Source organism: Paralichthys olivaceus, chromosome 4 (genome assembly GCF_024713975.1).
Source record: "Paralichthys olivaceus isolate ysfri-2021 chromosome 4, ASM2471397v2, whole genome shotgun sequence".
Classification (NCBI taxonomy): Eukaryota; Metazoa; Chordata; class Actinopteri; order Pleuronectiformes; family Paralichthyidae; genus Paralichthys; species Paralichthys olivaceus.
In genome coordinates, this window is record NC_091096.1 from 7,013,850 (window position 1) to 7,136,526 (window position 122,677).

The 122,677-nt window shown below is 40.9% G+C and overlaps 13 protein-coding genes across 22 annotated transcripts in view; 7 read left to right on the top strand and 6 right to left on the bottom strand.

The window, feature by feature from the left end:
* cdc45 (CDC45 cell division cycle 45 homolog (S. cerevisiae)) overlaps positions 1-2,324 on the bottom strand; it is a 6,126-nt gene extending 3,802 nt beyond the window's left edge. Inside the window, exons 1-5 of the mRNA XM_020099115.2 lie at positions 2,122-2,324; positions 1,220-1,279; positions 646-738; positions 394-531; positions 26-172 (exon numbers count right to left, since the gene is read on the bottom strand). Of these exons, the coding sequence (XP_019954674.1) occupies positions 26-172; positions 394-531; positions 646-738; positions 1,220-1,279; positions 2,122-2,172 (489 nt within the window). The 5' untranslated portion in view covers positions 2,173-2,324. The remainder of the gene's footprint in view (positions 1-25; positions 173-393; positions 532-645; positions 739-1,219; positions 1,280-2,121) is intronic.
* Positions 2,325-3,107: 783 nt separating this feature from the next.
* plpp5 (phospholipid phosphatase 5) lies at positions 3,108-11,823 on the bottom strand. Of its 2 annotated transcripts, none has more exons than XM_020099299.2 (8): positions 11,646-11,823; positions 9,179-9,319; positions 8,972-9,080; positions 8,309-8,399; positions 8,125-8,188; positions 7,911-8,035; positions 7,479-7,649; positions 3,108-6,938 (listed from the first exon to the last, which is right to left on the bottom strand). In XM_020099299.2, the coding sequence occupies exons 2-8, from the start codon at positions 9,247-9,249 to the stop codon at positions 6,769-6,771; spliced, it is 801 nt and encodes a 266-aa protein (XP_019954858.1). In that variant the 5' UTR covers positions 9,250-9,319; positions 11,646-11,823; the 3' UTR covers positions 3,108-6,768. The 2 variants fall into 2 exon arrangements, with proteins under 2 accessions (XP_019954858.1, XP_019954859.1); XM_020099300.2 differs by having other exon boundaries at positions 11,651-11,809.
* Positions 11,824-16,716: 4,893 nt separating this feature from the next.
* nsd3 (nuclear receptor binding SET domain protein 3) lies at positions 16,717-33,499 on the bottom strand. Of its 6 annotated transcripts, none has more exons than XM_069523037.1 (25): positions 32,901-33,499; positions 30,008-30,864; positions 29,367-29,615; positions 29,105-29,267; positions 28,812-28,966; positions 27,792-28,421; positions 27,553-27,715; positions 27,362-27,462; positions 27,055-27,100; positions 26,823-26,953; positions 26,444-26,569; positions 26,213-26,339; positions 25,919-26,119; positions 24,674-24,853; positions 23,721-23,744; positions 20,847-21,003; positions 19,769-19,971; positions 19,543-19,655; positions 19,286-19,432; positions 19,071-19,193; positions 18,585-18,701; positions 18,347-18,488; positions 18,115-18,221; positions 17,808-18,012; positions 16,717-17,573 (listed from the first exon to the last, which is right to left on the bottom strand). In XM_069523037.1, the coding sequence occupies exons 2-25, from the start codon at positions 30,818-30,820 to the stop codon at positions 17,296-17,298; spliced, it is 4,701 nt and encodes a 1,566-aa protein (XP_069379138.1). In that variant the 5' UTR covers positions 30,821-30,864; positions 32,901-33,499; the 3' UTR covers positions 16,717-17,295. The 6 variants fall into 6 exon arrangements, with proteins under 6 accessions (XP_069379138.1, XP_019954930.1, XP_019954931.1 ...); XM_020099371.2 differs by having other exon boundaries at positions 23,721-23,867; XM_020099372.2 differs by having other exon boundaries at positions 29,093-29,267.
* A 1,990-nt stretch (positions 33,500-35,489) lies between these two features.
* Positions 35,490-47,171, top strand: letm2 (leucine zipper-EF-hand containing transmembrane protein 2). Its single transcript, XM_069523039.1, has 11 exons — positions 35,490-35,770; positions 36,605-36,673; positions 37,747-38,272; positions 39,861-40,004; positions 41,110-41,253; positions 41,484-41,687; positions 42,034-42,153; positions 42,495-42,614; positions 43,156-43,254; positions 43,891-43,959; positions 44,844-47,171. Exons 2-11 carry the CDS (start codon positions 36,627-36,629, stop codon positions 44,898-44,900), a joined length of 1,530 nt encoding a protein of 509 aa, XP_069379140.1. The 5' UTR covers positions 35,490-35,770; positions 36,605-36,626; the 3' UTR covers positions 44,901-47,171.
* Positions 47,172-52,397: 5,226 nt separating this feature from the next.
* On the top strand, positions 52,398-53,428 carry LOC138407385 (uncharacterized). Its single transcript, XM_069523048.1, has 2 exons — positions 52,398-52,701; positions 52,817-53,428. The coding sequence occupies exons 1-2, from the start codon at positions 52,423-52,425 to the stop codon at positions 53,054-53,056; spliced, it is 519 nt and encodes a 172-aa protein (XP_069379149.1). The 5' UTR covers positions 52,398-52,422; the 3' UTR covers positions 53,057-53,428.
* A 3,357-nt stretch (positions 53,429-56,785) lies between these two features.
* Positions 56,786-57,224, top strand: LOC138407390 (myb/SANT-like DNA-binding domain-containing protein 4). Its single transcript, XM_069523054.1, has 2 exons — positions 56,786-57,153; positions 57,212-57,224. Exons 1-2 carry the CDS (start codon positions 56,786-56,788, stop codon positions 57,222-57,224), a joined length of 381 nt encoding a protein of 126 aa, XP_069379155.1.
* On the top strand, positions 57,225-58,031 carry LOC138407384 (uncharacterized). The gene is made up of 2 exons (XM_069523047.1): positions 57,225-57,523; positions 57,639-58,031. The coding sequence occupies exons 1-2, from the start codon at positions 57,245-57,247 to the stop codon at positions 57,876-57,878; spliced, it is 519 nt and encodes a 172-aa protein (XP_069379148.1). The 5' UTR covers positions 57,225-57,244; the 3' UTR covers positions 57,879-58,031.
* A 566-nt stretch (positions 58,032-58,597) lies between these two features.
* Positions 58,598-62,702, top strand: LOC138407391 (girdin-like). The gene is made up of 3 exons (XM_069523055.1): positions 58,598-61,009; positions 61,298-62,350; positions 62,466-62,702. Exons 1-3 carry the CDS (start codon positions 60,980-60,982, stop codon positions 62,700-62,702), a joined length of 1,320 nt encoding a protein of 439 aa, XP_069379156.1. The 5' UTR covers positions 58,598-60,979.
* A 3,804-nt stretch (positions 62,703-66,506) lies between these two features.
* On the top strand, positions 66,507-70,508 carry LOC109636966 (uncharacterized). Its single transcript, XM_069523040.1, has 2 exons — positions 66,507-66,755; positions 68,171-70,508. Exon 2 carries the CDS (start codon positions 68,178-68,180, stop codon positions 69,375-69,377), a length of 1,200 nt encoding a protein of 399 aa, XP_069379141.1. The 5' UTR covers positions 66,507-66,755; positions 68,171-68,177; the 3' UTR covers positions 69,378-70,508.
* A 1,229-nt stretch (positions 70,509-71,737) lies between these two features.
* On the bottom strand, positions 71,738-74,609 carry sprn2 (shadow of prion protein 2). Its single transcript, XM_069523046.1, has 2 exons — positions 74,395-74,609; positions 71,738-72,930 (listed from the first exon to the last, which is right to left on the bottom strand). Exon 2 carries the CDS (start codon positions 72,919-72,921, stop codon positions 72,388-72,390), a length of 534 nt encoding a protein of 177 aa, XP_069379147.1. The 5' UTR covers positions 72,922-72,930; positions 74,395-74,609; the 3' UTR covers positions 71,738-72,387.
* A 285-nt stretch (positions 74,610-74,894) lies between these two features.
* rassf2b (Ras association domain family member 2b) lies at positions 74,895-87,159 on the bottom strand. Of its 2 annotated transcripts, none has more exons than XM_020099365.2 (11): positions 86,880-87,159; positions 83,099-83,140; positions 81,321-81,392; positions 80,422-80,497; positions 80,181-80,332; positions 79,457-79,572; positions 78,332-78,474; positions 77,791-77,944; positions 77,576-77,697; positions 77,322-77,419; positions 74,895-77,128 (listed from the first exon to the last, which is right to left on the bottom strand). In XM_020099365.2, exons 3-11 carry the CDS (start codon positions 81,371-81,373, stop codon positions 77,059-77,061), a joined length of 984 nt encoding a protein of 327 aa, XP_019954924.1. In that variant the 5' UTR covers positions 81,374-81,392; positions 83,099-83,140; positions 86,880-87,159; the 3' UTR covers positions 74,895-77,058. The 2 variants fall into 2 exon arrangements, with proteins under 2 accessions (XP_019954924.1, XP_069379142.1); XM_069523041.1 differs by lacking the exon at positions 86,880-87,159 and adding an exon at positions 84,459-84,477.
* A 936-nt stretch (positions 87,160-88,095) lies between these two features.
* On the bottom strand, positions 88,096-120,704 carry slc23a2 (solute carrier family 23 member 2). Of its 3 annotated transcripts, none has more exons than XM_020099293.2 (16): positions 120,474-120,614; positions 108,271-108,319; positions 105,990-106,183; positions 104,072-104,170; positions 102,481-102,597; positions 101,564-101,721; positions 98,363-98,451; positions 98,105-98,172; positions 96,811-96,992; positions 95,532-95,652; positions 94,623-94,779; positions 94,146-94,293; positions 93,940-94,045; positions 93,390-93,657; positions 92,728-92,823; positions 88,096-92,464 (listed from the first exon to the last, which is right to left on the bottom strand). In XM_020099293.2, the coding sequence occupies exons 2-16, from the start codon at positions 108,317-108,319 to the stop codon at positions 92,187-92,189; spliced, it is 2,130 nt and encodes a 709-aa protein (XP_019954852.1). In that variant the 5' UTR covers positions 120,474-120,614; the 3' UTR covers positions 88,096-92,186. The 3 variants fall into 3 exon arrangements, with proteins under 3 accessions (XP_019954852.1, XP_069379139.1, XP_019954853.1); XM_069523038.1 differs by lacking the exon at positions 120,474-120,614 and adding an exon at positions 109,113-110,414; XM_020099294.2 differs by lacking the exon at positions 108,271-108,319 and having other exon boundaries at positions 120,474-120,704.
* On the top strand, positions 117,907-118,521 carry LOC109636976 (cytoskeleton-associated protein 5-A-like). Its single transcript, XM_020099043.2, has one exon. It carries the CDS (start codon positions 118,048-118,050, stop codon positions 118,372-118,374), a length of 327 nt encoding a protein of 108 aa, XP_019954602.2. The 5' UTR covers positions 117,907-118,047; the 3' UTR covers positions 118,375-118,521.
* Positions 120,705-122,677: the final 1,973 nt, after the last annotated feature.

The following is a 122,677-nucleotide window of genomic DNA, read 5'->3' on the forward strand; positions in this document are numbered from 1 at the left end:
ACTGATGATTGTGTTCAACACGCACTTCATCGTATCTCCTCCGTTTGCCAGACGGCTCCGAGCCTTCATCACTCTCATTTCCAGAGTCGCCTCCTTCTTCTTCATCATCTCTGAAAATATCATCATACGAGGGCACACCAAGGTCATCGTCCTGTTTGATTAGTAGCTTTATCTGTGGAGGAGATGACAGGAGTTTATCCGAGGGTAAATTCCAGCAGAGTAAGAGCAGCAGCAGTTTCCTGATGTGGTCTAATATTTCTGTGTTGCAGGAGAAAGAACTTAACAAAGACGCAAACTGATCAAATGGATGCAGCAGATTCAATATTTTTACATGTAGTATGGTTTTTTCCTTCATTATCAATCATTTGAGCAAAACAGATCATTATCAGTCACCTGCGAGTCATTGTAGACATTGACCACATCTACAGGCCTGTGAGTGTCACAGATGAAGAAGATGGAGTCGTCGTCCGGCTGCAGCATCTCAAGGAGATCAACATTTGCTCCACAGTTGATGAGAACAAAGTATTGGAACTAGAACACGACACAGTTAAAAAATAAGACATTTAGCTCAGTGAGGCAGTGTGGAAGTGTATTAACACTTCTGTCATATATTCATGTGAACGCTGAGAGGTGATCTGAACACACCTGCTCTTTGTGTTCAAGGAAGGCAGTGCCGAGGTCCTGCCAGCCTGTAACAGGCACAAGTGTGTACTGGACCTGGTCACAGTGGAACAGCGCCTGGTAAAGAGACGGACAGATCATTTCTTAATTTACTAATTAATTATTATCCCCTCACTGACAAATTTGGACACAAGAACATTGGATCTTAAGCCACTGAGTGACAGAAAAAGAAGCATCTAATAAACAATACAGACAAATCAATGTCATTATAAACATTTTATCATCATCCATTAATTTGATCTTTGAGATCATTTACAAAAGCTGATTTAGCATGTTTTATATCGTCCCAGTAGAATGTGCTGATCATAGGTGTAAAGCATCATTTAATCACAATGCTCTCATGTTAACATGCTTCAACAGATGTTAAAAACTCCTGAGCTCCATTTAAATACACACGCTTTAGTGACTGTGCTATCCTTTGAGCTCTAGAACAAGATGTTGCTGGTGATAAAAGTAAGTCCTCACAAAAACAGCTCTTTATGTCTTAACTCAGACAACAGAAGCTCATTTTGGTTGACAGCTCAGCGTGTTATCTCACCTGTAGTATCTTACAGGCACAGAGCGCGTCGATGTCTGATGCCACCAGGAGTGCGACTCTCTGAAAGCAAAGTAACAGGTCGTTTTTAGTGATCTTATCAAATACATACTGTTAGACTGACACCACAACACCTTCTGAAACTTGAAAATGTGCAAACCTTTTTAAGAAATGGTGACTTTACAGTTTTTAAATATATCTATATCACATCTAACTAGGTCTAGCTGGAAAAACAAAGAACTTGCCACTAGAAACACTATAATATGCATATAATATATTGTGTTAGATCAGGACCCATCATTATCCCAGACAAACACTGATTTCAAACCACAGACCAGGTCCAGATCAAAATCCACTCATAGTAGACTCGTTAAACCTGGACTCGTCTTTAAGACTACACCACACAGCTTCAAAATAGAAAATACATTTGAAACAGCAGCACACTTCACAAAACACCCGCTCCAGACCACATCAGACCAGGTCCCGATCAAAATCCACTAAAATCCGACTGGTCAAACCTGGACTGGATGATCCAGGACAAACTTATGACTTTTTAAACACACAGATTTCTGAACATGCTTTTTTAAAAACATCGAGAGACCAGGTCCAGACACCACTTATTGCATTCACAAGTAAATGTACACTGATGATTGTTCGGGTGCAGGTGTAACAACAAGTCCTGGTGTATGCCTCTGGTCCTTGTGCTTTTTTCTTTATTTGAAGCTTGAATATAAATGTAATAACTTCAGAAAATGGTCCTGGCAGATTCGTAAAGCTTAAAAAACGATGTCGGACTCTCACGCAACAGCGAGAGGAGCAGGACACTGAAGAGCAGTCGCTCGGGGTTTGAGTTTAAACTCACTTCAGGTTTATCAAACACAACTTTACACTCGGAACAAACTCACCTGGTTGGCAACGACTTCATAAAAGTCCTTCCTGGTGTCCGTGACGAACATGTTGGCAGCTTTTGAAACGCAGACAAAGTGTCATGAGAAGATCCGCGGCTGCTTCCGGGTTGTTGTCAGGAGCGCAGCTGCAGAAATGTGGCGCCAAATCCGCGGCGTCACATCCGACCAATCAGTGTGGAGGAAAGGGCCCCACGTCATATGTTTGACGCGACGTCATCACGCCGAGTTTCAACAAAGTGGCGCTACGGAAAGAGAAAGCAGCCACAACGCGTCACCACGCGAGTTTACCTTCTACTGATTGTTGTGAGATTATTAAACGTGATCATGTAGATAATTAGAAACAGAAGATTTAAAATGAAACAGAAAGTTAAAGGTTTTAATCTGATCAATGACAGAGAAATGAATGAGCTTTAATGTTTCTATGATTAACTGCAGTTTTATGCGTGTGTGGAAATGTTTTTTTTCACAACATGGAAAAGTGGATATATAGTTTCAAATAAATCAAATGTGGTACATGTTATAATTAGATTGTGATACTTTCTTGAGTCAACATTTCTGAATACCACAGCTCTTAGGTAAAGAAAGTGAACTGTAAGATTATAAGAATGGTTTATCAATAATAAAAGTATGTTATTTGTTAATCAATGAAAAATTCAACAATCGTAGTCAATTTGGACTGTAAATTGAAAAGGATTCAGTATATAAACTACGTCCCTGGAAAATGTGAAGAGGGATAAAGTTGATTACAACAGTTCTTAGTTAACATTCCATCAAGACCTCCTGTTAAACCCAGATCGTGTTTGGATCTCATGTTTGACGTTGACTCTTCTTGAAATGTAAAGTGATGATAGGATTTCAGTCTTGTTACTAAAACAATAACAAGTACATCATAAAAGTAAAGATCGCAGCTTTGAAATAGAAAATACATTTGGAAAAGAAGCGCAATTGTTATGCTGCAAACCAAACTCAGACCTTAATAAACATTTTTGTTAATGTATCATTTATTGATCACTTTTTAATGTATCCTCTAAAATTATTATTCTATAAACGGGTGCCCGCCATTAATGTAAAAGAACCAGAGGACATTTTGTGGTGCAGGGTAATTTAGAAACATCATTTTGTGCCATTAAAAGATCCATTTAAAGCGTCACATGTACAATCAGGATCAAAATGGTCCTAGAAGCCAAGGCAAATTATGATGGGCGTGACAGCAATGATGCAAACTGGCAGGTTTTCAAATAATCCCTCATCATGACAGTAGATCTGGAGACCACAAACTGACAGTGTATATGTACTGATAATCACATAAATTAATGGACTTGTAGAGATTTAAAAGGAAATGACAAGGAAATGTTTATATGTGTCTGTGAAACATGCAGGAAAATGCAATTTCCTTTGTTTTTTTTTTTTATCTGAAAGGTCCTCCAGAACTTTGTGTGCCCACAACAAATATGGTTCCTACTTACATTTTCACATTTAAGGTACAGAAACGGATATTGAAATTTCAAGTAAACTCCCACATGCCCCCAAAATAAAATACAAATAGACCTGTACATCATCTCATGAATAGCTGTAAGAAAGACCCAGCAAAGTAAGATATCATTTCTCTCTGTTAAAAGCGAGGTTTTTCATTCTCCTCCGTCAGTTGTAAATTGTTCACTTCTCACACAGGTATCTTTACAATAACAGTTGAATTTCTGGAAATAAATTATGTGTTTTTTTCTGAGGTAAAGGGAGGCAGCAAGCCACATTAAAACATCATGTGTTATCTTCACAAGTGAATCCTAAACACTGGTAAACAATAAAACGTAAAGATTTAAAGCAAACTTTAAATAACAGAGATCAGACACTAATACATGCAGTTTACAGCTCATTCATGGACAGAGAGTCATAAAGCCATGTAGTAAACAAAGGCACAAATTCATGATTTGTTTTCTGCCGAGTTTGGTCTGAAACCACTGGGATCCAAGCCTGATTCACAGCAATAGTGAAAAATGCTTTGACCCTGCAACACTTTGGCTGTTATCACACACAAACAAAAAACAAAGAGGTTTGGTCGTCTCTCATGATTCAATCTGCATAAAACCAACATAGTAAAAATGTGCGTCGTCTCTACGTAAATCAACAATTTCCCATAATTAAGTAAAAATCGAAATATAAATTACTCTAATGACTGGAATGAAAGTTGATGAAAACGGCCAGAGGAAAATAAAAAAAAATCTCCATGTGCTAGCGAAGCTATTGATGGGATAGAAAACCTGGCCGGCAAGAGAACTGGGAAGCTAGCACCATCACCTGGAGAGGTTAGAGTCCGACCCCACTCAGGTTCATAGCAAGGATCAGGTTCCCCTGTGGTAACAACAAACCCAACCCCTGTGCACCTTCATCTCTCTTCCTCACATTAGATCTGCTGGCAGAGGAGCCAGAGGAGTGTGCAGTGACAAACAGAAGACCTACAGTCACCCTGAGATCCACTGATGCAGGAACACATTTGTGTTACAGGTGTTTTAGGGTCATGTGAACGTCGATATCAGCAGATGTGATGTGCAGTTAGAACAAGGAAATGATAATGTGTCATACAATAGTTAAAATACCAAGAGTTGAGTGGATCTGCTACACTGGGAGGTTTTACTCAAGCCTTATCCAGATGTGAATCTAAACATCTGTGAGTGGAAACATTCAAATGTATCAAAGGAAGACAGAGAGATTTACGGCACGGAGAACGAGGCAGTAGAAAGTAACTGCAGAGACCAAAGGTGCAGGGAAGTTATTTTTTGCCTTTAAATACAACGGATGTAGTTACTGTCAGATAAGGGTGGGTGACGAGACAATATATCTTGTGATACATTTTAAAAAAAAAAAAAGGTTTCCACAGAGATTTGAGCATACGCTACATTTTCTTATTGTCAACAAAGCTCATAAAATACAGAATCTGTCATCGTAGTTGATTCTTCTGTGGCATTATTCTTCAAAATACTTGACATGATTTGGCTCATTCTAAAATTATTTAGCTTATTTAAAAATGTTATTCTTTAATTTCATGATTGTTTCTAACTGCAGCCTTTACAGTGTCAGTAGGAGTGAAAGTATTTTGAGACAGATACACATTGTTGGTTTGGGTCTAATCAAGGGAATTTGTTGACAATAAGAAAAACATAGAATACTGTAATCTTTATTCCTTCATAGTTCCGCTTGTGTGAGTCAATTATTGACATTGCCATAAATCACTATATTGCAGTGTTTAACTCAACAAAAACATTCCTGTCATAATCTTTCAGAAAATAAAATATCACTGCAATATATCAAGATATACAGTCACATATACCATGACTCATTTTTATCCATGTCACCCACCCCTCTCAGATACGAACATCCAACATCAACATTTGTGCTTCCCCTGTTCAAATTAGGTCCAGTAATTTTGCAGCTTCTCGTCACATCTCACTCTCTTTTGTCGTGTCGTCATGTGACATCAAATGTGAAGGTTTGGTCACGTCATGACGGTTGGTTGCTATCCATCTCTACAGGTATGAGAGGTGGACTTGTGACTGGGTAGCTACAGGTTAGATTCCTGAACGGGCAGGATGAATGAGTGTGTGCCTATCTCTGCCTCATTACTATCACAGAGGTGCCCTCGAGCAAGGCTTTTGATTTTCAAGCCTGGTTCTCGATGAGGGCTGAGAAACTTTTTTGTTTTGGTCTCATATGACCTCCTTCACTTTTCTCCTGCCATACGCTGACTCGTGGTCAATGTCAATCAATGCTGTGGCTGCTCTGGTGTCTAGAGAGAAATTATATCCTCTGCTCAAGAGTCTCGACTCTTGCACTCAGTGTCTTGCAGAGCCGTTTCACATTTAGGTCACGTAATGACACCTGAGCCAGCTTCGACACCAGGAGCCGCTGTTGAAAACATGATATTTGAACTTGCATTACACTCATCATATATAGATGCAAGGTAAAGAATGAACATCCATGCAGAGAAATCAAACTACCAGATATATATATATATATACAGGCGTTTCCCTTTAACCTCAACCCTGCTTGATTAGAAAGTTGCAAGTTTACAAAAAAATCTCAAAATAGTGACCCTACATGAGAGACTGTGTCACAGCAGCTGAGCCAGAGTCTGATGGGCAGTGGACGATTAGTGCAGTGGTTGTGTCGTTGACTTGCTCAACTGTTGGGAGTATTTAAGGTCATCCATAGGCACAATACACAGGGTGTGTGTGTGTGGGGCTGAGCCATATGGAAAACAATGTCATGACAACCAGAAGACCTCCTGTACCAAAACATCCAGAAGGTATTGACATCATTATAGGGTTTGGAAACACACACTCCAGGCTGCCTGTGTAGTTCACGTCCATCACACGCGACTGTTAAAAATTAGTCGCTATTTTCCGCAACTCATGTGTCTCAGAAACAACTAGAGAGAAATTAGTTTGTAAATTCAGTTTGGAAAACGTACCAACCATATGTCACCTCACAAAAAGAAAATTGCCACCATATATTTACAATGATCGACAACTAACAATAAATACTGATTTACTGCCTGGCCTCCAGGGTGTAAAAACCAGAGTTGAATGATTTACCATGTACCCCAGTATAGATTACACCTGCAAAGAGAATTCTCCAGGTACAGCTGCTCTACAGGGGCAGGATATAGTTGGAGTTGGCCAGCTTGCGCTCCTGTGCAGCGGGAACCATCTCTCTGTGACGCAGTGGTCTGTGGCAGTCTGGGTCCTGAAGTGGAGGGTAGTGCTGTCTGTAACACAGCCAGGCGAAGACGAGACCAAGCAGAGAACCCACTAACACATCTGCATGAAGGAGAGAGAAGAGAAGAGCCACGATTATGAGGAGTTTGATTCCACAGTGTCATCGTTCAGAAGTGCCCGTTGTTTAATCTGAACTGGTTGTGAACGTGTGACAGACACATCCTTAACTGATTGGTTGGGGTGAGTTAGTGGGTTTGGAATTGCACAGCAAATTCAATGTTGGAGAAGTTATAGAAGTTACAGAAAGTAGCAGCGTGGAATAGCCCATTACAACTGTAAATCATCAGGCATAAACCCCTAAAGTCTTGACTGGGTTTATGATCTACAGTGACGTGCATTCAGCTACCAGGAGGCCATCAAAACGTTTTGGCTTCACTTTTGGGAGCCTGTCAAGTCGTCCCTCTCTATATAAACAGTCTGGGTGAAATACAGACCGAAGCTAAAACAAATTGAAATCCAGTCTGATTAACAGACTACTACTAATCAGTTGTGTTGCATCCCTTTCACTGAAAACCCTCTAAACCAGCTACTACTGTTGGTCACAAATATAATGCATATGTAAACATGCACTGTGACTCTGACCTTGCCAGTGGTGTTTGTAGTCGCAGGTTCTGGAAAGGGCGATCACAGTCGCAATGAGCAAAGGCATGAGGAAGGCACACAGCCGCCACGCTCTGCCTTGGCCCACTGCGTTGAAGCAGCGCAGCTTTCCTGCGATGTACAATGCTGTGAAACCCAAACCTGCGAAGGCAACTGAGAGCAGAGAGAAAAGAGCACAAGGGTGGATGAAGAGAACAAAAAGAAGAAGAGATGGGACAGGGATTAGAGATGGAGAGACTTGCTTTCTCATACAGCAAAATAAAAGCCTAGAGGCCAAAATACATTCATATACACACATTTGTAACATATGATTATCTCCCTGCCCTGCTTTTACATTCACTTGCTTTCCTTGCTGCCTGCAGATGATAATGCACCAGCTATAGAGACATAATTGCACATTGGAGCCTCTCTTACAGGAGGAATGCCCGCTGGGAAAGCTCTTCCTGCCCTCTATGACGGTATCTGGGTCACCGGTGCAGTGCAGCTCCAGGTTCATCTGACCATCTGGGAAACAGCGGTAGAAGAAATCTGGTCGCGGCCTGAAGGAAATAGACAGAGGGAGCACAAAGGCTTTAATCCACTCAAACATGGGTAAAATGTTTGCCCTGCTACGTTGAGTGATGTTTACCTGCCAACAACAAGTTTGATGACGTTGGTGAAAACTCCATTCAGCACCAGAGTCAGAGTCACAGCTGGATGACAGGGAGAGACAGAACTGAATCATTAAAAACAAAGACACGGCAACTCAAAAAAACATTTGACATATTTTAATAGGAAAACTAGAAACTCATTAGCAGCTGTCGGTTTCGTACCCAGCGAGGCTTCTTTCAGATCTCCTCGCTCCGACTTCCTCATGAAGGTGAAAACCACGATGACAATCAGTGGGGTGAAAACTGCCACACTCTAATTCAGACGAAAAATAGAAACCGTTAATCTTTGTAACAAAAAAAAAATTTAAAAAAACAAAAGGTTCCTCCATTGATGCAGCATTGCAATCCTATAAAATGATCAACCTCTTCCTGGACAGTAAACGGCAGAGCCAGAGGTACTGTCTTTTCACTTCAGTACATTCCTCTGTCATATTTAAAAAAAAAATGAATGCATCTTGACGACCAACAGAAACTTCAGTCACTACACTCACATGTGTATACAATCACTGAGTATGAATTGTGATGGGGTAGTGTTGTCATGAATCAAACAAAGACGTGACAGCAATAGCGTCAACATTTATTTCCACTTTAATCTCAGCTAAACTTTTGGTAAATTACACATATGTGAATGACTGAGTTAAATCAACTAATTTCAACCTTCATCTCCCTGCCTCATTTTAAAACTATAATGAAACCAAGAGCTGTGAGAAATGAATCATGAAACCTGATGATGTGCTTTGGATAATGTTAGAGACTACATAAAACTAAACTGTAGGATTTACATAGTGCAAGTTTCACTCACAAACAAGTAAATATATTACTTACAAACATGAGTGAGGTGGGAACGTGGTCATTCTCCACACGATGGAATTTATACAACCACATCTCCTCAGGCTGGATCTCACGGAAGAAAGGAGGAAGCTGCTCCGTCACACTAACAGCAACATGATATTTTAAATTTAGAAAACAGATTATTAAACAATGTTACAGATAAATGCATAGATGAAGTGTTTCCAATAAGGACATACTTACAGGAACACCACTAACAACGCTATTCGGATAGAAATTTCCGAAAGGAAACCACGAAGCAGCTTCTGCTTCATTTTGTTTCTCTGGGTGGATTTCAGTCAACAGCAAACATCCTCATTCCACCCTCTGTTCAGGTGACGGGGGCTAAAGTAGAACATGGAGATGAGATGATAATTCCGTGGAGGAGAAATGCAAGTGAAAACAGTAAATATAACTATATTCAGTACATAATTACAAAGTACAGCTGACCAATATCGATTTTTGAGGGGGCCAAAAAAATGTTCCCATACTGATGAAAATGTCATTGATTCCTAAAATGTAATTTTCAAACGCTTGTAATTGAGGCTTAATATTTTGCAGTTTGACCAAAAACATAAACTAAATAATCAACTGAATAAAAAAACATAAAACAAATACATAACACTTCTATATCTTATCTGAATTGTTTATTCTGTAAAATAAAAGCTTTCATATCTGCAAACAGTGACACTGATACCAACATGTCTGTGAAAGGCTCATATCAGCCAATGACATCAGCCGACTGATAAATCAGTGGAGCTCTATTACTTAACAAATGGAACAAAGGCCAAACTGAGAGGCCAGGCTTTTATGTTTCAATCTGAATGTACTCAGTCTGATGCTGAACTCTAAAATAATAGAATTTCCCTGATCAACCTAGACTCATACTCATAGTCATACACTTATAACCCAATAAGGACAAAATGAAAACAGGTTTTTAAAGATTGTTGTAAAATTATTAAAATAATTCACGTCATAAGTAATGAGACATGTCACTATGACACTTAAAACATTTTCCCATTTCCCCCAATCATCTTTGAGATGTTTCTCCAACTTTACTGGACTCCATTAATGGCAAACTGCCTGTCTACATGAGGTCTCACAGCTATGACGTTAAATGAGCAGCCTGCAGGGCTCAGACACAGGACTGAGCCCACGTTTTAATGAGATGAATCCATTTAGTCTACAGAAATATTTGCATTCTTATCCTCAACTGTCTGTTTACTTTTCATATAGTCTACTTTCAGACATCCAACAGAATCATGCAGCCGCGGGCTCATTGTGTTACAGCCTTCATCGCTTCACTTTCCCCCTCTTCAGATCTCATAGAGCAGCTGTCTGCAGGGCTCCTCTGTAGGGTTGTAAACATTACAGACCCTGATCCAGATCCTTTAGCCTGATAGACCTGTTTTCGAGTACGTCAGCACAGACTAAACTCAGGTGACTTCTTCCTGATACTCATGTTGGGATGGGAGTTGCCTGGATATTACTATATATATAATATATATATAACAGGCATTTTCATTATTATTATACTCTACAAGTTAAACCCCTAAATTATGAATCAATTCTAAATGTAATGTCCAACTAATAAACAATGAAAATGAAAACCCTATTCTGGAATAATGGCAACAGGCCCCAGCTCTAAATAATACACGCTATTTAGAGAAACAGATGCACAAATAAAAAATAACCAAAACTAAAACAATCTAAATACAAAAACATTTAAAGGTTCAGTGTGAAAGATTTAGTAGAAATGGATCTATTGACATTTATTGAATATAAAATAATCCTAGTGATGTTTTCACTCGTGTGTTTCATCTACATTGTACTAATTGTTGTTTTCTTTACCCTTTATACTTAAATACTTTATATTTACATCTGGAGCGGGTCCTCTCCACGGAAGCCGCCGTGCTTTTTACAGTAGTTCAAACTGGACACACTAAATATCTTTTGAGTTTTTATGACAACTGAAGGCTAACACAGGTTCTTCTTCATGTTTGGAAGGAGAGCGTGAGGTGAGGGGGTGTTCAGCTGCAACGTGCAACTTCACCACTAGATGTCACTAAATTCTACACACTGAACCTTTAAACCTCTCCCAGCACAGGAGCACAGCATGAGGTGATGAAGGTGATGAAGGGCCTCATCTTTACTGCTCTGTCGTAAATAGATAATAGATAGATAAGGACCTGGAGGTTTGAAGGGCCCCGGGGATCCAGCTGTGGCAGCCCCTCCTCGGCTGTGCACTGACCTTTGTCCCTTAGTTTTCAAATCGCTCTTGAAATAATGAAACCCAACAAATGAAGGAGCTGCTGCCCCCCCCCCCCACACACACAGTAACCCTGCACCACTGTAACTCTGAGTGAAGTCAGTGTTGAGGAGCTTTGATATTTCCGGTTTATAAAACCTGAGATAAAGGCCAACCTGCTGCACCTGTGTCCTGCAGCTCATACAGATATCTACAGGCTGATGCTGCACATGGCGACAGGAAATGTGTTTTAATCGACACAGAGAGCAAACAGTGCAGCGTGTCACCTTCCTTCACACGCAGCGGAGATAACCGAGCTGACAGACAAGGTGTTAGCAGGCTGAGCTAAGCTAGCTAGCAACATCTGTCAAAGAAGACATCTGGAGCATTTCCGCCCTGACAGCCAGCAGGAAGCTCACCGACCTTACAGATGTCGATGTGTCCTGTGTCTTTGTCTTCACGTTAACACGAACCAGGCCCGGACATCCTCTGGTTCAGCCGCCGGGAGGAAGTCGCACATCAGCCGCCTTCAGGGAGACGAAGATGCCACGGAGGAGACGAGCTCTGCGTGATGCTAACTGTTAGCATCACAGCTACTTCTGGTTCAGGACCTTCAAAATAAAGGCACGGATCTCAGTTCATGGTTTACTTGCTCACTTGTTCTGGAGATTTTGACAATTTCCCAGTTTAATTACCAGTAGAAGACACTAAACAAGTAAAACAAATGGAACTCGATACAATGTTTTCTTTTTACTATGACTATAGGCTGTGAACAAATGAAATTCATCACATCAATATAAAATAATTATTATATTCTTAGAGACGAACAGAACCTTGAACACGTTTATATATGTTATTCTTCACATTTAAGAGTATTTATATTAACATCCTCTTAGAAACTATCAGTTATATTAGTACTTCTGTTGTTTTCATTGTATTCTGTAACCATAGACTGTGTTGAGTTTTTTACTGTTTATGGTTGTGGAACATTTTCTTGCTTTATTTCATATAGTGTGGGATGATAACATCTATTTCTAGCCTCCTTTGGTCTGATTAAAACATATTTATTTGTTTATGCTTCTTCTATTTCAATTGATGAGGATATTTTGAGTTTGAGAAAATATTTTGAAACTCTGCAACGCTTTACAAAACCGGAAATAGTCTCCCAGATGGTTTTATCTGCCTTGACGAGTGGATGCGAGAAGCCACGTCACATTACAGAGCGCCACCTAGAGGTGAAAAATGATTAAAAATCAATTCTTAAAAAAAATCAGCTTCATCCTAACTTTGTTTTCCGGATCCTCTGACCTCATAGATTTTTATAGTTTGATATAAATGGCTTTATTTCTTACTCACATTTATATTTGAATGTCCTGAGACTGCACAGTTTAAATGAATGTAATAATGTAGTAATCTACCTTTTTTATTTTCTAGTTCTACTTAAAGAACTACATAATCATGTGTAGGATTGTTCGGCCCTGGCAGAAGCGTCCGCTCTCTTCAGTGCCACTCTAGTTTCCATCAGTTTTACTCATCTGTCACCTCTTTGGTAAATACCTTGTGAAAATAAATCATTACAAACGCTAAAACAAGAAGGTCAATCTGTATCAGTTTCCTTCAAATGATCAAAAATAAATCAATAAAATGACAGAGTGAGTGTGTTTCACTGAGACCGAGTACAGCTTTATTAAAGTCAAACTTCAGGCATGTCTGAACTCTTCAAACTCAACTTCAAAATGAAAAAGGACAGGATCAATATTCTCAAATAAAAAGACAGTCATGTACAAAAAGAGTGTCGTCTCAACAGTCACACACACATTTAGAAGCAGAATTGTACAAGCAAAAAGAGCACGCCACAGTAACATGATTCTATGCAAGTTCAATGCAAACTATTTACAGGTTCCTCGACAATATGCAGTAACACAGGTTGAACAGTAATCAACATGGTAATTTTGTGTTCATCCACGTTTTACTTGAAGCAACACCACGAGATAGATATGACCCCAGTTAGAGTTACTGTAAGCAATTTTACTACGAGAAAAAATAGATGAGTGCTAATGAAGGTGAATTCATTTATTTAGTCCAACACTAAATCTCCTGTGACAGCATGTCAATTAGAAACTCATTGACTGTTGGCGACATTGCACAAAAACTAAAAAGACGTCACAGTCAACATAAACATACCCTTTGACATACTAAATTTAGTTTTAGATAAAAAATAATGATTAGCAAATTCATGGACACTCCCCAGACGAATGTAAGGGTCACTTAAATGAGAACAAGCATGCTGTCTTCTCAAAATCAAAATGTGGGCACGATACTGAGAGTAAACAAAACACATACATCAGATAGTATTTTAGGTGAATGAAATGATGCACGCTGGGGACACTTAAATTAGGCCTTTTGTAATACTGCTGCTGTTTCAGCTGAGAGGGGCAGAAGAGGACAAACAGGCACAAAACAAGATTAACATGCGACCTGCAGGTGCAAAAAAAAACAACATAATAAAAAGTAAGGGCTATTCGGTTTTACAGAATCTCTGTGCAATATTAGAAAGAAAAAAAACAAGGACATAAACAAACACTAGCACTAAAACTAGGCATTTAAAGAAGTGAATTAAACCAGTGTGTGGTGTTGGAAACATGTATAAAGAAAAGGGCTGACAAAGACTTTAAGACCAGTTTCAACATCACAACTCATTTAGTCAGACTTGTTCTCTGAAGCCACAAACACAAGTCAAAGATGCTGCACCCTGATAATCACATATACTGTATATGAATCCAATGTTAAAAAATAAAAACACATCAATAAATAAAACAAAAAAATGTAGAAAATTCAAGTTTTGAGTATGCAAGTGAAAGACCTCTAAATTATGGTAAAGAATAATAAATCTTTAATTAAAAAGTTTGGCAAGATTAGGAAATTTGGGTTAGCTGCACCAGGAAATCAGCAAAGGTATCCATGATTACAGAGAGAAAAGGAGCTGCAGAAAATACAATGTGCTAAATGTGTGCACAAATACAGACATGCATGAAGAACACAGTTTCTTGTATTCTTTCTCCAGATAAATGTCCGTCTTTGTGCATAAATTTGGCATAATGAAATCCCTGTTATCTCAAAAACATGTTTGGCTAATTGTAACTTGACTTCAGTGCTTGACGTTCACTGTGCAGTAACAATACACGAGCAGAGTTTGGACACTACAAGATATTTTTAAATAAATTTGATGGATGAATTCAAAACAATGTCTCATATACTTTTGACGTCAAATAAACACTGAACATTATTGTGATGGGGTAACATAAAAACCATCAATACACACACACTGAAGAGTGGACTCTTCAGTGAAGGTAAGAATATTTGCACATTTGTAAATTCTGGATATTCCAATGAGAGCAAAGGAGTTCATGTCATTTTAGCTTGTTTTTTATTTATTTATTATTATTGGATTCGTTTAAAATGTCTTCTTAATTGTATGTTCTGCACTCACTGGCTCCACTTCTTTTTTCTTATGTAAAGGCTTTTGGCTTCATGATTAAATGTATTAAGAAAACTGATCGGAAACTAAAACAGTCTGATGGCACTCCTCAAATCCTGCCTTCATGTTCAGGTTTTGTTGAAACTGTTTTGTTGTTGAACTGTGTCATTGTAACATAATGCATTCACAAACAACCTAATGACTACAAACTGAACATTAACCTAATTAAAGGAAGGATTAAATGCATGACTGCTGAGATAAACTGCATTCGTTTTAAAAACATGTGCCTCACAAACAAACAAAGTGAATCTACTTCATGCATTCAAAGAGACTATGAATGAACTGAATTGGTTTGGAAACATTGGCACCGTTTCACCCTGTAGCTTCGGCTTTAAACACCCACCACTGCGGGAGGCTTGAAAAAAAAAAAAAAAAGACTTAAGGGAAGGAGAAGAAAAACAAAAGCAGTTGTGTAATCAGGGAAGAATCACAAGCAAAAGGCTGAGGCATGATGACAGGAACGCTTCCTCCTGTGATGATCACTTGAGTCCAGGCATAAACTGTACAAGACCTGCTCTGAAAACTTCACATTCCAATATTGAACTGCTTCACGAGTACAGTGAGCCACGATACAGGTCGATGAGCAGCAGCTGTTACCAGATGTGGAATCATTACACCAAAGTTAAAAAAACCCTAACATGTGCAATGACTGGATACAGATATAATATGTAAAACTCCCCGTGTTTTTTTAAATAGTCTATTTCACTTACACCGTGGTGGAGAGGAGACAGGTTACTGTACTGGTGTCTGAAAAAGAAACTGGTATAAAATGTGGTGCAATAAATACAAAAAAATTGGATTTGACAGATGAGTGATTAAAAACACTGTACAGGAGTTTGTATTTTGTACATCATCATACTGGACTGTTGCTATACCGACATGTCTTTATATAAAGCCCAGCCTTGAGGAGAATCTCCAGGTGGAAAGAAGCATCCCGAGGACACTGAGGACTTTTCCGTATGAAGTCAGACTGGCAGTCATTTCTACTTGTGCCCCCAAAAAACAAAAAAAAAAACAGCTTTTAGGCCACTTTCCTCAAAAAAAGAAAAAAATCTACGCCCAGCACTCACCACGTCTCTGACAGAGAGCAAAAAACACAGTTTAAATCCCGACGGTACTACAAGAAGAAGAGGTATCCATTTTGAAACACTTGTCATATGTTCTTTAAATATACATTTCTGTATATGACCTAGCTAAATTGTGTAGCGACAAGCCGTGTGAAAGTGCTTTTCAGAAAAGTTTGGCAAAATAACCAACGGAAGATAATAAAAAAAAATAAGGAAGAAAGGAAAAACGAGCATTAAAGCGGTCACAGTACACAGCGTTACTGACATGAACTGCATCTGGGCAGTAGTTGCTACAGCCAGAATCAAACTTCAGGCTGGTTAACAATACTTTAAGACAGCACCAGTGATCACAAGCTGGGCTCCTCCATCTACAATACAAATAACAGTAACTGCTCGGAGGAAATGTGTGAACGGAACATTTATCCAAAAAGAAAATAAAAAGGTTCTGTCTTGTCGTTTTAAAAAAGCGTTTTCCTTCTTCTAGGAACAACCAAAGAGGCAAGGCTCCGTCCCTCCTGATCTTTAAGTACTTTACAATATTATGAGCCAATTATGTACACAATGGCGAGTGAGACTGGCAATATGAAAATCACAAGTACTTCTGTAATGTCATACCATTACACTATATACCATTATATTTCACCTTAATAGGACTATTTTCACAAAGAGGTCTGCGTAATGCTTAACACCTAAACAAACAAACATAATACACCACTCACTGAGATGAAGTGAGAGAATCTGCCTGTAAACATTAACAAACATAGATACTGTATATAATTATATTCATCTATACCCATAAGTATATTAAAACCGTGTTTAAGGAAGGTTGGAATGTAGTGTGGTCCTGAAAAAAGTGCACAAAATCGATCTTTCCCTCCCTCCCACCCCTTACTCCTTTTCTGCAAGGACAAGAAGAGATAAAATGCGATGACAGATCACGTCAGGGAGAGATGGACAAAGGCCGGCTCATTTCCATGAAGCCATCTTGTGTTTGAGATGCCGACCACAGCGTACAGCAGGTAAACAAGGAGATGAGCAGCGTGGTGGTGGAGAGGTTCCGCCTCACACCTCCCTCCACCTCACCCGATGAGTTCTTCAAAGTGCTGGAGACCGATGACGTGACAACACTAAAAATTTCCACAGCTGTAAAAATAAAAATCAAAGAAACGTAACAAGGTGGTGGTCTGGGCCCTCCGATGGACGCAAGCGTGCTGGGAAGAATGTAAGCGGTGGTGCTTTATGGCAAGAGAGAAGGGAAAATGGCGCACAATGATTCCTGGTCGCTTCCTATGCCGACACTCCAGTCACTCTACAGTGTTCATCGGTGTGTCTCGGCGCTGAACAGCAGCCTTTACACTGGTCAAAAAGCACTGTATTCCCTTTTGTAGTGCGCTGCTTCCGGACCGGAGCGCGGGAGGCCAACAAGAGCGCACTTCACAGGGAATGAGGTATTGAAGGAGTTGCAGCGTCACTCTGCGGACTGTTGGCCCGTCTCTGGCTCTGGTTCCTCTTTGACCCTGACAGGGCTTAAAGCAAAGTGGCGCTGCTGGGTCGAGTTGGAGTTGGAGCTGGAGCCCAAGGGACTGAGGGGGTTGTGACTGGAGCAACAGGGGCGGCCTTCCAGGGAAGAGGCGGTGAGTGCCCCTGCCTCGTGGTCCCGGCAGAATGAGCGAGGGCAGAAATCACAGAGAGACGAGGCTGACGTGCCACAAACACTGCAGTCGTGCCAGGGACATTCCCAGCGTCCTGCAGACAGGAACAGAGTTGATTATGGTGTTAAAGAGGATCAGCGCGGTGAGTCACTGATGTGTGTGGGAGTTTGTAGTAACAGATCCTGACTCAGTTATAAGTAGAAAGGTAAAAAGTAGGAATAATTTCTACATCTGCATCATCTCACAAGATCAGCAAGATTTTGATGTTTCAATGCATCAATCGATTTCAATGAATCTACGCATGCATCCATGCTCATGTTGTCATTACCGTATGGCGGCTTGGTGAGGTTGAGACACAGCAGGTGGTACGCTTTCGGACAGTCCTTTCTGTCACACATCACCAGCTCTCCTCCTTCTCCACAACAAAAGCAGAAGTACTCGTGTGTGTGTTTTCCCTCCGGCCGCAGCTTCCGCTTCTTCGGCTTCAACTTGGCGTTCCTGGCCTTCTCCTCTTTTTCCATCACCACGGCACTCTGGAGGAAACATTGGTTATGAAACACACCTCATAAAGCCGGGATAGCGCTCACATTGGAAGTAGAACAGGAGTCAGGGCAATGAGATGTAAATGTCCTCACCGTTGGCTGCACCCCCAAGAATCCAGAGCAGTTGTCTGATCCACAGTGACAGGATGTTCTCCTGTTGCCCACACAGTGCAGGTTGTAGTTGAAAGTCAGCTCTGTGCCTGCAGGAACACCAGGGATAAGACTCAAATCAAATGGATCACCTAGCTTTCTCTGAACGTCTGTACATATAGAGTTGTGACCGAATATATGTAAGCATGTGCGTCATGTTTCTGTGTGAACTCACCAGCATCTATATCACAAAGCGTGAAGAGTCCGATGCGAACGTCCCCGCTCACCGTCCACTTCTGGGTTTCACAGTTTGGGCTGCAGCTGTGGTTCATAAACCGAGACGAATTCCCTTTCGGGCCGGCGTCTATCACACGATCCTAGGACACGATGCAGATATTTTGAGATGGAGATTTGAGACATGCTTGGTGGAGTTCTCACCTCATAATATTATTTCTCAGTGTCACTGATGATACCTTGGTGAGGGTGAGCATGTAGAAGTTGCTCACGTGATTTTCATGGGCACGTTTGATTCGCTGCTGGCACTCCTCTGAGTCTATCACCTCTCCCACATACTCTGTCACAAAGTCACCCTGGAGAACAAACATCCTGTTTGTACATGGATTAAGGCATCACACAGACACTCACATTTAATATGACTTCAGGTATTAACATCGAGGATGATTCAACAGGACACATGGATTTAGGCACCACTGAAACTGTGACCAAGGTCATTTCCAAGTTAAAGTAGAATCACACAGGGAGAGCCAAGGTAACGTTTTGTCTCTTGCCTGCTGAAATAATGGCAACCCTTCATAAGCTTAAACCTGAAATCACAATATTGCTGCTTTAGGGTGTCAGGAAAAGGGAATTTGATTGATTGAAAACATTTCTAACACAGAATACTAATCCTGCTTTACAGTGACATGTTGATGCTGTTGCATATTAAGCTCGACATGCACCTTCCTGAGAGCCTGGTTTGCTCTGAGGCCCCAGCCGCGCCCTTCGGTCTTTATCACTTCTGTCTCTGCAAACAGCCGCTTCGTGAAACACTGGTTCTCACAGTTGTCTCCTGCAGGACACACCTGACGACAGCAACATGAACGTAATAAGTTAATAAGTTCAATTTTATTAAAAAAGATTAGCAAAAGGAAAAGTAACTCATATGCACACAAACCTGTGGATGACACTCGTACTGCAGCATGCGGTTGAGACACTGGGAATCAAGACTGCAAGGATGCTCATCTGTAGATCTACAGTTGCATCGTGGGATTTCTGACAGGTCAGCTACGTGCATCTGGACTTTCCCCACTGGTTTGTTGGACTGGCACAAGAAATAAGATCCACAGAGAAAGTCAAATCACTGAAGACTTTCTGAATGTGATGTCACGTCTTGGGTTGTTTGTCTTAAGAGAGATTCTAAAGTGACATTACCTTGATAAATTTGTATGGAGGAGGTTTGCGAGAGTTGCGTTCTTGCTCTAGAGCTTCCCTGCTCTCCCTCTGTGCCTTAAGTTCCTGAAACCGCCGAGCTGCTTCTTCCAGAGCTAAAACACAAAACAATATATTTCAGATATTGATCTTTCCAAAAACTTTAAACTTATGGGATTCTAACAGATTTGACTTGAAGCTGAAGAAAACCTCTTAGACACAAAATTACCTTTCTTGAAAGTTTTGTTGATGTTGATCTGACCAGAGACAAAGTTCTTGTCATTCTCCACGTAGGGGAAGACGCGGCCCTGGTTGATCCAGTAGTAGTCGTGGGAACCAAAGAAGAAGACGGGGAAGTCACCAATATCGTGGCGAAGGCTCTGAATGTTTGATGGCACCAAGCGAGGGTTGCAGATTTCTGCAGGCCACCACCTGCAAAAAGATCGGACATTGTTCATAAAGAAAGGGACGATGGAAAAGTCAAGACAGAGCAAGAAAGCATGAAGATTAACTCAACCTGTAAAAACTTTCTATCCAATGTACTTTTCAAATATTTACTTTGCTTTTAATTGTTTTAAATTTATTCTCGCTAAATTTATCTGACTGACAATTTTATAACAAATGTTTTTTTGATGTATGACCACAAAATCAATCAATTAGCACATAATCCGTTTTCCTAAATGGAGGAGACATTGTCTTTTGTTTACAGAACCACATCTTGTAGTGCCATGTCAACAAACTATGTCCTGTGGCATAAATAAAGTTGCAGTCAGCAGAGAATATTGCTTAATATTTCCTTAATACCTGCATCTATAATATCACATTGAACCTATGTTCATCATCATTGCACTTAACATCAAGGATAACTGATATTCTATACTTTTGTTAGTGTCAATGCTATAAAATGACCAAAATACAAAACGTTTAGACATTATTAAAAATGTGTCACAAATCCACCCCCACTCTCTGAAAAAGTAAATATAAAACAAAACAGTATCTAAAACGTTTGTCCTTTTAACATGAGTTACGTTAATAGTTCATTTGGAGTAAACAGTTAATTTGCTGGGGACTATTTTCAGCGTTGCTTGTATGTCCAATGAAGGGACAAAAAGTAAAGTTCCCTCAAAGTTTTTGGAAAGGACTGAAGCCCGATGGCACAGAGGAATAAGTTCCGTCAGACACTTTGAATGTAATTTAAACGTCAAAAAAATACCAGACTTAAGTAAAGTACCACCTTTAAAAGTAATGATACCATAAACTGGCAGCTGCAGTTTTCCAGCCCTCTATAATCAGTTGTCTCTGCGTACCTGTAGTTGCCGAGCTTAACCCAGACAATTTGTTTGTAGTGAGGTTTCTTCCCTGCCCTGCAATCACTGCAGGACCACGCTCCCTCTGGCATCTCGATCTCCAAACACTCCGGGTGGAAGGAAGCTGGGCAAGAGTCGCAGCACAGCAACTTGCCTCCTACATTTGTAAAGATGTACACAAGTGTGTGTATGTATGTGTGTATGTTTGCATATATGTGAGTGTGTGCATGCGTTGTGGGAAATGGGTATGCAAAGAGAGGAGGAGTGTACGATTAGGTGATGCACTGTAAAACCTGGACAAACTCTGAATCTCATTTGCAGACAAGCCAAAGAAAAGCATAAACTAAACAAAAGCTGAAGAGCAAACCAGACAATACACAGGGCTCTGTGCAAGTCATGGTTTTTCATATGAAGAGAGATATTAATATAGAGATCTTGGAGGGAACACTTTAATCTAAAGCTGCTAGAATAACATCTGGCCTGAAATGAAAAACTGAGGCCAGGAGCTTTTTGCTTGAGTGAAGGATCCTGCGACATGAAGCAGGAAGAGGAATAAACCTCTGCATCTGATTCTCAGGTCGGTTACTTTGACTGCAGCAGCAACAGCATGTCTGGCAATCAGATTCAGAGCACTGTACCAAGACCAGTCTATGGGAAATACATGCGGCAGCACAGGGATAAATAAGCCAGCGAGTTAACACCGGATCAGGGTTATACTCGGCTAACAGATTACTGGCAAAAAGCAGGCATGCCAGTACAGCAAACTTTTCCCATCACACATAACACATCCTGCATAGACCAGCTTGCATGGAATCATAGACTTTTAAAATATTGGACTTTAAGGTTTTTCTCTTTCTTTGATGAAATGCAGAACCAAGATCAGAACTTGAAAGAGTAGTTTAACAAATCTAGTGCGGTTTGGGTTTACATTCCATCCAAGGCAGGTCAAAGCTCAAGAAAATTAGGTAAGCCAAAATTTGATTGAATCTGAAAAATCCCAGTCAAAAAGAAAACAGGATGAGAAAAGAGATGAGGCTGAACGAGGCCTCTCAAAAAAAAAAAATAAACAAGCCCAGAGTGCTGAAGCAGAGAAGCAGTGCACCTCCAGCAGCGAGAAGCTCCACAAACCACAGACAGAACCTGAACTAATCAAGAGCATCAGGGATCATACAGCAGTTTGAGGACTGGAGGTTTGATGACCAATTATATTTTCCCATTTTGTCTGTTCATGCACAGCACAAAACAATCTCACAATGGGCCTCGTGCAAGAACCACTCATATGAACAGATCGGTTATAAAGCTGTGAATATGGTTTCCTTGAATCTTTTTTTAAAAGCTGTTCAGATTTGTTGACTCTTTATTCACAGGAAGAAAATAACAATTGTTTGACTTTCCGAATTATAATGTGAATTAGAATCAATTAAGTAACTATCAAAATTGATTTAGAGTTTGAAAATGATGCCAAAAATAAAAGTTTTTGATAAATAAACCAGGTTATCATGATTTACTGAGAGGTCTAACATTTCTTTTTGATCATTTTAGAATAAGTATTGTTCGACTTTACCTAAACAATACACATCTAATATCACACAGATATTTTTTCAATCAAACTTTATCTGAAACCTTTACCTCTTTAAACATGGAGGTTCACTGTCGACCTTTGGAACAGATACAAATGCTGAACTTCAAGTTCACTTTGATGGAGAAGACAGTGGCGGCTCAAAGTTCTGGAAATATTTCGGCAAGTTTGCATTGTGTTTTTATTATATATTTGTATAATTTCTGTCTCAGAACAAGGTTGTTGTTGAACATTATATTACCACTAATACTAAACAGACACTGCTGCATGTTTTCTGCTTTTGATTTTCAACAGCAGGACCTGAAGCTATTCTTCTGTTTGGGAGCATCAATTATATTAATGGTGATGAAGGGAAATTCATCAGTTTGAAATGAGCAACAAGCCTTAACTTCACAGCAGGAAAAACAAAGGTGCTTTTAATAACATCAGAAATGGCTCTAGGTAAATTTCAGTTAATTGGATCCATGTTTCCTTAACTTGCATCTTAGTTTTTCTCACTAGAGATGTGAAGGAAAATGCAAGAAAAAATACAGAGGATATAGGAAACATGTTTTTTGGGAAATGAGACGTCCCTTCTTCTGAACCGTCGCCTCAAGTGATGCCTGCTCCTAGTGATACGAGCACAGTGGACTATTTATAAGTCATGGCCTTCAGTTGAATGTAAAGGCTGGTCCCATGTGTCCTTACTTATGGCTCCTCAGAGATCTTTTCTCACTCATGACTCCTCAGAGCAGAAATAAGAGCTTGGGCCTTGGCGATGGAGGACCATAACCATTTCTTGCTCAAGTGAGGATCGAGGAGTGAGGTGCAGTCATTTCATTTTATCATTTCATCTTGTTTTATTCAAGTTTCTCTGTAAGCCATGGTAGCACACACAATACCAGGACCATGACACTAAGGCAGCTACAATGAATTTGTTTTGTTATTTACACCTGAACGTTTCCTGCTGGATGTGTCAAAATATTTGTGAAAAAGGACAGTTAACAAATTCGGTTTGGCAAATTCCCACTTCTCATATAACCCAAAAAGAGAGGCTTGGGATGAAAATACAGAAATGTTCTTGCATGAGGCCCACTGCTTTCTGTTGATGTGTTAGGGATCTTGGCTGAGGTTACTTAGTGCCACTCTGCATTTAAATTAACTGCAGGTTTAACCAGTTAATTAACTTTGCACCTCAAGGCTTTGAAATGAAAGATGCGCACAAAAAAGGGGGGAAACTAAATCAGAACGGGAGCAGGCACAACACAAACAAAGACCAGTGGGACAATGGAGAAAGAGAAAAACTGTTCAGTTACCTTTCCCAACATTCTTTTTGGTAGCTGACGAAGGAGAGGGAATCATAGGTAATTTCAACTCAGCACGATTTGACTCAGTCAGAAGGTAGTGGGACTTATAGGCATATGAACTTAATATGGTGTCAGTAAGGTCTTGCACTAACAGCCCTACACAAGACACACAGGAAGAGACGGGGGTGAGCCGCAGTCAAACTAGAAATTACCCAAAATTCACAAAAAGACAAACAAACACACAGTCACACACACAGAGTCACACGCACAGAGTCACACACACAGAGTCACACACACACACACACACACACACACACGCAGATGCACACAAACAGACACAGTTTAAACACAAGAAAGGAACAAGTAAAACAAAGTTTGTCCCAACACAAAGAGGCCAAACAGTGCACTCAACTTATTGTTTAAGAGAGAAAACATCAGATCAAAACTGTTTTAAGTCTCATCACCATCCAGGGCTTTGTTAAAGCGGAGTGCAGTGTAACAGCCTGGATTATTGGTAGTATTAGTATTGAGATGGAAAACAAACATTACATTTCACAGCACTGGTATTCATGAACAACAATACTAAACACGAAACATGTAATATTTAAGATTAAATATCCAAACATAAAACAACTGAAGTCAGTATGTGAGGTTTCAGTTTTCGCTCATGAGATGTTACTGCAACGGTGAATGTATCAAAATGGTTATATATTAAAAACAACCTATGAAAAAACTACAAACATGGAGGATGATCTGGTCTAGATGATGCTTCAGCGTGAAGAAAGAAAAGGCCTATACTTGTTTCACCACAATAATTATGTCAAAAGTCAGCTGAAGCAAAAACATCAAGACTGCAGAGATTCAGAACTTCTGCATTTTTCTGCTCCGTCATTTCAGGGTCACAGCTGAATCTCAGCTGTCGGAGAGGAAGGGCGTTAGCGCGCACACGAGTGAAAGCTTACCTCGGGCACACAGGAAGCACCAGCCCACGTTGACAGGTGAGGTGAGGAGGCCGTTCCTCTTGGCGCTGCCATGGCTGCTGCAGATCATGATGTGATGGGTGAGGGCGACGCTACCTGCCGCCACGCAGCTGTCTCCTGTGTGATAGGCCAGCGGACAGCGGATGCAACGCATCAGACGACCTGGATGGAAAGCAGACCAGAGGGAAACAATAACAACTCAGTGAGTCAGTTTACAACAGGTACAGGTTTGTAAACTGCTCATGTAGCTGTGATACAGTACAACACAAACAGAACTGAGAACAGTTTACTCCTTTCAGTGTTTTTAAGAATTAGGTGGAATTCCTTTACGGTAAAAGAAGGTAATAAATGGAAATCAGAGGGAAAAAACACTCTTGTTTCTGTTTCGGTGGCTAAAACAATCACAACTCCAGTTTTCTTAGAGATCCTACAGCAAAAATGTTGTAAGTTAACATTCACACTTGATGGCTGTGGTTTTCAACCAAGGGTCAAAGAATAAATCTGGAGGGTTGTGAGAAGTTAGTGGGGTTTAAAAAATACCAACATGACAAGAGGCCACAAATAGATGCTGCCTTTTTAATAAAACTGTATCTATAGCAGAGCAATCAGCCATAACATTACAACCATAAACTGATTTCAGTGGCTTGTCCATGTGATTTGTTGAATTTGTCCGTTTGAGATAAGCTCCCGAAGGGTTTTAAGAAATATTTGAGCCATTTCCTCTTGAGCCATGTAAAAATATACTGGTTGCAAAAGTGTGAGTTTTAGGTTTTGTGTTTACTTGTAGGGGTTCAGTGTGGTCAGAATCAGACATGACTCTGAGCCTGGTGTCACTGTGTGACCACATTTTTGGCACCTTTTAAACCACTAAGAAACTTAGACTTTGCAGTGCACCATCATCTTAAGTCATTTCCAGCAACATGGGATTGACTTTATCTTCCTGCAGTGTTCCTCATAAAGTGGCACCTCTCTTTTTCAATCTAATTTCAACATGCCGTCTTTTTGCTTCCTCTGGCGCTTCTCTCTTACATATTCTAAGAGGAGAACCTAGCCTTGACCCTTTCACTCTTTAATATTTAGGCTCTTTTCCGCTGCGACTGGTCAAAAACATCAGCTAGAAGCTAAAAAATATGATGATGTAGCACTGTCTCTCTGCCCCAAGGTTTCCAATGCAGACTCAAACACGACATGAGAGAAGCTAAAAAAACAAATCAGGCGCTCTTTTACCTTTACTCGCTCTTTGCACGTCTCTCTCCAGGCAGCAGGTAGAGCAGCTATGCTGTGGGCAGCAGAAGCCTCCACCCGGACTGCTGGTGGTGCCCGGGAGTTTACGGACACAATCCTCGTGGTAGAAACAACCGCATCCCAGCACAGAGCACCGCGTCACCTCCTGACCTGCTGTTTTACAGCTGAAACACGGATGATTGCCTGGAAGAAGAACGACAGATACTCTGATGGTAAAGAGGCAAACAAAACAAATGTGATGTCGGAGATGTAGTCAGCTCGCTCCGATTCACTCACCATTCCTACATTCCAAACACGTGAATCTGCCCTCAGGAGGGGACGTCAGACCGAGACACTCCAAGTGAAACTGTCTGTTGCAGTCACCTTCACACACCACCAAACCTTCTCCATACACCTCACAGATCTACTCACAAACATAAAAACATAATATAATTCAAAATATATACTCAAAATATGATTTCGAATAAAGACCCTTAAAATACAGCATATATCATGAGCAGTTCTGACCTGGCAGACAGTGTCTCTCTTGCCAGTGCTGCTGTCCTGACGAGATAACCCGGAGTCTACAGACTGAGTATCTGAGGCGTCTGCATCTGCTGCTGCCGGACTATCGAGGCTCTTCCCGAATAAACCCTGTGATATAAAGAGAGTTATTGTGTTGATGTGTTGATGTGTTTTGTGTGAAGCAATCCAGCCTCATGAAGGACAGACACACCAAATGAGTTCTCACAAGTGTGTAGATAGCATATGGCACATGTGACAGGTGCTGCAACAAATTATTAATAACAATGTATGTATGTATGTATGTATGTATGTATGTATGTATGTATGTATGTATGTATGTATGTATGTACTCTTGTGTATGAAGGGGATTCTATAAATGTACCTGTGGATCATTGAGACCTCTGGAGTCAGAATCAGAGGTGTCTCTGTACTGAGATGAAGCCATCTCCACATCTGTCGACGCTCTGCTTCGTTTCTTGAGGGGTTTGCAGGCATCTGAGATCTCGCTGGCTCCTGGAGAACGACATAGGGGTTAGTAAAGAAATATAATTTTCACTTTTTTAGAAGTAAAGAGAGTTCCCATCACAGAGGTTATAGGAGAAGGATTATCCTACCTTTCTGTGAACCTGTCCTTAGTGTGGTTTCAGGAGCCATCTCCGCCTGTGAGGAGGTTAAACATGGTAGTTTAGGCTGTAGTGCTGTTCATTCATTCTGATTCAGGTGATAGCAGATTAGTTGACTACATTCAGACCATCCACATTACTGAATAATATAATGAAGCCCCCTCATTCACTAATGGAGGCCACTGAGGTTTACACACACACAGAGGGATGCAGCAAAAAACAGGGAAAAACAGTTGACCGCGTTAACCTGTGTGCTTCTTATGGTCTGGACACCAGGTTTACTGTAGTGGACTGTTACCTGTTCCTTTTTGGTCTTCTTCTTGGGGACGGGATCACTGCCTCTCTCTGACTCAGACCTGCTCCTGACGGACCGTCGCTGCAGCTTCCTCTCCTGAGAACCTGAAAACACATTCAAATGTTGAGCTGCATCTCTTAGCAACTTTACAATGTCATTCTACATGTCCTTCATCGTGTCTGCGTTTTACCAACCATGTGGACTACTGTGGTGTGACCCAGGAGAGGAGGTCTGCTGCATTCCTCCCTCCTCACTCCTCCGACTGGCGGGGGAGCCTCTCCTCTCCTCTCCCTCTTCCTCCCCTTCATCTCCGTCTTCCTCTTCCTCTGGACTAGGCTCAGGTTTAGCTCTGCTGTCCTGCAGAAAGCATCAACATGTTACCCACACCTTACATGATAACTGTAATTTTTCTGTCTGAGGAAGTTACACCAACCTCAGGAGAGCAGTATCCCAGGTCAGGCTGTCTGCCCTCCCCCTCCACTCTCTCCTCCTTCTCCTCTTCATTGTCTCTTTTTGGGGATGCAACTGCTTTTTTCTGCAAGAGAGGCCAGTCACACTTTGTGATCTCCACATTCAGCCTCTTCATGGTGATGGAAAGAGGCAGCAGCTTTCTGGCCGCTGCTGTTTTCCAGGCCCGAACTGGTGGTGGAGAGTCCTGCCCTGTTTGTGCATCACAACCAGCGTTCTGTTTCGGAGAGCTGGTCTTACGCTGGTCCCCCCTCTGGTTCTTCTCTTCATTGGAGGCCTGGGAGTTTGTGTTGTCATCTGTGTTTGAAACACTACACTGTCTGCGTGGCAGCTGCCTTCTTGGTGGCTGCTCTCTGTCTGGTGACTTCACTCCTCCTCCTTCCTTCTTACTGATTGAGCCACTGGAGCGCCGACTTCGTTTCTCTGCCCTGACAGTAGGTTTTCTGCTTGACGGGCCTTCACTGGGATCGGGGTCAACATAGATGAAGGTGTAGTTGTCAATTCGCCCCTGCCGCGTCATCAGGAAGGCATCCTCGGCGTGGCCCACCCCTACCTCCCACTGAGAACGCTCCCGCTGAGGGATAGGCTTCAGAAGCTTGAGACGAAAAAACATGGAAACAAATGTGAAAATAATGAACCGCTCTCACTGTCGATTAATTTTGGCTGGCTTTAATATGTACTGTGGAGAGAGCATCTTAGAAATGGCTTCCATTAAAGAAAAATAAAAAAAATGCTACAGAGCTGCTATTCTTTTTTTAAATGAAAGCAACAAATATATTGTTATATTTGTTATTACTTTTTCAATAGCCATTACATATGAAATTACCTTCTCTGCCAAGAAAATTGGAGGCATAAATTATCTAAAAAAACCTTCACTGCTCGCATATAAATTGATAGTGAGATTAACATGAATGACTCCCCTGAAAGGGACTACACTATCTTTATATTGGATCAATTTGACATTCTTTGAGGCATTTTTACTTACTTTACTTTTCTCTACAAGGTTTGTGGTTTTGCGCAGAGTATCAGCCTGTAGTTCATCAAATTGCTGCTTCCCTTGGTACATGACGATCCTCTTCTCATGGATCCACGCTCGCTCAGCGACACTGCCAAAGAATTGGACGTGATACTCCCTGTGACCTGCACAGCAACAGAGGAAGTCAGCAAAACAATCTGTGGTGTTTAGTCTCTTACAAATTCATATACATTTGTAAATAAAATAAATAAATAAAAGGCACATTAAGAGCTTTTTTTATTTGGACGTACGTGTTCCCTTACCCCTGGTGTTGATTCGAGTGTGGACCTTCATCTGTGGGTCAGATGAGATCATGCAGGGCCACCAGGGGTAGGTGCCCACTTTGGACCACACCAGATCTCCTATCACAAACTCCTTACAGAAGCCCGTCTCTTGGATTACTGATGGATGATGGACCTTCGGAACCTATACAAAAAAATTAACAGTCACTGATCTGCTTTCAAACTCCAAACCATGACTGCTACTACTAGAACTGCTCTGAAGAGTGAACCGTCAGTTCCTTGCCTTCGGGATCTTTGGTTCAGTTTTGATAACCGTCTTCTGAGGCTTCTTTGTCTGGGCTGGGGGTGTTTCTCTCGGTGGGGGTTGGACGTGGGTGTCCTCTGTCTGATCCGTGGTACCTGCCTGTATTTGGCTCTGGTCCAGGCTCTGTTCTTGGACCTGCAGCTGCAGCCTTGCACTCTTTTTCCGCTTCTCCTTCTTCCTCTCATGTCTGCGCTGCATCTGAGTAGCCTCATTCTTCTGAGACTCGTTCTGAAGATTAGAAAAAAACGCAAACAGTGGTGATGAGACATCAGTTAGCATTTTTTTTGCCATTTCCACAAAGTCAACTCAAAAATCGCTCTCAGCTGAAATCCAATTTTCCTCAGATATCAATTCTTTAGCTGTTAAAAATCCACACAATGTAAAAATTCTATATGAACGTTAATGGGTCTGATTAGACCTAATTTAGTTTGAACAAAAAAACTTTCTGTAGATCAGTAAACTCTGCCTAATCTTTTATGTAAGGTATGCAGTTGTATCTAGCCTCTAAAATGGGGAGATTTCCCACTTTTGCAAGGTTTTTTCTAACAGCTAACTAAATTTATAAGAATTTGGGGTTTAAAAAACATTGTTTGGACAAAGCAATCGTACACACGTGTTACCTGTATCTCTTGCAGTAGGTCTCCACACAGCGCAGATTCGAACAGCTCTTTTCCGTTTTGATACGTCTTTATGATCTTTAGCTTGATCTCTGGAGAGCTGGTTTTCTTCAGCACCCCACCAGGGGTGTTGGACAGGATGTGGGTGGGCTGAGGTGAGGGGGTGCTGTCCACAAGTGAGGGGGGAGGACTGGAGGAAGGCAGGTGTAATGGAGGAGGAGGTGGGAGAGTGTGGGTCATGATGTGAGGCGTCTGGGACAGGTGGTGCTGTAAGGGCATTGGTGGTGGCGGGGGACTCTGTGGGTGAGGGAGTGTTTGTATATGAGGTGGGTTCGAGTGAAAGTGGTGTGCATGGTGGTGATGATGGGGGTGATGATGGTGGTGGTGGAGGTGCGGGTGATGTGTGGGCAGAGGCGGAGACACAGGAGACAAAGGCCTCTCCTGGAGACCTGGGCCTCTCAGGACAGTCCCCTCCCCGGGCAGGAGACCGTGGTCTCCATAGCTCCGTATGGCCCCATAGCCATTGGCAGAGCCGTTGGGGAACTGCGAGTACATGGAAAACTTGGCCTGCGGCTCGTATATGCCCAGGCCAGGCGGGAAGCCGTTGGAGACCTGCTGCATGTCCTCCGAGGCTGACGGCGGGTAGGAGAACTCTGCATCCAGGGCAGCATCATAGGAGGGACCACCATCCTCGCCCGGGTCACTCCCGGTGTCGCAGGTGCCTTCCTGTCTGATGTTGGCTGAGTCAATGAGCTGAGGGGGTTGCTGAATTGTATTTCCCATGATCCCTTGCATGAAAGAGAAGGAGAAATCCATTGTTGGGCTCCTGCATCCTTAACTGTCTTTTTCTTTGACTGGACCTGTTCGCAGAGACATAATTAAATGAGAGACTGGGAGGCTGAGTTTTCAAAACCAAGACAGAGGCATCACCCAAATACCTTCCTCAAGATAACCTCATACATCCTTAACTTTAAATGTATATAACCAGGTGAATATTGCATGTGTGAGATCTATCTTTGCATCACCATTTTTGAATATATGAACCCCCAGTCCTAACCACTCTCTAGACATGGTCTATACATTTTGTTTGTGTTTTAGTATCCATCAGGTGCAGTACACACTAATAACTACACATGGCGGCTACATTATACTTTGCCCAGAGGCCGAGAAAACCTACCGGTGCTACTTCTCTGGGAGATGATCCTGCCTCTGCTTTTCAGTGACTCAGTTGATTTGTGTTAATGTCATCAAACATACTGTTAATATATTTAGGAATATTTAACTTGAAGGAATAAATGTTTGATTCCAACCAGGCACCTTTTCACCGAAACAAAACAAAATCCCAAAATACATAGCACCTGCCATTACCTTGACATCTGATATAGTGTTTGAGTGGTGTATATTTACATAGACATTTGCATGTGTGGCAAACAAACGGACTGCAGGGGATCCAGAGCAGTGTCACACGTTGCCACCAAGCTTCATCCGAAGATATTTTGTGATATGCTGTAGCACCATCCTGAGAATACATCATTAGTCTAAACTAACATCAGCTTCTAAAAAACCAAGAGCTGAAACAATTGGTAGGTTGATGAAAACAATTTGTAATCAGTCAGCGTCACCTCAGGAATATGACAAAATAAACGGGGGCTCTGGTTTCTGCCTAACCTGGACAGACAAAATTAGAAATGTTATTATTTCATCCGAACACAAGAGTCGCATGATTCGAAGCTTGCACAATCATTTAGAAAGGTTTTTTATCTAAGCCAGCTTTGTTTACCCGGTCTGTTTGTGTTTGTGACTTAAATGGTGAAACTTGAACAAAATCATCCTCAGTCAACATCACCACCACTTATCTTGCACTTGCTCTGAAAACACAACACAAACTGCAGGCAGCTTGTCCCGAGGCCTGAGAAGTTTTGCAGGCTCCTGTTCCCCCCAAGTCACAGAGGATTTTTTAATTTCATTAACTCCCAACACATGGTGGGATCACAAGCAAAACAAAGAGCAGCTACCGGTGGCTGCTGTGTCCTCTTCCCTCTGACACGTTTTAATAGCTGTGATGAAGATGAACTCATCAGGTTAAAAGAGTTGGAGCTCGCATGGTCACGGTGAACACACTAATCCCGTGATGGTGCTTTAATGTGTGGACAGTCAGGACGGCTAGCACCGGGGGGGAAAGGTGGAAAACGGAGATGTAAACATCCATTTGAGTGCCAGCTAACGGTCACCAGCCTGCTGAGTGGACTCGTGCTGTTATTCGTGGCATCGTGTTTGCGGTGCTGTGTTTTCATGGCTGCTTCAAACTGAGTAGTTGTGTTCAGAAATCGACTGCGCAGACAAAAACTGTTTCATGAAAGATCTTCCAGCTCCCTGCGATGTTAGCCTAAAGCTACCTGGCACCACAGAGGCTGTGTTGAGCCATTTTTTTTTTCTTCCCCCCACCGTCAGACAACAAAACACGAAGAGAAGACACCGCCATTCGTCTTCCTGCCTCACGCAAACAAACGTCTCCAGTTGTCGTTTGTCCATTTTAGGAGCCTCCCGCGTGCAGGGAGATGAAAGGAGAAAGCTAATGTTGGCTAGGCTAACGCTCACTCGCCAACATGGCTGCCTGTGCCCCTTTAAATCAAATTGTCTGGCGTGATTATAACCTCCATCACCGGGGGGTTCGAGGGGAGAAGAATGTGCCCCGAGAATGAGCGACCGAATCGGGGTGTGTGGAGAAGGGGAAAAAAGGGAGGGGAGGACAGAACACAGGCATCGACAGAGGCGGCTAAAGGCAAACACGCTTATCGCTACAAAAAAAAAAAAAGAGGAGAGAGGCGAAGGGGCAGCGCGGATACTGATGCCGAGAGATGCAGGGAAATCACACAGGAAAGAAAAATGTCAATACCTTCAGCGTGTCCCATTCTAAACACATACACCAGCCAGCGACGTCTCCTCGTTTAATCTGGGGGGGAAAAGAAAAGGAGGGAAATAAAAAAATAATCCTGTAATAGTGGGTAAAGCGCAGGCCTTTCCTTTTCTGCTTTAACGCAATTCTCCACACGCAGAAGGAGGAGGAGGAGGAGGGGGGTGTTACGCTATCTACCCGCTGCCCAATCCCGAAGCCCGGCTCTTCCTCAATGTGGGGACTGAGGCACGGAGAGAGAACCGTGCTCCAGACACACCGTCCTGAACCGCGACCATCCGCACAACGAGCAGAGTTAATCCAGAATATATCCGAGTTTTCCTCCGGTTTAACACGAGAACTCTGGTTTCTAGTCCTGCTCTCGTGGATCCAGACTGAACCGAGGAGGTCACCAGGAAGTCTAGTGTTTGTGTGTAGTGTATGTGTCCAATGTAGTAATGATAATAAATCATAATGCCTCCTAATGTTTGTCTGATTGAACCAAAACCTGGTGTCTAGTCCTTATATCACAGACCAGACTGAATCTAAGAGGTCACCAGAAACACTCCAGGGTGTGTAGTTAATGTGTGTGTTGTGTAAAATACTGTGACTGTTCTTTGGGAGGAGCATTTGTTTGACTTTTGCAATATTTTATATTTACGTTTAAAAAGGTTTGTTGAAGGATGACACCCTCAGCTCTTTATTTAGTTCGTCACTGATAATCCAGAAATGAACTCAAAAAGAAACCATACAAGTGTCATGGGTTTTTGGATTGTGTAATTCATTCTGAAGAATTCTGCGGGGAAAGAATTTCAAGGTTACGCCTACTCCAAAAAGAAAAAGGAAATGCATGTGAAGGAGGGGGATACCCAGAAAAAAAAGGGATTTTTAGATTCATCATGGATAAAGGCTGTGAGCAGTATTGAATAACAGTGTTGATTTTTCTTCCCACCCCGATGCAGATGTTTTTGGCACAAGAGTCTCTGGCTGAGTTTTCTACGCCTCCTCGCCTGATCTGAAGCCAAGAGGAGGGCAAATATTAAAAACAAAACTCTCACTGTGTCTCTCTTCCCTCTCACCACAAATGTAGCCTGCAGCCGACAGCAGGGGCGGACAAATATCAACCTGGGGACCATATCTGAACATCCAACCACAATATTCATCCCCACGAAGAAAGAGGAATTAATCAAACACTTCTTTAGAACAATTATGATGAAAGGAGAACATTATAACCTCCATGAAGGCCGCTGTAGCTCTGTTAGCTCTCATTCAATAATGGAAAACTGCAACTTAAATACAACCACAACACAAACTGGAACACTACAACATGCTCAAAAATAAAACATTTCAACAAATACAACATTCACAACACTCATGGATCACCACTGTTGTGAAGTGTGTAGAGCCACAAGCTCCATGTGTGTTTACCCATTTCAGAACTCCTGATTTGGAAACATGTATTTCTGTTTTTAATATCAATATGTTCATTTTTTATTTATAGAGTCAGAAAATTTAAAAAATGGCAAAAATTCCCCTCACCCCTCTTATATAGGATTATATCTTTACATACATATCTTTACATTTTGTGTCTCTCTTGTCATTTTGCATGTATTTATGTCTCTTTTGGATTGTTTAGTGTTTGAGTTTTTAGTGTTTCTTTGTTGTCATTTTCAATCTCACTATGAAGGACCCTCTTCTGGGGATTATTTTGCATCTCCTTATGGTCCTTTTTGGTTTGTTTGTAGTCATTATGTGTACTTTTTTGTCTCCTTATGGTTATTTTAATCGTTAGTTTGCATCTGTAGTTGCTCTCTGTCTCTTTGTAGTTTTCTTTCTTCTCGATGTTTCCCTGCAGTGTGATTAATAAAATATCATGTTATCTATGTCATCTCATGTGTCTGTGCTTGTTTTGCATGTCTGGTCTTTTTATTTGTCTAATGCAAGTTCACACAGTCATTCAAATGAACGGTGTGACAAGAAGAAACAGGTCAGCTCAGCAGTGCAATAGCTAAATTAAAATAAGTTTGCATTCCATTCATATTTGTTATATTTCCTTACACTTAAGGATATTGCACGTTACTTATTATTGCTTACTGATACCTATTTTGGACTCTTGCTGCTGTAATATTACAAATGTCCCCGTTGTGGGACTAATAAAGGATTATTGTATCTTATCTTATAGTTGCACCATGTGTCTATCGGTTGTTGCACGTTTCAGCATGTGTTGCTGTTAAGTAATAATCATTATAATCGTGTAATTGTGTTTTCATTGCCATTGGAACAGTTTCCTCTCACATTCTGACTATGTTGGTGATCGTTTCGTGTCAGTTCTTCTTCTTCGTGCTGGTGTTCCTGTGGCTCTTGGTGTTTTGTTGTCCTGTTGGGTCCATGTGGTTGTTCTGTGTCATTCAGCTCCACTCTGCGTGTCTTTCATTTGCAAATGCTCCCAAGACGCTTCAGGCAGAACAGCAGCAGGAAGCTGCTTGAATTGCTGTTCACACCCACTTGTATGAGGAGTAGGTGGAGTTCCTTTATTTTTTTAAAACCACCATGTGACCGATCTGCCATGTGATCGGATGATCTCTGCTGGCTCCGCGCAGAATCCTTCGCGCATGTGCAGCGGAACCTGACCTTCCAGCGCGGCTGCCTGCGAAGGCTGCGCACCCCGAGCGGACTCCAACGCAACAGCTTCCAGGACCGGGCGCAGGAAACCATGCACCCACCGTAAATGGGGTTATCACCTCGTCGGTCGTTACTCTCGTCGCTCCCGTTTCCCTCGACCGGTTGTTGTGGATGGATCGCGGTGTTCGCGCCTCACCGAGAAGCCTCTCTACGCCCAGTCAGCAGCCATAGCTGGGTCCTCTTCGCTGGAGGTGCGTGAGCTGCCATTTTCACTGGCTAGCTTTAGCCAACAGCAGGCTAAGCTAGGCTGGCGAAGCAGCTGCTAGCGTGATGCTAATTTAGACCACCAGTATTATTCAGTGTGTTTTGTTTGTTAGTGAAATCTCTGTTGCTTTTCACCGGCTGGTTCGAGATCGCTCGGACTAGTTGATGTCGCAGCTCCAGGGTCAGCTAACGTCAGTGGAAAAACACCGTAATGCTGCGGGGTTCCTCCCGAGTTCAGCCTCAAGTCGCGTCTATTTAAAAGTCTTCCATGTTATCGTTCACTTGACCTCGACGAGGAGGCTTGTGTAATGTTTGGGTGAAACGAGGCCCGATAAGCGCAGCTGATGAGTATTTCACGTGTCACGTCAGTACACAATGCGTTGTTACGTAATGGTAACATGTGCTGATCGTAATGTTGATTGATGGTCTGACGTGATTCTGGATTTCATGGTCTTTTGAAGCTGGTTTACGAAGGATTTTGAACCGTCAGAGCAACAAATCCCTCAAGCTAAGGAATACTAGCTTGTTGACATTTTTGCTTGATCATTCATAAACTGATAAGCAGATACAAATATCAGACTTCGATTCATGCAGGTGGACCAATCTGCACAAGTTTAAGATTTGAAGAACAGGGCCTTTTTGTACACATGCTAATTTTGTAATATTATGTCATTCACGCTGAGACCTTCCAGATCCTGAGATCAGTGTTTTTCCAGTTCGCCTGCAGCAGCACCATGTGAATGAACTGTAATTAGACACCTGTCTGCTCTCTCTCCCTCCCCCCCTCCCCCCCTGTCTCCTTCTCCTTGTGTTTTTAACAGAATCCTGTAATCTGCCCCCACAATGGCGGTCTTCAGTCACCAGGTGATCTTTGCAGTCACCAGATCAAGGTTAGCGAGCAACACATGCCTACATCTGTCTACATGTAAGAAGATCTCTGGCCGCGCAGCGCAGGCCGGATCACACTCACAAAATGTACAAATAGTTCTCTACATAAAGTTCACTGGAGGCAATTACATGGGAGGGGAAACCAAAGGCACAGGATGTCTCTTTTTACTTTGTGATAGTTGCAGTGACACCTTCTGACTCCAGGTACACACACTAGAGTCGGACATGTGCAGTCAAACAACCCAAATGGCTCAGTTTGTTTAAGTAGCAGCTGTTTCTCCTGTCTGAGTAACTGAACTTTGTTTTTTAGGTAAACTTCCTGTGTTGTTTGAATTTACTGCTGTTCTGTATTATAGTGCTACGATACAGACCGATTTATCAGTTAGCAGATAATATCGGCTGATAAGAGCTTTTCACAGACATCAGTTTCAGTGTTTATGTTTGCTGTTATGAAACTTATATATAAGTATAAGTATTTATCTTATTCATTTAAGTCATATTTTTTTTTATTTATGTTTTTTTATAGTTATTTACAATAAAGGTTTTGGGTAAACTGTAAAATATAAAGTCTCAATTACATTTCTTTATTAAGGGTTTGGTGATAACATCTTAGGAGCCATATTTTTTATACATTTATCAACCAATATATCAGTATCGAAAATAATATTGCTAATGGCATCAATCCCCAAAAAATTTACTTTCGTCTGTTACTACTTCTTTTAGATATAGAGATATTTTTGAGTTTTTCAGCACTTATATCAGTGACTTTTGGAAATGGAACTGGTAATAACACCATTAATCTGAGCCCTAGATGTTGTCATCTTGTTTTGTCCAAGCTAAACGCTACCTGTTGACAGCTCAAGGGTCTATAGAGACGTAACTTTGGAAAGTTATGAACAAAGTGTTTTACTTTTTCTATTAACTGATGCATTATTATCAAAATGGTCACTGTTCTTTCTTGATCAACTTGTCGGTGCATCAGATACACATGTGAGCATTTCACATACATATATGTGCATGTTTTCTGCAGACTATGAGGTAATATCTAACCAGTTTTTCTTGCCTCTGTCAACAGGGGATCATATTTGTTATCCAAGAGGCACAGCTGCTCCTCTCTGTCTTCCAAAGCCTATCTCCACATAGACCCTCCTCGCCACCTCTTGTCCTCATTCCCACTCAGGCATTCCCGCTATGGCTACCCCCACTGTTACCGAGGCCACGCCCTCGGACGCGGCCACAGCTCCACCCTGCTCGCCCGCTCGCTACATAGCTCAGGTGTTTGGCTCCAGGATATAAAACAAGAGGCCCCATTAGCCGCTGACCAAGATTCTTCTTCTGGGACAAAAAAGGACTCTGTGTCCTCTAATCCCCAAACTCAACCCCCGTCAGCTCCCACTCCAGCATCCACCACCACAGCGGCCACTGCTCCTCCTGTGCAGGAGAAGGCAGTGGTTAAAAAGTCTCTGTATCAGAGGATTGTGGATGAGTTGAAGCATTACTACAATGGCTTCCGGTTACTTGGCATTGACATTAACATTGCAGGGAGGATGGTGTGGAGTTTGTTACATGGACAACTGCTCTCACGCAGGGAGAGGAGAAGGGTAAGAGAAGTGTAATTTATATTATTGTGTGATTACACATTTTTAATTTTAAAGGGTTTCTTTTGTCCACTGCAGCATCATTCACAGAGTACAGTTTTCCTATAGCATCCTTGGTATTACTGTGTTTTATCTCGCTTTGGCTCTCACTGGTAGTTTGTGGAGTTGATGAAGACGATAAGAAACAATAGGTGTTTTTCTGTGATCACATGATGTCTGCTGTATTGCACATCCCTAATGTCAAGCACTGGAAAGTTGTAGCCAACAAATAACTGCATTTTACTGACTGCAAAATAACTAGTTACTGCTAAGGCTACATGGATTCAAGACAACAGCTCTTCCTCAGATTCTATATTTAGGAGGATTATAATGTGGACTTTTAGTTGATGCTGTCTGTGAGTTGTTAATTACTCCAGAGGGTGGCCCACTATTGTCTATTCTATCCTGCCACAGATGCCTGACTAATTTTTTTAAAACTCCACACAGTAATATAAAGGATCTGAGTCGGTGTTTTATGCTGATACTTCCTTTTGGAGCTGTGTAAAGGGCTGCCTGGGCTGCTGTTACACTCACGCTCTTGTTTTCACACAAGCACATTTACCCATCTGTTATAGTCGGACTGGCCAGTGGCAGCATCAGTGGGCCATCCCCTGCAGACACAACTCATCCCAACACTGGTAGTTTCAACTGTAGCTGTGCATGCCATGATGGGCATGTAGTCCTCAGCCGACATGCAGATCTTAGCTTAACACCCCCTTATTATATAAACGCATGCATTATCTTCAGTTGTGTTTCTAATTCTTTCTTGCACTCATGTATGTGAAAAGGGTGTAAAAATTATGTAAGGGGTTCCTTGTGAAAGTTCACACCCTTGACTGTCAATAAGGAATGTACACATTATGTCCCAGAGCTCATAAAATCTGAGTCAGAGCAGGTAGATAGATAGTTGTGTCTGGAATTGTTTGAATAGAACTTTCTGTAAATTATTATTCAGGATTAAGCACTGACAGTTCCTTCAGCCGACTAGTTTTCTGTTCTCTGAACAAAGCCACAGATCTGAGGCTGTATTGTTTAATGATGGCAATTGAAGCCCCTAAAATTGGTTAGGTTTATTTTATTATTATTATATTTTATTGAGTGTGGTACTGTTCAAAGATGTAGACAACATGGGATTTAAGATGCACACACTTTAGATTCACTTTGTGATCTGCCCGTGTCTTTTAAAGGGTTCAAATTGATATTCAGTGGGCTGGTACAAGTCTGATTTCTTCTTCTCTCTTACAGCAATATAACATTCTTTAAACATGTTTGATAAATATTTCAAATTTAAGACAATTTAGCTCATTGAAAAAGGTCAAACTCTTACAGAACGTGTCACTGACTGATTGATGTTTCGGTGTATGCAGGCAGGCTCAGTGATTCAAGCTGTGCACATGCCATGGTAAAATTATATTTGGACTATTTTAGATGAGGACTGGCTGAGCTTCAGGGCTTGTGTAATGGATCTAACACCAGACTTGGGCACTGGTAGTAGTGCCCCGGTGTGAATACTGGCTCACGTGCATTGTTGTCATTGTCTTTGTGTTTACAGCTGATGAGGACATGTGCTGATTTGTTCCGTCTGGTGCCATTCATTGTGTTTATCATCGTTCCTTTCATGGAGTTTCTTCTGCCCGTCTTCCTCAAACTCTTCCCAGAGATGTTGCCCTCCACCTTTGAGACGGAATCCAAAAAGGCACGTGGATATGAACACACACACACACACACACACACACACACACACACACACACACACACACACACACACACACACACACACACACACACACACACACACACACACACACACACACACACACACACACACACACACACACACGGCTCCTGAACAACCTCTGACAGGGTTCATGATTATGTAACCCGTCAGTGCCTGCGGCTGCTTTACTAAGAACCTTTGGCCGTGCAAGCAGCTGACTTTGTCTAATCAGGGCAATTGACTTGAGCCGTGACAGAGATTACCTGCAAAAATGCTGAACAAAGCTATACAAGCATTGGATCTAATGTTTTAAAAACATATTGATTGGGCGGGTGTTTCTGTTATTATAATAACTCCATGATCATATAGTAATTATGTATTTTTAAATGTTATATTTCCTGTAGAGAAAAAAACAGCAGGTTTCTGTACTTGTTCTAGTCGGCCTGTCAGATTTGATGTATCCTGACCGAGCTGGAGCACGGCTGAGTGATTCACAGATATGCTTTCATGCTCCTGGTCAGCACAGAGGTGTCCAGCCCCTGTGAATTTGAAGCTTAAAATATCAGCCTGTTGTGATACTAGATTACAATACAGTGGTAAAAACAAAACAGAAGATACCAGAGAGAAATGTCACAGTTATACATTGTAATTTAGTGTCTATTTTATGAAAATTTACTAGGAAATGTATGTGGTCCTCTTCGGTTAAACAATTCAAATGGTTGTTACATGACTTTTAATTTTATATATATTAAAAAAATCATATAAACAGAGGTATATGCAGGTCTGTGCGAAAAAAGCTTAACATGAAGGAAAGCAACAATACATTTAATCATATTTCTACTTTAATTTTTTTATTTCTGCAGTTGCCCACAGGTTTTGGTACTTGACTGCTCAGCCAGTGACTACATAGTTTTTGAGATACCACAATTACAACTTCAACTGTGTAATATTAAACCATAGAGGACATGTAATAAACACAATGTATTGAGGTTGTGAAACCACAGAGTACATCACATTATTGCAGTATTTGAACTACAGTATATTCTTAAAGCTAACCTGCATCTCCGCTCCCCTCTTCATGCAGGAGGAGAAGCAGAAGAAGGGTCTGGCTGCGAAGCTTGAACTGGCCAAGTTTCTCCAAGAGACCATCGCTGAGATGGCCCGAAGAAACAAGGCTAAAGCTCAGACAGAGGATGAAACCCAGCGCTTCTCCACATATGTTCAAAAGGTAAAATACAGCCTGCAGTCAAAAACAGTCAAAAACAGGCATGTTGAGTTTACTGTCACAGAAAACTAAGAAACTAGCAGAATAGTTCTGTGTTTTCATGAAAATAACGACTAAAACAATGAAGGAATTATAAAACTGGAACCAATTAGTTTTCTGAAACCATTGGCATAGCAACGTTATCAGGATGGTTCCATTGCTTCAAGTCAGTGACATCTGTGCGTCCTCGTCAGGTCCGAGGCACAGGCGAGCAGCCCACCACGAAGGACATTGTCCGGTTTTCGAAGTTGTTTGAGGACGAACTGACGCTGGAGCACCTGGAGCGCCCCCAGCTGGTGGCTCTGTGCAAACTACTGGAGCTGCAGCCCATCGGCACCAACAACTTGCTGCGTTTTCAGCTGATGATGCAGCTCAGGACCATCAAATCAGACGATGAGGTGAGACAGAGGACAAGAAATACACAAAGCTTACGAAACTAGGAAGTTTCACACCAACCCAATTTCCTTTCTTTTCCCTACCAGTGTTTGAATTGTGTCCTATCTCAAAGGCAAACATTGAGAAGTCCATTCATGCAAATATGTTGTAAAACTGTCTGTGCTGTCGACTACTTCACCACTTTAAACTAGTTTCCTGTATCTAGATAGAACAGTGTTTCACCTCTGCTGTCGTCTTAATGAATTTATTTCAGATAGAGTCATTCCAGTCCCTCCTGGTGTGTAGCTGCCATCTTTTCTCACGCGTTTGCCACATTTTTTTAACTTCTCACTTTTCACGCATTCACAGATGATCGCAGCAGAAGGCGTGGCAGCTATGAGTGTGTCAGAATTACAGGCAGCGTGTCGTAGTCGTGGGATGAGGTCTCTGGGTCTCACCACTGACCAGCTACGTCTGCAGATGCAGCAGGTGAGATACCGAATGATTGGGGTTGAAAAAGAACTGAATAACAAAAACAAATAATGTGCAGTGCTCCACAGTGCGATGAAATAGATTTATGTGAACTATATATATATATATTAGGAGAATTTGTATTATAGAATGATGTATGTTCTTGGTTGCGAGTGAGCCAAAAGCTGTTGTACCAGAGATGGCCTCTGTGACTTAACAAAAGATAAATAAGTTTAATACAAATCAATGTCTTTTGTTGTACCTGCAGGAGTGATGCAAAATATGCCAAGTTAAAAAGAGGCATAGCTCTTATGTCTTGTTGATGATCTCCTTAAGTAAATGTTCTTCTCGTCCATCAGTGGCTGGACCTGCACCTGAAGGAGAACGTTCCTCCATCACTGCTGCTGCTCTCCAGAGCCATGTACCTGACTGACATCAAACCTAAACCCCATGTCATCCCACCTGTTCCCAAACTAGAGGTTTGAACTTTACAATATACTTAGTGTTTACTAAATTTACAGATCTTACAAACCTCTGCATATTCCCTCATGTACAGATTAGATTAGAGAAGCTTGTACCCAGATTAACATTCCAGCTCTGAAGTAACTGGTGCACCTGTCACTGCTGTATGCTCCGTGTTTTCTCTTCTTTCTAAAATCTGTTTCAAAACCATGTTGTTTCTTGAACTGTCACTTAATTAGTAATGACTATTTTCATTATTTTATCAATGGTATAGTCTTTGAAATATAGAACATCCTAGAGCCAGATTACTTGTTATTGTGAACCAAGACGCCAAAATGTTTTTTACTATCAAATGGAACAAGCTGCAAAATTGTACATGGGACCCATTGTGTAAGTTAATATATGGAAATCTTTGCTTGACAAATAACCAAGACAATCTAACGAGCCAATTATCTCAAGATTTTTACGACAGTGGGACATTTTTACACCCTTAATCCGACTCTGATCTGCTTTATTTATTTAAGTCTTCTTATCAGATTACTTATGTTATTTTTGCAGAAAACTACTCCTCCTCCTGTGGAGAATACAGGAGCAAGCACAGCCTCAGTCAGTACGGACATGTTGGCCGACCCTGCTCTCATCATCAAAGAAAGATCGGTCAGTGCTCTCTTAAAACACAGCAGAGTGAGATGAGAATAGATGGTGGAGGGGAAACTTCAGTACTGCATTCTAGAATAGATTTCCGCCATAACAGTAGATGTACTTACATACAAAAGCAAGTGAACAGCTGTTTCTTATCACAGTGGAGACCTGAGGTATTTTCATCTACTCAGACAGTCATACTAGACTCATACCACATTTATTAAATTTATGAAACATGGACGTATATGAAACATTTTTTCAGTCACTGATCTTAACTTTTTTTGTTTATTTTAAATATCTGAGTTGAGGACATTCTCCAGATTCTTTAGGGAATAGTTCTGCAATTAGGGAATTGATTTGCTTTCTCTATTGCTCCTTTTTCTAGTTGTTTTACAAAGATAACAGGCTACTTCCAGTAGCTCGCTATAAAGTGCTTTCCAGCTAATGCTTCCCAACAAAGCAAACATAAAAAACTAACAATTAACAGATCATTAGAACAGCTGACGATGAATCTTCTGGTGATTCTGAATTTATTTAAACGAATCAATATTACATTTGTATTATATACATACATTATTTATTTACATAGAGGAAAGTCTGGAGGGGGAGTTCAGGACTCTTTACATATTAATACATTTTTAATCTTTGCAGGTGGAGGAGTTGAGGGACAAGGCTCCTGTGATCTCTGACAAACCACTGACACCTGCTGAAGTCCTTCAGGTGAGCACCCACTGTTATTTATCTGTCCCACAGAAACCAGTAAGGGATTTACTGCATCAGAATCCAGTTAGTTCTTCCTGGCTCTGATCTTCCTGACGTGCTAATCTCTCACAGTAGCTATTCCAGGGGACATTAAGCACTCAAATACAATGGGTTATGTATAGAGACCAGTTGGGAATCTGTTTAGTTATCTATGCAGAATAAATATGTAAGAAATATGTTTTGACAGTCGCACTCACAAATACAGAAAGTGTTGGCCATATAAGAACTGATCATCAGCAAGTTACTGTGTGAGGATTTAAAAATAGCTGATAAATATAGACCTGTCAGTGTCACGCAGGCTTCTAAGTGAATTTCTTTTTTATATAAACCAACCATCATTTTCTTTTAAAGAGACATCAAATAACAAGTCTGTTGCCATGGTTTTTCTGAAAAAGTAATTTATTCACTCTTCCTCACTCAATTGTTTATCCCACTGACACTTGGCTTTTTTTTCCTTTAAGACAACTGGGACACTGTAACTGTCATAGATTTTTTTCCTTTCCATCAAATGTCCATTCCTCATATAAGGGTGTGTTTTTTCTTAGGTTGAAGTTTTTTCTCAAGACTTAAATTGGTCAAATACATTTTTAAATACTAAAACGTGATTTTCTGTCAAGTAGCATCTAAATTCTGTCCTGAGAGACATGAGGGTTTGTTACCTTTTGATTAAGGAGGATACTGACATTTTGATCTAAGGAGCCTTTAGGCACTAGGTCTGTTTGGGTAGCACTAACTCAAAGTATTCCAATATTAAAATTGAAATAAATCCATCTCTGACTGTTTTTCAAAGTGAAATTCTGGATGTTGTGGTTAAACTAAGCCACATGACGTCTCTCCCGCAGGCTAAAGCAGCGACAGAGGTTTCCCAGAAGAGCAAGATGAGTGCCAACGGTGTGTAAAGACGAGCAGGAGCCTCTGGACTGAAGGAGAGTGGGACTTGCTCAGACCCGTATCCTCAGGGAGGGGGAGTGACTGTGCCATTAACGATTTATATTTCAGCAGACCTCAATTAATTTAAAGCTCCTCTGTTAAATACCTCTCATTCAACAACTATCTCTGACATTTGGAAACAGCAGATGAAACAACTCATCCAGGAGTCACATTGGCTTCTCGTCCCTCTCACTGTTAACACCAGGAAATGGCTGCTTTGCCTCAGCAGCGGCTTCTTCATACCCTCAACCTTCTATTTTCACTTTTGTGCACTCCGTTCTCTGTAACTGTCCATAAGGGACAAACCAGCCTATAATTTGACTGGACTCAGAGCCCACTGATGAGTTTGTTTGACCTAATGTCCAAGAAGGGATGTTCAAACTGCCCATGGCTGATCCTGGTCAGTCTTCTCCTTACAGTCTAGATGGTCTCCTCTTCCTCCTCTTCCTCCTCCTCCTGTAAATTTGTAAATATCTTGTATATTTCCCCCGTCTTACATCGCAGCAGCTGGAGCTTTGTACAGTTTGCTACGAAAAGGTCTGTCTCTTGAAAATGTTTGGACAGTTTTTTTTTTTCTTTTAGCAGTTTTACGTTTTTATTTGCAATTTTAACTCCTGTTCAGGACGAAAGAGAAGTTACCCAGGTTCTGCTGAACATTTCGGTTTAGTAGCTGTGTCCCAATTTCATGCTGAAGTAGACGCTAAAAGACGGCATATTCTGAACCTGTATCTGTTCAGGCAGAATGTCATAATCTCATTTAGTCAGCAGGTGGAGCAGCTGGTGCGGACTGGCCCTGCCTCTGAACACAGTGACATAGTTTAGTTTCTTGCTGCTTTAATTAGCAAATGAAGACCGGGATGTTATAAATAGAAGGGTCACTCCTTGAACTCAATGGTGACTGTGGTAAAGTGAAGTCTGCTCCCACTGATAAACCACTGACCGGACAATCTGTCAAAAAAAACAAAAAATGACACGTTTTATTTGAATATATGGATTGTGTTTTAATGTTATGAAGCTAAGATTTCTCTAATCTAAAAAGAGCAAATGCTTGATGTTATCCATAAAGATAAACTACTAACGTGGGGGACAAGCTCAAACCCTGAAGCCACACATGAGATTGTTATTTTTGTTATTGTGGGACTAAAAGAGTTCAATGTGTAGCGTTATGACTGATTGACCCGACTGTCCTCCTTCATTAAGCTGTAATGAATACACTATATGACCCTACAGGATTTATTGGAAGGTTTACTGCATAGATGTGTACTGTACAGAACCAGTTAAGTGTGTGTTTTGTAACCCACTCATACCCTTCATACATCTGACATTGGAGAAACTAATTTCATCGCAGCCTGATGAAGGTTTGTCTCCACCATTTTTGCTCATTGCTATTTATCCATAGGCACCTCCCACAGGTGGAGGCCATAAATGAAAGGATATATTTTAAGCACACTGATGACAAATGAAGATTTAAATTATTGGTTTTACATATGTGCCTAAGGTTAGAGGGCGATTGGGCTGATGTTTGCATTTTTCATCACAGAACCGATTTTCTCTATTTTGTCAGTTTGCACTTTGATCATTCACCTCAGTGAGTTTAAAAACGCCCAGTTGCACATTTTTTCTTTAGTGGTAAGTCTCCTTTTCCCATTTGATCCAAGTTTAAATCCAAATCCAAATAATTTCCTTATCATCACCAGTGTTGATGCTGATGGAAAAACGATCACATTTTCAGCCAGCTATCCACTCGTGGTGTAAAGGAGATTAAGAAAATACATTTAAAAAGAAAAAAGACTAGTTGCTTTATCTTTGTGTTTTCTGGATTCTGATTACTCCCAATGCTTCTAGTGGATGTGAACTGATTCATGCAGCTTTTATATGGCATTTTTCTTTAGAAACAAATTGTGCTTTTTAAAGGGTGACTTATCACCAGGCTGAAAAGCAATTTTTTCCCCCTCAACATATTCTCTGGTTGACCAACCAGCCAGCAGCACTCAGTGCATTTTACATCCATCTGTTTTTATTGTGGTCATAAAAACAAACCTGTAACTAAACCAGTGAAGTCCCAGTGATCTGAAGGGGGGAAAAAACACAATTTTCCGCAGGTTTTGAGATATTCTGAAACTGCACGTCGCCGACCTGTTGAGAAAGACTTCTCATGTTGTTGATCTGGAAATGTTCCTGATTTGTTTGATGGCTGCAGTACTGTGTACTGCCTGATTAAAAGATTGTGCTGCAAAGAAGCCTCGAGAATTACTCTGTTTCATATTTTTGCTTCAAAACCTATTCTGAAAAATTCTTACAGCAGGTATTGGACAGGATGTATTCTTATACAACTCATCTACTTCTAAATAACATCACTTACTTTGTCAACTAATGGAAAACTGTTTCCTTTTCATTCATTAGCATCATATTGTTTGTTAATGCAAACTGTTTTGAGCTGCTATCACAGATGGTTCCACACATCACCACACATAGAACACAACACTAAACTTTTGACAGTTGTTAGTATTCATATTACAATCTTAAATGTTAAAGTCTGATTCATTTATAAAATATGCCTTGATTACAAAACAGCATGACCTTGACCAATCCAATTTCAAACCAGTTACAAAGCTCTGATAACATACTTACAGGGCCATTTGTTGATAATACTTCTCTTCTTGTAATGGGAGTATTTTTACTACATGTTGCTGCTACTTTAACTTAATAAGTATCTTGCAGATACTTTATCCACTGAAGGGGCGGGGGGGAGGACTGTTTTTGAACAACGTGATCTAAAGAAAGAAACAGCACCGACAGAACAAGGTCAGTATGTAAGCATGTGTTTATGAGTATTCATTGTTTGGATATTTGTCATATACACAACTTTAATCAGGGAAACTTTCTTCTGAAAATAGTTTCACTTACATTAAAACCCTTACTGTTTTTTAATTTTTTTTATGAATATGACTTTCTCTTAAAAATCTACCTTCAGCCATAATGACATCATGCATACACACTACTTACTGTGTTTCTTTCGGTGGTCAGAGGCGTTTAAAGCACAAAGCCTTGAAAACAACATGTATCACAAATACTTTGCTGTCTGCACTTTGCTCAGTCAGAAGAGTCTGTGCTATTTTAAACCCATCAGTGATTTCAGACCCGCTGCTTCATATTGAACCCATTGGCTAAAACAGGTGCTGCATGATTTAGTTAGATGTGTCAGAGCTTGAACAAATGGTCATATAATTGATTAGTTGATAGAGAGAAAGTAGATTTTAATAATCAAAATAACTTTTTGTCATATGTGATAGTTTACTGTGCCATGGGAAGTTTGTGTGTCTTTTTCCCCACTGCTTGATCTTATTTTATAGGCCTAATGAATAATCAAGAAAATTCAGATTGTCTTGCATTTAATAGAGTTGTTGTAATGCATTAAATTAAAAAAATCTTCTAATAAAGTGCATACAGTGTGTGTCTGCTTAGCAGTTAAGTAGAAATGTGAAAATTTAAAATTTTTCCATGATAGCTCTTCAGAAAGAGACAATGCTTTTTAATGATGTAATTATTTTTCCTTCATATTTTCACTGTAGTCTTTACATCTATTTCCCTGCCTCCTCTGCAGTGCAAACATGAAACTGACTGTAAAGGCTGCATTGTCCCTCTTCCTTCTTTTCAACATTAATTTTTCAATGGCCAAGAAAAGAATAGAACTTAATCTGTTTAAGAAGATCCCCAAAACAAAATGTGGCCACCAAGTTCAAGAATAAACAACAGTTCAACCAAGGAGGTTACCCCCAGCAGCCAGGCAGACCTGGAGGTTATCCTTACCAAGGAGGTTACCCCCAGCAGCCAGGATACCCAGCAGGAGGTAATCCAGCTGGTGGTTACCCTGATCAGGGTTACCCATATGGAGGAGTTTATGGAGGGTATCCAGGTGGATACATGAACTACAACCCAAACCACAAAATCCTGAGCCCTTACTATGGAGGCAGCTTTGGATTTGGGGGCCATGGCATTGGGGGTGGCTCTCCCTTCTCCCAGTCAGTTCAGGCAATGGGTGTTTATCCCAAGAGAAATCCAGGGGGTTTGGGCGCAGCGCAGTGATGGCAGCAGCTGGAGGTGCCATGGCAGGAATGCCCCTGGGCTACGGGCTGGGGAGGTTCCCTCGTCCTCACTTCCACTTCCACAGCCCCCAGGAGGAGTACTACTACAACCACTACATGTACAGGAAATATGGTGCCAGGTCTACTGATGCTGATGACTATGGCCGAGACTACAGGTACAGCAAACCCCCTGAGACAGCTTCATGGACTCGTTCATGAAGAGAACAGACCTTCTGCCGGTTAAGAATCAAAAGCCAAAACTCAACCCAGCTGCCACAACCACCACAACAGCTACTTCCACAGCAGATGATCTAATACTGTTAGCTCCATCTAAAGAGGCATTACAACAGCAACTAGATCATCTGCAAAACTTCTGTGAGACCTGGGCCCTGACAGTTAATCTAGAAAAGACAAGAATTATGGTCTTCCAGAAATGACCCAGATGTCAGGGAAACCCAAACAAGTTCTTACTGGGCTCCGCTGACATTGAACACACACATAACTACACATATTGAGGACTCAAAATTAGCTCTACAGGAAATTTTAATCTGGCCGTTAATGATCTGAGAGACAAGGGAAGAAGAGCTTTTTACGCCTTAAAAAAGTCTTCAATCATTGATATACCCGTTAGAATCTGGCTCAAAATATTCCACTCTATAATTGAACCTATTTTACTGTATGGTAGTGAAGTATGGGGCCCTCTTATAAATCAAGACTTTGAAAAATGGGACAAACACCCAATCGAAAGCCTGCATACTGAGATTTGTAAGAGCATTCTCAGAGTCCAGAGGAACGCCCCCAACAATGGATGTCGAGCTGAATTAGGACAATTTCCCCTTTTAATTCGGATGCAAAAAAGAGCCATCAAATTCTACCAACACCTCAAAGCCAGCGAGCCCAGCTCCTACCACTACAAAGCCCTGCATTACCAAGAGGAGAGCAAAGAAAGGAGTCCCCTCAGCCAGCTGGTCCACCGGCTCAGCTCCAACAGCACAGGGCACCAAGACCGCCCTCACACATTCAAGCCCCACCAAATTATAATTAAAGAAAAAGACAATTACATCAACTATTTGACATCTGCAACCAAAACCCAAAGCAAACTCCAATGCTATTTGTCCCTAAACAGAAAATACTCCATGGCAGATTATCTGAGCTCTGTAGCCGACCCCAGACTGAGGAAAACATTGACTATGTACAGACTCAGCAACCACAGCCTGGCCTTAGAGAGAGGCCGACACAGACAGACGTGGCTGCCCAGAGAGGAGCGGCTGTGTCTGCTCTGTCCACACAGACAGGTAGAGACAGAGCAGCACTTCCTGCTGCACTGTGACGCATACACAGACATCAGAGCACAGTTCTACACGAACTTTACACACACAACCCCAAATTTTGACAAACTCTCAGACCAAGAAAAACTACCACTACTATCATCTACTGGGAGAAAAAAGAGCCACTGCTGTAGAAGCAGTAAAATATGTGAGTGTCTGTCACAGGAGAAGAGAAAAGCTGCACAACAACCTACTCACTGATGAACATACTGATCATTAGATAGATACTGTTCTGTAATAATTACCTCTGTATGATACACACCTTTTTTTTAAATTGATGTATAGTGTGGTTTTATTGATGTATAGTGTAGTTTTGTTGATATATAGTGTACTTTTGTTGATGTATAGTGTAGTTTGTTGATGTATAGTATAGTTTTGATTGATGTATGGTGTAGTCTTGTTCATGTATGGTGTAGTTTTGTTGATGTATAGTGTAGTTTTGTTGATGTATAGTGTAGTTTGTTGATGTATAGTGTAGTTTTGTTGATGTATGGTGTAGTTTTGTTGATGTATAGTGTAGTTTTGTTGATGTATGGTGTAGTTTTGTTGATGTATAGTGTAGTTTTGTTGATGTATAGTGTAGTTTTGTTGATGTATAGTATAGTTTTGATTGATGTATGGTGTAGTTTTGGTTGATGTATGATTTGTTGTTTTGCTGAGGTAATGCATTGTTTTATATTGTTTTGTTGTTGTCTTGTAACGCTTTGGCAATGTTGTGGTGCACAGTCATGACAATAAAGCTTATTGAATTGAAATTGATAGAGAGAGAGCGAGCGAGCGAGCGAGCGAGAGAGAGAGACCTGGAACTACGCCTTTGACATTGATGTGTGTGACTCTGACATAGATCAAAGGATGATGAGTATGTGTTTTAGAATAAAGCAGATCATAGCCACATAGCTCACCTCTTTAAGACAAACATAAAACATTTGTCAGTGAAACCACACACTCACACAAGATACGTCTCTCTGGCAACTTTTGACCGTCACGAGATAATACTCTACAACAACGTTTGTACACAGCTACAGAAGAAAATACTCAACAGAAACCTTGTTTATACACTGCAGTACCTTTTAATCAACATGGAGAGGATCAACAGCTCAAAATATAAGGTAAGACTTTTCTAAGGAGGAGAGAGTTTGAGACAAACTTTACTTAAGTGTTATACTTGTTCAAACCATTTTGTGTGTGTATGTAACAGTAGTTTGCCTGACATGCTGCTCCTGTTCACTTTGCTATTATGAATCAGAAGAAACACCTTTTTGGGAGTGTGCTTTAATTTGTTCTTTGTATGTTGTGTCTTTCAGTCACTTGGACAAGTGCAACCCAAAGATTCAACCCAGCGACACAGTTGCAGCAAAAGCAAAATGCTGCAGGACCTCCGTCAAGCCCACCAGGACTCGAAGAGGGAGAATCAGGAGCTGGCAGCTGAAAACACCCGTCTGAAGGAGCTGGAGGCTGAAGACGCCCGTCTGAAGGAGCTAGAGGCTGAAAACGCTCGGCTGGAGGAGCTGGAGGTTAAAAACGCCTTGCTAAGGAGGCTTGAGGTAGAAAACGCCCAGCTGAAGGCTGAAAACAACCGTCTGGAGGAGCTTAAGGCTGGAAAGTACATGCTGATGGGGATGGAAATAGAAAGCAACTGGTTGAAGGCTGAAATCACACGGCTGAAGGCTGAAAACAACCGTCTGGAGGAATCAGAGGCTGAAAATGCCCAGCTGAAGGTAGAAAACGCCCAGCTGAAGGCTGAAAACAACCGTCTGGAGGAGCTGAAGGCTGGAAAGTACATGCTGATGGGGATGGAAATAGAAAGCAACTGGTTGAAGGCTGAAATCACACGGCTGAAGGCTGAAAACGCCCATCTGGAGGAATCAGAGGCTGAAAATGCCCAGCTGAAGGTAGAAAACGCCCAACTGAAGGAGCTGGAGGTAGAAAACGCCCAACTGAAGGCTGAAAACAACCGTCTGGAGGAGCTGAAGGCTGACAACTACAGGCTGGGCAGGATGGAGACAGAAAACATCTGGTTGAAGGCGGAAAAAATGCGTCTTGAGGCGCTGGAGGTAGAAAACACCCATCTGAAGGAGATGGAGGCTGAAAACGCCCATCGGAAGGAGCTAGAGGCTGAAAACGCTCGGCTGGAGGAGCTGGAGGTTAAAAAGGCCTTGCTAAGGAGGCTGGAGGTAGTAAAGAACCAGCTAAAGGGGCTGAAGGTAGGAAACGCCAAGCTAAAGGCAGGAAAGGCCCAGCTAAAGGCTAACAACTACAGGCTGGTGGGGAGGAAGACAGAAAACACCTGGTTGAAGGCGGAAAACAGGCGTCTTGAGGAGCTGGAGGTCGAAAATGCCCAGCTGAAGGGTCTGGAGGTACGTTAAAGATCAGCTCATTCTGATTTGAATAATATTAGATTGTTGATTTGTTTCAGATTCAGACTTTGAAAAAAAGAATAGAGTGAAACTTATGCTGTCTCTGTCTTTTCAGGAACAGGCCTTGAAGACCGAAAGGAAGAAGAGAGATGAGGAGGAGAAGAAAAAAAAGAAGAAGAGAGATGAGGAGGAGAAGAAAGAACGGGAGAAGATAGAGAAGGAGGAGAAGAAAGAAAGGAAGAAGAGAGATGAGGAGGAGAAGATAGAAAGGAAGAAGAGAGATAAGGAGGAGAGCAAGGGGACGATGAAGGGGAGGTTCCGCATTTTTCTCGCCAAATGCTTTAAATTCTGCTAATCTCTGACTTGTACATCTCAAGAAGTCTTCATCTTATCAGCTACTTTTTCTTTATCTTTCGGCTGCTCCCTTTTCGGGGTTGCCACAGCGGATCACCTGTCTCCATCTCACCCTATTCCCTGCCTCCTCTACTGTTACACCAACCATCTCCATATCCTCCTTCACTACATCCATGAACCTTCTCTGAGGTCTTCCTCTTCTCCTTCTACCTGGCAGCTCCATCTCCAACATCCTCTGTCCAATATATCCACTACCCCGTTGGGATTTGTATTTGGTATAGAGGATGATTAAATCTATATGTTTCGTACGAGCATGATTACATAAAATAAAATAGAAGTATCACTCGTGCAATAAAAGAAACACAAAAACTAAGTCAAGCTATTATGTTTTACTAAGATTATCAGTAACACTATCACAGATTACAATATTATAAACAAAATCCAATAATATGCAAATATATAAGAAAAGACATAAGAATGTATCACACTGCAGCTCCTCCGCAGCGTCGACTCTCAGAGTAGTGTCGATGGTATGCTGACTCTGGACATGTTATCACAATGTCCTTGTTCAGAGTCCTTCGGTCAATTCTGATTGTCCATGTTTGAGTGTCTGAATCCCTTTAGCACATCGAGGTCCCTGAACAAATAATCACCCTCACAGTGGTCTTCCCCCAATATTGTTCTAGAAGGGAAGAAAAGAAAACACCAAACAGTATCTTTTGCAGAAATAACAGATGTAAAAATTTGGTTCTGCACCATCCAAGTTCTACTCTGTTTACGATGTGGTACACGAAAAGTCACTTCATACAAGTTATCAATAGCCTCATGTTCACGCTTACCCAAGTCCTTCATGTACTCGTCACAATCTGATATTCCCATAAGCATCCCAGGCCCATTATAATTATCATTTGAACAAAAACAGCCGTTAGCCCTCACGGATGCCACATCCATTGCATCAGGGACCGCCGTTATCATATTTTCCTGCCGATCAAATCAATTCATATATGGTAAAAATCTCCCAACCAAAAACAATTAAGTCTAGGTCTAAACAGATGCACTGACAAAGCCATCACTTTATCCTTTGCTGATTGCTGCTGATACAACAGCCATGATAGTGCATAAGATTGACACACACACTGGTTAGTGGTTCTGGCGCCGTCTCCAAAATTGAAGGCCATGTGCCTGGTGATGGAACTTTTATCACACATGGACAGTTCAATTTCCTAACCGATCTTACGGAATGAGATAACTGCTGGAACCATAAGTTCCTTCCTGTCCATGGGTCTGCAATTTGTAACACCAAAAAATCAAATCCAAATGCCTTCCACTTAGTCTCTCTGTTCTGTAATGTATGGGATTGATCAGTCATATCTCCTGGTGTCCGGTCAGAATCAAAAAACGTATTTTTCACATCTGAAATAGTTTTCAGAGCTGTCACAGATGAATCTACATCATTGTCTTCCACCATCTGAAAAATCTCATCACTGTTCATACTGGGCTCTATCTTTAACATTCGCTTCTGTGTTTCATCTACTTCCCCCCTAAATTCCAAAGATGTCATAACAAGTGTCTGCGTCATATTTACAAATTTCGTAGACGTCAAAGATGTTGTCACTGTTTTAGTATTCATCCTCTATAAAGTCATAGCTCTAGCGGTAGCCTCAGTTGATGTATTAACACTCTTAGTTGTTTCCCCAACAACTTGGAGTTCTAAACTCTTATTTTCATCTATGACCACTAGAGTCACTATACTAACTCTGAGTCCCAACTCTGACCCTTAACTCACAAACTGTGGATCATAAAAAGAACATTTATAATCACCTTGATCTTCCTGCTGGGGCCTATATGCATAAATGCTACAATCTCCTTCAACCTTCAGTCTTCTCTTGTCGTTAATGAACACATACTTTCCTAATGATAATGTGCTTGACAGATCTAAAATTCTGCCATGACCATCTTCCCCGTGGGCTCTAAGCTTCCCTTCACCAATGTTTTCTCCTGTACACTGGCATGGAAGCTGAACTGATTTCCCCAAGGTCACTTCAACCCTAACTCTCGTGACGTTTCGGTGTGAGCCTTTTCCGAACTGGTCTTGGACTCCTTTGTCTAACTGAATATCTTGCAGTGGAATCATAGCCCTTTGTAAGCACATACTGGCATTGGCAGCTACAAAACAGAGAGCAACAGCAGCGCAGTAGAGAACTCCTCGACCTCTCCACCTTCAACTCTCAGGCCTCTCAATGAGTCTGAAGCTAAACCTGTGCCTCCAGTTCCACAGGCTCTCAGAAAAGCAGTTTCTGATGAGGATGATGATGAAGATACAATCAGCATTGTGGAGATCGGCTACCCCATGCTGATCGAGCAGCTGAAGGCCCACAGGTGTTTGGAGCTCTACATGGTTTACTCTGAAAAGTACTTGAAGAAAACGACAGAGAATGGGGTGCAGGGACAGAAGATGGGCTTGCAAGGGTTATTAGCTGCGCTCACTAGTACTATAGTGATGCTACTGAACAGCAATGTGCCAACAATGCTGCACATTTGACTTTTTTTTATATGCTTGCCTCCCTCTTCCCTTATTATTTTCTCGTCTCTGTTGGAGTTGTCATTGTACAAACGCTGAATTCAATTCAAAAGAAGCCACTATAACGTATTGATGGATTCACAGAATGATTGAAAGATCCATCACAAAAAAATTTCAATATTGGACTTTCCCAATGACTAGCCGGTGGCATCATCTGACAGAGAGAGAGAGAGTGTGAGAGAGAGAGAGAGAGAGAGAGAGAGGGAGAGAGCGAGCGAGAGAGAGAGAGAGAGAGACCTGGAACTACGCCTTTGACATTGATGTGTGTGACTCTGACATAGATCAAAGGATGATGAGTATGTGTTTTAGAATAAAGCAGATCATAGCCACATAGCTCACCTCTTTAAGACAAACATAAAACATTTGTCAGTGAAACCACACACTCACACAAGATACGTCTCTCTGGCAACTTTTGACCGTCACGAGATAATACTCTACAACAACGTTTGTACACAGCTACAGAAGAAAATACTCAACAGAAACCTTGTTTATACACTGCAGTACCTTTTAATCAACATGGAGAGGATCAACAGCTCAAAATATGAGGTAAGACTTTTCTAAGGAGGAGAGAGTTTGAGACAAACTTTACTTAAGTGTTATACTTGTTCAAACCACCTTAGATTTTCTTTCATTTCTTTATCTTATCGAGGGGATGAATTTTCAACAAACCCATCACAATAGTTGTCTGACATTCAGACTGAGTAACATTTTGTGTGTGTATGTAACAGTAGTTTGCCTGACATGCTGCTCCTGTTCACTTTGCTATTATGAATCAGAAGAAACACCTTTTTGGGAGTGTGCTTTAATTTGTTCTTTGTATGTTGTGTCTTTCAGTCACTTGGACAAGTGCAACCCAAAGATTCAACCCAGCGACACAGTTGCAGCAAAAGCAAAATGCTGCAGGACCTCCGTCAAGCCCACCAGGACTCGAAGAGGGAGAATCAGGAGCTGGCAGCTGAAAACACCCGTCTGAAGGAGCTGGAGGCTGAAAACGCCCGTCTGAAGGAGCTAGAGGCTGAAAACGCTCGGCTGGAGGAGCTGGAGGTTAAAAACGCCTTGCTAAGGAGGCTTGAGGTAGAAAACGCCCAGCTGAAGGCTGAAAACAACCGTCTGGGGGAGCTTAAGGCTGGAAAGTACATGCTGATGGGGATGGAAATAGAAAGCAACTGGTTGAAGGCTGAAATCACACGGCTGAAGGCTGAAAACAACCGTCTGGAGGAATCAGAGGCTGAAAATGCCCAGCTGAAGGTAGAAAACGCCCAGCTGAAGGCTGAAAACAACCGTCTGGAGGAGCTGAAGGCTGGAAAGTACATGCTGATGGGGATGGAAATAGAAAGCAACTGGTTGAAGGCTGAAATCACACGGCTGAAGGCTGAAAACGCCCATCTGGAGGAATCAGAGGCTGAAAATGCCCAGCTGAAGGTAGAAAACGGCCAACTGAAGGAGCTGGAGGTAGAAAACGCCCAACTGAAGGCTGAAAACAACCGTCTGGAGGAGCTGAAGGCTGACAACTACAGGCTGGGCAGGATGGAGACAGAAAACATCTGGTTGAAGGCGGAAAAAATGCGTCTTGAGGCGCTGGAGGTAGAAAACACCCATCTGAAGGAGATGGAGGCTGAAAACGCCCATCGGAAGGAGCTAGAGGCTGAAAACGCTCGGCTGGAGGAGCTGGAGGTTAAAAAGGCCTTGCTAAGGAGGCTGGAGGTAGTAAAGAACCAGCTAAAGGGGCTGAAGGTAGGAAACGCCAAGCTAAAGGCAGGAAAGGCCCAGCTAAAGGCTGACAACTACAGGCTGGTGGGGAGGAAGACAGAAAACACCTGGTTGAAGGCGGAAAACAGGCGTCTTGAGGAGCTGGAGGTCGAAAATGCCCAGCTGAAGGGTCTGGAGGTACGTTAAAGATCAGCTCATTCTGATTTGAATAATATTAGATTGTTGATTTGTTTCAGATTCAGACTTTGAAAAAAAGAATAGAGTGAAACTTATGCTGTCTCTGTCTTTTCAGGAACAGGCCTTGAAGACCGAAAGGAAGAAGAGAGATGAGGAGGAGAAGAAAAAAAAGAAGAAGAGAGATGAGGAGGAGAAGAAAGAACGGGAGAAGATAGAGAAGGAGGAGAAGAAAGAAAGGAAGAAGAGAGATGAGGAGGAGAAGATAGAAAGGAAGAAGAGAGATAAGGAGGAGAGCAAGGGGACGATGAAGGGGAGGTTCCGCATTTTTCTCGCCAAATGCTTTAAATTCTGCTAATCTCTGACTTGTACATCTCAAGAAGTCTTCATCTTATCAGCTACTTTTTCTTTATCTTTCGGCTGCTCCCTTTTCGGGGTTGCCACAGCGGATCACCTGTCTCCATCTCACCCTATTCCTTCCTGCCTCCTCTACTGTTACACCAACCATCTCCATATCCTCCTTCACTACATCCATGAACCTTCTCTGAGGTCTTCCTCTTCTCCTTCTACCTGGCAGCTCCATCTCCAACATCCTCTGTCCAATATATCCACTACCCCGTTGGGATTTGTATTTGGTATAGAGGATGATTAAATCTATATGTTTCGTACGAGCATGATTACATAAAATAAAATAGAAGTATCACTCGTGCAATAAAAGAAACACAAAAACTAAGTCAAGCTATTATGTCTTACCAAGATTATCAGTAACACTATCACAGATTACAATATTATAAACAAAATCCAATAATATGCAAATATATAAGAAAAGACATAAGAATGTATCACACTGCAGCTCCTCCGCAGCGTCGACTCTCAGAGTAGTGTCGATGGTATGCTGACTCTGGACATGTTATCACAATGTCCTTGTTCAGAGTCCTTCGGTCAATTCTTATTGTCCATGTTTGAGTGTCTGAATCCCTTTAGCACATCGAGGTCCCTGAACAAATAATCACCCTCACAGTGGTCTTCCCCCAATATTGTTCTAGAAGGGAAGAAAAGAAAACACCAAACAGTATCTTTTGCAGAAATAACAGATGTAAAAATTTGGTTCTGCACCATCCAAGTTCTACTCTGTTTACGATGTGGTACACGAAAAGTCACTTCATACAAGTTATCAATAGCCTCATGTTCACGCTTACCCAAGTCCTTCATGTACTCATCACAATCTGATATTCCCATAAGCATCCCAGGCCCATTATAATTATCATTTGAACAAAAACAGCCGTTAGCCCTCACGGATGCCACATCCATTGCATCAGGGACCGCCGTTATCATATTTTCCTGCCGATCAAATCAATTCATATATGGTAAAAATCTCCCAACCAAAAACAATTAAGTCTAGGTCTAAACAGATGCACTGACAAAGCCATCACTTTATCCTTTGCTGATTGCTGCTGATACAACAGCCATGATAGTGCATAAGATTGACACACACACTGGTTAGTGGTTCTGGCGCCGTCTCCAAAATTGAAGGCCATGTGCCTGGTGATGGAACTTTTATCACACATGGACAGTTCAATTTCCTAACCGATCTTACGGAATGAGATAACTGCTGGAACCATAAGTTCCTTCCTGTCCATGGGTCTGCAATTTGTAACACCAAAAAATCAAATCCAAATGCCTTCCACTTAGTCTCTCTGTTCTGTAATGTATGGGATTGATCAGTCATATCTCCTGGTGTCCGGTCAGAATCAAAAAACGTATTTTTCACATCTGAAATAGTTTTCAGAGCTGTCACAGATGAATCTACATCATTGTCTTCCACCATCTGAAAAATCTCATCACTGTTCATACTGGGCTCTATCTTTAACATTCGCTTCTGTGTTTCATCTACTTCCCCCCTAAATTCCAAAGATGTCATAACAAGTGTCTGCGTCATATTTACAAATTTCGTAGACGTCAAAGATGTTGTCACTGTTTTAGTATTCATCCTCTATAAAGTCATAGCTCTAGCGGTAGCCTCAGTTGATGTATTAACACTCTTAGTTGTTTCCCCAACAACTTGGAGTTCTAAACTCTTATTTTCATCTATGACCACTAGAGTCACTATACTAACTCTGAGTCCCAACTCTGACCCTTAACTCACAAACTGTGGATCATAAAAAGAACATTTATAATCACCTTGATCTTCCTGCTGGGGCCTATATGCATAAATGCTACAATCTCCTTCAACCTTCAGTCTTCTCTTGTCGTTAATGAACACATACTTTCCTAATGATAATGTGCTTGACAGATCTAAAATTCTGCCATGACCATCTTCCCCGTGGGCTCTAAGCTTCCCTTCACCAATGTTTTCTCCTGTACACTGGCATGGAAGCTGAACTGATTTCCCCAAGGTCACTTCAACCCTAACTCTCGTGACGTTTCGGTGTGAGCCTTTTCCGAACTGGTCTTGGACTCCTTTGTCTAACTGAATATCTTGCAGTGGAATCATAGCCCTTTGTAAGCACATACTGGCATTGGCAGCTACAAAACAGAGAGCAACAGCAGCGCAGTAGAGAACTCCTCGACCTCTCCACCTTCAACTCTCAGGCCTCTCAATGAGTCTGAAGCTAAACCTGTGCCTCCAGTTCCACAGGCTCTCAGAAAAGCAGTTTCTGATGAGGATGATGATGAAGATACAATCAGCATTGTGGAGATCGGCTACCCCATGCTGATCGAGCAGCTGAAGGCCCACAGGTGTTTGGAGCTCTACATGGTTTACTCTGAAAAGTACTTGAAGAAAACGACAGAGAATGGGGTGCAGGGACAGAAGATGGGCTTGCAAGGGTTATTAGCTGCGCTCACTAGTACTATAGTGATGCTACTGAACAGCAATGTGCCAACAATGCTGCACATTTGACTTTTTTTTATATGCTTGCCTCCCTCTTCCCTTATTATTTTCTCGTCTCTGTTGGAGTTGTCATTGTACAAACGCTGAATTCAATTCAAAAGAAGCCACTATAACGTATTGATGGATTCACAGAATGATTGAAAGATCCATCACAAAAAAATTTCAATATTGGACTTTCCCAATGACCAGCCGGTGGCATCATCTGACAGAGAGAGAGAGAGTGTGAGAGAGAGAGAGAGAGAGAGAGAGAGAGGGAGAGAGCGAGCGAGAGAGAGAGAGAGAGAGACCTGGAACTACGCCTTTGACATTGATGTGTGTGACTCTGACATAGATCAAAGGATGATGAGTATGTGTTTTAGAATAAAGCAGATCATAGCCACATAGCTCACCTCTTTAAGACAAACATAAAACATTTGTCAGTGAAACCACACACTCACACAAGATACGTCTCTCTGGCAACTTTTGACCGTCACGAGATAATACTCTACAACAACGTTTGTACACAGCTACAGAAGAAAATACTCAACAGAAACCTTGTTTATACACTGCAGTACCTTTTAATCAACATGGAGAGGATCAACAGCTCAAAATATGAGGTAAGACTTTTCTAAGGAGGAGAGAGTTTGAGACAAACTTTACTTAAGTGTTATACTTGTTCAAACCACCTTAGATTTTCTTTCATTTCTTTATCTTATCGAGGGGATGAATTTTCAACAAACCCATCACAATAGTTGTCTGACATTCAGACTGAGTAACATTTTGTGTGTGTATGTAACAGTAGTTTGCCTGACATGCTGCTCCTGTTCACTTTGCTATTATGAATCAGAAGAAACACCTTTTTGGGAGTGTGCTTTAATTTGTTCTTTGTATGTTGTGTCTTTCAGTCACTTGGACAAGTGCAACCCAAAGATTCAACCCAGCGACACAGTTGCAGCAAAAGCAAAATGCTGCAGGACCTCCGTCAAGCCCACCAGGACTCGAAGAGGGAGAATCAGGAGCTGGCAGCTGAAAACACCCGTCTGAAGGAGCTGGAGGCTGAAAACGCCCGTCTGAAGGAGCTAGAGGCTGAAAACGCTCGGCTGGAGGAGCTGGAGGTTAAAAACGCCTTGCTAAGGAGGCTTGAGGTAGAAAACGCCCAGCTGAAGGCTGAAAACAACCGTCTGGGGGAGCTTAAGGCTGGAAAGTACATGCTGATGGGGATGGAAATAGAAAGCAACTGGTTGAAGGCTGAAATCACACGGCTGAAGGCTGAAAACAACCGTCTGGAGGAATCAGAGGCTGAAAATGCCCAGCTGAAGGTAGAAAACGCCCAGCTGAAGGCTGAAAACAACCGTCTGGAGGAGCTGAAGGCTGGAAAGTACATGCTGATGGGGATGGAAATAGAAAGCAACTGGTTGAAGGCTGAAATCACACGGCTGAAGGCTGAAAACGCCCATCTGGAGGAATCAGAGGCTGAAAATGCCCAGCTGAAGGTAGAAAACGGCCAACTGAAGGAGCTGGAGGTAGAAAACGCCCAACTGAAGGCTGAAAACAACCGTCTGGAGGAGCTGAAGGCTGACAACTACAGGCTGGGCAGGATGGAGACAGAAAACATCTGGTTGAAGGCGGAAAAAATGCGTCTTGAGGCGCTGGAGGTAGAAAACACCCATCTGAAGGAGATGGAGGCTGAAAACGCCCATCGGAAGGAGCTAGAGGCTGAAAACGCTCGGCTGGAGGAGCTGGAGGTTAAAAAGGCCTTGCTAAGGAGGCTGGAGGTAGTAAAGGACCAGCTAAAGGGGCTGAAGGTAGGAAACGCCAAGCTAAAGGCAGGAAAGGCCCAGCTAAAGGCTGACAACTACAGGCTGGTGGGGAGGAAGACAGAAAACACCTGGTTGAAGGCGGAAAACAGGCGTCTTGAGGAGCTGGAGGTCGAAAATGCCCAGCTGAAGGGTCTGGAGGTACGTTAAAGATCAGCTCATTCTGATTTGAATAATATTAGATTGTTGATTTGTTTCAGATTCAGACTTTGAAAAAAAGAATAGAGTGAAACTTATGCTGTCTCTGTCTTTTCAGGAACAGGCCTTGAAGACCGAAAGGAAGAAGAGAGATGAGGAGGAGAAGAAAAAAAAGAAGAGAGATGAGGAGGAGAAGAAAGAACGGGAGAAGATAGAGAAGGAGGAGAAGAAAGAAAGGAAGAAGAGAGATGAGGAGGAGAAGATAGAAAGGAAGAAGAGAGATAAGGAGGAGAGCAAGGGGACGATGAGGGGGAGGTTCCGCATTTTTCTCGCCAAATGCTTTAAATTCTGCTAATCTCTGACTTGTACATCTCAAGAAGTCTTCATCTTATCAGCTACTTTTTCTTTATCTTTCGGCTGCTCCCTTTTCGGGGTTGCCACAGCGGATCACCTGTCTCCATCTCACCCTATTCCCTGCCTCCTCTACTGTTACACCAACCATCTCCATATCCTCCTTCACTACATCCATGAACCTTCTCTGAGGTCTTCCTCTTCTCCTTCTACCTGGCAGCTCCATCTCCAACATCCTCTGTCCAATATATCCACTACCCCGTTGGGATTTGTATTTGGTATAGAGGATGATTAAATCTATATGTTTCGTACGAGCATGATTACATAAAATAAAATAGAAGTATCACTCGTGCAATAAAAGAAACACAAAAACTAAGTCAAGCTATTATGTCTTACTAAGATTATCAGTAACACTATCACAGATTACAATATTATAAACAAAATCCAATAATATGCAAATATATAAGAAAAGACATAAGAATGTATCACACTGCAGCTCCTCCGCAGCGTCGACTCTCAGAGTAGTGTCGATGGTATGTTGACTCTGGACATGTTATCACAATGTCCTTGTTCAGAGTCCTTCGGTCAATTCTTATTGTCCATGTTTGAGTGTCTGAATCCCTTTAGCACATCGAGGTCCCTGAACAAATAATCACCCTCACAGTGGTCTTCCCCCAATATTGTTCTAGAAGGGAAGAAAAGAAAACACCAAACAGTATCTTTTGCAGAAATAACAGATGTAAAAATTTGGTTCTGCACCATCCAAGTTCTACTCTGTTTACGATGTGGTACACGAAAAGTCACTGCATACAAGTTATCAATAGCCTCATGTTCACGCTTACCCAAGTCCTTCATGTACTCGTCACAATCTGATATTCCCATAAGCATCCCAGGCCCATTATACAAAAACAGCTGTTAGCCCTCACGGATGCCACATCCATTGCATCAGGGACCGCCGTTATCATATTTTCCTGCCGATCAAATCAATTCATATATGGTAAAAATCTCCCAACCAAAAACAATTAAGTCTAGGTCTAAACAGATGCACTGACAAAGCCATCACTTTATCCTTTGCTGATTGCTGCTGATACAACAGCCATGATAGTGCATAAGATTGACACTGACTGGTTAGTGGTTCTGGTTCCGTCTCCAAAATTGAAGGCCATGTGCCTGGTGATGGAACTTTTACCACACATGGACAGTTCAATTTCCTAACCGATCTTACGATCCAGACGGGTTTGTTGTAGAATTTTACAAAACATGTTCAAACCTAATAACACCACATTTGGTTGATGTCTACAGCGAATCCTTTAATAGTGGCAGATTGCCTCCAACCCTATTAGAAGCCAATATCTCTCTTTTATTAAAAAAAGACAAGGACCTCCTTGAATGCAGCAACTATAGGCCCATCTCACTTTTAAATGTGGACCAAAAGATTCTCGCCAAGGTCCTAGCCACTCTTCTGTGTCACTCTCGTCACGCTGATAACTTGCTATTATATGTGTCAAACCCAGCCTCAGATACTCCGGTTACAAGTTAAATTTGAACAAAAGTGAGCTTCTTCCTATCAATGAACTGTCTAAGAAGATGCCATCATCCTCTTTCCCATTTATAGTTATTTCAGAGGGGTTTCTGTATCTTGGCATATTTGTAACTGCTTCTTTCAAGGACCTTTTTAATAAAAAATTTTGCCCCCTCATTGATAAGTGCAAGCTAGATCTGACCCATTGGTCCTCCCTCCCTCTCTCCCCCTAAATTTCTCAATTTGTTCCAACATATTCCGATTTTTATCAGACGGTCCTTCTTCTAGCAGCTAGACCAAACACTCTTGTTGTTTCTGTGATTGAGAAAGCCGCCCCGTATTAGAAAAAATGTTTTACAGCTCCCCAAAAAGCAGGGCAGTCTTGCACTACCCAACCCTATCCAATACTATTGGGCATGACAAAATCAGTCATCGGCTTGAAAGTGGAGCCAACGCAGGCCCCTCATGGGCTCTGATAGAAATACGGTCCTCAAAGTTTTCCCTATAGTCCCTCCTTCATGGAACCCTGTTGTTACTAACTCACTGAAAATTTGGAATCAGTTTCGTAAACACTACGGCTTGAATGAACCTTCAACTACCTGGCGAAACAAAGGTTTATTACATGTCAAAGACCTTTACAAAGAAAACATATTTACCTATTTTACAGAGCTCGCAACCAGGTTTGAATTACCCCACTCACTTTATTCGTTTTCTCCAGGCCAGGCACTTTGTCCAAACTACCTACCCTCACTTCCCCAACCACCTGCCTGGGTCTCAGATTGATTCCTTGCTCACCCTCGATCCTACACAAAAGCGCTCCATCTCTGTGATTTACAATTCCATTGACTCCCTTAACCCCGATCAAACTGCTCGCTGAAGCAGACTTGGGAGCAGGAAATAGGAGCTCCAATCTCAGACAATCAATGGGACCAAATCCTTAAACTAGTTCATACGTCCTCTTTATTTGCCAGGCACAGCTTATTACAATGTAAAGTTCTTTTCAGGGTACACTACACAAACATCCGACTGGCGAAGATTTACCCAGGCACCAGTGACAGTTATAATAGATGTAAGCAGTCTCTTGCTAATCACATACACATGTTTTGGTCTTGCTCGAACCTCACTGGCTTTTGGCGCCAAATTTTTGATACACTTGCAACAGTGCTTGATATGGATCTTAACCCTGAACCTTGCACAGCCTTGTTTGGCTCTCCCCCACTTACGACACCTAATCTCCCTGGATCAAAATGCCAGGTATTGGCCTTTACAACCCTATTGGCCATATTTGATTGTTATTTTGTTTAAGTGGAAACATGTTCTCCCACCCTCATGCAACAGCTGGCTTAGAGAGGTCCTAACTCACATCAAACTGGCGGGTTCTGATAACGCTTTTATCAAAACATGGCAACCCTTAAACAGAATTACTATTTACCCAGAAAGTGACTAGATGTCCCCCCCAATTCCGTTGTATTCTGTTGTACTCTTTCTTTTTTTTAGATAGAATTATTTTTTCTATTGTTTATTTATTTTTATTTATTTAACTATTTTATTTTATTTTATTTTTTTGTGTGTTTCCCTAACAGTGGGTGGGAAGGGATAAGGGTTTATTGTGGTTCGTAGAAGCCGTTTGGGCTCAGTTCAAGTTCGGTACCTCTCCCAATATACATTGTGTAGGACAGCCAACAGCTACTTTTCAATAGCATATTTTGCACACACTGTATATGTGAACTACTGTTATATGTGAATGAAAAAACTAATAAAAAGATTTAAAAAAAAAAAGAAGCCACTATAACGTATTGATGGATTCAGAGAACGATTGAAAGTCTAAATGTTTCATATAAAAACATGATTAAATCTATATGTTTCATATGAGCATGATTAAATCTGTTTCATATAGAACATGATTACATCTTTGTGTTTCATATGAGCATGATTAAATCTGTTTCATATAGAACATGATTAAATCTATGTTTCATATAGATCATGATTAAATCTTCATGTTTCATATAAACATGATTTAATCTATGTGTCATATCAAAACCTGATGAAAAGATATATGTTTTATGGAAACATGTTTTATAGAAACATGTTTTATGGAAACATGTTTTATGGAAACATGTTTTATAGAACATGTTTTATGGAAACATGTTTTATGGAAACATGTTTTATAGAAACATGTTTTATGGAAACCTCTCCTGCGGGTCCAGCCTCACACTCCTCCCGCTGATGTCGATTGGCTCCTCGACATGTGCAGCACTCTTGTGATTGGACAGTGCGCAGTGGGGCGGAGCTTCAGTCGAGTTAACCATGAACAAACAACTGTCGATTCAGATTCAGAATCAGATTCAGATTCTGGATCAAACCTCGGGTTTAACTCAACCTGCAGTCGTAGCTCAGGTTAACCATCGAGTCACTGAGCCCGAACTCATCCGGATAAACAGCTCACCTGTCATCGTGCTATAGACCCAGAACCCCTCGCGCGGTGTTACGTCGCCTGGACCGAGCGGTGGAAACGTCTCCATCGATTTCCTGACGGTGAGTTACGATGTGGATGTGAAGAGAAAGAAGAAGAAGAGAGCAGCCATCAGTGTTTCCATGAAAGGAGCACACAGTTCACTGCTGTCAGGTTCAGTCTGTACACTGTCAGTGTCCACTCACAGACTGACTGTGAGGCAGGTTAGATGGTGTTGTTTGAATGTAAAAATGGTTGAATTACAGGAGAATTAAAGGTGAATTATAGGTGCGAACAGATCAGTCTAATAAATGCACTGACCTGTGATCTACTCTCTGATTTTTTCGTTTGAGATGGGGATGTTATACTAATAATATAAAATAATCTCAGTCTGCGTAAGGCTTTAATCATTACAGTTGTATATGATGAACAAGACGTAGTTAGGTCTGTAAATGGCCACACAGATTAGTGATAAACATGCCTGAGGTATGTGTTACTTCCTCAGCATTGTGTTTCCTCTCCTCTTCATTTATGTATGCGTGTACTGGTTTATTCAGAACATTGGCAGGTTTACTGGTCATGACAGACACAAGTTATAAATCAGATCAGGAATATGCAAATAGGATGCACGGACAGTAAATAATCTACCATTAAAACACAGAGCCCACACTAATAAAATACTTCTCCTGGTGCAGAAAAGCAGAATCTTAAAGAGGTTAAAGGGAATATTTGGGGAATACTTTTTATCAGAGTAGATTTACACAGAACAGTTTATATCAGCGTCATATCATCTTATTGATAAAAGCAGCAAATGCAAAGGAGAGAAATATTTATGTGTATATGTATGAACAGGCTTCAGAGATTTTTTTGAAAATGTATGTTTGGTTTTTGGATGAAGGTCTGATCAAACTGGAGATGATACTTTGTGCTCATGGAGTTTATTATCAGCATTTCTCACAATTTTCAATTGTTCTTAGGGGAATTAATTATATAAGATAATCGTATTAATTGACGATGAAACTATTTATTCATCATATCTATTATTTGTGATTACAATGATTCAAATAGTTGTGAAATCCTCATCGTCCAGGGTACACTTTGTTATTTCAAGCTTATCTCGGGCCCCATTTTAGAACCACAACTCTGGGTTTAAACCGTGTGGTGAACGAGGTGAGCAGGACTACGTGGTTCAAAAACATATTTGACAAAAATCTAATGAATATGGTGCCATGGTATATTGTTTCCACTGTATTCAATAAACAGGTGAACAGAGGACCTGGCTCACACAATATAATAACAGAAATAGTAAAGTTGATCCTATGTTCCCAGTATTATCAGCTCAGTGTAATTTATAAAAGGTGAATGTTGATTAATGTTTGAGCTGCAACTCCAAAAGGCAGACCGCTCTTGCAAAAACTTTGTAAAAATGATAAAGTATAATGACATATTTTCCTCACCCATCTAATTTTCCTTTTTCCCTCCCTGACTCTTCTTGCAGGGTGAAGATGAAGCTTTATTCATTACCTGTGCTGTGTCTGTCACTTATTTTGTTTCACACCCATTCATCACTGGCTAAGAGAGGAGGTGGCAGCTTTGGGAAAGGCTTCAGCTCCAAGAAATTCCCAACATGGAACCGTGGCAACACTAATACAGGCAGTAAAAATAATCAGGGCTCCAGCTCTAGGGGTGGATACCCCAAACAGTCTGGACACAACAATCAAGGAGGCTACCCTCCGCAGTCAGGCAGACCTGCATATCCAGGAAGTTACCCTCGGCAGCAGGGTGGAGTGGGGTATCCAGCACATGGCTCCCCATATGGAAGAGGTTATGGAGGTTACGGAGGATATCCAGGTGGATATATCAACCAAAACCCAAACAACAAAATCCTGAGCCCTCACTATGGAGGCAGCTTTGGATACGGGGGCCATGGCGTGAGAGGTGGCTCTCCCTTCTCCCACTCAGTTCAGGCAATGGGTGTTTATCCCCAAGATAGATCCAGAGGGTTTGGGCGCAGCGCAGTGATGGCAGCAGCTGGAGGTGCCATGGCAGGAATGGCCCTGGGCTACGGGCTGGGGAGGTTCCCTCGTCCTCACTTCCCCTTCCACAGCTCCCAGGAGGAGTACTACTACAACCACTACATGTACAGGAAATATGGTGTCAGGTCTACTGATACCGATGACTATGGCCGAGACTACAGGTACAGCAAAACCCCTGAGACCTACGACAGCTTCATGGACTCGTGCATGAAGAGAACAGACCTTCTGCCGGTTAAGAATCAAAAGCCAAAACTCAACCCAGCTGCCACAACCACCACAGCTACACCTGCTGTCGTCACGGCAGCACCAGACACTGTCACAGATAACAACACGACAGACACCAACAGCAGCGCAGCAGAAAACTCCTCCACTCCCTCACCTTCAACTCCCCACGCTCCTAATCAGCCTGAAGCCCGTCCTGGGCCTCCAGCTTCACAGGCCGTCAGCGAGGACGACGACACAGTCAGCATCATGGAGATAGGTTACCCGGCACTGATCGAGCAGCTGAAGGCCCGCAGGTGTTTGGAGCTGTACATGGTTTACTCTGAAAAGTACTTGAAGAGAGAAACAGGAGGGGCGAAGGGACTGGAGATGGGATATCGAGGGTTTTTCACAGTGGTCACCAGTGCTGTACTGATGCTACTGAACAGCAACATGCTAATATTTTAGGTTCCATGTTTGAATTTTCAAAGTGAATGTAAGTTGGTAAATCAAAGAGCCACAGTTTTTTTTTTTTAAACAGTCACAAAATCAGGTAAAAAAATCTAAATATCAATAAAAGAGTTAAAATGTCAAGAATGCAGTCAAACTGAATCAGATACATTCAGAATAAATGTGAAATCTCGATCCTAAACACTTGTGGTGATCAGCGTTAAGACTTTGATGTGATTGTGCCGAAAAAAGTCTACTACTGATTTAGATCCACTTATTCTCAGCATTTCAAAAATGAAATGTAAAAGGGAGAAACAATCTTCCTCCTCACTTTTTCCTTACAGTGCTTTTTTAAATTATTCATATATTCAGTGAGAGTGGTCTCGGCACAGATCTTTTTCTTAATATTTATGAATATTTCCAAGTTGTGTATTTTTTAATATCCGTCTTGTCCTCTTCTTATGTGTGTCTCACACTATCAGCTGAATGTATTGTCATCAAGCTTGGATATCGCAATATGTACAGTAACTTTTCTAATCTTGATGTATCGTGAGGAGTTCTAATTCACAAACAGTTCATAGTAGAATTTTCTAAAACAAATACGAATCACAGATACGTTAAAAACTTTTCCTACCAAGCATCATTTAAGATTTTAATGTGAACATGGATGATTTTTAAGAAACTACAGTACAAAAACATTCAAGCTGTTTTTGTGATCTGTGGTTAAATATTATTATTAATACACATTATGCTTGTCTGGTCAAACAGACTTAACTTTACTCATTTGAGTTTTGTTGTATGACAACAAGCATGATATTGAAAAAAAACTTTTGATGAGATGCATTTGATGAACTCCTGTGAAACCAAAAGTGAAGTTGAGATAATCTGAGGAAATTTTTATTAATGGCTCAAACTCTAATTATTTTACACATGTTAACCGTATCATAAAATTACATTTGCGGTGTTTAATTAATTTATCTGAATTGATTTTAAAGGAATGCTGTAGAAAGAAATGTCACTCTTTTCTGATTCAGTGTGTGTTCTCTCAATTAACTGTTTATTGATGGGAAGGTTGATTTATTATGTATTGTTTCTAATGTGGTGTGAGCCCTAATAAAGACAAAAATGGGAAACTTGAATAATTCAAAATGAAAACTTTCAAAGAAAAGAGCTTAACTGCACTTTAAAAAGTATTAATTTTCGTTTTAGTAGTTTGTATCTATAAAAGCTGTAGCATTAATGTTTTAATGAAACAATTTGAAATTCATTGCATAAAATTATATTGACCCATGACAATGTTTTTCATCTTATCCTGTTATCCTAAAATCATGTAAATGACCTTGTTTCCTTGTGATAGTGGCATAACAAGTTCATAGTTATTGATTTTGAGCACTTACAAGAGGAAATCCTCTTTAACTTTAATGTTGGTTTACAAAACATTTGCTTGCACCTCAGTAATTTGTTGTAAAACACACAGGTAGGGATGTAAAGTGGCAAATAAAGTGTATAAAATAGCAGAGGATGTAAATACTCATGTACCTTAAGTACTATTAGAATTGTTCTGATCTTATTTACACCTCTGCAACCTGCAGTTTTCATTCTTCCCCTTTGGCAAAATATGAAAGAGTTCTAGTTTCCAAAAACATCAGGAGAGTCTGACTTTATTTGACACAGACAACAGCTCTGGGTTACATGTGAACTTTCACAGAGTCATAGGTCGAGTCTGTTGTGGCAACATCTTAGAATAAAGAAGTACATGAGGGCTGTGTCAATGCCTCTTTGTGTTTCAGGTCTGAGATATGGAAGTGTGACCATCAATATCAGACTCTGAGATGATTACCACTGTGTTTTAGAGGCGTGACAAGAAAGAAACTCTGAGCACATGATGTTAAGTCTGCAGACTGTTAAAATTAGACTGTTATGGCTGAGTCATGCAGCAAACCCCCTCACCCTTAAAAAACCCAAGTAAAATGGCATATACTTCTGCCAAAGGCCATTAGTCCCATTAAATTAATTCAAGGGGGAACCAAATTTCACACATTCAATATTAGTTCCCTTATCATGCTTGATTCATTAGATCCATGAATTCTTCCATTGAGAGTATGGGAAAATGTAAAACTCAAAATATTCCGGATCTGCCCCAAAGTGGAATGTTTTGTTTTCTCTACTCGTCTTTCCAGCAAGTTTCATGGAAATCTGTTCAGTAGTTTTTACATAATCCTTCTGAAAAACAAACAAACAAGGGGACAGGAGTGAAAACAAGCTCCACTGTGGAGGCAAATCATCGGGATCTTAATGTGCGTTCCCAGTAGATCATTCATATTAACACGTGTTCTCGTCTCATCACAATAGACACACACACAAAAAATCAACAGAAATGTTTTTTCTAAGTTTTTTTTACTTTTACAACAGTTAAACATGGGACATTTCTGTCTTTTACATAAAAATCTACAAATTGGCATAAAACACATATTTAATTAGGTCAAATATACTGTAAATATGCAAATGATCTGAAAATGACAATTATTCTGTTATTATGAAATAGACTGAGATGGTGTCATCATATGAAGTTTACAGCTGCTCTTAAACTCTGGTCCTGAGGTAGATTAAACCAGATTACACAACTAATCTATTCCTGTTCCAAAGTTTGTTTATAAACAATGTGTTATACTGTCATCACTAAAATCATCATGATCATTACTGCAATCATCAAAAGTATAAAAACACTGGACACATTAAAAGGAGAAACAGGAGTGTGGGATTGAATTCAGTTATTCATTGAGTTAAATTACCTCACAACTCTGACAAATATCTACAGGAAGTGGTTTCTGAGTTCATCAGTGACTGGAGGATAAATGAGTCGAACTCCTCTTCTCGTCTGTGTGGAGGGTCAGTGAAGACTCAGTGAAACCAGCTGGCCGCAGACTCTCGGGTCATATTTAGCTTTAAACTGTCTCACTGTCAGGTCATGGGTTATTTTTGCTCAGGGGTTCCAGGGTCTGTTTTGTGAAACCTGCTGTCGCCATCTCTACATGACTGCCACCCAGTGGCCCATCAGCAGGGACGTCAGGGAGCCAATCACAACGATGATGCTGTTGTAGATGGGGCCACTAGATGCTCCAACGTAGTACTCCATATCTCCAGAGCCCTCAGAATCATAGCCAGACCTGGAGCCACCACCACCTCCGTATCGTGGGTATCCAAACCCTCCTCCATACCCTCCTCCATATCCACCATATCCTCCTCCATATCCTCCTCCATACCCTCCTCCATACCCGTACCCAGGGCGGCTCAAAGCAGATCCCAGCATTGATCCTCCAAGGGCACCTACTGCAGCCGCCCCGGCTACTTTCCCTGCACTGGGACCACTGCTCTGCACGGGTCTGTAGGCATGGCCGCCGCCACCACCGCCCCAGCCCCGGCTGGAGCCTCCTCTACCTCCGCCAAAGCCACCTCGGCCAAAGCCACCTCCTCCACGACGGGCCTCTGAGCTGGGTAGAAGTGTGGCAAAAAGCAGCAGGCACAAAGCCACAGTGAGGGGCGTCTTCTGAAGGCCCAGCATCACAACTTTCTGTGAAAATAGGAAACATCATTAACATGTTAGAGACTCACTGACTTTTTCGTTTTTGAATACATTATTAATCACAGCTGTCTGCTCAGTGAAGGACTATGACAATCTATTTAAATGAAATATAGAATGAAATGGACGTACTCAAGTGAGGCAGAAGTGCTTGAGGATTGTACTTCAGTTAAGTGCTTGAGTAAATGCACTTAATATTCCACCACTGGTTCCTGGGACACACGGTGCTCAACATAAACTCACTGATGAGATGTTCTCATTGCAGCTTTTGTTCCTGCTGCGTTGTATTTTTACTCTTCTGATAAATTTAGAGCAGAACAGATCACGGCTCCTAATCCAGCTTTGACAAACATCTTAAACGTCACTGCCGCTGACATGGGATCAGATAGCTTTCATCTCTAATGCCCTTTAATTGGGATCTGGTGGATTCAGACCCAATGCTTTAGATAAACAGTTGTTATTTGCATTGAATAAAAGTTTAGTCTGAAAAGTATGACATGAATACAAATAAAATATGAAACCAAGGAAGTTAGAGCCATGAAACAACAGGTATACAACATGATATTACATTATGTCTTAGACATGAATATAAACAAATATAAATATAAGAGATTACACTATATGGCATCACATACAATAAACCTGATGTGTTATATACACAAAATAACTAATAAGTGTTTTTGCTTTATTCTTCTAGAAGAAATGATGTACTTTATACACTACTATATTAATTTAACAGCATTAGTCACTAATTACTTTTCAGATTGTAAATTTTGTAAATGATGGATTATTATTAATAAAAGAACACAATAGTTTATGAAGCATTTAAACTGACTCAACAGCAAAATGCAAATTAATCATTAAAACATTTAATGTCATGTTAAGTAAAATGGCCATGAGTTCTGTTTGTTTTCTATTATGTTGTAAATACTTCTGTACTGACACATTGTTAAAACTTAAATGCAGGATTTTTTTTTTTACTTTTAACTGAGTATTTTGATGTTAAACTTAAATAAACAACTTATATAATACCACCACAGTCCTCAGTTTATTTCCAGTGAGCAGTATGACATCACTTGCTCTGTGGTCAACAAACTGTACATTCTAATCTTCGTCCTCTTAAAAGATGAGTTGAGCTATAATTACTCTGGGTTACGCAGTTTGACAATAATCCAGTGACTCACTCACAGCTACAGTAACTTCCAATAATGAATTTGATTACGTTTGAAACACTCTGATGTTTCCCAGGCTAGAAACTGTGCTTTTCAAGGGGTGGGGCCTAACTTGTTCTGAGGAAGATGTTTGAAATAACATTACATCCAAACTAAGGGGAAATTCACAAGAGAGGAATATAAAGAACACATTTCCCACCTGCTGAAAATCTTCAGAAAAGCTTATATGAAATAAGAAACAAATCTTAAGTGTAAAAATGTATCTTAGAATGAGCGATCTCACCTGTTGAGCAGTTGTGTGAAACAGAAGTGAAGCAGTGGAGCAGTTCAGGTGATGATCTTCTTTCACAAAGTGTGTGTGTCTGCAGCTCAGACTCCTCGGACCGTCAGTGACGAAGTGTGTTTCAAGGCCAGTCTGTTATCCTCCAGACAATCTCAATCAGTGGAGTGGATCACTTAGACGCAGCCCTGCTCATTGGCTGAGTGCACAGTAAGCTGCTGCAACACCAACATCACACATAAATACCTGTGTGTGTGTGTGTGTGTGTGTGTGTGTGTGTTTCTAATTTGTCTGTATTATTTAACCCCACCTGCTGGAAAAAACCAGAGCCTGATGCAACACAGTCTCTTTACAGCTTCGACTACGACGAATGTTTCATGTCCTCTGTCGGAGAAAATTGTTCCATTACGTCATTTTAAATTCAAACAAGCTTTGAACAGGATTATGTAACGTGCTTTTCACCCACTGACCTGAGCGAGACAGAAGAAGATCACAGACGTGTGTGTACATCTTTTCTCAAGATAACCTTTTTTTTTTATTAAATAACAATCGTACAAAAAAACCTACATTTTCTACATAGTGGCATGACCTCTGAACATTTTAAAGGCGGACGTTTCTTCATTCATTTGTAAAAGTCACAATACAAAAGCAGGCAAGTCTTGAGAGTCACTAAAAATATAACATGCACACTCTCAGAAGCGCGCGCACACACACACGCACTTGATGACATGGTCCACTGTGTGCCGTAAGACGAGATTTGATGTTGGAAACACTAAACCAACGCACAGATAAAAGCAGACACATGCAAAGCTCAGTCACTCGTACATTTAAAAACATTCTCTATTTAAGATCATCACTATAATTCACAGTCTTGTGTGATTTCACTCTTGCTTTGTGCTTTTTGTGTCATTCTCTGCATGATGCAGAAAGATAAAACCACCTTTTTTTTACAACCAGGCTCAAGTTTCAACACCTCAGAGGATTCATTGTGTTAAGAATCATGTTAAAATGTATAATTTATCAAATTGTATTTTACTGTGCTTGAAATTTCATCTTTTATTTATTTAAGGCAGTAAAGTATGGGGACGAAAATCCGACCAGCCAGAAAACAAAAAGGCTCAAAATGGTTTAATTATTTCAAGATTTTCTTTTTCTTTAAAGAAACTGTCTGAATTTTTGGACAATATGCATATTGGATTTCTTGGAGAGAGTTTGATTAAATGACCAGTAGCACTCTTGTGTCTGTGTGTTTTTCATGTGAAGCTACAGCCAGGGCTTAGCTCAGTTAGCTTAGTTTAAAAAAAGGTTAACTAATCCACCGACCAGCACTTTTAAAAGGTCACTAATCCAGACATTATATTGTGTTTGTTAAATCAACACTAAAACAAGGTGTATAAAAAGACACATTTCCATGTTACAGCAGGTTCTGTGCCAAACGATGTCAGGACCAAGAAATAGTTCTTTTATACACTTTGATTTTTGTACAGAACAAATGAGATGAACATGATCCAGAGGTGCTGGCAGGTGGCTTCAGTTTCCTTTGGACATGTCTCCCCTTGTTTCTAGTCTCTAAAGTACTTTGATGAAAGTAAAATACTCTATGTTTCAACTTATAATTAGAAAAGATGTTGGGGTTATAAACCTTCTTCTACAGAGGTAAGGGAACATGCTTGTTTGGTGCAGATCACATCTTCATAATGTTTTCATTTTATTCAGTGAAAATGAAATCAGCGTCGAGAGGTACCAATATTCTCAGATATGTATAAACAAGAAAACAAATGGCCATTTTCCCCAGAAAGCCGAAAGATTGAACTTAACATTAATCATAAACATTCCTGCCTACAGATAATGAGCGTACTGGTGTTACCATCAGACTAATGATAACAACATACATCTGCTCATATGGTCTTGAATCGTTCCTGCAGTGAAACTATCAGCTGCAAGAAAATGGAATGGGTCTTTAAATTCCTTCAATTACAATATTTAAAACATTCTCAAACAGCAAGGAACATAAGAGCACACGGTACGACGGCGGACTGGACGATGTTTTGAGGACACAACCTCTTGCTCGTGGTCGCATCAGTTTCAAATCAAACTAACGACTGAATGTTCTGGCTCCACCATGGCCTTGATCAAACCCCCAGTGATTCCCTTCAATTTTGCACACCACAGTAACTTGAAAATATCTTTATCAAACTGTGTCTTTGTGCTTGAAGAAACCTTTAAACAGGCACTTTGCTAAGACCATATAATGGGAAGTTTGTGCTTTGAATTGATTTAGGGGGTCGGCTTTCAGTCTGTGGTCACATTTTAGGCTCATCCTGCAAAGTACTTGGCTGCAAAGACACTAACTTTACTCAGACGAAGAGGAGTGTGACGGCAGAGAGGAAGCAGAGCAGAGAAATAAAACTGTTGGATCGGAATCAAGAGACTTTACAAGACTGCGTGAGTCCTCATGACTCTCAAGACTATTGCTGAGATGGTCACAGTTAACATGCGCACAACATGGCATGTCGGAGTGTTGTCAGTGAGCTGAATGACTCCATGCAGAGTCGTACATTGGTTTCTTGTCACTTAATTTGTGGTCACAGCTGAGTGGAGGATACTGAACTCTGGGAAATGTTTTGACAGTTGGATGTGCTGGAAGGAGTCCTCACCGTGAGTGGATCACAGGCACGTCGCCCCCTCTGGAGGACAACGGAGCTGCTTCTCTATTATACAACGCAGGTAATAATATCTGCAAGTAGAAGACAAACAGAGGAAGAGAGTCAGTGAAGTTACAGGTAATGATATTAACAACACGATCAGTACAGTGTGTGACAGTGTTAGTGAGCTCATAGATGTTGGACATGATGAAGGTTGTGGTCATTATAGACAAAACAAAAAGACACAGGATGATGTAGTGTGGTTGGATATTTAGGTTCTTGTACCTTCTCCTGAGTTTCTGCACCTCTCTGTCCTCCTCCTCCTTCAGCTTGATGATGAAACTCTGCAGGACAGGCATCTCAAACTTTATATACTGCGCCACCTGGTGGACGAGAAGAGAATGTCATGACAAAGGACACAAAAGTGAGGGAAATAAAGACGTAAAGAGGTATTGGAGACAGATGCAATCATTTTGTTGGTCTCACAACATCTGTATCTCTGTATGTCTGAGTCCCCTTTAAGGAAGAAGTAGATTTACATCGTATGTGACTTCTTCCACCAGGTCTTCTTCCATGAGGAAAACCTTGCAGACCTGCTCACATGGACCCTGCATCACCCTGAGCACCAGAGGATAATCACTGCGCTTCAGTTTCATTCGCTCTGAAACATCAGACAGAGCAAAGAAATCTGGTGTGAATGACGATGGCACTGTATGATCACAAATAATAAATCAACAGAGTAATTCACACTCACCTCCGCTTGCATGGACAAGGTAGAGCGCGAAATCATCGGGGCTGTTTTCAATTTTAAACTTGTTGAGGAGGACTCGCAGCACCTGAGGTGTCCTCATGCAGCTGTTGATGCGAACGTTGGTCACTGAGCCAAAAGCAGGAGTAAACACTGCCGTCTGCAGAGAGGACAAAACAATAACATGAATGATTAATGAGCATTAATTCATGTACAGATACAGACGTGCATGAGTCGTAAAAAGCCAAATCAATCAGTGTTTTCCTTCTTATGTGTTAATTATACCCTCATTTAACAGCTGTAAGCAGCACATTAACATTTCAATGAATGATGACACGCTATCATGCATTTGTTCGGAAATCTAAGTGTTTGGAAATAACCACAACTCCTCCTGTGGCCACTCTTAAGTGGAGACTGGTGTATAATCAGATAATGATACTTTACATCATGTTTTAATGGGAGAAGATGGAATCACACCTTCTTCCAACAGCTTCTTATTAACTGTTTATATTCTGCTAATATACGCTACACTGGGGCACACCATCACCTTATGGTTGTAGAAGTGTCCGTTGATGGAGAAGCGATGGCGTCGTATCTTCCTCTGGTCGCTCGGTGACCGTCGCTGGCCCCGTCTCAAGACTCCGGCATCACTCTTTGTTCGTAGGAGCTGAGCGGAGCTCTCACTCTCCTCTGTCCAATCAACAATCATTACATTAGATCATCAGTTATTATTCAGTGTCCCCTCAGGATGTGGACTCTAAATTAAGGACGTCACATCAATGAAGGTTCCTTCCACTGTTTCTGTCATATTTGTGTTTGCAATCTTAAAAATAGCTGTTACACTTCAATATTTATATTTATACACTGAAATAAATCATGGTGAAACTATGAAAGTTAATACCATATGTACAGTAGTGAACAAAATGTGTATTTCTATTGCTGTGATAAGGACAGCATGGTGGTATTTTGTCTTAACATCCAACTGAAGAGAACTTTACAGCAAAACAAACTCTGGTCAAACTAAAAATAAGGTTTTATTCCTCGCTCACGAGAAATTGCCATTTTGGAAATGATCGGTCACGGTGTGCTTATATAAACAGTGGAGAGTTAATTAGGGATGTGGCGCACAGTGTTTTAAAGCTGAGTTAATTTGATCTCATTGAACCTAATCCAACGTTTCCTTTTTTGTCTTAACAACTGATGAGACAACAGAAATAAAACAAGTGAAACGCCCTTGACCAAGAACTGAGGTATGATGTGAACAAAATGTGTATTTCTATTGCTGTGATAAGGACAGCATGGTGGTATTTTGTCTTAACATCCAACTGAAGAGAACTTTACAGCAAAACAAACTCTGGTCAAACTAAAAATAAGGTTTTATTCCTCGCTCACGAGAAATTGCCATTTTGGAAATGATCGGTCACGGTGTGCTTATATAAACAGTGGAGAGTTAATTAGGGATGTGGCGCACAGTGTTTTAAAGCTGAGTTAATTTGATCTCATTGAACCTAATCCAACGTTTCCTTTTTTGTCTTAACAACTGATGAGACAACAGAAATAAAACAAGTGAAACGCCCTTGACCAAGAACTGAGGTATGATGTGATTACAGCCATTGGAGCACGATACAACATGTTACTATATTTACGTTATACCGTCAGTAAAGCCACTCACCGTCTGTCTCCTGTTCCATCTCACCGTTGTCCTCTGGTTGGCTGTTGGGTGGCGTCACTTCCACTGTGGGCGGGTTCTGCTCTGTCGACTGTTGACCGTCTGTGCTGTTGGGGGAACTATAATCAGGAAACAAGAGAGAGCAGAGAAGTGAGGGACGGAGAGACAAGCTGTGAAAGAAAAAGAGCACAACTGTGACGATGCAGCTGAAAATATTGTGTCGAGAATGTTGATGCTTTTACAAAATCACCTTCTTGTAACTTCAGCTTGTTGGAGTTGCTGCACTGTGTTTGAAATATGATTACATATGATTTAAATCTGACCTGTTAGTTGATGATAAGTACATTTTTTTTGCCCGTTTCTTCGAAAGGCTGTTCTTCAACATTTTCATTGATTTCTCAGAGAGAAATTCATTGATCATATCATATTTAGTGGACTGATATTTGGTGCAGATCCAAATAAAATCAGGATCTAGTAAGTTTGACTTTCATTAGGGGATTGTTGGGTGATGGCGGAGGAATGCATTCTACTGAGAGCCATTCTAGTTTTTAAGCATTCAGTCATTTACCTATTTCATAAAATGTTAAAATGTTATTTTGTCAATTTCCTATAAGTCATCGTTTCCCATTAGAAAAACTAGACATAATCTATATCTGCCCTCATTGACCTACAACGTCTCACCATTTCCGGTCAGTGATGTGTAACTGAATCTGTTCAGGCCTCTTACCCTTGACTGTCCAGATTACACCCAGAATGCCAGGATGTAGAGGAGGGGGGCGGTCGGATTCGCTCGTGGTCATCCTGCATCTGAAGCCTGATTGGTCGACGCAGGCCCCAAAAGATGTTCAGCAGGCCCTCGACAATCAGCTCCTCCTCTTCCTGATGGGAAAGAGGAGAGGTGCTGGGATCAATGCACACATGCACAGACACACACACACGCACAGACACACACACAAACACACACTCACTTCTCTGTGTCGGAGCTGTAGATTTTGTCCTTCATAGTAGAGATTGTACGTCTTCAGGTGGGAGAGGATGGTTGCCCTGGAGACAGAGATGCTGAATCACTGAGGAGGAAATGCTGTTTGAAGTAGCTCGCTGCTGATTTGGTAACATTAAACATTAAACTCACAGAAGCTTATGAGTTGTCACAATCTGATCTCACTAAAAAAACTGTGTTATAATGTTATCACTTACCACCTATATGCAACCCGGGTCTGATTTTCAAACAACCTTGTGTTTTGCCGACTCGTTAATGTTGGATACTGGAGCAAACTGGAGCAAACTGGTACCGGTTGTTTTATATTGGCTTGCAGGCCTATTGTTCTCAGGGGAGCAGAACAGAAACCTCAGTGGCTCCCTCATGGAGTTTCTTTCTAATCTTTATTCAAGAGCGAGTTCTTCTATTCTGAGGGCATTATCTTTACATTTCACATTCAGACTTAAAGCCCTCTCTGTTCTCCTCTTCAGTACCGTTTGTCTGCACTCAGATATACTGTCGCCGCTCTTTAAATATCCTGTGCTCTCAGTTTTTACTCGGTCTCAGCCTGCTTGAAACTTCTGCTCTCAGATTCCTGCTCTCGCTCTTTAAATGTTTTGTGAATCGGTCAAGTTGAGGAACTGCAGGAGTTGTGGGGCTCTACCTCATGTTGGAGCCCCGGGAAATTAGTTCCAGTGACTTATACCTCTGCAAATATTAGTATTTCTACTACAATCGATGAATCAGTCAATTAATAAATGTATGTTTGCTTGAAGGATCTTCCTTACACAATATTGTATTAAAACATAGATTCGATTTATATTTTAAGATGTGTATACAAATGTGAGATGTGTTCATGTGACGAACAGTCTGGTGTTCAGTCCTTACTTGCTGATGAACTTGTTCTCTCCAATCTGGACCCCGTCCTGTGTCTCATTCATTTTCAGTGAGCATGAGGAGCTGAGAGACAAAGACGCGACACAGAGAGTTAATCATTTTCATCCATCTGATTCAGTCTCATGACTCCTCATGACCAGCAGCGAGCACAGACTCGGAGAGAGCAACAGGGAGGGGAGAAAAAGGACTGCAGGAAGAAGAGGAGGAGGAGGAGGAGGAGGTAAAGCTCCAGACAGCAAAACAAAAACAGCGGCAGATCATATCTACTTTCCTGTCAACTATTTCCTTCACGATGAAGACAGCTGATATTAACCACCGCTATGTCTCTGGGACACAATCCCAACATTTGTGGTGTGATGGATTCAGACGGCTGCTGTCCTCACTCTCCTACAATATAATACATTTAGTCTCAATTCTTTTCTTTCTGTCTCTGTCACACAAAAACACCCGGAAACACAAAATACACACACATGCAGCTGTTATCAATGGCACACTGCCACCCCCCCCCCTTTGCCAAGTGTGCGTATGTGTGTGTGTGTGTGTGTGTGTGTGTTTGTGTGTGTGTGTGTGTGTGTGTGTGTGTGTGTGTGTGTGTGTGTGTGTGTGTGTGTGTGTGTGTGTGGAAGCCTCCTGAAAGAGATCCAGGACACACAGGCCACCTGCTGCACCAAATCATTTCTGCTTCTTAAACATGTATGATCACGCTACTGGAAGTACACGCTTTAAATTAATCTGACATATTTGCATAAACACAATCGGTAGATAACAGTCGCTGACATTAATACAATGTATGTTGTTTTTTTGTATTTGTTGCTTTCACACACAAACACATACAACAGTTAATAATTGACAATAAAAATAACATATAATTATAATGGGCCATGTTTGAAGGCAGATTGTGCATTTTCAGACTCTTTATAGAGTGTGGTTAATACACCACTTTAGTCCAGAGGGAAATATCTCATTAACGATCTGATGCATTGATATTTAATGTTGTACATATACACATGGTCTTCTAGTGATTTCCTGACTTATTGTCTAGCACTGCGATGAGGTCGACCTTTTTAATTTTTAGACAGGCGCAGTAGTTGGCCTCACATAAATTCAGCCCTGGGTTTGAACCCTGATTGGACCGAGGCCTTTCGATGAAGAGTTTGCATGTCCTCCGTGTCTGTGTTGGGTTTTCTGCAGCCACTCTGCTTCCTCCCACACGTGAATGTGAGTTTAAACAGTTGTTTATCTCTAAATAGTTGTTTCTGAGCCGTCAGCGGTGTCCTCCACCTTTCCCTCAATCCTAATAGGTCTGATGATCCTCTGCGAACATGATGTTCATATTTGTCAAATGTCTAAAGCTGCAACTACAACTTATTTTCATTATAGACTCATTCTTTCCCTACGGTGACAAAATCAAGTGGCAGACTTCAGAAACTCGTCCAAGTTGTAATTCATCATCAGGAACACGACGTCTGCATTCATTTTTCAGCATTAAATCATTTCCACCGCAGAAGTTGAATTGCCTCCTCACAGTAATTAACCCTGAGCTCAACATCAGTATCTACTCTTTACTCCTTGTCTTGGATTAGACAAGTCATTCATATTGTATGGAAATAAACAGAGGAGGAAATCAACTGTTGAACAGTGGACATTTCTAAAAACAGAAAGTCATGTGGTTTGTGGTTGTGGCCTCAAACATGTAACACAGTCAGCGTGTCTACAACAACTGACAACACACCGGTAACTGTCTGTAGCAAGAGTACGAGGGATCTTACCGTAGTGAAGACTGGGTTGTGTTGAGTCACAGAGAGATGGAGCTGGAGATGTGGAGAGAGAGAGAAAACCAGGATCAGACAGTATCCTCAGTGGTTGTTAACCTGGTGTTGATTTCAAGCGTCTACCAGGCCCTTTCTTTAAGTTTGACGGCGAACAGACGAGGAAGTGGCGGGGGCGTTTAAAGGAAGTGCTCCCCTTCCGTTAAATCGCTTCCTCATTTACTCAGTCAGTCACACAGGAAGCTGACAATCGTCCTTGCACGGCCCAAAACTTCCTCAATTCAAGAAACGCAGATGAGTTATCATGCGCCCGCAGAGGGTTTACATACACGAGCACGTGTGGAGGATCTGATAAGACCCACACACACAGTCGTCTTGGAAACATATCATACGCATAACTCACAGCTGAGTCTATAACAAAGATGCTGATAAATAACCAAAGGCTGTCAATCTCTGAAACAAAGTGTGCTCAGTTATTGTGAAACAAATTAAATATTAAACGCCAATCAGCCCAGCCCCCTGCAAGGCTCTATTAATATTTCAGCAACTATTTTAGGTCTGTAAAGCGCTCAACAGTCACCATTGACCTACACAAAGGAAATCATTAGCCTTTAATACTGTGGTCATGGTCAAGGGCAGCCACGCTCATGGTCTCATTAACAGGTGATGCCAGCGGGGGTGTGACTCGGACATTTTGATCGCCTGTGTTGTATCTTTCTCATGAAGCAACCAAATTATCTGACGAACAAAAGGGTTTGGTACATTTGTATTTTTGACTTTATCCAGATCAAGACCTCAGAGTTTTCAAACCACAGGAGACTTTTCACTCCAATGTTGATGTTGTGATATGATTCTAGATGTTTCTGGGGTTTGTGTTTATTGTAACGCTGAGACAAAGCCTCATATTTCCCCGACTGTAAAGGCTACGTGACAAAATTACTTTTTCAATACTTCTTCTTAAAGTATATGTTTGAAAATATATGATATATATAATATATGATGATTAAAGAAAGAAAATGTATCAAATGTACACACACTCACAAATAATCCATGAATTATTCCCTGGGAAAATAGTGAAAACGTCAAAGCTGCCCAATCTCACAATATTTAGGAAAATAAGAAAAAGTTCCTGGATCAGCCAATTCATGGAAATCCAGTAGTTTTTGCATAATCCTGCTGAGAAACAAACAAACCCAACGGACAGGGAAACAAAATTAGGAATCTAATGATGCAAAGTGTTGATACTCTTAAGCTGCAACCAGTTATTATTTCCATCATCAACAAATCTATAGATTTCTTTATGAATCTCTAACATTTGTGAAACAAAATGTGAATGTTAGGCCAAAGAATTTGTATATACCTTGATATTCTGAAACCAGTGATGGCTGTTGTCTGTTACAATCACAAAGACTCGATGATCTGTATACGACATTAATCTGTCCTGGATTTGAGCCGTCAGCAGAATCTAAAGGACGCCAGACAGATCCACAGACTCCCCTGTGCCTCATTACAAGATCAGCCAATCATCAGCCTCCATCTTTCCCTCTATCTCTGCGTCTTTATTCGGCTTTATCTGCTCCGTTCTTTAGTAACCACAGTGACTCGGTTTATTCGCGGCGGTCCAATCTTTCTGATCAGTGAATTCTTTCCTGGCTGCTGTCCGCCTGTTCTTCTCTTTTAGCGTTCTCCTCCGTCTCCTCCTACACCCTTGTGAGGCCATCCACCAACATGCTATTAAAACTCCACAACTTCCTGACTTTACCCCCACCCCCTCCACTCTCTCTCTCTCTTTTTCAGTGACACACATGCACGCTTGTGTTCTGCCCCCCCCGTCCCGTTTGCCTGTGAACCTCCTCTGTTAATGTCTTTGCCGGAGACGGATGATGAATAGCTCCTCTCCTCCTCCTGTTCACATTCAAACCCTCCACCACCACCTCGGCTCTAGCCTCCGCACCACCACTGCCGTCTCACTATTGTCACCATTGTCATAGCAACCCCAAAAACATCTGAGGATCAGCAACTATCCCACAGCCAAAAATACTTCATGTGTGTTTGTCTCTCCTGCTCCTACTCGGGTTGTCAAATATGACGCCAGGCTCGATCTGCATCTAAATATGGCTTCCATGTTCTCCAGATCCAGCCGGAGCTGTTCCTGCAGCTGATCTGTGTTTTTGTTCCCATAAGAATTTCATCACTCAAGCAAAACTGTAAAAAAAAAAAATCCAAAGATTGCAGCTTTTTAAAACGTTTTGGTTTTCTTAACTGAATATCTTAAGGTTTGGGACTGATCCTGTCACAATGGGCTCTATTTAGGCTACCTGTCATTTTAAAAGACCAAACCATCAACTGAGAATATGATTAGTTTATCAACCAATATGACAAAGAACTAGAATGGCCTTCTGTGTGAAACCACATTTAAAATCACTAAATGCAGGTTTTTATTTGGATCTGCGCCAAATTCCTGGACTCGCCCCTCGATCTGGATCCACACCGATATTAAATAGTTCTTCTCTGACCCATAACACATCCTCCCACCAAGTTTTGTGAAAATCCGTCTGGTGGGTTTTTCATAACAAACAGACGAACGCAGGTGAAAACCTTGTTGGCAGTTAGTTAAGTTAGTGGTCGGCCTAGTTGACTAGATGTTATTAGTGATCAGTTAAAGCTAGTTCATAGGGTTCACTTATGGAAAACAAATGCAACCCAGTACAACAGCTGTCTAATAAATCAAAATGGCTAAAAGAGGAGCTCAATAAATTTGACAGGGACCTGGACAAAGGGGCGAATGAAGGATTTTTTATCCACTTTCTTTAACATGTGAGATGGAGACGTGCCCCCCCCCCCAACATTTTCACCTATTTACCAATTATTCATGGATTTAAATCAACAAAATCTGACATATTGAGGTTATTTGTTGCAGCTTGGTTGAGGTTAAGGGACGTGTTGGGCCTTGAGAGGAGATTATGTTTTCATTGGCGTTGGTTTGTTTATTTCTTAGCAAGATTACGTTAAAACTACTGAACGGATTAATACTGAACTTGGTGGAAAGATCTGATGTGGGTCAAGACAGAAGTTATAAATGTTTTGATATGGATCCAGATCCAGATCCAGGAAGTGGATTTCTAAATGAATGAAATCAGACATGTTAAGAGAACTGGTGTGTTCACTTAAAGGTTGAGCCTTGGCAGAGGTATGAGCTCTGTTTTTGAGAAGTGCTGCTCTTTCTGGATAATGGAGCTTGTGGTGCTGTTGAATGGTTTTATTTGTATTGATTTGTCAGATGGATGAAATGATAACAGAGTAGAATTCACCTATTCTGCAGGACATTTTTAAATAAATCTGAAACATTACAACCTCCATAAACATGGGTTTTATAGAACTACAGTACTTGCAGCTGAGTGGATCTAATTACAGGCCACAACGTTGTGCATTGACTTCTTGTGAGAGGGTCTGTCCTCCTGTCTGAATGTGAACTGAGCCACTGCTCCTTATGTAACGTGTTTTACTAAAACACAGCAACACACCGTCGGTTACTGTGTCAGTTACACACCAGCTCATGCTCTGCTCAGGATTCAGCTGGATCCTCACATGAAGTGATGTGGAGCATGTCTATTACATGTATGTCAACTGCCCACACATGTATGTGATGGCTAACATTCAGATGAGTCCGTGTAGAAACGATCCGTGGGTTTTTGTTGTCAGGACGTTTTAAAGTCTAAATTGGTTTCAGCAGTGAGGATATGAAACTACACCCAGTCCACGCCATCACGATCACACGTACTTAGCTGCATCGACGCTCCGCTCGGATTCCTGCCGACTTTCGGGGCTCCTCTCGGGGCTTCACTGAACCCAGGGACGCGGGCTCTGCGGTTCTTCTCCTCGGTGTCTCGCCTCGTCCTCCCCGGTCCTTCGCATCTACTCCTCCGGTCACATGAACTCCTCTTCTCCGCTTCTCTCCGGTGGAAACAATCGCACGGGCGCGTGTTCGTCTCCTCGCGAGCTGAGAATCGGGGAGGAGAGCGCGAGAGGAACATCTGTTGTCGCGCGTGAGCTCGACGCACGGCGGCGTCGCGGGAGGGGAGGGGAGAGGGGGGGGCTGGAGGGGGGTTGGTGGCAGAGAGCCAATCAGAGAGCGACCCTGACGCCCCTTTGTTCACACTGAATGAAAACATGACAACAATAGAAGAGCCGGTGAATACTACGACTCTAGTACTAATACACACACTAACAATCTACGACTCTAGTACTAATACACACACTAACAGACTACGACTCTAGTACTAATACACACACTAACAGACTACGACTCTAGTACTAATACACACACTAACAATCTACGACTCTAGTACTAATACACACACTAACAATCTACGACTCTAGTACTAATACACACACTAACAATCTACAACTCTAGTACTAATACACACACTAACAATCTACGACTCTAGTACTAATACACACACTAACAATCTACGGCTCTAGTACTAATACACACACTAACAATCTACGACTCTAGTACTAATACACTAACAATCTACAACTCTAGTACTAATACACACACTAACAATTTACGACTCTAGTACTAATACACACACTAACAATCTATGACTCTAGTACTAATACACACACTAACAATCTATGAGTCTAGTACTAATACACACACTAACAATCTATGAGTCTAGTACTAATACACACACTAACAATCTATGAGTCTAGTACTAATACACTATGACACTATAAATAGTTCGACACTGCTTTGACCTTCTCAGAAAATAAATATATTTCTGTAGAGGAAACTTTTTTTGTCGGCAAAGTCTTAATATTTACGTCGCGATCATCGAAAGATCCTGTCTGGGAAAAAAAATAACGGGTACTAGAGCGTTTCATACTTAACTGAGAGACGTATAAGACATTTTTCCTTTTTCCTTCATTCACCGTGGTTTAAAAACAAAACTATCACCAACAGGGTCATCAAACAATAAAGACAATAGACTGCATTCATTCTGTAACACCTTATTAAATAGTTTTAGGAACAAAGAGAAAAACATTTTCTTGCTACAATTAGTTTACACAATTTAGTTTAGCAAACTTTACTCCATTAAATATACATTTCTTTTTGTTGTTTTTACATCTATTTAAAGTTTGCCAGCTCGGTCTATAATATGTACTGGTAATGTGTTAACATGGACAACGGGCAATGTTAGAGTAAAAAAATACAATATGAAAAGGTCCTAACAAACAAACTTAACAATTCCCCCAAACCACAGAATTCAAATAAGATCAAAATGCATTTACTCTTTAAATAAACAATACAACAAAATGGTGCGCTTTCCAGCATGATTCAAGATTAAAAGTTATGATTTGTTTCTTACAAATATTTACTTGTAAAAACACAAAAATTATGTATAAAAGAACAAAAACATTGAAAAAGAGAAAACACTTGACACAATAGTATATTCTTTATGTAGCATCCCCTTCAAAATAAGAGGGACTGATGTCTTTGTGTTACACACCTTATGACCACCTTCTCAAGAGCCATCTGTTGGTGGCCTCTCTGTGAGTCAAGCTTGAAAAGCATCGAGGAGTAGTGTCATGTGAAATCCAAGGTGTCTTGACTGTAACTGAACTATTTCTGTAATGACTGAGAGAAAGGAATTTGCTTGTGTATAAAATTTGAAAAGAAGACAGAATGTAACATAACCGGAGAGTTAAATCAAGAGGAAGTTGTGTTGAGGCACAAAATCATCCAACGTTCATCTTGGTATTGAAAAATAAGGCAGGTTCACACAGCTGCCAAAGACCAACAGGCTCTTAATAAGATGGCCAGCCGGTGTCTTCTCCTACATCCAGAAACGACAGTAAGAACTCCCAGGGACAAAACCAGGTACACTAAACATGAGGTCACTAGAGATGTTTAACAAGTGTGTGTGTGTGTGTGTGTGTGTGTGTGATGTTGGTGAGACAAATAAGTGCTAGTTACACAAACATGATGGGGAAACAATGTCACGTGTTGTCCATGCGCTAATGTGTGCATGTCACATACAAGAGAATTGATAACAGGTCCGTCAGACCGCTGAGACCACCGTCCGCCCACCCCCTCACTGAGAGACAGATGCAGGATGTGGTGGTGGCTCTCCGTCCTCTATGTGATCCTCACCCCCCCTTGAACAAGGTGAAACAGCCTGGGCAAGGGTTTCAAACACACCAGCTGCAGTGGTTACGTCTTATCTACAGCGGTGGTGCTGCCAGCCAACACGTACGTGAGGATGATGAGGCTTTAGATGAACAGGTTCCACACACATTAATGGTCAGGAACTAGCCAAGCCTTCTTTTAAGACTTCATCAGCTTTTATGTTTCTCTGGGATTTGGTCACATCACTGATGTCAGTCTACCCAGAATGATAACACGTGTGGGGACAATGACATTTGAACAAATTCATATTAAAATCTGTGACCGTAATAGGAATTTTAGCTGCGGTAGCTCTGTAAACATTTTCATCTGACTTTATTGCAACTGCATTCTGATAAGGATGGCTGAAAATTGTGCTCACAATAATATTTAGTCAGGGTTCTCATGTTATCATTCCAGGCAGACATTAGACCTTAGCGAGATCACAAAAACACAGCCCGCTGGGAAACATGCAATCTGTTTCTTTCTTTCCACTAAACTTTGCTTAGTGATCAAATCCTGAGAGTAACAGAAAGAGAGACGGGGTCTTAAATGTGGCTAAAGCTAACGATGCTATCAGAGACTGAGGCCCTAAATGTTCAGAACAAAACAGTTAAGTCCTCAGGTCACCCAAAAAAAAAAGTTCACACTGACAATGAATGTGGATAAGCACATAACAGGGTTTGAGCTCAGTGAGAATGAGTCAGTCTGACCCCGATCATCTTGGCACCATTACGTGTGCAAACAGTACGTGTAGGTAAAAAGGCCCTGACTCTGAAATTTGAATAAATCATCCAGTTCCACATTTTTAAGTGCATCTCTCTTTATATTAACAATGTGATAGAAATGGAATGAAATGGAAGCAGCGTACTTTTTTAGTTTACAGTAGAGACTGACTTTAGGAAAGGTGGTTGTCCTTAGGTGAGTTTCTCAAAGCACCAACTGCAGCTGAGGGAGGAGCAGTACGACATCATCAAACCTACTTTTCCTTTTGTTTTTTAAAACAGGGCATTAACAAGTGAAATAATAAATATATTTTAAACATTGTACAAGAGGCAAATAAACCTGCCTCAAACAATCGCTAAACATCCACTTTTTTCTCATAAATAAATAAATAGCTTTAACAGATGAGTTAAAAAAGTGAGAAATTTGGAGATTTGAAACTAATTTTGTTCCCCCTCAGAATAAGGAATTTTGGTTTATGGTTTAAGAACAATAAGAAGCGGAAATAAAGACTTTTTTTTTTTTAGCATTTTGGTTTGATCTCAATAAGGCCAGGCTACTAATGTTTAGTAGTTCATTTTAAGCTGTTATTTTTTTATTCCTGCATTTACTCAAATTGTTATCTTGCAAATTCTCATCTGGTATTTTTCAAACTGTTGATTTTCTTTCTGTTAAAGAAGCCGAGACACACATACGAGTCGAGTTAGAGACGTCACTCCTGGGGTGGATGGTGTTCAGGCTGCTGATGCTCTGAAACAGTCTGAACTACAGCAGTGAACTAACTGATGAGAGATGAGAGTGGGAGGGGACACTGTTAAAAAATGCAAAAATTGTATTAATGACATCAGCGACGATCATGATTGGCTGCTTCCAAAAAACACAATGTGTGACTGGAGTCAGAACAATTAATTAATGTTAACTCTCAAAATTTCTGTTATTACATTCAAATATTCAAAATCAACATCCTTACTTCTGAGTACGATTACGTAAGGGCTCACTGAATGCAATGATGGAAAAACCACATTGGTTTGGATAGTCGCGGGGGGGGGGGGGGTAAATCCTACATTAACACACATTACTGTTAAACATAGGACATGTGCCTGAAGAGAGATATTTAATTCTGAGGCCATGTGTTTATGTTACTGTGGCTTTTGCTCAGGCATTATAAAAAGCTTGATTCAAAATGTGCCTGCAGAGATGTGCAATAAGCAAATTCAGGTTATGAGATAAAAATTGATTTTAATTCTCTTCTGAACTGAAGTATAAAAAAGTCCCATTCGAGAGTCCAATGAGTCTCGGTGTGTCCAGGTAAACTAAGTGTTTTGGTCTCGTTAATTAATGATGCATAATACTGACGTAGCAAAGACACGTAAACTGGAAGGTTTGTAGATTTTTGCCCAGTGGGAGATCTAGTGAATATCTGCACTAATTTAAAAAGTGAGATTCTTCAGCATGAGATGAGATGTGCTGGGTCTCTGAGGAGTTTTACTGAAGAAATGGAGGAGCGACCTGTGGAGGGACATTCTACATTTGAACTCAGGAGGCAGATAGTGCAAAATAAATTTCATAATCACTTTGCATGAGTAAGGGCACCTGACTAAAAATTTGACTCGGTCTGCATGACGCCCCAACGTGCATTGTCGCTCTTGTTTTGTGGTGAGGCTGTTGGTGTATGTGCATGCGTGTGTCTCTAATGCTGTTGCATAATGAGTCTTGAGGCAAATGATTTCTAACTAAGTAAATAATTTTGCATAATCCTCAATTGACATAATCAGATCTACCGTCGCGCTCAGTAGAATGTGTGTCAGAAACTGACATGGCCAGTAGTAGTTAGCAGTAATAACGAGTCAGTGAATCCACAAACATTCAGCTTTGATTGTTTGACATCCATCGCTCTCGTTCTGGATTAAAGTGCCGCCATCTCTTGCTGCATATTGTGGACATATGCACACACACCAATTCATCTCTGTGTGGTGATGACATCTTGGAACATGCTGTGATTTACTGTAGCATGCTTAAAACCAGCGTAGTGGGAGGCAGAAAAAGACTGACACAAGATAAAGAAAACACATAATGACGAGGGGATGGTGCGTCACATTTCTTCCAACCAATCCTGCACCGCTTCTGTCCTCCACTCTTCCATCCTTTCATCTCAGTGTACCATCCCTTGCTTCCCATTGCCCATAAGCCTGTTGGCTATACCCGACTCTCTCCTGGTGCCCCGCCTCCCTCCCCTCCCATTCCTCCTCCCTTCACCCCATCTCTATGTCCCATTCTGCTCCTGCAGGATTCCTGTAGCCTCCCCCACTGGTAGCCTGTGAATGCAGGGCTGATGGGGATGTACTTGAAGATGGAGTGTCTGCGAATGAAGTCCATTCCAAACGGCAGGTCATATGATCTCATCCCTTCCAGTTCCGCTGTGCTGAGACCAGAGCCAAGCTTCAGCTTCTTGACGCCTCGCTCTTCAGGGGTACCTGACAAGACAAACGAGGAGTGAATAATCAAAACCACGAAGGACAACATGAGTTTCCCTTTGTTACAAGACATGAAGATACAAAAAGTCATAGATCCCTTGTAACGGATACTTTATGTGTCTGCCCATCAGTCCTCCAGGTCAAAGCTTTAGCATTGCTTAAACTACCATCAATAACTCAAAGAAGCAGTGAATTTACAGCACAATTTACATTCTTTTTTAAAATCATTAGTTTGGAAATGAGAAAGACAGTGGAGACCTTACCAGGGATAGTGTTGTCCAAAATGAAGGCAACAGAGCCTCCGACAAACATGGCTGTTGTGAGGAGCACGTTCAGCACTTGGTCAATCTCAACAATACCTGAGGGAGATAAAGAAAAGATGATAATTCAAGATGTGTCCTTGCAACATTTGTGTAGCTTTAATCATAACAGAGCATGGTGAGAACTGCAGCTGGAGGTTGATAAGATGATAAGAACTATATATATATGAAATATGATAAAATAAACAAGATATAGAACAAAACCAAGCTGAGAACATCAGAAAAGGACAATAATACATGTGCATGACCAAGAAGAAACAGAAATAGAACATTTGATGAGAAACAGAGGCCTGTTGTCATTTCTAATGATGCTGCATCTTAAAACAGTCTCCAGAAACTGTGACGTACTGGAAGCTAATCTAAATCTATTATCTCCTAACAACGGAATATATTAAACAAAGGTTACACTCACTCGTCCTCATATTTGTGCAGCTTCTGTTTATTTCTCACTAGAAATAACGAATAATAAAAATTCACTGTAAGGTTGGAGGATATTGTGCACATATGCGTTATGTAAGCTATCTTTCCGTTAATTGTTATTGAGGTGAATGTAATGATGAATCTTCATGTTGACCCTTGCTTGTCGGGACTCCCCCTCTGCTCACCTGTGACCAGCGGGTTCTGTTTAAGGTAGCTCGGCAGCATCAGACCGAAGAAAATGGAGAAGCCCAGGACAAAGAGGTTCCTGGAGGAGTTGAGGTCCACGAACTGCAGGTTGGAGAGTCCCACTGCAGTGATCATACCAAACAAGGTGCAGAACAGAGCTCCCAGGACAGGGTCAGGCAGAGAGGCGAACAGGGCGCTGAATTTACCCACCATCCCCAGCAGCAACATCATGGCAGCTCCGTACTGAATCACACGTCTGCTGCCCACCTGGAGGACGGAAGACAGTCAGTTAGAGAAGAATGCTGCTTTCATGCACTGAACTCCTGAAATCATCCGGAGGGGCTGTGTGAGAGAATGCAAATGTCAAGAGTCAGTTGCTTCGGATATTCTCTGGAGTTTCCACTACCAGCTCCCTGGTAAAAACTCTGGATATTGTCCAAGTGAGCCAATGAGAGAATACAGCAGAAGAAGAATGAAAAAGAGGCAGAAAGTAAAAAAAAGATAAAGAAAAGAAAGAAAACACATTGAGTGAGAGCAGGCGCAGGTTACCTTTGTGATTCCCAGGACACCTATATTTGGACTGGAGGAGGTGGAACCATTTCCTGTGCCAAAAAGCCCATCGAGCACACAGGAAATACCCTCTATGAATATCCCCCTACAGAGACAGAGGGAAACACACAATAAATTACTCATGCTTTGCTTCCAGAGTAATGGAGCGAATAAGGAGGAGTATAAATAAGAAACCGAGGAGTTACCTGTTGATGGCATGGATGGGAGGTGGAGGAGCGCAAGAGAGACGAGCGCAGGCATAGTAATCTCCAATCGACTCGATGATGCTGGCCACCACAGCACTCATCATACCGATCACACCGGCCACTGTTACAGTTGGAAAACCCCACTGGACTGTAGAGGTGAGAGTGGAGAGAAACTGCATTTAAACGGAAATATCTTTAAAATGATTTTGCCTCATTGTTTCTGGCTGGATTTTATCTGTGGTCCAGGTTAATTATGTTAGTACAGTTGAAACACATACAAACAAAGAGCCTATAGAAACTGTCCACTGCTCATATATTGTGAATTGGCCCGAATAATGCGCTTGAAATGTTGCTTATAATTTTTCATTTCTGTCAGAGCAACAAAAACATGTCCACACCACAGCTACCTGCAGCCGATCCCAGAATTACAAACAAACAAGAAACCCCAACATTCTTCCTCCTCATAAACACACTCACAGGGATATGGGATCTTAAACCACGGTGCAGCTTTGAGGATTCCCTGTCGTGCGTCTGTGCGGGCGTAGAAACCGTACTTATCCTTCTCCGGCGGGAAAACGTCAGTTACAGTGAAAATGAAGCACAACAGCCATGACACCAGAATGGCCATGATGATCTGATGACAAAGACAAAGGGAAGAATTTTTATTTGCATTCCTGTGTCCCTTGTTCAGATATCTCTAGCAATTAAAACATTTGCAAACTCTTCAATATATTTCTCTTTCTATAGAATAAATCTAAAAAACGCAGGTGAAGGAACAGGTGGATGTTAACAGTCGTCTGCAGTTCCATGGTGTGGGCTATGTTTGCCAAACCCCAACCGGAATCCATAATGTACTCTGACATATACCACGTCTGCATATTTCATTCAAGCTTTCAGTTTTTTTTTTCTTCCAGTTTTGTAGCTTTCATTTCATTTTGACTTAAAATTTTTATTCTTACTAATCTTTTAAGAACATTTTATCTTCCAGAGAAGTGAAGTTTAAAAGTGTTGCCCTGTGGTGCCAGTTCCAAAGACTAAGGCAAAGACCCAATAAAAAAACAAACAAACAAGGAAAGTGACAGGAAGCCTTTTGAGGAGACATGTATGTAAGTCAGAGTAGTTTTTATCATTTAATAATCAACCAGCAGGGGGCGGGAGAAGACAGATTTACACTTTACACAAGCATTGCAAAGTGAAAACCTCTTAACTTCCTACAGAAAGACATATGAGATTAACTCTGCTGAGATGTGACACGAGGGAGAGATGTAAAGACACTAAGATGGATTCATTAAAATTAGAGAAGAATAGGAGCCCAGATAGAATTGGTACAAAAAGGCAACAATCTGAGATATACACATACTTTTATGTTTGAAGTTTTGTACTTACAGGAAACATTTTGAAGACTTGAAGTTTATAAGAAGTCCAGCCTTTCTTGGCTTTGTAGACTGGGAGAGGGAACTGAACATTTCTGGCATATTGAGAGAAGAGCAGCACCAAGAAGATAGTCCTGCAAACAAAAAAAGGCTCTTGAGTTTGGTGGATCACAGCCTCTGGAGTGTCAGCAGACTTTCTTCACCTGATAAAGTCCACAGAAAATCTAGAGGAACCAATGTCAGAACACAGCACGAGATCGCCACGCATTCACAGCGTGGGGTGGGTGTGTTGATGATGCTTCTAACATGCGACAGACGGAAAAATTAAAAAACTAATACAAACATCTAAGGATGAAAATACGAAGCTATTCACAGAAGACACCGGCAAAGATGTCAAGAGAGTTTGTGGTGATAAGAACCGACGCCGGTGATGATGTAAACAAACACATGATCGGAATTAATATGTTACATTCTGCCTCTGCCTGTCGCACCACCCCTCGCATGACCCCTGTCACACCGCCCCTTTGAAAAAGAGTAGCCTCTGATTATTTTCTGTACCGTGTGAGAGAACTAATCCAGTTATATACACGTTTTTAAACCTATTACATGTGGTCCTCTTCCATTATCGTCTGACTATGGCCCCCAGAGTCAATCAATTATCCTAACTTCCTGAGAAATAGCGAATCAGTGGCAATTACAGGAACATATTGTCTGTCCCTGTGGAGCGAGACAAGAGTCCCTGCAGCAACAGTGTAAACAACCGTGACACAGCATGTCACGTCACCTGAACATCACATCATTGATTTAGGTCTTCCTTCATCACTCAGTCGTCTTTATAGTCAACATGATCCGGTACATTCTTTTCTTGAGTACAGTAGGCTTTCTTTCTGTCACACACTAACTCTTATCTGCTCATTCTTGGGCTGCAAAGACATTCAGTGTAAAATGAAGGGATCTAGAAAGATTGTTTGGCTAATGAAGTCACGATAAATGAGTTAAGTGAACAAGATACTGTGTAAAAACTCTTCGTACAAAAGCTTAAAGGTGAAACTGCAACAAAAGAACAGAACAACGGCAGTCGGAATTCAATCAGTGTCAATGGTTTCAGTGGTTCTTTCACCCTGAATAGCCAATAGCTAGAGCTAAATGCACTGCTGCATTGTTGCCATACAGCACTTCGATTGATCCATCTGAATCATGATAATTAAAAACACACACAACAAACAGATGGTGGTGAGATGTTTTTGATGAAACCTGAATGCACATTTCTTTTCCTGAGAGTCTGAACTTACAGCATAGCAATGCCCCAGTGTTTTCCAGCCCTCTCGCCTGCGGCCTGGAAACCAGAGAGGCCGATAAGGGCCACAGTGGGGGTGATGGTCAGGGGTCCGATGTACTTCAGCAGGATACCGGGAAGACCCAGTGCTCCAATACACACTTCAATTAGGGAGGACACAATGATGGCGCCCTGGATCTGAGTGGAGAAAAGACATGAAAAAAGACAATGATTATAGAAAAAACCTTGAGGAACTACCCACTTAAAGACTGGAGGAGTTTAAAATGTTTTTTAATCTTTAATTTGAATCAGTAACGCATTGAATCAGTGCAGGCTGAGGGGGACTCTGACAGAAGCAACTGCAGGTAAATCGTAACTGAACACTTAAATTTTCCATTTGCAAAATTAAGGTTTCCCCACAGCATTTCGTAAAGGTGGTGCTCTGCTTCACCTGAAATAAATCACTTCTGCTAACGTCAGACTTTATCATTAAATTGGCATGAAATATAATGCTGGACTTCAGAGAAAAAGAGCAGTGGCCCTGAATCACATGACAACGTGCACACACTTCATGAATGATGCCATTGTTCGGCCCATCCTCTACACTGCTCATGAGATTAAATGTGTTAGCACTGATCAATCACATTGTGATTCCTCGATTTCCCTGAGGATTTATTGTACATCATTCATGTCCTCATTATCCAAGTAATTAGTGGAACAAAATTTCTAAACTAAAACTAAAGATAAGACGTTTTATTTGCATCGTGGCTGGAGGAGATTGGGTTACAGAATCACCAGACATCCAGTTGACATTTGATGCTTCTTAGTGTTAATCCCATTTGTCCTGCCTTATTTCCGTCTCCCTGTTCTGTTCCATCACTTTTATCACCTGCACGTTCTTGCTGCCGGCAGCTCATCGATGTTCCATTCAACAATTTGATTCAGTCTGATTGAATTTAGTCTCGTTCACATGTCACACAAAGAACGGTTACTCTACTGGCTGACGCAAACAGAAAAGGTTAATAGAAAGGAACAGCTCTTGTCACACAAACAAAAGCCTGCAGCCATATACAGACAGTGATGTTCAAATGTTTTGAAAAGGGTCCCTTCGACTACGTGTGTGTGTGTGTGTGTGTGTGTGTGTATATACATACATACGCAACACCTCATTAAAGAGCATATTTATTTTATGCCCATATCTACTTTTATATGTTTCATTAATATTTTTGCAAATATACAATGCTAACTTTTTAACTAGTATATCTCGTTTTTTAAGCAAGGATGAGTTCATTTGTTCTTTGTTGCCTCACCTCTCGTATCCTGGGGTGCCAGATCTGCTCTGTGTGGAGGAGCTCTGTGCTATTAAACACTGCAACATCTAGTGGTAGAAAAGGCAAAAGATTAGAAAACAAGAATATGACCTGTGAATCATTACTCTTGTCCCGTAAATGAGAATAAACTGACTCATCCCATCCTTCCAATATAATCATTGATACCAACAGCATTTGGAGAAGGAAAAAAAAAAAGTCTTTCCAACAGATGTGGATGCTGAAGAGAAGAGTTGTCACCTGTATTGTTACACTTCCATTTGTCCAGCGACAGGATGGCTCTGGCTGGTGCGAGGAAGGCAAAAGCGCTGGCTTGGAACAAAGGCAACCTAAACACAAGGAAAGCATCGTTAGAAATTACATTTATCAAAACTCAATAATCAATCGAATGCAAGAGTGAGAAGGAATTTAGCAGCAATGAAAGGGATTTTCTGTGTAGGACCACCAGGGGTCAGCACACTTTTCTCAATATGTGTGAAGTTTCAGTATCCTAAAGGTCTTTTGTCAGTTAAATACACAGTGAAGATTTCCCTGCTTCTCCCATTCTCTTCTTCTCACTCAAACCAGCCAATACCCCCATTTCTGATCACTCATTCATTAAAAATTAAATAAATGAGATAATGGTCAGCTACGCTCCACAGTGTGGCTGATCTGCAAATTACAACTGTGACAAGCAGGTCATGAGGGAGTGTACATTCATTATCCACCTAAATACTGTGTGATCTGTCTAATCACCTTTATTTATACAGTGTAGAAACAAATATTCCACTTGTGTATAATATACACAAGCCAAATATTTGCAGAAATGATCAAGTTTTCTTCTCATGACATCACACAGATAAGTGGTTTAAATCCTTGTACACATACACAAAAGTAAACATCAAATTTATTTGATCAAATGTTTGTTTGAAAAAGTAGAGACAGAACATTTAAAACGTAAACATGTCCACACTGAATCATATCAATTTCATGAGTTAATTGAGTTTCATCTGCAGGTTCAAACAGGAAACAACTCAACTTTTCCTAGAAAACAACACTGACTCAGGAAACTGCTCAATGTTTATCCCCCTCCCTCCATCTCTTCACTAATGTTAGTTTCTGTATACAGTATGCCCTTTACTACATTTCTCTACCTCCTCAACATAGTTTTATTTCCCCATTTTTCAGTCTTTTGCATCCAGATGTCACATGTGACTGTCTGGGTGTCTCAAGAATAACCACTAGTGACCTGATTTTTATTACCCCGCTGAATATACAAATCTTTTACGTGCACAACATAAAAAGGGGATTGTGTCTTCTTGTTATTCACCAGACAAAACTATACTTAGAACAAGGATCAGCCTTCTGTATGAAAAATGAAAGTGTTTTTATCTTGCTGCAGCATCCTGTTCATACTGGCCATTAAACATATCCTTCCTGATAGACTTCCTTAAAGAGGTACGTGCTGCACGTTCATATTACATTTAGAAATATTCAAAGGCTGATCTGAAGTTAATATGAGACTTTAACCATCAAAATTTGCTAAATCAAGATGATATCCGTCGAGATTAAACCCTTTAAATTTACAATTATTCTACCATGTCTCCATTAAAGCTCAACAGAGGAAACCCTGAGTTTATCTTATTGAAGTATCTGCAAACTTTGTGGATTTTTGCCCCATTATCACTTACACTGAAGCCAGTTCAAGGAGAAATAAATACAGCTCATCCTGCCGTCATCTTTCCCTTTCATTCTGTCTGTATTACAAACTATAAGTGAGGAGCTCTTTGTGTTATTTATGACAACAGGCAATGTTTCAGGTCAGTTGTTGTTTAATGATAGAAGAGATAAAACTGATGAAGCAGGTGGAACACCGGCTACGAATCACACATTCACACACAGGATAACAATATGTGCAACCAATAAAATCTAATGGCTAAAGGAATGTGAGTAAGACTGCGCAGCTCGAGGTGGAGTGAGGACAGAGAGGGGAAAAAAGACGATGAGGGGGAGGAGGAGGAGGGTTTAAGCAGCAGCAGGGTGACGTGAGGTGAAAATACAGATCTTAGGTTGACAGAATGTCGTGTTTGAGACACAAGTTCAAATGAGGTACTGCTGGCATATCTGACAAATCTGTGTTTAATCAATCATAGCTTCAAACCAATACACACTTCTTGCCCAGAAATGATGCAATAGTTGAACCACATGTAGCTCACTCTAACAGCATGCAGTGGAATGATGCCCTGTGTCGTTAGCTTCTGGAATTTATTTAGCTACTGTATCTGATGACTTAAATCACAAACTATCCTCTAACTTTTGACAATTTTGACTTTGTGTTCTAACAAATACAACAAGAAAGTTTCTGCTACATGGGACAACTGCAGCCACATGAACAAAACAACTTTTTATTTTTAACTCATGTTCTCATAGAAAACATACATACAAGACAACAGCTGCTACTTAGTAAAAATCTGTAAAAGTCAGGGATATAATATGAGATGGCTTCATTTAATCATGAGCTACTTTCAAAACATATGTTTAAAGTAAGGTAACAAAAGAAATGCAAACACACAGTAGGGCTGCACGATATTAGGAAAACATGAAATATGCAATAACGTTGTTAAATGTTGCGATGACGATATGACTTGTGATAAACAAATGCAGGGACCACGGACAGCTCCACAGCCCGAGGTAGGAGGCGCCGCAGCCTTGCCACAGCGCCACTAAGTCTGGAGCAGACACCCAGGGATTCATGCACAGCGCCACTAAGTCCACTTACAGTGATCATTTGGGGTCTTTTCATACATGTTTGGACCGTACAAAAGTTATGTTTTACAGTTCAACCTGCTCTATCAGTAATTTACTGCTCCTCTCTTTGGCTCTATCATTTGCGCTGTGCACTGTCGAGCCAAACCCAGCTCGCACTGCCATCAATACATTGTCCAATTTTACAATTCTTTTGTTTTTACCCAGTTTGAGTTAATGAGTCTGATGATGTTTGTGTGTGACAGCGCAGGAGAAAATTTAAGAAAAGTATCATTATCATTATGTGATGATGTCACATTGTGGCATCTTCTCAAACAAATCAACATAGTAACTGTAGCAGGTCAGAGACTCAGAGAGTGAGAGAGAGAGAAAAAAGAGCAGCGGAGTCGGTGTGTGCCCGAACACACACACCTGCACATCCACACACACAGACCCCTCTCCAGAATGACATGAAGAGCAATGGCTCTTGTCCTGAAGTGGTGCTCAGTGACGAGAGACAGAAAGTGGACAAAAGTGAGCGAATAAAAAACCTGAGCAGGGTTCAACGCATTAAACTTAAGATGTTTCTCAATACTGCATCGAATATCATTTGATTTTCACAGTCAATACCAGCTGAACAATTATGGGAAAACAAACAATAAGGTCAATAATTATTCATAAGTACTCGTGTGTGTGTGGGTGTGTGTGTGTGTGTACCTGCAGCCCAGTGTGGTCTGTAGCAGGGTGGTGATCCCTACACAGAAGAAGATGGTCCCTATGAGCTGACTGGTGGCCCACTGATCGAATCCAACGCACATCGCCTCTGCAAGGAGGAACGGCACCGCGATTGTCCCACTGAAACACGTCAAGTAGTGCTGCAAGGATAAGAAGCCAGAGTCAGTGTGTGAGAGTGGCTGTCTATTGTCTGATTTAGCCAGTAAACTCTGCAGAGCAAAATCCATAGCTACAACATTTTAAGATGTTACATTGACAATTTTAAAGGGTAGGTTACGAGCTTAAGAAATCATGAGGACACTACTACACACAAGAAAAATGAATAAAGGTAGGCACACTACATTCTTGTTTCCAGTTCTTTAATTCTTGTTAACTTTTGACCGCAGTCTTCCCCTGAGAAAAACCACTTGTGGTTACTTGAATTATTAATTACCTCTGCCCAGGAGGTTGTTTTCTTTGCCACTTGTCTGTCTGTTAATCTACTCAGAAACTACTGAACCAATTTCCAAGATATCCTGTGCAGGTGTGGGGCGTGACCTTATGGGAGTGGATCCAAGATCTTTTATTACTCTCTCATTAAATGCATTAATTCCAACTAATTCCAACTATAATATACCTGTCTGCAGTTGCTAATCTGTCCAGACAGAAAGGCCATTAGGTTGATTGGTATTCCTGGAGCCATATTATTTTCAAGGATCATAGCATTAAAACACAACATTCTACACCATGTCCAGATGTGCACTGAAACTTTTGAAGATGCCTTTTCCCCCTAATATTATAATAAAAGTTTAACAGGTTCTCACGTAGTGTTACATTTACATCAGTCCATATGTTGAAACTTACACTTCAAATAGCTCTTTTAGTCAGGGATAGTTAATATACTGATGATGGATAATTACCTGTAAGCCCAAGAACACACACAGGTACCAGGGTGGGGTGTCTTCAATGGTATAGATCATATCCATCCTCCTTGCATCAATACTGTCTGTGCTGTCCAGCGTCTCAGACATCGAGCTCTACACAAACACAGAAACATATTTCATATCTTTCCTATGTTTACTTTTTCCTGTGTAGTTTACTTTATGGAAAGGGTCTAAATGTATCCTGGAAGATTTTACTTATACAAAAGTATATGACACCAATCATGTCAAATGTTAACGTGAGAACAGCCTGTCCTGAGCAGATAAGAGGAAGGCTGAATTTTGCTGAATGAAAACAAAGCGGGATAAAAAAAAAAACACAAGGCAGTAAAAAAGAGAGTGTGAAGTGAAGCTCATCACATGATTCATTCTCAGCAAAGAAAAACGCACAGTCATAGTGACAACGAGGAAAGATCACAATAGAGGAAGATGACATCAAGATTGATTGTTGAGTCAGGAAAGAGAGATCATTTGATCTGCCTGATGAAAAAACAAACAGATACACTTACAAAACAGTAGACTAACATGATTGTGACACTTGAATATGCAGTATGCTGGTTTGCCTTCAGGCTTTTGAAAGCAAATAAAATAAACTGTACATATTTGTCAAGGTGCAAAACATGAACCCCTCTGATCCGCCTCTCACTCTTCAAGACAAAATCGTTAAGATGATGATCTTAGAGGACGTCTCTTTTGAAGGAGACATAAACTGAAGATACTGCTTTGAGCAGATCGTTTCAAACTCACTGACTCCTAGAAACTGCTTTTAGTAGCATCATTATCACCACTACCACCTGACATGACAGGCCTTAGCAAAGAGAAGCCAGGACTTTTACTGTAACTGTGGTATTGCTACTTTACTGAAGTAAAATTATTACCACTGCTGTAATCTATCCATCCATTGGCTATTCTGCTTATCCTTGTAGGGTAATAGGAGAATGGAGCCAGGCCATCACAGGGTCACTCTTACAGCTACATGTATGATCTTCACTGCCAGCAGGTGTCAGGCACCAGCATAATGGTTTGTAAATGATGTGTCTACCAGACCTCCAAACAAACAAGAATGGAACACGGTTGCCAGGTTGCCTGGTGGAATACAGTGACCTGGTGTGTGGTGTCTGAGTCAACAAAACAATGAAGCTCTAGCTGCCATGCAGACTCATCAAATGGGCCCATTGCATCATATCTATAGGTAAATGTGTGTCAGACCAACCTTCAGAACAAAGACAAGCTTGGATCACAATACAGACAGAGGGAGTGTGTGTTTGTTCTCTGCTTCCCCTAACACTCATTTACACATACATATAAAGAAACTTTAATAATAACAAGTTAACGAGTCATAGGGGAAAGGCGGGGGAGGAAATGTCAAGTCATTCTCACTGTGATGCTGACTGTGGATTAACTAAATGACAGGGTGTAGCTCAAAGCCTGTAACTGTGAGTAAGCAGTTTGACTCACGTCACGATATGTCAGTCTGCTTAAACTGAGGTTTGTTTGGGAGTAAACAAGCACCTTGGATGATTAGTAAAAGACAAGGATTATGCTTCATTCATGTTTTCTCTTGTCTTACCTTTTCTGCATTCTGATTATCTTTAGTGTATATTGCCATTAGCTCTGTATTCTCAGTATCCTGATCTCCACTGGCACCGCCAACTCCATTGACCACCACCTAAACACACAATCACATGCAATTTAGATTTTTAATAGGCCTACACATAAATACAAATATAGAGGATATAATATTAATTACTTTGCAGAGAGAAAAAAACCTGGATATGTAAGATCCAAAAGATGAATATGAAAACTTGAATTACAAATGTCTGAGTATGTATGCGAGTCTCAAATGTACATGTCATGTGGAGCCAAACAAAGGGAAGGTCATAATACATAATAAAGAACAGACTCTGAGAAATTACAAACATTTTAAATTACATTTAAAGAAGATTAACTTCAGTGTTTCTGTGCCCAGAGGACAAGCTGCACAGAAGATGAGATGTTGCATTATGTTTATTTACCGTGTTGTTAAAAAGTGATTTTTAAAGCCCAGATTTTACTGCACAGTTCCGTGATTCCATCTGAGAAAAACATTAGGTAGAGAACAGATGCTTGAATGCGCTCATGCGTTTTCCCTCACATGTAAATATAAGTCTGCTGCATCTATATGCAAGTTTGTTAGCACAGATATGGAAGCAGTAGCATTTACTTGGAGCCATGTTTATGAACATCAGATGCTTTTTAGCTCCGTTTTGATCGCCGCTAACTTCTAACTACTAAATGCTCTGCTGTGTTTATCAGCTGGCTGCTAACTTGGACAATGTCCCAAATTGTTCTGGACAGGTGTCACACAGATGGTTCATTAAAGCGCTGTGTTGAAAACTGCAGATTGCCTATGACACCGTTGAGAGACAGTGACACTAATCCACTGCTCAGCTGAAAAAAAAAAAGAGTTGGTGTTTTATGAGCAAAATGAGTATTTTACTTTTAAAGAGATTAAGATGATTATTATCAAAGTATAAATACATTTAATGGAGTACAAAGTTCTTTACTTTAATGTTTTGGCATGCAGCAAAATACTCGACCAAAAGTGATTAGTCATTTATCTATTTTTATCTGTTATGATGGCATCAGGCTAAAGGCAGATTAATGTTCTCACAGAAACTAGCTTTCAAGATGGGCTGTCTGAAATCAAGCTGTTCTAAAACTGCCATGCTGGAAGATGGAGTGAAAAGGGGGAGGTGTGTCGAAAGTGTAAACTTTCAGACAGTCTTTCCATTGAGACGCTCATAGTGTTGCTGTCGATTGTTCAATGAAAACTGCCACAAATAATTCTATGAAATGTAAAAAGAAAGCTGGATACAGAAGCACAATCCATGGCTCCTCTCCCACCTTCACACAGCTGACCAGTCAGCGTGATGAGGGTGTCAATCTCAAAATCTTCAGTTTGACCTCATCTTCACTGTTCTCGGTTTTGACCACAGGTGATGATTGGAATGCTGAAGTGGTTCAGGACATGCTCTAGTATCTCTGTGTAGTATGTAAATACAAAACCTGAATAAAACTAATATCCACCCCTGGATTTATGGGAAAGTTATAATAAAGCAGAGCTTTGAGTTTGCATGTGATTTATGAACAGTCTTATGAATAAATAGCCATTGTTGTCATTTTGCCCTTAGAACTACAAGAAGCAGTGGCCTGGAGCCAAGCGGACAAACAAAGGAAATGGATGGACAGAGCCGCAGCAGCAGACACCAACCAGCCTTGAAGAAGACGGCTTGTGTGAACCAAATCTGCATGTGCGAGTCAAACAAAGAGAGAAAAAGAGAGACTGGAGGAGGTGAAGGATCAGAACAGTAAATATATGTTTTCATGCACATTGACCAAACACTGTCTTTGTCATTTGTACATTATGAGCATTAGGCAGGTTCATGATGTGTCTCTGGGAAAACTGTTTAAAACAATAAAAGGGGCCATTAAACAGAGTCACTTACCGGAATAGGGTAGAAATCAGCGCCATGTTTGCCCTCCTCTTCATATTTTCCTCCCTCGCTGCTGCTGTCCAGCGACTTGGAAGTGGTGTTTTTCCCCACGCCCATCCTTGTGTATTCAATGTCGTTGTCTCGCTCTGGTGTGAACACTGCAGATGTACCCTTCAGTCCAATTTCATCGTCTAGGACTGCGTCATCTGATTGAAGACATGGAGACAGATCAACAGAGAGATTAATATCTCCATTTATGACGCTAACGCTTCTAATATCCTGACTTGACTATGATGATCTCATCTCATCAGAGAGCCTGCCAGGCTGTACTTCTTGTTAATGAGAAACTTATCTCAGGTCTATTGTTTGCTTTGTGTTTTTTCCCCCCCACTATTCTAGACCATATGAATTGCTAACAGACATTTATCAAGTAAAAAGAAGAGTTATTTTGCTGGTTACACATTTACAGATGCAAAGATTTGTTCCTTTTTCTGTTTCATATCAAAAAGGTTTCAGTTCTTTTTTTTTTGCCTGCTGTAGGTTAAGAAGGCACTTTTAAAGACACCTGGTTTGTCTCTGGAAACTTGACTGGGGGATTTACAAAATTTTGTGGAAATGACCAATCAAATAATGATTATCTATTAATAATTAAACCAGTTTTTAAGCACAAGTGCAAATATTTGACTGGTTCTTCCCCTCAGTTGAAATAGTAGAACAATTTTTTTACAATACAAAAGACCATCCAGCAGGTCAGTGTCTTGTAAACAGGCACAAAGTAAAATAATGTGATATTTGAAAGAGGAAGAACAAATGATCAGAGCGAAAAGAAAGATCAAGACCAATGATTGACAGCAGTCCAATCAGACGTGGTCCTTGTGTTTTTGTGAAATGAGGAATTTGCACCATGTTGCTCCATACCTGACTTTGAGATGACACTGGCAAACCAATTGGAACAATCGGTGCATTTTATTCGCTTCATGATTAGAAGTCACTCACCAAATGTATATAAAATCTAAAATATGAGAAATTGAATAGTTGCCAAGATCTCAGTTGGCATTCAGGTGCCTGCAAAGCTCAACATAAAGACACAACAAGCTGTGAGTAAATTACATGTCTCTGAACTGAAACGGCTCAGAAAGATGTTCCTTCATAATAGCTATATTAAAAAAGCTATACAGACAATGCACTTTTAAATGAATGACCGTCAAAACAAATTCCTCTGATGGACTTGTAGCAGCCCATATTATTAGGTAGGAATATTTGTGACTGTGAATATAAGTGCACCCGTATGACAGCAAGACATCTTTGTGGGACTCAGTTGCCATGCTGCGATGTACATGTATTTTGATGGGCTACAACTATAAAGTATTTAACAGTAAAAAAGTTCTTCACTGAGCGTGAACAATATAACTGCATGCAGTCAATTCCATTTTCAGAGCAACTCTCAAGTGATCACACGCATGTTTAGAAAAGGAGTCTGTCAGATGTATAAGCTATTCTGCAAGAACATTTATAGTTTGTTTTTTTTGAGTTTGTGTGCAATCTCCTTGAATGTGTGGCATGGGAAATTTACAAAAATCTATTAATACATAGTATATACCAGGAATGGGGAATGTGTGGCCACCAAGCTTTATACAACCCAAGAGAAAGTTTGATCTGGGCAACAAGGCCAAGAAATACAAAAAAAACCCAAAACAAACAAAGAGGACATGTCCTTCAGCGTGGTCCATTCAGGCTGCATGCCTTTCAAGTCAGGGTGAATGTAAACACCCAAGTAGCAGTTATGTGTAATCAGCAATGAAAGCATCATGGCGACTAGTACATGTGGGATATTGGGCTGACTGAGAGAAATGGACCAAAGATTATTTTTTGTCAGTGTGCCTTGTTAGTGTGGTCACACTTACAGTGATAAAAGGGCCAATCATTACTCATTACAGCTGGAAAGGACTAGCAACAACCAAGTTTTATTACATAATGTGGTGTTACAAAGACTTATGCTCTTGGATAACGGTGTTCAGTAACGGTGTTCAGTAACGGTGTTCAGTGGAGTTTGTTGCCCAATGAGCAACTTTCAAGACAAAATTCTAACAGAGAGAATATGCAGGCTAGTTATGTGATGATCAAGCACATTCAGAAGGGCAATTTAAGTCTTCAAATGTTGAACTAAGAGTAAGTACAGACACTGAAACTACTGATTGAACAGCTCATCTATTTTGTCCCCAAAATAAAATCAACTTTCCCATCCAGCCAGACTCCCTGCTTGCAGTGTAAAATGTTGGGATAGCTGTAATACCTAGTTGACACATCCCATCACTCTTGTCAAGCTGGGCGGCTGGGAGCATCTGTGTGGAAGGGGCAAGAGAGAGGGAAAGGAGGAGGTAGAAGAAGTAGAAAGAGAGGAAGAGATGGGGGAGGAGTGAGGTAGAGGGGTAAAGGAGGAGGAGGGAGGTGAGACATAAGTTAATTTGACAGACAGCATTTAATCACAGGCAAAAGTTATAAGTATAAGTTTGAAGCAGGAGTGGAGTTTAGTTGGAGGAACTTGATGCATAATCACAATCCGTTATCTGAATTGTGATTTTCTTCACAATCTTTAATGTATTGTATGTTAAAATGTAGAGTTGTTTACAACCTGTTGCCTTGGCTGAATATCTAAATATTTCTCTTTTTACCAATATTGTTTCTAAATGATTAAAATGATTGGACATACATTTTTATTAAAAATATGATCATAAACTACAAAAATAAGACTCAAATCATTTGGGCAGCTAACTTATAACTTTCCTTATCATCAAACCATTTGCAAAAACCAAAAACCTGAATATCCTGATGATAATCATTAAGTAAAATGCAAAAAATATTGAACACTTCCTGGCACACTTTCCCAGATTCCTTGTCGATGCTTCAAATGTCTGATTTTATCTGAACTGTGGTCCAAAGCTCAAAAATGTCAAATAAGTCCACCAGGATATAAAATAAAGAAAAACTGTACCTGTAACCAGTTAATCTATACATGTTTATATTGTACTGTAAAATCCCTCAATGTTGCAGCTCTACACATAATAAAACTAGAATCATCCTGAAAGAAAACGCCACATGTCTGACTGGTGGATACTGATGCAGTAAATCACTGACCTGAACGAGCCTGTGGGCTCTGAGTGCTGTGAGTCAGTTGTGAGATGGATTGTGACAGAGTGTATCCCAGTAGCCTCTGGAGGACTTAAGGTCTGATGAGGCATGTGCTAACACTAGCAGAGCCATGCTACTGCAGCATGACATCCTCGAATGCAATTTTCCACTGTTGCCAAAGAGACAGAAACACTCATCTCATCCCTGTTCGGTGTTGACTGGGAAACCGAAACACATGCATGTACACACGGGAATCATAGGGAACTGGAACAGGAGACTAGAGAACTGAAACTGAGTTCATGTGGTTATGTAAGAGTAAAACTTAAGTCTCAAAGACAAATAGACATAAAAACAAGAGTGGGTAGAAAAAAAGACAAATGCGATGGTAATTTTAACTAGTCCCAGAATAAACAGTCTGGTTTGCAGAGTTAACCATTAAAACACGACCTGGGGATCCTGTGCAGGCTGGTTGTGCTTTGGGTGGTGCTTCGCACGAGATGTCTGTGTTGGCAGTTTCATCTCGAAAGCTAAATTTGCGTGCGTGCTTATCAACTGCATCCCCTCAATATGTTAGTCTGCAGTTTATTCTTTTACTCAATTAACCTGTCAAATATATTCTTGATTACTTATTTAATGAACAAAAAGTTAAGAAAAAATAAATTGTGGAAAAAATTTCTCAGAGCCGGGGCGACATCTTCACTACATCTGCTAAGGAGTTTGTTTACACCCGTTTGCTTATTTACTGAGATAATGACATTAAAAATGAATGTAACAAAAATAATCTCAATGTCCTAAAATGTGACAAACAATGCATCTCATGATACACAAAATAAAACCAAGTTGTGCATTAGAGAACACTCCTAAAAACAACAGTAAACCGTGTTTGTAAAAGTTACTAAAACATTCAGATGCTCTCTCACATACAATCCAAAGAATGCAGACGATGACTCTAGGTAATATGGTTGGCAGTGATCTCATACTTCATCACAGCTACTCAGCTTCAACACTGAAAGTTATAGTATTTTTTTTATTATTTCTACAGTTTAAGGAGCCTTTTTAAAAGGCCACAGTCTAATATCGGAGGCATAAAATTGAGTACTTCTCTGTGCATTATCACTAAAATGGTAAACAATTAAAAAAATCATACCCTTTTACAATAACAAAGACACCACTATAATCTTTAAAAATAAATACTAACTGCCCTTGGATATGTTTGCTTTGAGCCTTGTGTTCAACCATAATCTATGATTGCATTAAATACTAAACATAGACTTCCCGGTTCGTGCATCAGTGGATAAACGGCATCATCTAAAAGAAAAACACATATAGTTATAGTTATACTCAGTGGGCATGTGCAAAGCCTCAAATCTGGATCCTCTAGTTTGTTCTAAAATGTGTCACTTCAAGCTATGGGGAACACATTTAAACATCTTTTTTTAATAAACAGACATTTTGTACTTAATCTGCACAGAAAAAAAAGATAAAACATTTTAACACCCAGGGGGAAAAGGATATGAACGCCCCTTAACAAAAGACCTCAGACAAAAACAAATCCACATGCTCAGGGTGTTAAACTATTATCCACGATGATAGTTGCAAAACTTTCCGCAGCTGTATGAACCAGAGGTGTGATAACAACCTGACAAGAAAGCTAGTCAGCTTCAGATCAATAAAAAAAAAGAGGGAATTTACTAAAATACTTAGATTGCAAGTTAAATGAACAAGATAATAAATTCACTGCATGACAAATACTGTACTTTTTAATTCATGAACAGTTTGACCCATCAACCATACAGTAATTTCATAACTGCTGATAAACAATTCAAAATAAGAAATAAATCAGAGTAAAGACAGTGAAAAAATGTAAATACAAGTATGTTAGCAGCTCTGCTCTTGTCTGACAGCAGGCGACACTTTGCATGACAGAGCACACGTGAGGGGTTCAGATTTCACCATGAGAGGCGAGTGAACTTGTACAAACCTTGCAAGGTCATGTTTACATTGGTCAACTTCCTGTCAGTGGAGCAGAAGTGAATAGAGATAACTGAATTAGTCTCAACAGCACAGTCACAGACTGTCCCAGTGCAACTATAAAGAGCTGCAACAAAAAAAGACATTATCTGGAATAATTTGGATAGTTGAATAAATTGTATTAGTAAATTTTAAGCGAACGCAGAAAATATTTGCTCGTACCAGCTTCTTAACTGTGCTTTGTCATAAGATAATATACTGATTATCTTTGGATTTGAAGGTTGGACAAGGGTGGGACATTGAAACTCTGAGGACTTTTAATTTTTTACCACCTTTATGCAGTAACTTTTAAATGTCCATCTTTGGTCATGATCACACATCACTTGATGAACCCACAGCAATCTGGTTGAAGTTAAGGGTTGGGTTAATTACCAAACCCATTGAGCCAGGAACTTCAAATGTTTTTCATGTATTGTTGCGTTTCATTTTGTCGTTTGATTTGTAACATTTCCACGATCAAAAGGTGCGTATTTTCTGAGGAATTATTGTGAAGCACTTTAAGGTCAATCTTGAGTCTGGTGAAGGTGAAGTTAAATTTTGTTCATTACTATTGTTACTTTTTAATCAAAGATTTATCATTGATCTGCACTGTCAGTGAGTTCAGTAAGTTCCTCAGAGATATCTCTGAATCTGCTCAATGCCTCGGTACACTGATGAAAGTGAAATATTTTTGCAATGCTGACATGGAAAATTTGGAAATGATGCATAAATAAAAAGACAACACAAATACAACCAAATATATAGATATCCAAAATAATATAGGAAATAAATATATCTTTTTTGGCACATCTTTATCTGCATTATTCGTTCTGTTTTTATATATATATTTAAAAAAATCATACTGATAATATCAGCCAGTATGATAAACTGGTCAAGCTCTACTGCTCAGTACTGGTTTCAGCTTGTCAGTCTGAACACAGGTCATGTTCAATATCTTGGATTCAGAATATGTGATTGCACACCAACTTTTGGAAGGGACTTTCAGAAGCAGAGTTTGGGTTTAGCCCATCAGATCACCTTAAAACCAAAAAGAGGAACCAAGTAACAAAATCACCTGATGAGGTGTGTGGTTGGAAAGAAAAATCTGCAGACACTGTAGAGCCATCATGTGACATGGTCTGAGCATTTTTTCCACAAGTCAGGCAGATACTTCAGGGAGATGCACTCAACCATTTGCGGTGAAACACCAGATTTCTGTGGCAGCTGTCAGTGCCAATAACAATCAAAAGTCACACAGACATGCATAACTCTTCTGCAACTAAATTATGCTTGTGCATCTCTGTGGGTTGAGAAAGCTACTTAGACTGGATTCTTCTTGATGTGCGATTTCTTGCATCGATCAGAAACAGGTGAAATGGTGACAACACAAGGCTGAACACAGGTTAATATGCAGCTCAGCACATGAAAACAAATAAAAAGTGGCAGTTGTGAATGAAATCTTCCTGCTTTAGTTTATATTAGGCAGGTGACACGCTAAGATATTTCCTAATCTGTCACAATAGCCATAGAAACCAGCTACCCCAGTTCACAAAGGAAGTTGGCATGACAACCAAGGTCACATTTCATGGGAAGAGACTCCAGGTTAGTCATAACCCATCAACACTTGAGATTCCTGATACAGCTTGTCCCCCTAGGCACTCAAGAATTTTCACCCATGTATTGATGGTGTTTAAATACTCCCTACAAGCAGGACCAACTTCTCAACTGGATGGCATTAATACACAGTATCAACTTATATTGCACATCTATCTTCTCCCCGTCCATTCGTTTTTGCCTAATCCTGCTAATTGACAGGCAAACAAACCGAGACGAAAACATAATTAGCACTTAAAATACAGGTAAGGGCTGATAGGTGCAAATTTCATAGAAATCTAAAAGCTGAAATATTCCACAAGAATATCAACCTGCTAATGGAACTACAACAAAAGGCAGAAGCTCAACAAGTCATTGTGATTCTTCCTCTTGGCATCATCAGAGTTTTATAGCATCAATCTAATGATAATATTTCAGTCAGGACCAAAGTGTAGAACCATTCGGCACACACAAGGAACAGCGTCTTGATGTCAGATAAAGATCACTGCTGTTCACCTCCACTTAGTTTTTTCGGTTCTATGTCCTACAAGATCATATAAGACACAGATGTGAGTACGGTTTGAAGGATGCAGGCATGGAAGGAAAAGCTGGGAAAAGACAACAGCAGCAGGAGTGATGATGACAGCAGTGCAGAGATCGTTCAATTAAGATCACACATGACTTATTAGTGTCATTATACTTCATATATAAATTTACTTCCAGAATAAAATGAACTTGCAATGAGAAATTCTCTTATTTAATAATATTTTCTTTTGTACTTTTCAGTTCAGCAGCAGGACTCCACCCATGCTGTGCTATATAAACACATTTCTCAGTTAAAGAAACCAAAGCAGCAGGAAAGACATTAACATTTAGAGCAGAGGAACTTTCTAAACTGTGTTTTAACTGTATTTCTATCCCTTTCTCAAAGCAACAGCTACTCACACAGCATACACATGACAGGGAGTTAAAGGTTATATATATAATACAAAGGTAATATGCTTTTCTTATAGGTTGTTTCCCCACCCAAAGCCTCAGTCATTATTTTTTCATCAAGTCCAGCAGAGAAAAAGTAAAGGTATTCAGTGTTGCTTAGAGCTGATGAAATCCTTTAAGCCTGCCTGAGGAACATTCCTGCTGTTGCTCGCAGTGGGGCAACCAATTTTACTTGCTTGTACAGTAACTGTGGAGACGTATTACCTTCATTTGGCCCCTTAACAGTTTCGTAATAATCAGTTAACATATGTAATCTGACTCAAAGTGTTTTTACAGAAAACAAGTTCCTCAGTTACTTTAAAAGTGGGTCATCACAGAGAAAATGTTGTGATTGTACTATAACAACACTTAACAGGTTGGAGCTGAAGTTTAAAAATGTTAAAAATTAATACAGTTTTGTTCAATACACGTTGGGGCTGCAGTGGTTTTGTGGCTTTATGGTATACCGTAGTATGAAAATTGATTACAATCGGACATGTGCATTTACTTATTACCAGCATTGGAAAAATTCAAAAATTTACAATTTCACCTGCATGACTCTTGCACATCTCTCCTCCTCGACTATCTGATTCACTCTACACACGTGTTTTTTGATCCCTGACAGGATAACGTGAATGTTTAAATGTCATTCGTAAAAATGCACTTAAAAATGATTTTACTGACCACAGGTCCTGGTTACATCTCTGTGGTGTCTTCAGTTGATGACCTCTGACTGACCGACATACAAAGGATCACGCACACACTTTCCCAGCAACAGGGGATGACTAGAGTATATGTGTGTAGGTGTATGAGAGTCGCTCGAAGATCGAACAACTAACCACATATCAAAATAGCTGTTTAAAATTTTTTTTTAAACTAGTCAAATTTATAACTGTAACAATATAGTTTCATTGGAAAAAAAGACCAAAAAAACCCCGATAAATTCATATTTTCTTTGACATAATTTTAAAACCAAGAGCAGTTTTCACACAAGGCAGCTCGAGAATCCGTTCAGACAAGTTCACAACAACAGGCGAGTGGTGTCTCAGCAGGCAGAGGCAGGATGCAATGCATCAATTCAGCTGCGTCAACCCTTATTACCAATAACTCTCTTGACATCATCATCTGTGTCTTCTTTGTATGGTAGTGCTTTTTCATCCAGAGCTATTTTTTTTTAAATAGTTCTGCATTTGTTGCATGTTAGAAATGTCACCAACCCCCTACTGCTTGCAGTGAATCCTGTGGATGATCTCCTGCTGTGTTCTTACACCAGCTCCTCCAGACATTCACTATAACTATCATTTTACTAAAATAGGGCCAGGGGAGAAAGTCTGCAGAAAGTCCAGAGAATCTCACTTTGACATTTGTGTTCACACACACACACACACACACACAGCCCATCTGGATAATGTCGGCAGGTTCGCTGAAGTTCAGTGCATGTCTGAAAGCAGCTAAAGAAACTTATTATTAGACAACCGTCAAATTTTCACATCTGAGAAGCTGGAGGTTTGTTTTTTTTTTTAAATATCTTTTTAGAATATGTTTTTTAAAAGTGACTGAATCTATTTAATAGTTGCATACTGTGAGATTACTGTCAAAGCAGTTAATCAAGTGATTTTCTAATTCTAATTCTCAGCATTACATCACACATTAAAAAACAAACCCAACTCTGCAATAGAATCACTCACCACCCAAACAAATTGACACCATACAGGATAACTTGTGTTTGACTCGTGTGTAGGTATAACAGGAGACAAGACAGACAAAGTAAATGCGAGGGCTCAGAGAGATAAGGAGACACTGGTGAGGAGCGATATGAAGGCTCCTGGCAGACTTAGCTGATACCAGAGAAAAGAGAAGATAGAAAACAAGAACTGAGATCCTGAACAAGGTTTTTTAATGTGCAACAAGGTCACGTTGTAGACAATACTTTATCCATAAGGTGCTAAACCAGCTTTAACAGAACAATAGACATTACTGTGTGAGCAGCGCACACACAGAACAAGTCAGCAGTCAATTTACAGTGTTTCCAGACAGGATTCATGCCTGTGAATGAGCTGGTCATTTGTATAACTGTAATGATTAGTTGATTTAGAGAAAATTAACCATTTTGACCATTAAAATATTGCAATTAGTTTTTATTTTAAAAGAAATGCCAAATTGAATAGTTTAATACAATGGAGATTTGGACTATTACGTCTGTTTTACCAAGATTTTTTGTGTTATCGCACATAAAATAAATGTAACTGAGAAAGTGTAAAAAGTATTCTGCAAAACAATTACTCTCAGTAGTACAATTTATTGAAATAACTTCTCATGTATATGTAACAGAGTAAATGTAATGCGTTTGCAACTCACCTCTGCAGATATCCCATAGAAATGTTAATTACTCGAATGATGTGAAAGCTTGTCTTCAAAAAGTTGTTTTCTTGTTCAGACCAATATAACAATTTTGAGTTATTGCTTCTGGTTCTTTCAAGTGCACTGACTTCCTCCTTGTGTGATGCACATTAAATAACTTCACTGAATGGAGCTGGAAAGGAATGTGCCTCTGGTTTCAAGTTATGAAATGGTTAAGTAACACTTATACTGTCATCATTATTAAACACGGTTACAAAACCCCACAAGAGCGAACACACACAAGCTTTTTTTACTAGACAAACTCTTTTATGTACACCGAAATCCTGGCTTACCAATAAATCAATAAGTGGCTCCAACGTTCATGTCACGCTCCAAACATTCGCACACACACTACTACACCAGGCCAGATGTTACCCATTGCAAACACATAGGTGGTCATCAAGTAAAGCAGTAATAGCACACACACACGCACAAACACACATACGCACACACACGCCTGTGTGATGGTTATTTGACACAGGATAGATCCTGAACAAAGTGCCAAAGTCATCCTAGTAAACCTGGGTTCAACATACCCTCATATCTTACCGATATCCAGGTGAACTCAATTCAATTTTATTTGTATAGTGCTCAAGGCACTTTACATAGAAGATCAAGACCGTAACATTTTATTAATATAGAGAAACCCAACAGTTCCCACAATGAGCAGCACTTTGGCGAGTGTGGAGAGGAAAACTCCCTCAATAACAGGGAGAAACCTCTAGAAGAACCAGGCTCAATGTGGGCGGTCATCTGCCTCAACCGATTGGGGTGAGCAAAGAAAACGGGGGAAGGAGGGGAGAGATGGGTGGAAAAGAGGGGAGAAAAGAGAGAATGATAGTGGGGAGGAGGGGGAGAGAGAGAGGCGAGAAAGACCGGGAACACTTGAGCACCATCAGGTATCAGATCTGACTAGTTAAAATGTAAAGAATAACAAAGAAGAATAAAGAAGTTATTGATTATCATTGATAACTCAACCCTACAATTGCAATCAGGCTGAGCCAGTCCACGAAGCTCGTCAGTGTTTTTAGCCTAAATGTCCGCTGTGATCCACCTCCAGAGCCACATTCACGCACACACACCCCACACAAGAGAACTCGCAGATTTACCGCCCACCATGCAACCACATAAACCTTTACACAGTACAGTGACAAGGCAAAGCCTGACCCAGCACGACAGTGAAATCTTAATCACATGCTGCCCTCTGCAAACAGGGGCCAAGAATCCATTTCTGTGACCCAGTTTGTCTCAGTGAGCCTGTACCTGGTCCAACATCCTGTAAGGTGATCCTCTGTATATCTCTTCACTGTACGAGAGACTCAAAGGAATTACAGGGAATGATTTCTGTCTCCTGTGCTCCACCAGCCATCAAAATGACAATCAGTCACTCTTTAGATTACTTCTTCAATTGTATCCTTTTTTAAAGGGTATTACTAATGTCATTATATTTGTTAATGACTAAAGTCTGTCACCAAGACATTTGTGGACATAGAAGCTTTTGATCCAGACATTACAGTATCATCCCAAAAAAAATCCAAAACCCTCCAAAACAGATTCAGCTGTGTTGTTCAATTTCTATGACACACATTTTACTTTCTTAGTTTTGTACCTTCTTAATTGTACTTTGTATGTTTGTTTTGACTTTGTGTGATGGTTTTGACCATAGATGACCAAAGATTGACGACCAAAAATGATGGCTCACCAAAAGTGAAGCCAAAGCGTCTTGATTGCCACCATGTGGCTGGCTTCAGTAAAAGGTTAAAGTACAGATCAAATAATTTTTGCTCTTTGAGAATCCTCCCTCATGCTATAATACCAGGGGATACAACATAATTGACAGCTGAGATTGAGGGAGTACCTTGGACTCCTAAAGAAGTTTGTCACAGACTCAAATGCTGTGGCTCAGCTCAAAGGGCTTGAGGCGGCTCTGATTTTCATCGAGAAAGCTCACGTAGCTGGCAGGATGGCCGGTCAGGTGGTGTCGGGCGTGGTGACCAAAGTGTTCAACCAGCCAAAGGCTCGGGCCAAGGAGCAGGGCACCGACATCTGTCTGATGTACATCGAGATCGAGAAGGCAGAGGTGGTTCAGGAAGAGCTGCTGAAAGGACTGGGCAACAAGAACCCCAAGATAGTGGTGACCTGCATTGAGACGCTCAGGAAAGCTCTCAGTGAGTTTGGATCCAAGATTGTGATGCTGAAACCAGTAGTGAAGTTGAGCACATGTATTGGCGGGACCCTGACACCGCAGCTCCATTTACTGATTGCTTCTGCACAGACCGAGAGTTCATAGCGTCGTGTATAGCGCCAAATCATAATATACATTATCTCAAGGCACTTTACATAGAAGATCAAGACCATAACATTTTATTAATATAAAACAATTCGAAAAACTATGGAAACACAACAATAAACCAATCCTGATGTCCACATTATAAGATAAAACGTTTTTCCTGCAAGTATAACCATATCGTTACCACTATGTTGAATCACAGACAGAATTTACATAAGCTATTCATGTTTAAAGTTCTGCATAATGATGCAATTTTTGGAAAAAAGAGTAAATCAATTATTTATAAATGACCTCTTGTCCACCCTGTGAGAAGAGCCTGGAACATGATATGTATCAGTCAGTCGCTCAAGTATCTTGGCTGCAAAGACAGTAAACAACATAAAATAAAGGTCCAGACTTGCCACAGCAACATAGTGTGTAGCAACATGCTGTTCCATTCCTGTTTACATTTTGAGCCCTTACTGCCTCTCACACAATGTATGTTCAGATTGCAAGGGTTCAGGCCTTATGTCCTTAAGAGGGACATCAGGATTCAGCCTGAGAGTGCCGATGGATTAGTTTAGGGATTCCAGCCCACTTGATGTCAGTTAACACAGTGAAGTTACTCTTCATACTAAAACTGCAGCTGTAGTTTTTTCCCCTCCTCTGACTAGTTTTTTTTCTAAATGAATCTTGGAAGCAAGTCAGGTTAAGCTAGAAATCTATACTCTGAGTAAACTGAGGATGGAAGAGTCATCAGGAAAATTGATTAGACTGGTAATTCACAAGAGCTGGGAGCTGAACTTTGATTCTGATCAACCTGTGGTGGGCCTGCCTTAGAAAAGGTTGTCTTGTGATTAAAACGCTGAAACACCTGATGACAGTTACGTCCGTAAAATCTACTGGTGGCCACTAACACCTGCTAACATCATCACCTTAAATGTGCAGAAGACCTTCAAACGTACAAGGGATATTCAACACCTTGCCCTACATTCGAAACAGGTATGGAAAAAAGGCCTCATCATTCCATTACTCAAGGGGTTGATATCATCAGCATCAGTGAGCCGATGGGCATGTAGCGTGGTTGTACAGAGATGTAACAATGGTGATGATTGACTTTCCAAACATTACAGAGGAAATGCTACACCCAGAGACTGGGTAAATCAGTACTGACTTCTAGTATACAGACTTATGCCCAAAATTTAAATGTACAATTTGTAACATTGGCCGATGGAGGTCTCCAAATCCCCCATAAAGATCTAGTTTAAAAATATTGTGAAGGACCAGCCAAAATGTCCTAACAATGATTGAACCAAAATTGACCCTCATAATTATAGACACACATACACACACTTGTACTTCTATCTTAGTGAAGACACCGATTGGCATAATGTATTCCTTTACCTTAACTATCCAAACTAAATGCCTAACCCTGAGTGTTAACCCTCAAACAGCCCTCTGAAGAAGTGAGGAATGTCCTCATTCTCCAAAAATGAATTATTCTGGAGGGTCTCTGCTTCAAATTGTCCTGGCAGTGGTATAAGTACAGGAACAATCACACTCACTCACTCACACACCTGCCCAGCCATGTTTCAGCCAAATGAGCCAATAAATCCAATACAGCCAGATTAGCTCTGGTGTTCCAGATGGTGCTGCCTGATATCCGTAGTCTAGCTCTACCTCGTGAGGTCTCATCGGTGTAAGTGATGCAAGACAATGTCAATGGGTGATTCACGCTGAGCACTTCCATCTCTGGAGTCACAATGGAGCTCCTGTAGCTCCTGTGACTGTTTCCACGCGGTCCAGCTAAATAAACACAGCAGAGCTCCAGAATGGAGGATGACCGAGGCTGGTTTGTCTGAGTGTTTCACGGCCACTCATGAACATCAGCAGACACGCAGTCATGCCGCCGGGCCCGTGAGGTCCTGCTCCAGCTACCAGAGGAGCCACCTCCACATCTCTGAGCGGCTGCCCCGCTGCCAGCCGGCAGGAGCGCCGCGGTTGCTGCAGCGAGGAGAGGAGGGGAGGGGGCACACGAAGCTCGACCTACTTTCTTATATCAGCGTGTAAGTGCGTGTCTCACGGGATTACAAAATAAAAATGGCACGTTTGTCACTCACCTGCCCGATGAAAGAGAGCGAGGAGCCCACTTCCCTTCTCAGCTAACCGTTGGCTCGTTCCCCCGCGATGCGTGTTGTCGGAGCGTAGCGGCCGGAGGAAGGGAGGCAGAGACAACCTCTACGTGGAGCCGGAGGGAGCCGAGAGCGGGCAGCGGCGGGGAGATGAGGCGGTGCTCACGCGCAGGTTCTTACGGGGACACCGACGGCAGCTTCTCTGAGGCAGAGACTCGCTGCTCATGGACGGATCCTGTGTTTCATAAAGACACGGGGGTCGACTTTCGTCATCACGCACCCTCACGTCCAGCCGTGACGTCAGGAGCCCGCCTCCTGTTCCACACCCCGCTGCGGCCCAGGCCAATCACGAGCGGTCCTTGAAGTGACGACACGAGAAAGTGAATTAGTGAGTTTTGAGGTTTTGGCCTGTTTAATTTACGGTCTGTAGTTTTGACCTGTTTTATTTACGGTCTGTGGTTTTGACCTGTTTTATTTACGGTCTGTGGTTCTGACCTGTTTTATTTACGGTCTGTGGTTTTGATTTTAACTGGATGCGACTGGTTCGGCATTATTTCCAGAGGGTGAGGATATTGAACAGAGTGACGGAACAAGGGATGGGAAACAGATTGTCATGGAATTGATGGTGTCCTGTTCTATTTCTGGTTACTTAAGACTGAGAAGCTGCCATGATCCCTCACATGTGTCTCCCCCTGAGGTGTCTTCGTTTTCCCCCCTGTTAAAAGGGGTTTTGGGTAGTTTTTCCTCACTTAGTTGAGGGTTAAGAACAGAGGATGTCGCACCTTGTTGACAAAGTGTGTTTTATGGGCTATACAAAATACAATTTTATTGATTGATTGATGAAGTTGATTAACGCTTTGTAAATACAAACAGTCATTAAATCACTGTAATAGAGACAGACCCTATCAATGCTTAGGACATCTGGTTTTCTCCTTCCCAACACATAACATCAATAGCATAAAAACTTCTCAAAGAGAGAGAGCCTTTGTTAATCTCTGGCAGACTCTTGGTGGCTCTGTCTCTGTATTGACCTCTTTGCAAAAGTATGAAGCTTCCTACAATAAAATATACAAGGACAGGTCTGTTGTGTGACCTTTATTTTCAGAATTCCACCACAAACTGTAACATAGTGGCGCTGTCAGGGAATGAATAAAGTTGTCTTTAATAATAATAATCTCAGAAAGATTAGGAACATTTTTTAAGAAAGGAAAAGAAAAGACAAGATAAGACAAGCTTCGACTCATCACTAGAACTTTTTACTTCCAAATGTCCGCACAGAAATTGCATTTTTGCACCTGCAAATTCATTGCATAAGGACTTAAAGCTGCAGCATATGAATCTCCAGAAATGCCTTTAAAACAGAATAAAAGAATGGAGCATTGAGGATCAAATAAAAGAGGTCAATAGAAAAATCACAGATCATATGCTCTGCAAATTCAATTATATGGACACCTACTGGAACAGGTTGAGGTGGTCAGATTTCTTGGAGTTCACTTTGATGAATAACGTACCTGGTGTGCACATATAGATAGTCAAAAATAAATTCAAAATGATTAATAATATTAAGATGTATGTCAGGGCAAGATTGGGGAGCTAGCAGAACAGCAGTGTTAAATATTAATAATATTTATCTTATGAGAGCAGCTCTAGATTATGGGTATGGATGGGTCTGCTGCAGAAACCAATTTTTTTTGTCAATTTTGTTTGTTGACAATACACTTCTCCACACTCCCGCTCAGAAGATGGCAGTAATGCACCTATAAACTGGTTTTCCAACTGCCAATAAACACCAGAAGAAGAAGAAAAAAGAAAAAGGAAAAGAAGAGAAGGAGGAAGAGGAGGAAGAAAACTGAAAGTGTTTTGAACAAAAATAATTGTTGCCCACCATCGCAGAAGCAGATACGAAGAAGAAGAAGACTTTTGACATCTATTGGATTCCAAACTGCAGATTCAGGAATACACGCCCACAGTCTGCAAGTTGGCAATGGAATCAAGAAGAGAGACGCCACTGACCCCACCCTCACCACAAGGATGCAAAATCCGATTTGGCCCCGCCTGCAATGCTGATGTGTTCGCAGAATTGTTCTCCTTACTCCGAGTAAATATACCTACAACGCCACTTCAGCCATCTATCCTCCATAACCTGGACATACCACCATTCTCCAAGGATGTGATGCAACAGCACAAATGGA

What these genes read in the sequence shown, in the direction of transcription:
- letm2 (XM_069523039.1), top strand. Translation starts at nt 36,627, where the DNA reads ATGGCGGTCTTCAGTCACCAGGTGATCTTTGCAGTCACCAGATCAAG. An exon ending in CCATCAAATCAGACGATGAG is followed by an intron (nt 41,688 to 42,033) that starts GTGAGACAGAGG and finishes ACGCATTCACAG; the next exon opens with ATGATCGCAGCAGAAGGCGT. An exon ending in CACCTGCTGAAGTCCTTCAG is followed by an intron (nt 43,960 to 44,843) that starts GTGAGCACCCAC and finishes TCTCTCCCGCAG; the next exon opens with GCTAAAGCAGCGACAGAGGT.
- slc23a2 (XM_020099293.2), bottom strand. Translation starts at nt 108,319, where the DNA reads ATGCTCCCAGCCGCCCAGCTTGACAAGAGTGATGGGATGTGTCAACTA. An exon ending in TGATGGGATGTGTCAACTAG is followed by an intron (nt 106,184 to 108,270) that starts GTATTACAGCTA and finishes GTCTTCAATCAG; the next exon opens with ATGACGCAGTCCTAGACGAT. An exon ending in GGCACCCCAGGATACGAGAG is followed by an intron (nt 96,993 to 98,104) that starts GTGAGGCAACAA and finishes TTCTCCACTCAG; the next exon opens with ATCCAGGGCGCCATCATTGT.
- LOC138407385 (XM_069523048.1), top strand. Translation starts at nt 52,423, where the DNA reads ATGGAGGCTGAAAACGCCCATCGGAAGGAGCTAGAGGCTGAAAACGCT. An exon ending in CCCAGCTGAAGGGTCTGGAG is followed by an intron (nt 52,702 to 52,816) that starts GTACGTTAAAGA and finishes CTGTCTTTTCAG; the next exon opens with GAACAGGCCTTGAAGACCGA.
- nsd3 (XM_069523036.1), bottom strand. Translation starts at nt 30,820, where the DNA reads ATGGATTTCTCCTTCTCTTTCATGCAAGGGATCATGGGAAATACAATT. An exon ending in ACCTACTGCAAGAGATACAG is followed by an intron (nt 29,616 to 30,007) that starts GTAACACGTGTG and finishes TCTAATCTTCAG; the next exon opens with AACGAGTCTCAGAAGAATGA. An exon ending in GCTTTGTGATATAGATGCTG is followed by an intron (nt 18,222 to 18,346) that starts GTGAGTTCACAC and finishes GTGTTCCTGCAG; the next exon opens with GCACAGAGCTGACTTTCAAC.
- rassf2b (XM_020099365.2), bottom strand. Translation starts at nt 81,373, where the DNA reads ATGAATGAGACACAGGACGGGGTCCAGATTGGAGAGAACAAGTTCATC. An exon ending in GAGAACAAGTTCATCAGCAA is followed by an intron (nt 80,498 to 81,320) that starts GTAAGGACTGAA and finishes CTCTGTCTCCAG; the next exon opens with GGCAACCATCCTCTCCCACC. An exon ending in TACAGCTCCGACACAGAGAA is followed by an intron (nt 80,333 to 80,421) that starts GTGAGTGTGTGT and finishes CTTTCCCATCAG; the next exon opens with GAAGAGGAGGAGCTGATTGT.
- LOC138407390 (XM_069523054.1), top strand. Translation starts at nt 56,786, where the DNA reads ATGGAAATAGAAAGCAACTGGTTGAAGGCTGAAATCACACGGCTGAAG.
- LOC109636966 (XM_069523040.1), top strand. Translation starts at nt 68,178, where the DNA reads ATGAAGCTTTATTCATTACCTGTGCTGTGTCTGTCACTTATTTTGTTT.
- LOC138407391 (XM_069523055.1), top strand. Translation starts at nt 60,980, where the DNA reads ATGGAGAGGATCAACAGCTCAAAATATGAG. An exon ending in TCAACAGCTCAAAATATGAG is followed by an intron (nt 61,010 to 61,297) that starts GTAAGACTTTTC and finishes TGTGTCTTTCAG; the next exon opens with TCACTTGGACAAGTGCAACC. An exon ending in CCCAGCTGAAGGGTCTGGAG is followed by an intron (nt 62,351 to 62,465) that starts GTACGTTAAAGA and finishes CTGTCTTTTCAG; the next exon opens with GAACAGGCCTTGAAGACCGA.
- LOC109636976 (XM_020099043.2), top strand. Translation starts at nt 118,048, where the DNA reads ATGGCCGGTCAGGTGGTGTCGGGCGTGGTGACCAAAGTGTTCAACCAG.
- LOC138407384 (XM_069523047.1), top strand. Translation starts at nt 57,245, where the DNA reads ATGGAGGCTGAAAACGCCCATCGGAAGGAGCTAGAGGCTGAAAACGCT. An exon ending in CCCAGCTGAAGGGTCTGGAG is followed by an intron (nt 57,524 to 57,638) that starts GTACGTTAAAGA and finishes CTGTCTTTTCAG; the next exon opens with GAACAGGCCTTGAAGACCGA.
- plpp5 (XM_020099299.2), bottom strand. Translation starts at nt 9,249, where the DNA reads ATGAAGCAGAAGCTGCTTCGTGGTTTCCTTTCGGAAATTTCTATCCGA. An exon ending in GCGTTGTTAGTGGTGTTCCT is followed by an intron (nt 9,081 to 9,178) that starts GTAAGTATGTCC and finishes TGTTGCTGTTAG; the next exon opens with TGTGACGGAGCAGCTTCCTC. An exon ending in TCTGAAAGAAGCCTCGCTGG is followed by an intron (nt 8,189 to 8,308) that starts GTACGAAACCGA and finishes CCTGTCATCCAG; the next exon opens with CTGTGACTCTGACTCTGGTG.
- sprn2 (XM_069523046.1), bottom strand. Translation starts at nt 72,921, where the DNA reads ATGCTGGGCCTTCAGAAGACGCCCCTCACTGTGGCTTTGTGCCTGCTG.